Here is a 144,179-nt window from a genome sequence, read left to right on the forward strand (position 1 = left end):
TCTGCCACTGGTAGCGGTTTATAGTATGATATTCATTTCTTTTTTAATTCGATTTTTAGCGACCACATGCAGTGAATCTAATCAAATATTATCCGATCGGAACATGGCCTCAAGTGTCTGAACCATGCGGAAGTAATACTTATCTCAAAATTTATACATATAGCTTAGTATGTCGAAATCTTATCTAAAGGCAAACTGTCTTGGGATAAAAGACGACTGCATGTTTGAACATTTCTTCAGACGTTGACAATTGCGAATCGTAGGAGAAATTTTATAAGTGCAGTGTGTGAGCAGAAGCACTCCGAATGAGTAAGTAGCTTCAATAAATTTAAAATCTTTATTGTTTATTAGAATTGCCATACGTCTTCACTTCCCCCTGGCATGTCCTCTTTTACGATCCTTAAATGTCAATACAGATACAGCCTATTATCTTAAGTGTCTTTTTTTGTTGAAAGTTCAAACATGATATCCCAATTGTTTCTCAAACCGTCACGTAGTAACTGGTTTACCAGTAAAACAAGTAATTTTATTTTATTTGTTTTCAGACCGGAAACGGACCATATCCACTATTTTAAATTATGAGCTAAAAGTTGTCATCATATGGTGGGTGGGTGTAGTATAAACAAAATACCACGTAAAGCAAGTAAAAAGTGAGAAGAAAAAAAAATTATTAACTTAAAAAGATACAATGTAATTGTAAGACCTAAAATATATAATTTACTGTTGCATTTTACGCGCAATAGATAACGAACATATTGAAACATAGACACTGGTTTGCAGATTTCCCAACATGACTTCATGACAATGTACCCATTTTTTTACTTTTCACTGAAACACCTGGCGTTGTTCAGACATTACCATATGCATTCATCTTGTTATTGAAGCGTTGTGTGCACTGGTGCGTTCACCAATACCGCAAGCACTTACTGATTTCACATTAAAGTACGTAAGACATTATTAATATTCTCGACTACACGGTGCTGATGTGGATATGAGCATACTTACCAATAAGTTTACTACTGGTGTTGTTGTTGGTGCTTATCCTGGTGAACTTGTGATTTGTGAGGATGAAACTGGCAAACCTAAAACATCAAACGTAGGCATTCAATAAATAATTGTCAAGCTCAAAAGGCGCTGTGGCAAAGAACGTGGCTGAAGTCACTGAAAACGCTAAAAGCAGAGACAGCAGCGTTTTATTTGAGTTCATCAAAAAGTATTTTGATGATGCTAATATTCCATAAAGACAATACATCCAAAAGAAGAAATTGCTTACGTTCCCGCATCACCACGTGTGGTAAGTTCATCTACAGTATACACATTACAGATCAGAAAAGGAAATATAGTACTTCATCGTAATAAAATAATAAATGGTCAAATTATTTTTGGTGATGTAAATGGTTTTGACGATCCTAATTCTAGCACCTTAACAGCGCGCGAGTCTGGATCGTATTTGTTTATTATATCTGGTTATTGTAGTGGATGAAGTCAAGTAACAATAATCAGCCCGGCGAACGACTATTAATACGTTACGAACCCGACACCGGTGCTCCAAAATCTTTTGTATATACGACATCAATGTCATTGATAGCCAAAGATAAAATTCGGTTTGAAGAAATGCACGTCCATCCATACGACTATTTAACGTTCTTTGGCGTTTCTGTTTAAGATTAAATTATGTCATTTTTATATAATAATGGATTCTGACCGTGGTGTTGTGCTTGCGGAATTTACCCATGGGGTGCTATATCAATTAACAGCGGATGCATTTTGATCATAATTATGTTCCACGTGTCGACGAATATCTACGTCAGAGTGGTGTTACCAGGCCCTCGCATACAATAAAGGATAATAAAGTTAAGCATCAAATAGACCGTGATCGTTGGAACACCCTGATGTACTTATACGAGGCCAGCTCAGTGTCATATCATTAGTACGTGAAAGCGCCGAAGCGTTGTCTGCATCACCAGATGCAAAAGCACTCCAGGATATTTTTTAAAATGGCTAAGTAGAATTCACCGGTTTATTTACCCCAGTTGCATTTGCCATCCAATATTTTAAACCAACATTGACTCAGCTAAGAAAATAAAGGACTGTTATTCAACAAGGACGTACTTTTCTGTGTAACAGCTATTGGACAATTAACAGCGGATGCATTTTGATGATAATTATGTTCCACGTGTCGACGAATATCTACGCCAGAGTGGTGTTACCAGGCTCTCGCATATAATAAAAGATGTATGTGGTCACAACAGCAGTCAAATCGAATCGAGACATGAGCACCGAATTTTGAAATAGTAACATGGATGTATACAGGAGGGGTTCAGGTGCTTGGCTGCTTGCAGAAGGGAACTCAGCATACATTCACTAAACTCATCTATGTATATATGTAGGTACATAGGTAGGCTGGTAGGCAGGGATGACACCGGATGGATGGATTGTTCTTGTTGTTGTTGTTGGGTTTAACGCCATCTTTCAGCCCAAGATAAGCTATACAAAAGTGAGTATTTAATCTGTTCGACTTTATAATTGTTTTAATAAGGTTTTTTGGAAATCAAAAAAAAGATTACATGACAAACCTCGTGAGAGTGGGATACAGGTCGTAACGCACGTTTGGTCAAATTACTGATTAAACTAAGAATAATTAAAAGGATTTGAAGACATTTACATTTCCCTAAATCCCTCTTCTCTTAAAATGGAAGTGGTTAGTAATATGCTATTCATATCTTTTTTAATATATTTTAAGCGACCACATGCAGTAAATCTAATCAAATATTGTCCGATCGGAACATGGCCTATGTGTTTGAACCATATGGCAGCACAGTCACTTAATTCCGGGGTAAACTAATCATGTGTACACTCACCAATTAACACAAGGTAACTAACCTTCGCCGGTCACAATCTGAACCTTCGATGACTCCGATGGAATTTTCTAATACTATCTGCGCATTCAGTAACTCGTAATGTACACCACTGTAAAGAAGACACTCCACACATTTAAACCATTACCATTTAAGCAACCTTACTGATTCTGAAGGGCCTATTTTGCAAAAGGTTTATCCGTTGCTTCGTGTCTTCCACACACAGGCGAAGCAGCAGAGGGGGCGAATCGGACATTTTGTCCAATCGTTATTTTGCTTAATTATTACTTTCTGCACTCAACGATCTAGTGTCGTCAGCGCCTGGTAAAAAAAAAACGACGACGTCGTTGGGGGATCGTCGCGTCGTCATTTGGTTTAATTAACACCTTCTGCGCGTCGATCCCCAGCGTCGTCAGCGTCCGGTAAGCACATCGACGACCGCGTCGATGTCATCGCCCCCTCTGCTGCTAAGTGGTTATTTACAATGAAAATTATTTACAACTAACCGAATATTTGGTCAAGTCCGATACGATATCGTGTCCGAGGATCATGTAAATTTATCGTTATGAATCCATGTGGGGTCGACTGAGCATGACTAAAAAAGTTTCGAAAAACATTAAAGTCCATGTCACCGCCGCACCATGTCTGCCAAATATTTCGTAGCGTGTGTGTATCAACGCCGTTGAATACAGCAAGAATATTGCAGTTATCTCTGATTACTTTTGGAATCTGAGTGTATCGTTGAGTGACATATATCACGTCAGTGTTTTTATGCCTGCCTCTGGAAAATATCCTAGCTGGGTTCTTTTGATTGTCTAACATAACATCATCGTACACGACTAGATTGTTAACGTCGCCATCAATATCATCAATACCCGGTGCATCATTGATATCCGTAATAAACTCAATAACATTCTTTTTAGCGATCGCTGATGCATTCTCGTTGAAATCTTTCAACACCTCGTAGCATCGTTGATCATCTACGCTAGGAGCAACCAAATACAACTTATCCCACTTCATCCATCTCATTATTAAATTGAGTAACAATTGCGTCTTGCCGGATCCAGATGGTCCGATGATAATCATCCGGATCGAGTTTGGTAACGCTGCAACATGCTTAACTGGTTCTCTTGTTTTAGTCGCCGAAAAATCAATTATATTCATATCTCTATACATAAATTATGGATCTATATTGTGTGAAGTGTAGAGTGCGTACTGGCACAAATGATATGACAACCGTTACGACAAGAAATAACAGATCGGCGCTTACTGGTAAGTGTGTACAATGCGGTACAAAGAAATTTAGATTTATTTCTATTAGACCCGGAGATGTTTTAAAAAAAAGCGAGGAGGTGACATCGCAGCCAAATTGGCAAAACTCCCCGGAACACCGTGGGCAAAGTATCCAGGAGAAAAACACCTCCCAGGATATAACTACTGTGGCCCCGGAACACGATTAGATATTAGACTCGATGCTCAGGATCAGCCCAATCCAGGTGAGTATCCGATAAATGCTATTGATAAGGCGTGTCATGCTCATGATGTTGCTTACAAAAGTAGCGATCTGCAACAGCGTCATATCGCGGATGTAAAATTAATTCACGCGCTAAATGCTATTCCTGATAAATCCGTCAAAGAAAAATTGGCCTCATGGTTGGTAAAATCGGCTATGAAAGGTAAATTAATGATTGGCGCTGGTAATTAATAACAATCATCCAAGAAAAACGATGGATTCCATCTATTATTCTCCGAGAGGATACTGGAAGGGGAAGGCCGCAATTGGTAAGCTTGCAAGCGCTGCAAAGGTAACAAAGACCACTGCGGCTAATTGGTTATCCAAACAGGCTATATGGCAAATCTATCTACCACCGCCTAAACAAATCAACTTCTCGCGCTTTGATGTCAGCGTACCTAATGAAGTTCATCAGGCTGATATACTATTTCTGCCGCATGACAACGGTTACAAATACGCGCTAACCGTAGTTGATGTTGCGAGTCGATACAAACAAGCGGAGCCGTTAAAAACAAAGTCGGCAACTGAAGTAGCCGCTGCGTTTGAAAGAATTTATCGAAGAGGCCCTCTGCGCTGGCCAAATCTATTACAAGTTGATCCCGGTAGTGAATTTCGCGGCGCTGTTTTATCAACGCTGAAACATCATAGCGTCGCGATACGACGAGGTCATACTGCGCTACATCGTGATCAGGCAATTGTTGAACGATTCAATCGGACTCTCGCTGAACGGTTATTTGGATATCAATACGCGAAGGAATTCATCCAAGAAAAACGATCTCGTGAATGGGTTAAAAGGTTGCCAGGTGTAATTGCAGCGTTAAATAACGAGATTACCCGAGCAATCAACATGAAGCCCAGCGACGCGATTAAATACGAGTATATACCCGGAAAATTAAAACTAGATAGCGTTTCCAAGCCGATTCTCGGCGATGTTACCGTGAGATATCTATATGAACCAGGAGAGCTTGAAGGCGGTAAAAAAAGGGCTACCGATCCTATTTGGAGTGTTACCACACATAACATATCAACGATAACACGATCAACTGGTAGACCACCGATCTACAGACTGGATTCAACTGCTCCTCAGCGCGGATTTACACGCGAGCAACTACAAGTGATACCTAACGATACTCAATTGCCCCCACGTGGTCTTAACTAGCGCCGTTGCGTCTATTGCACTCAAGACAGGTCAACCTCACATTGTTTTTGACATGACCGAGACTGTTATCGATCCTATCCACGGTAAATTGGCGAGTGTCTTTATCCGAATAACGCCAACTCATTATACAATTGCAACTCGCGCAGTGATTATTCTGTTGTTGTCGTAGCGAGATTATTAATTCGGCATCAATATCAAAACGCCGCTGTTTTTTTTTATCCTGTTGGCGGTAACCCGAGAGTTTTCTATCAATGACGCTTGCATCGATGGTGACTTTGTCGCCGGCTTCGTCAGTGACTCCGTCACCGGCTCCGTCAACAACAATTCTTCGAAGCTGATTTATCCTTCGTACTCGGGACACTGCAAGATAGACTAGATTCGACCATTCGATGCGATTATCAACCATCCAAACAATTGTGTCCGTGATGGTTAGTCCCTGCGAGGAATGTATTGTTGTTGCGTATCCTAGCGTCCACGGGGATTTATCAGCACGTAGCGCGTCCTCGACGACGCTGATATCAACGAGCACAATATCATTCAGCACAAGAATTTGTTTTTTTGTCCCTGACGCTGTCGGGCCCGGGATTTCAACTTCAATGTTCTGCCGCCGTGTGTCAGCGGGTCTATAACACAACGGCACTGGGCGCGTTGGAAACCTTTCCTTATGCAACGCAAACAACCTCCGCTGAAGTGTGTCTCTGACTATCTTTCTGCTCGCTACAATTAAATCGTTTGGTCTCCATGTTTCCCAGAATTCATTTAACGGCGTTTCCGGAATCACCTCGCGGATTATTTCACATTGAATTCTATCCGGCTGTAATCTGATTAGTTTTTTAACCTCGCGCAGTTGTTCATCAAGTGCTCGGTAATCAGTATCGGTTTCTTCATAATAGTCCACAAAACCCTTTAACCAATCATGTGGACCCTCGCCGACAAATGGTGGTGGTTGGCCATGGTCCCCACACATGATTACCGCTGTATTCGCGCGCAGCAACCACTCAAGAAACATTTGTAAAGTATCTAACGAAACAGTACATATCTCATCCCAGATGATAATGTCGGGAATAAATTTTTCACCCATTCGATCAGGAGTCCACTCGCCGCCGCTGTATCGAAAAAAGCTGTGATAAGTAACGGCGTCAACATTTCGTTGTTTTATCTCTCGCGCTAGTCTATGGGTCGGTGTAAGCACGATTATACTTGCCCGCGTTCGAAATAATTCAATTGCCCGAGTCGTCTTTCCTGACCCGCCACAGCCGCTTAAATAAACTGTTTTGTGTCTACAAATTGGATCAGAACACGATGGTGCATTAGACCATTCTGACAATTTATCACCGCGTAGGTAATTGTTCTCAACGATGACATTTGCTGACGGGGAATAATCGCGTCGTATTTCATTTTTAATTCTCCATGTACCCCAACTCTCGTCCGGACTAGTAAACTCGGCTACGTTTCCCTTATACGCTACGTCTATATAAAATGAATCAACGGCTACTCTAACCGCGGTGTCAGGAAATCTATTTATCATCGAGAATAAATTAATAGCGGCATAACCCAGCATAGACGCCCTCAAATGCGGGTATGCCGGGCTGTCTCCATCGCTGTAGGAAACAACTGTACCCAACTTTGTTCCATTGGACAAGAAAGCTGTTTTGCAGTTCACGTATCTATTTTTCGCCACTGCGTCCTTGATTACGAAATCATATTCTGCGTCATCTATAATCAGCCGTGAGCAATATCGTTTGTAATCGCAGTTTTTTCCACCTTGTGTAAACTTACCAATTATTCTTCTACCGAGATCTTTTGCCTCGTGGTTTCGTTGGTTGAATATCCTCCTGGACCATTCGATGATATATTCCTCGTCGGCATCAATGTGTTTTCTGGATTCATCAATTATGCTATCTAGACGCTCTGGTTCTGGTAACCAGACTTCAGTCTGCGCCCGGTATGATATAATCGCGTCACTGACAATCAACGAAACTAGCATGCTACAATCAATCATATACCGTAGCAGCGCTATTGGCAACCACTTCTTTTCAGCTATGTGTCTACCGATCCAAATATAGCAACAGCGATGGAGTCCTGCCGCGAATTCAAATGATACTATGCGAGCGAATCCGGTTAAATCAAAATCAGGCAGTGGTCCATTAATAGCAACACGAGTCATTTCATGTCTGGGGTGTCCAAATCGTTTGAAATACTCAGCGGCGGATCCATACCCGAGAAAACTCGCTGGATAACAGGCAACCATATCAACCGAGATCATAGCGTCGCGGTTGTATTCAGTGTTCCATAGTCCACCGTGATAGTATTCCAAACAACTGGATTGTACATCTGGTAAAAATTCCTTGCGCGTTGGTCTCCACGCATTTTTCCTTGCTGCAACATGAGCTACAACCGATGGAATCGTAAAACAATTTGTTAGCAGTTGTTCATCATGCTCCTCAAATTCTATGGCAGTTTTTTTCATCTTGTTGTGAAACGCTTCAGTGCGGTATAATTCACCGTTTGGTCTTACAAACTGATCAAAGGTATCCGCATCGTTTTCAGCGCTGCGAAGTAACCACACTGATACAGGGTCGTTTTTACACAAACAAGCAATAGCATCAAATAGTTTCCTCTCCGCGAGAAAACCATCCCGGGAGAATTCTTCTCCTAAAAATTCTTCGGGTATATACTTTACTGTTCTATCCCGTGGAAATATTGTGATCGCGGGCGTCCATGCGTGTTCGTTATGATCAATAATTTTGATTGGGGCTCCCTTCGATTTATACTTCGATTCGTATAATACTTCACCGGTTATCGTTGTAACGGTTATTGGAAATCTCAGCGATGTTTCTAATCTCGCTATGTCGCTGATGGTTGCTCCACGCTCTTTTACGGTTAGTTCCCACTGGTTGATTTTGCTACGTCGTAAATCAGTCAATTTGTTTCCTCGACACGCATTTGTAAAATGCTCTATTACTCGTTCTGCTACACAATTTATCCCCGTTGACTGTTTCATTGGTTTAAGTTTTCCGATATCAGGTTTCTTATTTAACGGATATATTCCATAAACAACTGCTGTTTCAGGATACGCTCGTTCATAGTATGGTCTGTCAATTCCGGTTAACAGTCCCGGCTTGGAGTCGCGGCTGACAATGACTGTTTTCTTGTCGCTGAGAACCGGTTCAAATTTATCACGTATGATCCAATCGCCTGATTTCACCCGGATAATGAATTTTACTCTGAAGAAATACTTTTTACCGTCAAGTTGTGATATTATCGTTGCTGCGCGGTTGTCGTTCATGGTAGCATCAACAACACCATCAATTCGAAATGTTGACCAACTATGAGATGCACCATCACGCTTGAATTCATTAATACAATCGCGTATTTTATTCAACAGGGTTTTATCGTTTATTAACGCTTTTGGTGTGTCCTTGAGGACTCTATCGAGATTGAATTTAATATTTTTCCAGGGCTTAATTGCTGCCAATCTCTCAAACTCATCCATATAATTAAAACAAGTATTTAAATGAAAGAATATAGTATAATGAATCACTGCAAATGGTTGATGATTGGGTCGACAACCCCGTGCAATAAATCATGTAGAGGTGAATTCTGCGGGTATCATTTACAAAGCGTTCGTAATGGTTCTCTTGGCCCCCTCCCGTGCTTGGTTTGTCACGTCGGTGTAAGAGGAAAATCGCAGTTGTGTATTAATTGTGGCGGAAAGCGATACAGGGAACTAAAACGCTATTATGACAAGCGAATTAAAAACGCCGTCATTGACCCTACCGCAGACTTCGTCATCAAAACCCCCCAAGACTACGTTGAAAGATTCATAATTAAACCAAATAATAAATTAGACAAATAGTATTATTATACAAATGGACCAAGAATTTCAGCCGCATCCTGTGCTCGTCAGTTACGAGGCATCTCGCGACGGCATTGTTAGAAACCGCAAACTGAAGAAGCCGGTTGGTACCGTAAGTAATCAGGGGTATTTGATGTTTGGTGCCGGAAAAAAGAAGTATTATGTTCACAGGATTGTATTTGAAGCATTCAACGGATTAATCGAAAATGGGCTTGTGATTGATCATATTAATAATAATAAGACTGATAATTCTCTTACAAACTTGCAAGCTATCTCGCAAAGTCAGAATACCAAAAAAGGCCAAACCGGTAAATACCCAAAGAAAGCAAAACCCGTAAAGTCATTTGATACAACAACTCACGAGGAAAAAATATTTCAGTCGATGAATGAGGCAGGAAAATATTTTGACATTTATATCGCCTCAATACGATTTGTTGCAGAAGGAATACAGAATTCAGCGATCTCAAAAAAGACCGGGCATAGAATTCGATTTTCATATATAACAGAAATCAGCGAGTGATGAAGTCACCGGCGCCTATGGCGCTGACGAGGTCACGTCTAACGAATTATTAAACACCTTCGGGATTGATACACGGGGTTTCATTTTTCTTTTTATTTAAAAACAAGATGTTTTATAAGAATAATGAATATCGAAGACATCAATAATATATTAGCCGAGATTTCAAAATTAAAAAATCAAGGAATTGAATTATCTGATGGTCTCGACAGTGAAAAAATATTATCCGATTATGAGATTATTAACGAACAGTCGAAACGGGGGCGTTTTACCCTGGCCCGCGAGTATTTTTTCATAAAACGATTACAACATACGATCAATGAAAACTTGTACCACAATGACGCAAATGCATTCATTGGACTATTCACTGCCGTTGAAATAATACGAAAAAAACTCGGACGTGTTTATGAACGACGCCGGGAGATTTCTAGTAAGATCAAAAACATTAGAAGGATTATAGACGGAGCCTCCGATGACGCACTGGGCGGGAAATTAGAAATTGCTTCGCAATTGCAATAATGGTAGGTGAATCACTCACTACTCGGCTAGCCAGAGAGCGGCTAGCGGCGCTTAAAAAGTTCATACCGTTACGGGACAGGGTCCGAGAACAACTTCAAACGCGGCAGCAACTACAAACCGATTTTACTGTTGGAAGCGAACAACTCTTTGCCCCGGTAACTAAAGCGACCAAAGATGTTACGGCGGCAACTGTGCCCGTCCTCGATGCGCTTGAAAAGATAGCGGCAGAGACAAAACAAACAAAAAGGTCTTTAGAAACACTCCCTGCGAAAATAGCGGCTGCTACAACACGGAGGCCACCACCACTCGCTATAACCGAACCACAAGAACCTTATGTTACAATGGCCGACGAGGAAGAACTAGGCGCTACTGCGAAAGAACCAGAAGAAGAAATACCAGAAGAAGAAATACCAGAAGAAGAAATACCGGAAGAAAAAGAGGGGAATATACCCCGTATTGTACTCAAGAAGAGCACAATAGATCAAATTAGAGGCTTCAGCAACAGGGAAGAATTAATTAATTTTGCTGCCAACAATTTTGCTAAGAGCATACGAGATAAGAAGCATATCAATAGCGGTTACGAGAAAAATATAAAGTCGTTAAAAGACTGGGCAAGAATAGTGTATTTAGCGAGTAAACATAAAGATGCATTACCACATCGTAGTAAATCCGATTACGACGCATTCCACAAGGAAGTTAAGAGTATAACACCAAAAAAAGGAAAAGGATACTCTGTTGGTAAAGAATCCTACGGCGTTACCTGTCCTGGTAGTGTTCTCAGTGATATATCACGGCTAGAGGTACTAATTGGAGGAAAACGAGCCGGAAATAACTCTCCGGAAATAATCAATGAGGCCGCTGATATTTGCAAGCGTTTATTTGCAGGCGGTATTATGGACATTAATGCATATCGAACGCTCATAGACGAACTCGTGGATGATTAATTGGAAAACTAGTGTTTTTAATAAGGATGATCATACACTACAACCACAATAAACCAGTACTCGTCTACGTGGTAAACTCGCGATTGCCTGTTTACCGCGCGTACTATGGAGATGGTCTCGGTAGCACCATTGCGGGGTTATTTACAAGAATGGCTCCAAAAGTAGCGCCGTTAGCCAAACAATTAGGAATGAAGGCTATTGATGTTATTCGTGATAAGGGTATTAGTGCTATTGGAGACGTTGCCGGAAAGGCGCTTTCAGCCGCGCGGGACAAACTAATGTCATTGGTGAAATTCAGGAGAAAAAAACAGAAACCACCGGTAATGCCATCAACGACAGTGATGCCTGCAAATGTCAGTAAAGTGATAAATAACGCCGTGGAAGAAAAACTAGCGTCGTTGGTAAACAATAATCAAGATGACATCGCAAACATAATAGCGGGAAGTGGTTTAAAACCACGACGATGATTTAGATGCATCAGCGTATTATTAAATAAAATGTTTAAACGAACAGCTGACCCGGCGTTTGATATGGACGCACCAGTGCACAAGGATGATTCTGTCCGTAATTATCAATTTTATTCCTATCATGCAGTACAACCCGACATACGATCGCGAATTGAACTTCAAGTCCATGATACCAGTAAATATTTTTTACCGTGTGAAGCGTTTATTGAAATCGAAGGAGAACTTGTAACAGAGGCCGATACTCCTGCTGTACCAGCACCGTATCCAGATGGTACCAAAGTTGGCTTAGTCAATAACGGCGTAATGGCGCTGTTTGAGAGCGCAAAATATCTCATTGACGGGCGAGAGATCGAGTCTATAGAACGCGATGTTGATGTTGCTACAACAATAATCGGGCTAGCAAGATATTCAGACGATTATACAAGATCAGCGGGTCCATCTATGATGTTTGCAAAGGATACTAGAAACACTGCTGGAAACTCGCAATTTGTGGTAAGACGACCAAGAAATAATGCTAATAACAATGATGCTGATGTTGAGAATATGATTATAAACAGCGATCCTAATTTTAACATCGGAGCTGCAACACGCATATCAATGTTAACAGGGGCGCGTAGATCTTTCTCATGCGCGATTCCACTGCATCATATATTTGGATTTTGTAGGAACGTGCGAAAAGTTATCTACGGAGCAAAGCATACCGTGGTGCTTGTGCGAAAAGGTGATGATAGAAATGCAATTTGGAGAATTCCAGCGGATCCTGCAAATCCAAATAATGACCCTGGTAAAGTCGTTTTAACTAAAATATTATTGTGGATGCCAGTAATGACTCCATCCATTACCACAGAGGCACAATTGCTATCCTTCATGGAGCAGGGAGGAAAATCATTACTAAGTTGGCTAACAACAACAACAGATACTAAGCAATCAAATATCAATGGTATATTCACATGGAACCTGGCATCACAACAAGGCATTTCGGCTCCGCGTCATATATTTGTTGCGTTGCAGGATATGACGAGAGTTGATAATCAATTATTCAGCCATATGATATTTGATCGATTAGGCGTTACTGACGTCTCGCTGAGAATAAACGGCCAGCAGGAACCATCCGAGGATATACAACTTAATTACGGTCAAAACCATGTCGCACGTGTGTACCATCGGTTGCTGTCATATATGAGTCGTGATCAAAACGTCGACACTGGTTTGCAAATATCACAATATGATTTCAAAGAACTATATCCGATCTATTACTTTTCGCTGGAACATCTTGATTTAACAAGACAGTCCGTCGTTGATATACACTTCCGAGCTAATGTAACTCGCGGCGTTATTGCTAATTATAGAGCTATTGCTGTCATCCTCAGCGATAAATCAATGCTGCTAGAAGGTGCTGGCGGACGAATGAGAATCGTTGATGCGCCAGTGGAAAACATGTAATTGAAAGCACAAAACGCGTTTACAATAAAATGTCGTATAGTGTCGTCAGTGTAGAGTTGACTGATGGTCAAGTCAAGAAATTACGATCAAAGTCGGCTAAACAATGCGGAACCACAATAACGCTGAAGCCGTCACAGATGGCAGGTGGTAATCATAAGATATCGTTGACGGCGCGTCAAATAAAACATTTCAATAATGCGATGAAGAATAAAAAGGGTGTTCAAATAGATTTTTCAGCCGCAGCGATTAAAAACATGGAAAAGACCGGTGGGATATTTCCGCTGTTAGCTGCGATTCCGGCATTAATTGCCGCGGCCGCACCAGCAGTGGCTAAGGCGGCGGCGTTGGGGGCCGTTGGTACCGCGGCGGGAATGGCATTGAAGAAGGCAACCGGGAAAGGCTACAAAAAAAAACGACCCGTAGCCGGAAAGGGTCTAAGACTACCGGGAACCCCGTATTCATGGTACTCGGGAAAGGGTCTAAGACTACCGGGAACCGTTTATTAACTCGGGAGTCAATGACTCCTGAGTCTATGACTCCAATGTCTAATTTTGATTTAATAGATGCCGCCGACGCGTTAGCGATAAAAAACTTCAGAGGTGTTTTTATGAGGGATCAATTACCGGCGGCACCAAGGAATATTGAAACCGGTATAATTAACCTCGATGGGTCCTCCGGAGCGGGAACTCATTGGGTTGCATACGCGATTGATCCGCGTGCGATCGTCTATTTTGATTCATACGGGTTAGCCCCGCCGAAAGAGTTCATGCGGTATATCCGGGCGTGTTCAGCCCGGGCGTGTTCAGCCCGGGTTTTTTATTCCACGCTGCCAACACAGCGATTAAGCGACCCACCGATATGTGGCCGCGAGGTATTGAACGTACTTGCGGCGATTTCATCATCGCGAAAACCACCTCATGTGGTTGTAAACGAATACACTAGTGGGGTCGTAGAAGCTCAACGGATTTTAGAGAATAACATTTACAATAATAATGATTGATATTTGGGGACGACCGGTTTCGGCGCTGAAAAAACCCACGGAAACGCCCGCCACCGATGACATAAAAAAACTAATTGAGGATGAAATCGCTGATACGTTGAATTTAACCAGTGTTGACCCAGATGAAATAGTTGTATTTCAAGACCGCCAGGGTAAATTGAAATCCAGTAATGTGTCACTGAATGATGTTTTAACACGACAGCGTGATACCGCCGAGGACACTATCGCGCTGTATACCAGCGACGGACGACTCAAACCGGGTGAATCCATCTTGACGATAAATGGAAAAATAAGTACACTTGGCGACAATTATATAACCATGTCAAATTCGTTAAAAGGTTTACTTAGTGAAATTAAATCGTATGAAGAACGGATCGTGTTGACGCTAACGAATTTCGACAATGTGCGACACATTGTCGATAGTTTTTTTCGGGGGCCCCCGACGGCAACCGAACCGAATTTTATAATAATAACAAATGCTATTTCGGATCTTATGACGCTGCCGGGCCAATTTACCTCGTTACGAAAAAATGTTAACAGGATCGATGACAACTTTGATAAATTCTTTGGTAAAAAAAATACCAAGCCGGATGAGATTACAATAACTATAAATGATATCACTGCGTATGGACAGAGAATAGAAACAATCAAAACTGATGTTGCAACGAACAAAAGGAGTGTAGACGTGCATGAACGGGAAATAGGAATAATCGGCGCTAATGTTGCAACGATCATAAATAATGTAGACTCACATGGACGGAAAATAGAAACAATCAAAACTGATGTTACAACGATCATAAATAATATGAGCGCGCATACACAGGAAATAGGAACAATCAAAACTGATATTGAAGCGAACAAAAAGGGTGTGGACGCGCATACACAGGAAATAGGAACAATCAAAACTGATGTTGAAGCGAACAAAAAAAATGTAGACGCGTATTGGCGGGGAATAGGATTAATTAAAACTGATGTTGCAGCGAACAAAAAAGGTATAGACGTGCATACATATGAAATAGAAACAATCAAACTTGATGTTGCAGCGAACAAAAAAAGTATGACCGAGAATACACGGGAAATAGAAATAATCAAAACTAATGTTGCAGCGAACAAGAATAATATAGACGCGAGTTGGCGGGGAGTAGGAATAGTTATAACTGATGTTGAAGCGATTAAAGACAGACTACCGAGAATGGCAGAGCAACTCGAAAAAATAAAAACCCCTCATGAGAACATCATCAACACAGTATACACAATTCGGCATGGATCATTCGATTGGACTCTTACACAGAATACAGTAAATATCACCGCAACTGTTAAGGGCATTTATCGACTGACACTGGTTTCAATGATGCAGTTTAATATATTATCGTCGAGTTCATCCGGGTTTAACAATACAATATCAACAATTATAGACAAGGACGCAACTGAACCGTTTACAATTTATGCCGTTGATGGAAATTTAACCAGGGCAAACATTACATGGTATGTGGAATTTGTAGCGAATCTAAGTAATTAAAAACACTAGCTCTTTTAAAATAAAAATGACCACCAAGGAAATTGAATCAGAGGTATCACCGACGTCACATCAATATCGATTCGATACCGCAAAAGAATTTTCCGCGAACTTGAAAACGCTTTCCGAACAATACCGTGCAAAAATAAAAAAATACCGCCGAAAAATAACCGCCATCGACGCGGTCGTGTACTCGGTATCGGGTATAGTAGCTGGCGCCGGTGTTATTTTATCCACGATGACCACGATAACCCCGATCGCTGTTCCAATCGCTGTCTCCGCGATGACAACAGTTGCTGGAGTCGCCAACGCAATCACTAGGAAGATATCATCGTGTTTTCAGAAAAAACTCAACGAGTATACAGTAAAACATCAAATAGTATCCGACGCATACTCGAAATTATCCGGGTTGATCTCGTTATCGATTGATAATTTGTTCGTATCCGATGTTGAATTCTCCACGATGGTCCAGTTATATAGCTCCGCGATGTCAAAAATCGAGGATTTTCAACTGGAAGCCGAAACCACCCGGTTGTTAAAATTAGACACTAAAAACAACGAATAATAATAATGTCGCTGAACCCCGAAGGGTTTCAATTACTTCAGCGGATCGCGGAGAACACCACTCCGGTACAAACAAATATGATATCGATAACGTCAACGAAACCCGAATTTAGTGTGAACTTCCCATCGCCGGTTCCAGTGAAGGAAATAGCGCTGGCAAAATTGCGAGTATATCACAGTTGGCCTAATATTCGAGCGGACGCATTTAACGGACAACAACCTAATAACTCGCTGGTTTTTGCACGGACAAATAAACCCGATGGGACCCCAGACTGGGAGGAGGTTACAATACCAACTGGGTCATACCAAATAGAACAAATCAATAAAGAATTTCAACGCAGGATAAAATCGATCACAGGAAAGGAATCAAAAATCGCTATTACGGTTCATGAACCGACGTTATCGTCGACGATTGAAATAAGCACACCGGGGTATATGGTTGATATCTATAACAGTTCAATAAGAACCATACTAGGATGGCCTGAGAATCCACCCGCTGACACCCCCCCATCAACTATCCTCAGACACGATAACGGAGATGGTGGTAGGCATATTGCTCCATACAACGTAAATATTGCATCGGTGATAGCGATTAATCTAGTGTGTGATGCTATCGAAGGAAGTTACCAGGTGGATACCAAGCAATCAAATCAGGCTCAACAGGGATATATCCTTTATTCGTTTTCACCAACAGCCCCTCCGGGATTTTTAATCGTTGAGAGTCCGATTAATCCGGTCTATATGCGATGCCATGATCGGTTTTTAACGAGAATTAATTTTAGAATTACCGATCAGTCAAATAACCTAATTGATCTGCAAGAGGAGGAGTTAGTGATCACTCTGTTTGTAAGATCATTGTAAATAACCACTTAGCAGCAGAGGGGGCGATGACATCGACGCGGTCGTCGATGTGCTTACCGGACGCTGACGACGCTGGGGATCGACGCGCAGAAGGTGTTAATTAAACCAAATGACGACGCGACGATCCCCCAACGACGTCGTCGTTTTTTTTTTACCAGGCGCTGACGACACTAGATCGTTGAGTGCAGAAAGTAATAATTAAGCAAAATAACGATTGGACAAAATGTCCGATTCGCCCCCTCTGCTGCTGGCGACCATTCCAAAGATCAACTTACGGTCTGCTTCAGAGTGAATGCGTTTATTGGGCAGTATGTATATAAACAACGAATACATATAAATTAGAAAGATCAATCTTAAAATTAAAATTAAGTTCAATTCCTTTCAGGATCATTTAGTCAATATTATTTAGTATAATTTTTCAACTAACCTGTTCATTTAATATATTTTACGTCTATCATAGCGGTCACGACGCTTTAACATTTACATAAAAGGAGAGACATTCCAAATTTGATATATCGAAAAGAGGGAAATTCTAAATATTTTTTTCTTAAATCGGAAATCGTTAAACCCAAACGTTGAGCACGACATAAAGCTTTAGAAAATCTGGTTAATAAAGGGGAATGGCAGAAATTACAATCTCAACTGGTATGTGCTGGCTAGTAGAATGAAGTTAAAAATCCCCCCACCACCCATTCCTTGCCAATCACAGGTGTTCGATGCTGTGCTGCCAATGTATCAATTTTGTAACTTTTGTTTTATAAAAACGTTTGGGGTTAAAGTAATGAAAGTTATTGTAACCAAATTTCAAATTGTCAATATGATTTACATATATTTCTTGCTTAAATCTATGGACGAAAAAAGACTACGTGAACTATTATTTTGAAAAATAATATTGATGGAAAAGAGAACAAATCACCCTGGCTCCGAAAAAAATCACAGTAACCCACCCCCAATCCCTGAAAATGATATGGTCGGCCCCTAATATGACATGGAGTAACGTAGTTATTTAAACTTCCATGCATCCGTATGCTCATATAGACGTCCCAAATCTGTTTAATGCAAATCCTACCAACAACATTAAACTTGCAACCATCCAATATTACCAGGGGCACTTGATTGTGGAGTTCACTAATGATAACACACTTACCGATTAATTGGGTTATCGTTATACATCCCCCACCCCAAATTTATTGTTAGTATGTGAATGGTTTTAATTTTGTGTTTAAAATATTGGTGGATATAGGGTCCTCACATTTTTGGATCGAAAATTACAGTTGTCAAACAGATTCAAAGAATATTTATCGTGCCCCGATATATAAACTATTTAAATAATAGACTAAAATTTGGAGTGAATTTATTATCTAACCTTCCATGCGTCTGTATTATGCTAATATGGCAGTAGTGAAGGGGGTCGGATTAGCGACAATGGGAATTAGCATTAAAAAAAACCCTTGGGTCCGATTAGCGACAAGGGAAATTTAACATGGAGAAAAATCGTGGGTCCGATTAGCGACAAGGGAAATTAACATGGAGAAAAAATCTTGGGTCTGATTAGCGTCAAGGGAAATTGAACATGGGATTTTTTTTTTTTTTAAAAAAAAGGGGGTAGGCAATGGAAAGGCTATCTCTTTTCGAGATATATGGCTGGCCCTGAAAAGGGCCTTTGGTTTATGTTAATATGCCCTTAACATAAAGGGCATTTGCGACATCTTCTTGTCCTCAAACTTCGTCTTACAGCAGGGCCATCCATCAGAGTCCTCTTGAGGCAACCTTGTCTCTCTATATAGACTCTTCTTATCCACAGGCTGCTGCTGGTCCTGTGGACAACGGTCCACTTGGATCGGACATACATGAGCATGTCCGTCCTGAACATCATTGTTGACACAAGGGTTGAAGATTCAACGTCGGTCCACATGTTGAGGCTCCGAGAATAGGTGAATCAATGCAGTGAACTGCGCTTATTTATAGGGACAGAAAGGATTGAAACGGATTGAGTTCATTCACCAATCCGAACACGCGTTACAGAATTCAGTCAGCCCGCATCCAATCCGAAGAGAGCAGTCTGTGACGTCACGTAGTCAATATAGATTCGCTAGCGCTTGTGTGCAGTCAATCTATGCGACAGTGATTCAACATGACGGAAACTCAGAAAACGATCCAATGGGGTGCACCAACAAGGGAGACCGCCCAAGGGAACCCGGACTTACTTTCAGAAGAGGTGAATTGGGATTTTGTGGATTTTCTCTCCTCGCAAGAATTTGTTCCGGAACCTTCGTTACCTTCTTCATTACCGCAAGTGGAGAATTTTAGACAGAGACAGAAAGAAGAATTGGAGAAATTTATACAACGACAAAAGGAAGCGGAACAAGCTTTTCTCCTACAGCAGCAAGAAGAAGAGGCAAGAAAAAAACAACAGCAACAACAGCAAGAAGAAGTAGCAGCAAAGAAACAAGAGGGTGAAAATCAAACGGTCACGGTACTGTTGGACATTTTAGCGGAGTTAAGAAGTCTGAAACAAATGTATCAGACTTCTTTATCACGACCGAAGAGAATACGACCTTCCCGAGCTAAACACGTTAACCCTGTGACTAAGCCTACCGTACCACCCTTAGTGATTTCAACCCAATCATCAACATTACGCAGTTCAGAAGTAGGCCTTGGCCGTGGCAAAGGCATAAGACACTTAAAGTTGATTGGTTAAACTCACCCCTGCACCGAAATAAAAAAAGGCCCTTTTCAGGGCCAGCCACATTTCTCGAAAAGATATACAATTTCAAATTGCCAATAACTCAAAAAAAAATATTCAACAGCCCATTTTACCCTTATAGTACGTGTTTGTGTATGAGTGCGTGAGTGTACGTTCTTATTTTAAAATCAAAACTCAAAGACACTTACCTTATATCATTCATTTATTCTTTTCTCCATTTTTTACAATCCAATTCACAATTCACAACACAACACTTTAATAAAAAGTTCATTGACTTCTTCTTTCTCCTTCTTTAGTCTCTCTGTTTTTTAAATTTCTTCACCGTCTTTTCCTCATTTTCTTCCCTTCTTCTTTTCTTCTTCTCCTGTTTCTTTGCCTCTTGTAAATAGAATTGTCTTCTTTCTTCCTCTTCTTCCTCTGAAGAATCCCTCTCTTCTTCCGAAGAATCCCTCTCTTCTTCTGAAGAATCCTTCTTTTCTTCTGACTCCTCTTGTTTATTTTTTGGGCAATCTGGAGACCAATGTCCTTTTTCTTTACAATAATAACACTGGACAACAAATTTTTACAAAAGTCATGTTACTGAAATAAAATTAGTCAATTCTTATCAATTTTTATGTGCTGAACACGAATATGACAGTCAAATTGCAAAATTGGCTCTAGTTTTTTTGTAATCTGCAAGAAATTAATGTTTACATAACGAAATGCATTCCAATAGTAAAAGGTCAACTGTAATAGCCTACCTATAAAAAATCAAGTCATTGACTACATCTTAGATTTCTTCGCCTGTCTCTTGTACAGCTGTTCGGGAGCATCTCTGAGGAGTGTCCAGCAGTAGTCAGCCAGCATTGTAGTGGACCATTTTCCCTGGTATCTTTGTTCCATTGTTGCGATATCTTGATGAAAACGTTCGCCGTGTTCATCACTAACAATACCACAGTTGCTAGGAAAGAAATCCAAATGGGAATGAAGGAAGTGAATCTTTAGAGACATATTGCAGCCAAGTTTCTTATACTTCATCAACATGTCTTCTACTAGTTCCTTATAGTTTTCTGCCCTAACATTTCCGAGGAAGTTTGTAGAAACTAGGCGAAAAGCATTCCATGCTTGTTTCGCGTCACCTTCCAGCAAGTTGTTGAACCGGTCATCTTTGAAAAGCTCTCGAATCTGAGGACCCACAAAAACTCCCTCTTTAATCTTTGCTTCGCTGAGTCGAGGGAATTTTTCATGCAGGTATCGGAATGCTGGCAAAGTCCGGTCAATGGCTTTCACGAAGTTCTTCATCAAACCTAGTTTGATGTGAAGGGGTGGTAGCAAGATTTTCTGAGCCTCAACCAGAGCTGGGTGTTGGATATTCTTCTCTCCAATGGCTACATTCTGCCTGTGAGTCCATTCCTTCCTCATGTAGTGCATTTCCCTTGCTCGGCTATCCCACTCGCATAAGAAACACATGTATTTTGTATATCCTTGCTGCAGTCCCATTAAAAGGGCAACTACCTTCAAATCACCACAGAGGTGCCAGCTGTACTTGTTATACTCAATGGAATTCAGTAGCTGCCTTAAGTTATCGTATGTCTCTTTCATGTGGACAGCATACGCTACTGGAATAGATGGAAGAATGTTTCCATTGTGCAAAAGCACAGCCTTGAGACTCAGTTTCGAAGAGTCCACAAATAGTCTCCATTCTTGTGGGTCATGAGTGATTTTTAAAGCATTCATGAGGCCCTCAATATCGGAACAGAATATCAGATTACTTTCCTTTCTGAAGAAAGGCTCCAATTGCTGGTGGCGCTTTCGATATGCAGTAATTGTGACATCTTCTTCTAGAAGATTCCATTGTTGGAGTCTTGATCCTAGCAATTCTGCCTTGTTCTTTGATAAGTCCAAATCACGAATCAGGTCATTTAGTTCTTCCTGTGTTATTCTGTGTGGGGTTGATGATGCACCACAGTGAAAATCTGGATCACTGCATGCTGATGGACCAGGAGAAGAACAGGTCGACTCACCTTTGTCTTCGTCAGATGAATCAAGAGAATATTCTGCTGGAGGTTCTGGAATAGGAAGTCCCTCACCATGTGGAACTGGTCTCAATGCAGACGGAATGTTTGGGTAGACTATTCTCGACTTCTTTCGCTTCGTTATTCCGCCGGAAAGAGGAGGAACCAAGCAGAAGTAACAGTCATTTAGGTGGTTGCTTGGCTCTCTCCACACCATTGGGACTGCAAACGGCATTGATGACCTTTTGCAATTCAACCACTGTGAAAGCTGTGTTGTACATATAGCACAGCATATATGCGGAGCCCAAGGCTTGTCTTGGTCACCAACCTTGCATCCGAAGTAAAGATGATATGCCTTCTTCACTTGAGAATTGATACTTTTCTTCTGGTTGGCAAATGTCACTTCCCCACAAATATAGCAAAAATTGTCCGCGGTATTAACACACTTTCGAGGCATTACTGTTCTTTATTGTACGTAAATGGATAAAATAATAAGTTTTATGTAACAGTAGCTTGAACTGTCTCGCACAACGTCTAAAATATTTTAAATGCTGAACCTATCTGATTGGACTTTATATAGTACACTGCTTACGTCAGCTTCAGTAGCCGCCTGGCATTAGTATAATAGGCCTACACATGTATAGTACACTGCTGACGTCAACTTACTTCAGCAGCCGCATGGCATTAGTATTGCATTGCATCAGAAAATGATGCAATCAACTGTGGATGATGTGAGCATGATGGTATTATGCAATGTTACATCATTATTCCGGATGTTGCTGCAGTCCTACTGGAGAAATTTACACAGTGAAACATAGAAAATGAGGTATATGAATATCTTCAAAACGAGAGCCAATACAAATTTTTCATGGTTATATTCGTGTTCGGCACACCAAAATACTACAGATTAGGGCCTTTTCAAGTCAGTAATGATTTCACTGTTGACCAGTGTAACAGGTATCTTGACTTTTGTCTTTTTTAGCCCCTGTTTTTGTTCTTTTTTGACGTTCTGGACATTCTGAAGACCAATGCCCTTTCTTCTGACAGATATAGCAAGTATCCTGACTTTTATCTCGAAAGGAAGGAGAGTAGTCCATAGGCTGGTCTGAAGAGAATTTTCTAATGACCCCTCGCAAAGCTCTGACGAAACGTTCGATTTGGTTAGTCTCTTCCATCGTTGTGCTCGGCTTGAGAGTGAAATGAATAGTGAAAGAACAAGACACACACCCTTTTATATACGCTGGTCTGCCATGACTATAAATTAGTCTATGGTGTTTGAACTTGAGTCATTTGACGTTTTTCACTCAAGATGAAACGATCCCATTCATTTGAGAGGAAAGAAAAAGAAAGTAAGAGGCAGAAACGTGATCTATCGCCTCGTACCAGGGCTGAAATCTTGGCACAAATTCATGCCAGTGATTTTGAAAAGGACATGAGTGAACCAGAATCCGAACCCTCTAAACCAAGTTCGTCACCCTTACTCAACCCTGAAAAATACTATTCCATTCGAGAGACGGAAAAGCGCTCCTCTAGAAAATTTAGAACCACGGCTTACACCTACACGGTGAAGTTTAAAGATTTCAAGTCCGACGTACCGTTGGAGAAAGCAGAAGGGTTCATCACCGAGATGTGGGATTCTTTGCTCACTTCACTCAAGCGACAATGTCAACCCAAAGAAGACGATCGCTTGACACTATCCATAGATCACGACGGTTTGAAATCCCCTGTTTGGATCGAGTTTAGCAGACCCGCAGAACTAACCCCTTCCAAAATCATGGACAAGATTCAACACGTACAACAATCTAATGACCAGTTTGACATCACCGATGGTAAAGCCACACTGAAAATGGCTCACGTCTCTCTTCCTCAAGGGACTGGACAACGCAATAAGGTGTTATTGGTGAACGAACCTCGCAGTACCAAAAAGAGCCTCGTCCAAATTCACAACCCTCAAGACCAGATGTGTTTAGCCCGTGCCATCGTGGTGGGACAAACCTATGCCAACAAGAACGACACGGTAGAATGGAAAAGAACCTGGAAAACTATTCAACGATCCGATCGAGCCAAACAACGAAATGAAGCAGAACTCCTGTTGCAACAAGCTGGCCTGTCCAAAGACACACCCTGTGGCATTCCTGAGATGCAAAAATTGCAAGATGTCCTAGCTCCACGCTACACCTTGAAAGTGCACCCTCAAGAAATGCGCGGACCTCTGTTGTTTCGAGGCCAAGACTTTAAGGACGGAAAATACATTCACCTTTATCATCACGATGAACATTTCGATACCATTACCAGTATCACTGGATTCCTGGGATATGTTTATTATTGTGAGAAATGTGACTATGGTTATAATAATCGAGAGCAACACAAACATTGTGGATCGAAATGCTCAGGATGTTTGGCCTCTTCACCCTGTCTGAGCGAAGAACCAGTGCCTTGTTCAACTTGTCTGCGCACGTTTGTCAGCCCTACCTGTTACCAACAACATCTGAAAACGCAAGGTTCACAGCAGAAATGTGCTTGTCAACTCCTGAGATTGTGCCCTACGTGTGAACAAGTCATACGTACCAATAATACCAAGGCACATATATGGTCAGGAAAGAAAAAATGTCACATTTGTCACCACATCGTCGACTTGGAACACCAATGTTACGTGCAAAAATACCAACCCCCACCAGAGAAAGAGGACGGTCACAAGAATAAAAAAGGCAATTTCATCTTTTTCGATTTCGAATGCATGCAAGAGACTGGCATTCACATTCCTAATTTCTGCGTGGCTCATCGAACGTGCGAGAAGTGCATTCAAGAACCTATCTTCAGTCATTGCCCTCACTGCAGCAAGATTCCTGGAGGGCGTGAAAAAATCTTTCGAGGACCTAACACGCTAGCCGATTTTGCCCAATGGGTCTTAGACCCCGTCGACAAGACGTGGAGCCAAGAGGACATCGAACGTTACGGAGATTGTCATCGTCATGCCACGGTGATGGCTCACAATTTCTCCGGATACGATGGACAGTTTCTTTTGAGGTACTATACGGAACAAGGCACCGAGCGTCCTAAAGTGACTTTGAACGGAGCCAAAATCATTTTCATGCAAGTGGGACAAGTACAGTTTAAAGATTCGATGAGCTATTTGGCCATGCCTTTGAGTCGAATGCCTAAAACGTTTGGAATGACAGAAATGGCTAAAGGGTACTTTCAACACTTTTTCAATACGGAAGCCAATCAACATGCCGTTCTACCCCATTTGCCTGAGGCTCACTATTACGACCCCGACAACATGCGTACCGAACAACGAGAAGCTTTCTACGCTTGGTACCAAGCTCACGCCTCGGACCCTTTCGACTTTCAGGAAGAAATGTTAAAGTATTGTCGTTCCGACGTGGACATTTTACGGCGTTGCTGTGGAAAATTTCGAGAACTGTTCATGGAACACGGAGGGGTCGATCCTTTGAAAGAAGCTTGCACCATTGCCAAAGCGTGTTCCTTAGTGTACCGCCAACGATTCATGCCTGAAAAGACCGTGGCTGTCATCAGTCCTCAAACGACCCACTATGTCAAACGTCAATACTCGGTCAAAGCCCTACGTTGGTTACATTACTTGTGCGACAAGGAAGACAAATGGATTCAGCATGCCCGCAACGGAGGAGGCGAAAAGACCATCGGAACGCATTCGATCGATGGCTGGGACTTAGAAAACCCCAAGATCGTGTACGAGTTTAACGGTTGCTTATTTCACGGATGTCCCGTCTGTTACCCTGATCGTGGCACTAAAAATCAGTTTTTGCAACGAACCATGGAAGACTTGTACCAGGACACTTGTCAACGACGCTTGAAGTTAGAATAGCAAGGATACCAAGTGGTGGAAATGTGGGAACACGAATACGATCACCGTATGAAAACCGATCCCGAGTTTAAACGTGCCGTGGAAAGTTACAAGCTGATGGACCCCCTAAACCCGAGGGATAGTTTGTACGGAGGAAGGACCAATGCCACCTGTTTGCTGTACCAAGCCGACGAAGAGAAAGGAGAAGAAATGAAATACTTGGACGTGTGTTCGCTGTATCCCTACGTGTGCAAATATTGTCGCTTTCCTGTAGGGCACCCGCAATTGCTGACGGAACACATCGACCTGAAAAACGTTCGACAATACGAAGGCTTGATCAAGTGTAAAGTTTTGCCTCCCACGAACCTATACCATCCCGTCTTACCTCACCATTGTCAAGGCAAACTGATGTTTCCCTTGTGCCGTACTTGTGCTGAAACGTGCAACCAAGACCAGCCTTGTCATCACAGCCAGGAAGAACGGGCCTTGACGGGAACCTGGGTCAGCGTAGAATTGTTCAAAGCTATGGACATGGGATACCAACTGTTAGAAGTGTACGAAATTTGCCACTTTCCCAAGACACAACAATACCGCAAGGGTGATCCCAGTCAGAAAGGCATTTTCGCCGACTACGTGGATGCCTTTTTGAAACTGAAACAAGAAGCCAGCGGCTATCCTTCCTGGTGTCACACTCCCGAAGACCAAATACAATTCAAAGAGAAATACCGGGAACAAGAAGGCATCACTTTAGACCACATCGAGAAAAACGAAGGCAGGCGATCGTTTGCCAAAGTGATGTTAAATTGCTTGTGGGGTAAAATGGCACAACGACCGTGTTTACCCAAGACGGAATATTTGACAGAACCTTCCCGCTACTTCCAGATGATTCACGACAAAACCAAATACATCAAACACGTGGACGTCGTTCGAGAGGATTTGATCTTGGTCAATTACGAAGAAGATCTGGACTTTGTACAAGACGACCCTTTTGGAAATGTCATCATTGCGGCTTACGTGACAGCCCATGCTCGCTTAAAATTGTACGAAGCTTTAGAACTGTTAGAAGAACGCGTCCTGTACTTTGACACGGACAGTTGCATTTACATCCATCACCCGATTCAACATCACCCTGACATCGAAGGAGACCGTTTAGGAGCCTGGACAGACGAGCATCCCGACGACAAGATTCTAAGTTTCGTCAGTGGTGGTCCCAAAAATTACGGCTACGAATACCGGGACAAACAAGGAGAAGTGCACACGACGTGCAAAGTGAAAGGACTGACTCTGAATTATCGTACCAGTCGAGTGGTCAACTTTGGGGTATTGAAAGAAGCCTTACAATCGGGAGAGGATGGAAACTTTAAAGTGACCACTCACCAACCGAACAAGATTGTACGTTTACCCACTCACCACATCGTCAGTCGACCCCTGGAAAAAGTCTATCAAATCGTATACCAGAAGCGAGTGCGACTTCCCAATCATTTCACCTTATCGTATGGACACGTCGGTATTGGTCTGTATATAAAAAAGGAACCCTAGCCAAGATCGATAGTTCATTGTGACTACCAAGACCGAGCGAACAAGATGAATACTTTGAAAGAGGCATCGTTCCAGTTTGGGGATTGTAAAAAAGTTGTATCTTCCTCTAGTGTGACTAATATTGGATGGATAAGACCCATGCATTGCGACGGAAAATGTCCGGAAGGAAACTGCGATTGTCCATGTGGTTACCATTGTAATTGCGTAACGGAGTTTGCAGACGAGTGCGATTGTGAGCCTTGCGATGGGACCGATGCTGTACGTTGTGACCTGAGCGATGTCGTAAAGCATCATGGGAACTTTAGTGTCCCTACTCCTATCATGGAAAGTGATGCTGTGCGTGTCAAACCTGTGGGATGAGAAAGTGATGCCGCTCGTCCTCTTGGACATTTTACTGGGTTTCGTTTTAAAGGGGAATGTTCGCCTTCACGTCTACCCCCCTACGGATGTCATCCAGCCCTGAGCAAACTCCTACCCATGTCACTCAACCCTCATCGAAACGAACCTGTGAAAGACGAATATTCGTTCCCTGTGCGTTTGTCGGAATACTGCGACTTTGAAAATCGTCTTCAATCGTTCAAAGGAAAATGGCCAAAGTATCTGGGAGGACCGACCCCCGAAGAATTAGCCAGAGCCGGATTTTTCTACTTGGGCGAAGGAGATAAAGTCAAGTGCTTCAGTTGCGGTGTGTCACTTCACCACTGGTAACCGCAAGATTCGGCCTACGTAGAACATGCTCGATGGTCACCGAATTGTCATTACTTACCCTTAGTGGGACCGAGACATTGAAGTAACTTCTTACCATAATAATCTGTTCATGGATACTTTACAAGAGAACATTCGTGCTTTGCCTGTGGAGTTGAGAGAACGCATTTACCGAGAGCTGGTCAAAATACAAGTGAAACGTAAAGAACAATTGCATCCGTTACGTCACCGGTGTTTGAACCACTGGTACCTGAAGGCTATACAAGGATTGATTCAATTGAAAGTGTTCCATCGGACAGACATTGATCAACGATCCTCTAGTTTTAAAAAGGATTGGTTTGGTATGGACGATTGTAGTTACATCATTGTAAACGTACTGCATCGAATTCCAGAGGAAGAGTTAACGAATTACCAACATCTTGAACACAATGTCAACTTAGTGAAAGAGGAAACTTCTGAACGAATTGTAATGTGTAGATTAGTGACTCAACGATTTAAATTTGACACTGAAGTGAAACCATGTTTGTGCAAAGAGTACATTTCTTGTGTCAGACCAAAGAGGATTTAGTATGACCTATTCATGGATACTTTGCTAGAGAACATTCGTGCTTTGCCTGTGGAGTTGAGAGAACGCATTTACCGAGAGCTGGTGAAAATACAAGTGAAACGTAAAGAACAACTGCATCCGTTACGTCACCAGATCTTTAACCACTGGTACCTGAATGGTATAAGAGAACTGATTCGTCAGAAATTGTTTCAGTGGTCAGACCTTGTTCAATACTTCCAGGCCCCCGATGATTCACGTGTTGATCATTTTGGTTACTTTGAGATTCACCTAGAGCAACCCATTGAGGAAGACAAGGTAAAGGATTACCAACATTTGTTACGTGGAGTCTACTTAGCGGAAGAGGAAACACCTAAACGAACTCTGACGTTTCGGTTACAGTATGCAAGATTTACATTCCCAACTGGAAAACGAACATCTCTGGCTAGAAAGTACGTGTATTCTTTTCGAAACAAAGAGACTATAAAAACAGGCTGTTATGCCACGACTTATGTCGTATGTAATCCAACAGATTCCGTGGAAGGAACTCAATGACCATATTCAAACCGTGGATCATTACCATCGATTATTACAAGAATTTTATCCATTCAATTTGGGACGACAAGTGGTGTGTGTCTTAGTGACTTGTTTTTTGGGATTTCGTTTACCAGCCGATTCTTTGTGGACTCTTTACGATCAGTACTTACCACCTCCATGGCCTTAAATGGTCACGAAAAACTCCTTTTGCTCAAAGCCTTGCGATTTCATCTGGATACTTCTCGACCTCAACAGGAAAAAAAGATTCGTCAACTTTTAGCTACCCAAGACGTGTATGACGATGTGTGTGTAGCTTGTGACTTACATCCCCATTGGACAGATGTCCGTGCCTGGAAAGAATGGGGTTTTGAGGCTTGGACCCAAGAAGTGGCCCAGTATGCACGAGAGTTGTTCAAGGAAAAAAGTTACTTTTCAACCCGTGTTAGTGACGGTGCCAGAAGAACCCGTCACCCAGGACGGGACTGTCGTGGACAGGCCTGAAAGACCTTTTCGGGAGGACACTTGTGTGACCTTACCCCCGTACTATAGAACTGGTTAGGACATTACCCAAAACATGTGGTTGTTGTACAGACACTTGTGTTTATTCCACGTTCATCGTTATCATGTGCCTTTTATCATTGTACTTAAGCCTTCGGCTTTTATGTATTTTTGTCTTTCGTATTCATGTTTGAAAAAAAACATTCAATAAACGTGTTCTGAAAAAAGTATATAAACTCTTGTTTTGTTTGTTTTTCGTGTCACAAGTGACATTTCTCACACCATGGCTACCTCTACTGTCTCTGCTCCCTCTTCCTCTACTGTCAAAGTCATCGACGAACACTTAGATCGTGCCAGTTGGGAGGCTTTGTATCTTCGCCATCCCTTTAACATGCTCATTGCTGGACCTAGCGGTTCAGGCAAAACCGAATTTGTCAAACGTTTGATCGAACATAAACATCATTTGATCGATCGGCCCCCTCAACGGATCGTGTGGTGTTACAAAGAGTGGCAATCGGCGTACAGCCTCTTGCGAGAAAGTCAAGGAGATTCCATCGTGTTTGTGGAAGGAATTCCTAAAGAAGGCGACGGCATCGTCTCTGACTCCCGTCAAACCCATTTGGTCATTTTCGACGACATGTTAGGAGAAGACGAAGAAGAAATTAAATTGTGGTTCACGCGCAAAGGGCATCACCGTAATGCCAGTGTCGTTTACATCACCCAAAATTTGTTTCAACAAAGTAAAGCCCATCGCACCATCAGTCTCAATGCGCATTACGTGGTCTTGTTTAAAAGCCCTCGAGATAAATCGCAAGTGCAAGTCTTAGCCAAACAGTTAGGAACGCCTTGGCTGACTCAGGCGTACGACGATGCCACTCAAACGCCACACGCCTATTTACTCGTCGATTTGAAACCTACGACTCCCGAGGATTTGCGATTTCGTACCCACTTGTTTCACCACTGGTGCCAAGACGGAGGGCCTGTCCTGTACACGTCTCCGTCCTCGACTTCATTTCACTCCCCATGAAAAAAAATCTATAAAAACCTCAGACTCTTTTTCGTCTGTCTCACTCTCAGTGTGAACATGACGTCCCTTCAGTCGCATCTTCCCGTCAAATTGATTCGTGCCTTGTATGGCATCAGTCGAGAAAAAGATCCACAAACACGAGCTCGTGTCTTAGAAGCTAGTCTCAAAGAAGTCTTACGATGGTTCACGGTGACGGCACGTCATTTACTCCAAGGAATCATTCAGATTCCTCATCAAACCCAACGCTTTTTCGATCGAAACAAAGTTGCTTTGGTCCAACTGGCCGATCCCCGCATCGACACTCAAACCAAAAAACAAATCATTTTGAAACCTGGAGGGAGCGGTACTCTAGGAGGAGTCATCATTCGCTCACTCTTAAGATGGGATCCTAATGCCCCCAAAGTTATCCCCAAGACAAAAGTCCAACGAAGCCCCAAGAAGAAAAAGAAAAAGACCAGGTCCCCAAGAAGAATAACTTCTCCAGTGGCAGGACCCTCCTCTTACCAGACACCACCCCGGAAAAAGAAAAGAAGCCCCCAGAAAAAGAAACAGAAAAAAGTCCCCAGAAAAAGAAAAGTCCACAGAAGAAAACTAGTCGCAAGAGAGGCACTTCGGCCAGGACGCAACCTTACACTCGCAAACCACGACCTGCCACAGCGGTGACTGCGTCTCCGGCAGCCTCACGTTTGTCCACTTCTCCGTTGATGTCACCAGGAACTGAAGAGTACTTGGAGACGTTGATCACACCAAGAACTTCTCCTTTGATGACCCCCAAAAGAACTTCCCCAGTGGCAGGACCTTCCAATTTAGCGGCAGTGGCTGCTGCTCACAAAGTACCTTCTCCCAAAATCAAAGTCCATGAAAGATCGGGCATGTTACAAAGTTTACTGGATTTGTCCAAGCAAGAACTGGCTCGATTTAGTCCGTTACGTACCCCTGCACGACGTGTCATGCCTGTCCTCAAACTAATACGACGTAAAGACAATCAGTGGCGACGAGTTCCAGTATAAAAAAGGCCTGTGACTGAGTAGGGTATCAGTGTTTTTAGGTGCTCCTAAAGACTCAAAGATGTCACCCTCCAGAAAACCCCAAGGAAAGAAAAGGAAAGGACTGCCACCACGTTTAGCCAAACATGGGGACCTGTTATCTGTCCTGTCCAAAGCTTCTCCACCCCTACGAAAAAAACTCATTCAAACGGCCTCCAAAGAGGTCATCGATACCGTGTGCGAATGTTGTTTGAACGTTTTGAAAGGCACGATTCCTTTGTCCAAACACCAGAAACAATGCTTAGGCAAACATCGTCACGTTCTTCGGAAAATGGTTCAAAAGAAAATTCCCATTCGTCAAAAAAAGAAGATGTTAGTGCATCGTGGAGGTATTTTACCTCTCTTGTTAGGCCCCATACTGAAAGGAGTCTTGGGAACCATGTTGGGAGGACTGGTGGGAGCAAGATAAAAAGGCCTTCGGAAGTCCCAAGATCTCAGAATCGACCCCTGACAACCCCATGGAAGGACGAAAACTAGCTTTAGTGCCTTACAAACGATGGATGGAATACCATCGGTGGCAATAACAACGCACCCCGCATTTACCTCCCAATCCCCATTTGAGCGAGATGTCCCAGTTACAACACGAATTGCAGTCCTTGATGGATCGCCAAGATTTGTCCGAAACAGAAAAATCGCAAAAGTACGGTCAACTCTTGCAACGACTGCAACTCTTTCACCAGAAAGCTTTAGACGAAACAGCTCTACCCACTCTGAAAGATTTTAAGACCTTGATGAAAAGTTCAGCACCATCACCAGTACCAGTACCAGTACCAGTACCACCAGTACCCGTGACCAAGACAGAAAAAGGAGAAGAAGAGGAAGGGTTTCAAACTCCACCAGAAAAAGTACGCAAGTTAACAACACCACCTACCTCCAGAATTGGATGGATTAAAAAGATGATGGCCACCCCTTCTTCATCACAAGAGAAAAAGAAAGTGAAGACAGAAGTGAAGACAGAAGTGAAACAAGAACCGATATCCCCCGCTCAGACATCCTCCTCCTCCTCTTCAACACCTATTGCCGGTCGCACACGCAAAGCATTGCAATCCAAGAAAATACCCCAAGAGAAAAAGAGTAGCCTCTTCCAAGAGTGGGTACCTTATTAACACACAAACACAAAAAATGGAAAAAGTCTTAGCCAGCATTTACTACGATCCCTCCCATCCTGCAGGTTACGCAGGAGTTCAAAAATTGTATCGTGCTGCCAAAACGCGACTGAAAAGTTTCCGTTTACCTCAAGTGCAACGATGGTTACAAGAACAAGCTACCTACACTTTACACAAACCCATTCGACGCAAGTTTGCCAGAAGTCGCACCCGAGTGGAAGGCATCGATCATCAATGGCAAGCCGATTTAGCCGATGTCTCTCATTTGGCCAGCTACAATCGTGGCTACAAATATTTGTTTTGTGTCATCGACGTCTTTTCCAAATTTGCCTGGGTCGTGCCCTTGACTTCCAAATCCAGCAGCGAGTTAGTGCGAGCCCTGCAACGGGTGTTGAAACAAAGCGGTCGTCGCCCTCTTCGATGGCAAACGGACAAAGGCACCGAATTTCTGAACCAAGCTTTCCAAAAAGAATTAAAGAAACGTGACATTCATTTTTTTACCACCGAGAATCCCGAAACCAAAGCCAGCATCGTGGAACGTTTTCAACGCACTTTGAAAGAACGCATGTGGAAATATTTTACGCATCACCACACTCTGAAGTACATCGACATCTTACCGCACCTGGTGCAAGCGTACAACCAATCTTACCATCGAAGCATCGGACGTGCCCCGCAAGACGTGACTCCCGACAACGAAGTGCTGGTGTTCGAACGCCTGTTCGGTACGTCCCCGACGAGGGCTGTCCCCAAGAAAAGTGGAGAGTTGGCCGTAGGAGATTGGGTGCGCATTGGCAAAACCAAACGCACTTTCGACAAAGGTTACTTACCTAACTGGACGACCGAATTGTTTCGCGTCACTGGACGAGTGCATGGCCGTCATCCTGCCGTCTATAAATTGGAAGACATGAACGGAGAAGTACTCAAAGGAACGTTTTATTTGCCCGAGTTACAACGTGTCACCAAAAAAGAAGACGACGTGTACGACATCGAAAGCATTCTCGAACGCAGAACCCGTAAAGTGGGCAAACGACGTGTCAAAGAAGTCAAAGTACGTTGGAAAGGATATCCACCCAGTTTCGATTCTTGGATCGACGCTTCGCAAGTCATCGACTATAAAAAGAAGAAGTGACCATCATGCCCTTTCACACATCAGACGCAGCTACGTCGACCAGTCCTTCTTCCCCTAGTTCTTCTGTGCAAGATTTACAAAAACAACCCTTGTGGGTGTGGTGTGGAGAACGTGTGCCTAAAACGCAAATCGTCTTTTTCTGCCAAATCTTCGTGGTGTATTGTGTCATCGGGGCAGCCATCGCCAATTTGAGTTTGCAACAAGGAGACAAACAATTGTGGACCATTTTATTGAGCAGTTGCATCGGTTACCTGCTTCCTAATCCCTCCCTGAAATTCTCCTCGAACGGGAACGTTGTGTCCAGCGCCAGTGTCAGTCACCACTCCAACAACCACAATCAGAACCCCATTTTAGACGGAGACACGCCTCTGACGTCCACTAACCCCTCGGACAGCCACAGAACTCTGGAATTATGAGTCACCAAAACCAATTTTACTTAACTTTACCCAGTGACAGTTCCATGGAGGTGTTTCCCAACAACACGTTGTGCTGTTACACGGCCAAATTACCTCAAGCCATCCCGTTAGATCACGAAGCCCATTGGGAAGTGGCTTTAGTAGAAATGATTCACCCAACACAAATCCAAAACATCACTGAAACTCAGAACACTTTTTACGTCGAAATTTTGGACCCAGCACTGCAGCAAAAGATGACGGGCAGTCCTCAACATAACTCACATTCTGCAAAGGAGCTATTATCCCGCAGCAGTGACTCTTCTTCTTCTCCTCCTCCTCCTCCTCTTTTCGTTTATCACTTTAAAATTAACCCAGGCCATTATTTTAGTGGTCAACATCTGGTGGAAGCCATCGCTGACAAATTCTATGCAACCTTTGACAAAGTTCTGACCAATGCAAAAAAACGTGTCACCATCGAGTACCACAAACAGTCTCACCGTCTACTCATCAGATTTGAAAGTGATGAAAAAAGTATACGTATTAAATTTTGCCCTGGATTGTATGACATTTTGGGTGGAGACCTCAAAATGGTCATGGATAAGGACACCAAAAAGATTAAAATGGCAGAGATTGACAACGACGGGCATTTTGCAAGGTATTTTCGTTACCCGGTAGAACTGAACCAAGGACTGAATTTGATCTTCGTGTACTCCGATGTGGTGGAGTACAACGTGGTGGGACACACCTCCGTACCGTTACTACGTGTCATTCCTTTCAAAGTAAATTCTGCCACGGCCACTGACGAGGAAGGTGGAAACACTTACCACATCCACCGCGAATTTGTCCATCCTCACTATTTGCCCGTCAGCAAGTCTTATTTGGACACGGTCAACATTGCTATAAAAGGAGATCTGGGACAAAATATTCCATTCACCAAAGGAAAAGTCACGGTGAAACTCCATTTTCGAAAACGGTTCTCTCACGACTCGTAAGTAAGTCATGTATCCAGTGTACCGAGGGGTTGCTCGACAGCGAGGACACGGTTTAGGAGACATGTTAAAATCGGCCTTTCGTTCGGTGGCTCCGGTGTTGAAACCGATGGTGACACGCGGATTGCACGCCTTGAAAGATGCGGCACTGACGCAAGGCAAAGAATTTCTCCAAAATGTCATCATCGACAAACAAAACCCTAAAGAAGCCTTCATGAGGGCAGGCAAAAATGTCTTGCTGCAAACGGGTAAAGACATTTTCGGTCGCCGAGACACACCTATAAATGCCCTGCACGCTACCGAGTCAGGCATTCAGCAAGGACAAGGCAGAAAGAGACGACGAAGAAAACACCCTTTCACCAGACTTCAAGCGAGAAAGGCCAAGAAAAGAAGAACCGTTCGAGACTTAGACGTTTTCGATTATTGAAACACAGAACAAAATGATGCACCGAGAGTCTTGCGCTTGTTCCAAGACAGAACTGGATCTGTTTGCCATGCCCCCCACCATGATGACGATGCAAGAATCCCAGTGGGTGGAATTTCACCCGGTCTCCTCATTGGCCGATTCCGCTCCCATCGAGTTTGAAATCAAAGGACAACCCGAAGATTACATCGATCTGAATAGCAGTTACCTGTACTTGAAAGTCAAAGTAACCGAAGCGAACAACGGTCCCATAGACAATGATGATGTAGTAGCTCCCGTCAATAATTTCATGCATTCCTTGTTTAGCGAAGTGGACTTGTACTTGAATAACAAACTGATCAGCAGCAGCATGGATACTTACCCTTACCGAGCGTACCTAGAAAATATCTTGACGTACGGAAAAGAAGCCAAGAACACTCATCTGGATGCTTGCGTGGTATGGAAACCTGACAAAGCGGATAAGTTCAACGGCATTGTACTTGCTGGGGATGCTTCAAATCCAACGGGATTTGTAGAACGACGAGCGAAAACTCATCTAAGTCATAGTTTAGAACTGATGGATCGCTTGCATTTGGACATGTGGTTGCAAGAGAAGTATTTGCTGAACGGGGTGGATGTCCGCCTGAGACTGAATCGTAGCAGTGCCGCTTTCCATTTGATGGCTGCAGAAAATTCCACTTACAAAACCATCATCCAGGAAGCCAGACTTTACGTGCGTCGCGTAGAAGTGTTGCCTAAAGTAGGTAACGACATCAGTCAGACGTTGAGCAGAACGACCGCCAAGTACCCGATCCGACGAGTGGAAGTGAAAACGTTCACGATTCCCACTGGACAGCGATCCATGATCCAAGATCATCTGTTTCAAGGACAATTACCCAAACGTTTGATGGTTGGTATCGTCAAGAATTCAGCCTTCAATGGAGTCTACCAGGAAAATCCTTTTGAGTTTAAGCATTACAATGTGTCCAAGATCGAAGTCAGTCGCGATGGCAAGACCTTGTGTACCCGGCCTTTCGAGCCTAACTTGACCCAGAACAATTACTTGAGATCGTACTTGTCCCTGTACGAAGCCACCGGACAGTTAGGAACCAACACCAGTCACGGTATTACGTACGACGAATATGCAGGAGGCTACGCTTTGTGGGCTTTCGATTTCACTCCTGACCAAGGCAGCGACGAGGGACATTTCCACCCTATAAAATCTGGCCAGATTCGTGTGGAACTTCAGTTTGCAGAAGCAATGACAGAGACAGTGAACGTACTCCTGTATGCAGAATTTGACAACACGATAGAAATCAACAGTTTGAGAGAAGTCATTCTAGATTACTAGAAACCATGGAATACTGTTATCCCTCTTTACCTAGTGGAGAAACTTTAAAGATGGAATGTGAGGAGACCGTGGAAAAAGAAGAATCCCAAGACAAAGACGAAGAAGTTGTCATGATGAAGTCAAGATGGCCAGAACAAGAAGCCCATTTAGTCTCCTGTTTTGCCAAACACTTGGTCGACAAAATGACGGAATTGATCAAGAAAAATTGCTATGGATATCAAAACGATCATCCCAGTCAAATTCAACACGATAAATGCCTGATGCTGAGTCAAGAAGAAAAATTGGACGAATATCTGGACGAAGCTTGGAGTCTCATCTCGGACAAAGACGTGTTGCATCAGTGGTATAAAGACTTGCGTGAACATTCTTGTCCACCATTAACCACACAAGAGATCCATCGTATCGAAGCTCTCCTGAATCAGAGTGAGGAAACAGAACGAATAACCGTTTATTCGTCAGACATTTTCAAGCAAAAAGTCAGGATCGAATTGACGACTTATTATTACCTGTGAAGAAGAAGAAAAAAAAACACAAAACAATGGATACCTGGGAACTTTATTACCTTTTGAACCACAGTTCGTATACGTCTTCTTGGAATCCTGTCGTCTGTGCTAAAGATGAACTCCCTCATCGCAAACCTAAAGACCACCAAGCTTACGTGATCAACACGGACGACAGTCATCTCCCAGGAACCCACTGGGTAGCCGTCTACTTTCCTCAAGAAGGATGTGTGGAATATTTCGATTCGTACGGATTACCCCCTTTGGAAGACGATATCATCGACTTTATGAGAAGAAATGCTCAAACCACCCGATTCAATAATGTGAAATTACAGGGCGCAGATTCCTTGGTGTGTGGACAGTACTGTGTGTATTTTCTGCATCATCGCAGCCTGGGCTATTCCTTAGAACATTTAGTGACTCATTTCGATCCTCGTTCTTCTGCTAGAAACGATGTGAAAGTAGATCGATGGTTTTGTGACCATTATGCTTATCTTTTGTCTCAAGCTAGGAAACGTAGTGTCCATCAATGGCCTAATGATTTCCAACAGTGGAAATCACAATTTCATTCACAACGTTGTCAGCCCTGTTCTAAGTAGATTGTTAATTGAGAAAAAAAATGTTTGTGATTAGAAAAAAAATGTTTGATGTTATAGTGTTATATTATTGTTAAAAAATGTTAGAGTTGTTGTTGTTTAGTGTTAAGTGATTTTTGAATAAAAATGTTGTGTTTTGAAAAAAATGCCTTTGTCTTTTTGTTTAGCTATAAGAATGTTGGATTGATGCTCTTTCATTTCTTACTATCCCTCTCATGACACTCACTGAACGTTGCGACTCGAAAACCGTGTGGGGGATGTTTTCCTTCACGTCCGCGCTTTGACTTTAAGAACCGGGGTTGTTTCCAGTCTAACTATCCATTGTCGACTCATCCTTCTACGAACATGTGCTCCAAACTAGCTAAGCTCAACGAAGCCTACGTGAATTTGCATAGGGTCAGACACAGTCTGATACCGAAGCCAGAAGAAATAGAGAATGTGAGAATGTTAAAAATCACTGAAGACCTGATAGAAGAGCTCTTCAGAGAAGAAATGAACAGGGAAAAAGAAGAATGGACAGAGAAGTACAGACTTCAGAGACAGCAGCAACAGCAACAACAGCAACAGCAGCAACAACCTGAAGCTGACAGAGGCTTTGTCGATTGTCGTATAGACACCAAAGAGTTCTTCTTCTCTTTCCGAAGAAGCAGACCTATCGCCAGAAAGTCTATCCTCAGAGGACATCGCATTCTTAGAAACTAAAAAAAGAATGCCATAGCAAAACAAAAAAACAGCCCTTTTCAGGGCTACCCAATACTCTAGAAAAGAAATAACCATCAATTTGCCAATGTGTGTAGGTAGAGTAGTGTGAAAATAAACACTAACTCTTTTTCAAAAAAATGTGAGGGTATGAGTTTGTGTATAGGATTGAGTGTTTGTGTGTTTGTAAGTGATCAAGTACGTTGGTGTGGATAGTAGATTAAAATGATGTTTGTTTTTTTGGCTGTTAGAGGTGTATATTTGGAGTTAGATTGGATTGCTTTGCGTATGTGGATAGTCTATTGAAGTGATTTATAAAAAATTTTAAAATAGTGATGGGTAGCATAAAAAGTGAGTGAGTGTTTCTTTTAGGTCCGCGCGTTGCTGTTTTTTTTTTGGTTATGATCTAGGCAAGATCAATTTTATGTTATTAGGGGGATGTTTTCCTTCACGTCCGCGCTTTCACTATAAATTGAAACTCGCTGGGCAGTCTAGCTACCCTTGTTGATTGATCAACACAAGAATGAATAGCAGAATAGTGAAACTGTTAGAACTCCAGATGCACCTGGAATATGCCAGGCGCATAGTAAATGAACTATCAGCGGAGGCTATCGTAGAAGAAGCAAGAATAAAGAAGGAAGAAGAGGAGAGAAGACAGAGGGAAGAGGAGGAGGAAAAGAAAAGAGAAGAGATGATGTCGTTCAATATTCCCGAGACAGAGGATTGGGGTGTTGAAGCGAATCATCCTCCCTCTGCGCTCCCCAGAAGAAAGGTGAAAGAAGACTGGGGAAGAAGATGCGTGTGTGGCGCCAGGCCAGGACGGTGCAACCATTAGATAGGTGCATCAGGAGTTCAAAAAAAAAACAGCCCTTTTCAGGGCTACCCAATACTCTAGAAAAGAAATAACTATCGATTTGCCAATGTGTGTAGGTAGAGTAGTGTGTATATAAACACTAACTCTTTTTTAAGATAGTGTGAGGGTATGTGTTAGTGTGTTTGTGTTTGTAAGAGTATAGTTTGGGTTATATTATATGAAATGAAAAAAGTAGGGGGATGTTTTCCTTCACGTCCGCGCGTTGTTCGGTCATGATCTAGGTAAGATAGATTTTATGTTTTTCAGGGGGATGCTTTCCTTCACGTACGCGCTTTAAGTATAAGAACCCACAGTATTCGTCGTTCAAACCATTCTACATAGAAGATGGCTTCAAACCACCTGGATAAATTTCAATCATTGCAAGACGTCCTTGACAATTTGGGCATGATAGAACAAATGCTCGTACGACTCGTTGAAGACCACTATTCTTATAGTCCGCATAGAGTAAAAATGGAAATTAACAACTTAAGAAAAGCAAAGGACATGATCAGTGGTGTGATGAAGGAAATAAAGGAGGAGAAGGAGGATGAAGAGGAAAAGATAAGAATAAGAACATGGAACGAAAAAGTTGAAAAAGAAGAAGAAAATGAGAAGAGGAAGAAAGAAGAGGAGGAAGAGAAGAAAGAAGAGGAGGAGAAAAAAAAGAAGAGAAAGAGTGTTGGAGATAAAATAAGAAGTTGGTGGAGGAAAAGAAGAACTTAGAAGCAGAAGAAGAAAACCCAAAGGCCCTTTTCAGGGCCAGCCATATATCTCGAAAAGAGATAGCCTTTCCATTGCCTACCCCCTTTTTTTTAAAAAAAAAAAAATCCCATGTTCAATTTCCCTTGACGCTAATCAGACCCAAGATTTTTTCTCCATGTTAATTTCCCTTGTCGCTAATCGGACCCACGATTTTTTTTTCTCCATGTTAAATTTCCCTTGTCGCTAGACAGACCCACGATATTTTTTTCTCCATGTTAATTTCCCTTGTCGCTAATCGGACCCACGATTTTTCTCCATGTTAAATTTCCCTTGTCGCTAATCGGACCCAAGGGTGTTTTTAATGCTAATTCCCATTGTCGCTAATCCGACCCCCTTCACTACTTATGGCCATTCCAGATGTGTTCAGTGCCTCCCCACAACACAAAAATATTAAATTTGCAGCCAGTGAATTTTACATTTTATCCAGGTAAAAAGTAGATGACTAGAATCCAATTATTACAGGAGTTATAAAAAAAAAATACCGTTTTCGTCATTTACTTATTTTTGGAACGGGTCTTTGTTTTACAAAGTATAATATTCATGATTGAGATAAAATCACATGTTTGATATGGCTATTTCTATGCATGTGAAGATGACTTTAATATATTTTCAAGCCAAATCACCCAAATTTAACTAATGATCTTCAAAGATATATTTCATGTCCAGTGCTAATCCATCACTACTGTGTTTGTGCTTTGATCTCATGACCACTCTCTTTCTCAAACTATCTGATTTCAATTTTCCAAGACTGGAAATGGTGTCTTTTCTGAATTGACTGTCACCTATTCTACTGTAACGACCTATCAAATCTTCACATAAATCTCTGACACATGAAACAATGCACAGCAACTTCCAATATTCAACCACTACTTAAGTATTACAGTCTTACATTAATACTGTAAACTCCCTGCACCATGCCAATGTAATGCATCTACATGTTGATACTGCCTCCTTTTATCGTCAACTTGCAAGAAAAATTAGAATACAGAGTCATTGATGTTAGGTAGACCATGGTTGATATTCTGTCTTCTTTGTGTCTCGTGCAAGGTCTGTTTATACTTGCTGTTGTTTTCTAAATCAACAGATCAAGTTGTAAGGTCGTCTGACATTTTTAATTGTAAGAAACATTGACCAACTAAGTTAATTTTGTCATTTCTGTACAAGCTGTTCTTTCCTTTCTTCATATTATGGTATCTACTCTTTGCAATACATCTACCTGCAATATAAGGGGGCCCCGAGTGGCAGAGTGGTCTAAAGCGCTCTCCGTTACGAATCATTTCCATCTCATCTATGTCTGCGTGGGTTCGAGTCTCGGATTCGGCTAATGTGGGTATGTGAGAAAGCTTGCCAGTAGCTTCTCGTGGGTCGGTGTTTTTTTTTCCGGGGTTTTCCCTGGTTCTTCCTCCTACATCATTACTAGCCACCATGTATAGTCTATCGTGTGCTGAAAAATGGCGTTAAACCCTACAACAACAACCTACAATATACCTTAATTTTCCTTGTCCTGGCTCTGATACAAGTATGGAAAGTGCACGTGCAACTTGTGTGGTACTGAAAATGTCAGTAGTATTTTTGTCCAAAACAATTTCACAAATTCTGTCAAGAAATTTCCAAATACGAAAAAAAAGTATTTATCATTTGGTACATAATTCAAGAAATTTTCAAGAATTTGGATGCATTCTTGAGACAATGAACACTGGTAAACTTCAGAATAATATTCAGTCCATGTCCTTGAATCTGGTTTTCTGACCTCTATATTACCACATACTTTATTAAAGATACTTTGAATTTTTTTCTACAATATGTCAACTCTTGCAGTGGTTTTTGAAGATAATTGTTAGTGTTTTAATCTCGTTTGCTTTGGTGTAATTGCATTATCTGGAATAAGTTGTTTCAATTTTGTATCGTCAACATGATGCTCTAAAATGTCAGAGTCAACTGTGGTTAACCTACGTTCTTGATCACTACATGAAAGCAGACATGTCTTCCACAACGGACAACGTTTCAACAACTTCTCAAATTTCTCCATCAGAAAAATCAGAGTTATCAGAATCAGAACCTGTTTAATAATCAAAGTCAACACTGAGGTTCTCTAATAAAGAACAGAATGTCTACAGCATTATAAACTTAATTCAAACTGTACAAACCGTCTATTGTAAAATTCATACATGCAAGATCTATGTGGAATCACAGAGTTGGAATTGAAACTGATAACCCTTAGTCCCATTTTATTTCTGGTCCTCCCCATTGCCACACATAACTGACCTGGCGCAAAAATATTTGATATATCAACTTTAACTCAATGTAAAGTCGATCCTTGTGCCTTGTGAATGGTAATGTTGAAATACAGAATGAGTGGAATTTGATGACTTGTGGCTACGATCATTTGATCAATGGTACTATACACAATACAATTTTCTCTTCCCAACTGAGCTAAATTATTTTCAAAATCAGCTGTCACAGAATCTTCCTTCATTGCCACAACCTTTCCCTGTAAACCATTTACTAGTGCTGAGTTTAAGTATTTGACCAGCATAACTGGACATCCAATTTTCAAGTGTAACACTTTTGGAACACACATCTTATTGCACCGATTATTGTCACTCTCGTCTATTGACTGATAACACTTTGATACACCATTCATTTCCATAAGTTTGCATGCGTTGTATATTTCACAATGAAAGTTCAGTATACAAAGTCTTTTTGGGTCATCTCCAGGGGGAGAAGTCTCTGCAGCTTCAATATCAAGGTTTTTTATCTTCAGGGATTTCTCTCGCTGAACCATCATTGATAGCCTTTACGAAATCTAATTCATCTTGTCTTATGACTTCATCAAGGACAATATTATGCCAAAATACCATTGCAAAAATGGTGGATTTGCAACAATATTCTCCCGAATCACATGTCAATGGGTTAGGTACAGGCGGAAGCTGAAACAAGTCCCCACTTGTAATAACTTGTATACCTCCTAAATATAAATATACATGTTCAATTTGTTCAAAACGTTTCAGTGAAAGCATAGAAATTTCATCAATTATCAAACAGTCTTTTTTCAAAATATTTTGCTTATATGAATCAAAATGTTTATCAGTGAGAAGTCCATCACTGTCATATCTACCTCACCAATCCCAGACCAATAATGCACTATGCATCCTTTCACATTCAGTGCTGCAATGCCTGTTGTGCCAGTTACAATGACATTTTTACCTGCTGCTGACAATTTCTTTCGTATTTCCTTAATCACAAAACTTTTGCGTGACCAAAACATTAGCCTAACAAAATGATATTGTGGCCCTCTAGAGCCTTTTCAACAGCAAATAATTGTGCTTTATTCATTTTACATTAAAAACACTTACAGTGCTTAAACAAGTGAAGTTTACCAAAATAAAATAGATTTCATTTACAAAGAGTAAATTGTTACATAACCAAATCCAATCGCCTACCTCACATGGTTGGTTAAGTGCCCTTAGCTTTACAGGTCATAACATGAATACATTTTGAATAAACTTTTGTGTATGGATATGTAAATTAGTGACATATAATTGCTCAAGAATTAACCAAGTTAATCCTTTTGTTTTCTTGACAGTGTAAATCCTATATGAGATTCAATTTTGTGTTTGGGTATGCAAATTAGTGACAAATTAAATACACAAGAATTAACCAAGTTAATCCTTTTGTTTCCTTGACAGCGTAAATCCTGAATGAGATTCAATTTTGTGTTTAGGTATGCAAATTAATGACGAATAACTACACAAGAACTAACCAAGTTAATTCTTTTGTTTCTTGAAAGTGTAAATCCTATATAAGCTTGATAGCATTTAACATAGAGAGAAATGTTTACAACGTAATCTTTAACATTTTGTAGATAATATGTCAGTTGAAAATTGGGTAATTACTTAACTATTAATTAAATAGTCTACAATGTTTAAAAAAATCTTTCTTCACGCACAACCAGAGATCACCAATATAGCTATTCAGAAAGCGCTAAGAAAAAAATTCAATGTAATTGACATGTCAACCAATGTTGTTAAATATTGTTTTCGGCAAACGTCAAATAGTCTTGAGAACATGTAACAATTGGAACAACTAAACGACTTGACAGAAAATACCGTAGATATTCCGATGGCATATTTGCCGGGTTATGCCGAGATGTAGCGATTGAAAGCGATGTTTAAAAAGATTCATTCAGTGAAAGAACCAATCGCAGAAGCAATCCCGAAGAAATCGCACTTACTACGAAGTAGACCTTAAGTTTATCTTTGGAATGGTTGCCTGTGTGTGGAAGACACGAAGCAACGGATAAACCTTTTGCAAAATTGACCCTAGAGAATCAGTAAGGTTGCTTAAATGGTAATGGATGAAAGTTGTGGAGCGTCTTCTTTACAGTGGTGTGAGTTACTGAATGCGCAGATAGTATTGGCAAATTAGATCGGAGACATCGAGGGGTCATATTGTCAACTGAGAGACTTATTTACCTATGTGTTAATTGGTGAGCGTACACATGATTAGTTTACTCCGGAATCAAGTGCCTGTGCGCGGAAGAAATACTTATTTCAAAATGTATTCATATAGCTTAGGATGTCGAAAACTTCTCTAAAGGCAAACTATCTTAAGATAAAAGAAGACTGCATGTTTGAACATTTCTTAAGGCGTTGACAAGTGCGAATCGTTGGTGAAATTTTATAAGTGCAGTGTGTGAGCAAAAGCACTCCGAATGAGGAAGTAGAGTCAATAAATTTAAATCTTTTATTGTTTATTAGCGTTTCCATACATCTTCACTTCCTAGGGTATGTCCTCCTTTACGATTCTTAAATCTCAGTACAAATACACCCATTTTCTGGAGTGTCCTTTTCTTTTCAAAGTTGAAATATGGCATCCCAGTTGTTTCTCCAACCGTCTCGTAGTAACTGGTGTAAAACAAGTAATTTAATTTTATTTGTTTTCAGACCGAAAATGGACAAGATCCACTATTAATTTTGAATTATGAGCTATCAGTTGTCATCATAGGGTGGGTGTGAGTGTATTATAGTCAAAACACCACGTAAGGCAAGTGGAAAAATATACATTATTAACTTAAAAAGATATAATCTACATGTGCAGGTACAATTTGAAGGAATTTATGGAAGTTTGATTTAGTGGCGTTAATCTGCCAAATGAATGGAATGTCAAATATTTGGCAGTTAAACTGAGCTATATCGTTTCAATGAATCATAAAGGTTTATTAAAGAAGCCCAGAAGATGCTGTAAGCATTCTCCAAAACAAATTCAGAACAAATTGATCAGTTGATGAAGCTTGGATAGACTTTAGAAAAAGAGCAAAATAAATTGGGACATATTTTTGATACAAATAAAAAAAAAAGTACAAAAGAAGAACAACTCGCTCTCTACGTCGGAAGCGAGTGATGTTTTTGATGAGGTCAGTGAGGTAGATGTTCAAGATCAAGCTAATTAAACAAATTCGAATTCGGTGATCTTCAGAGGAGATACGAAAGGTATTACACGAACTCAGAAGAGGACAGAGGCAGGTACCTGAAACAACGTTATGAAACTGTTGCTAAAAGCGACGAAGCAAAAACGACTGATGAAATTTACCAGCCCTCCAGGAAATTTGATTCAATTGCATATAAGCGCACAAAGTCTGACTAACGGATAATTTGAGATTAAGGATGAATCATTTGGGCTGATGCGCGTATGTATAAGGAGCTTCGAGGCATTGGGACGCAATAAATGCAAAGCTTTATGCCTCAGAACATATGAATTGTGTGGCAGAACATGCCATTATGGGCACTGTAAATCACACACGCCAATATTACGTGACAGTCTACGTGCACTACCCTGCCTTAACTGTTGCTTCGGAGTCAAATCACGTAATCAACTTTGCCAGTATTGTGGATCTGTTCGTGAGTGCTACTAAACGCGCAGAAATAAATAAAAAACTCCATACACATGTTTCTGCCAAAGCACAAGCAGATATCACAACACAAAATAACAATTAACAGAAACAGATGAAATAATACACAGGATCTGAAGCGATTACCGTTTCTGATCCTGATAAATTAAAACACAAATAAAATTAAATAAAATAAAACAAGCCATTTACTAAATGTTCCGAAAAGAAAGATGCTTCACCCTCTCCATAGTATAATTATGACGTCTTTGTCACAGCTAAAACAGCTCTCATGGCAGCATGGAATATACATACCACGTGATACATACATACCACGTTATATGAGAAAAATCAGGCATAATTGAATTATTGAGACCAATATTTGGACTAAATCCACAACTGTTACCACCATCATCACCACCTGTTACCACTGCATCAGCAACAGCAACAATCAGCAACAAAATAACGGCAAATCAGCTGAAACAATTTGCGCGTGAACATAATATCCGAGTGCCCAGAGGTGCAAGAAATGCTGTCAACACTTGCGGCGTTAGATGAGTATCAACAAAACCATTGTCGTCTCACATCTGCTATTACTTCTGAAGCGGCTAATTATGTTCGTGCAAAAATACAGCAATCACAAGTACCGGAATCTAAATTTCAAACTCGTAGCGGTGAATCGGAAAATCACGTGACAGTTATCCGTCCCACTTACACGCCAGGCAAAGACTCTCGACAATAGCCGACAAATAGGATTCCTGGAATCGTAACTGTTACAAAACTTTGTCGCGCTGGGCTTAAAGCAGACATTGTCCTCATCACTCATCTGGTTATGCAGCTTAGTTGTGACAAGGATGGACTTAAAATTACTACACCATGGATTCACTGTGGTGCCCACGTGATTTTGAACCGCAAAAGTATTAGCGCCCTCAGTGATGAAATTGGCAGAGGAATCGAAAAACTCTTGAAACGCTACAGAAATACACTAATGCAGGATCGAGATGGACTCTCGAAAGATGTTGCCAAAGAGACATCCATCTCTCGCCCTGTCACCCGCTTCGTGGATCCAGTTACATAACAACACCAAACTAGATACCCCAAGACCAGTTATAAACGTAAAAACTATTTTGACAACAGATGCTTGGAATGGGCAGTTTTGTGGGCGATTTATCCAGCTTGTAATCATTAAGACATGCCTCCAAAATATAAGTAACACAGCTGTCATTCTCTCTCTCCATGGAAAGAGCAGACGAACTGAGATGGATTTGTTGTTGCTGAGTGAAATGAAATAATCAAAATAGAACTGATATCACACTACGTATGGATACAGCATCTTACTCGACTACTTAACCTACACAGGAAGAACAAGGGAAAGAAATATCCATGAAAACGTTTGACGCATTTATTTAACACTCGAGAACTGCTCACCAGTCATGACTTTTACAGAGACAGTATCAGTGGAACATCACAGCGCACAATCATGCGAGATCCTGGTAAAACAATGTCATATTTACTGCAATATAACGAAAGATGAAAGTCCGTATATCATCTAAACCGACTTTGAATGCCTGAATTTGTTTGTGGCAGACACGAATGCAATAAATACATAAATGCGCCTGATATCGATCGAACTGTGCAAGTCGCTCAACAAATATCCATACTGAATTTGTTATGCAGCAGTTCAATGTCATGGAAAAACAGGGCCGCCAGTGTATTCGTCAGCAGCTCTACTCACCAGCAGACATAATTATGACTAGTGATACAATTTGTGCGTTTTCCACAGCCAACGCATTTGAGAGAAACTTTTCGTTGAAAAGCAAAGTCCTGTCGCTCATAAGGAGCAAAGCCTATCTAAAAGTAAAGGGCAAGACATTTCCATTGATGAAACTAAAAATATAACGTTCCAAAGTTCGTGACCACAGTCACATTTATGGTGCGTACAGAGGTGCCGCACACAACACATGTAATTTGCAAGTGAGAATTTATCCCAAAGTAAACCAAAATCCCCGTGTTGGTTCAGTACCGGCGTGGGTATGATGACCACTTAAAAACGCAAGCATTAGTCACGGCATAAAAATCACCAATAAGCGTGATCCACAAGAACACGGAAAAATAAATTACACATTTGTCTTTTCGTCAGATAATGTTACCATCTGGCATAATGTTGAATTTCCTACAGGTGCGTACGATATTACTTCGATAAATGATGAGGTCCGACGTAGAATTTCGTTATTGACTTACATGGACTCTAAAATTTTTATTCGTGAACTTGACCCTACACTTAGCTCCGTTATCGCCAATGAGTCTGGTTAACACTAGACAGTCGTCGTTGAGAAAAGTTCTTAGTTGGCTGAAAATTCGTCCTGAGAGTATGCACATCTTGCATGCAGGACCTAAAGAGTCTGGATATCTTATCGGGTCTGACAGTGTGAGAACTAATTCAGCTACACTGATCAATTTAACCTGTGACACCATTAGTGGTAGTTATGTAAGCAGGTGCAAAACGACAGGCGTAGTTTTACAGGATTACATTATTTTGTTTGGGCTCTCGAAAAGTCAATGATGGCTTGATGGATAGAAAAATATCTCAGGAGTAAAACAAGCCATATAGTATGGTCGTATGCCATTAAAGACGCAAATAGCAGAAGGAAATCGAGGGTTGTGGGTGGAGCGAAGTATTTCGAAGTTCCCTACCTTCTCTCATATATTATGATAGAGAGGATCCTATGTCAGAACGGGTCATGGGGGTAATCTAAGGTATTTTTGTCACTCTGTATGATTTTTCCCTTCAAATGATTGTTTTTTTTTTCTTAACATCAAGCTCGCGTCGAGCACCTGTGGTGAAAAAAGTTGACTTGATACCGATCACGCCCTTATGCACCTGTGTATCTTCCATGCCGTAATAATCGGCTGACACATATACGTTTTTTTCTATTTGTCCATGGTGGATCGAGACCGGTACGTTGCGGAATGTAACATTGACGATAGAACTGTACATCAGAGATCGAACTGACACGTAAAAATATAAGAATACCAATGCGTGCACTCATGAAACCAGTTCACATAGTTAACGCGAGGAAATCTGCGTACATAACATTATGGAACTTGATTTTGGGTAGTTATTCGTAAATTAGCTGCGAGTGCACCAAAAGTACTCACAGACTTATCATCGCGATCATCGCGCATAGCACCCATTACTAAATAAGTTTCAATGCGAGTTGTGGATAGTATTAAAAGTGCTACTGTGGATCAAGTAAAACAACTGGGCGATTAATAACACGAACACCATCAAAGACGGTTCCAGTTACATTACCATCTACAACAGAACAATGCCGGCTGCAGTTAGAAGAATGATTAACGAGGCAGCTCAGCAGCGATTGTCAGAAATCTCTGAATGGGGAGGTGATTTGCACGGTTTTAAAGAAAATCAATAAAGTATAGTATCTGAATGATGGCCCAGTTCAAAGATATTTTTGATCCAGCATTTGACATGTAAACGCATGTATTAGTGGATCGAAACAAGCTAGTTTTTGAGTATTAGGAGTATCTAATTAGTTATAAATATAAATGCAAATGCAAGACACATCTAAGTTTTTCCTTCCATGTGAGTTTTTTTTTTCAAGTTGAGGGAGAACTGGTACAGAATGACGGTAGCTACTATTATCCTACCAATAGCACAACTGCATTTGTTAACGATGTAATCATGGTGTTGTTCAGCCGTTCACATTATTCCATTGATGGAAAGGAAATCAAATCAGTTTTAGACAAAGTTGATGTCGCCACAGCAATTACTGAACTTGCCAGATATAGCGATGATTACAAGAGAACAGCTGGTCCAACAATGATGTTTATGAAGGATACATCTGATAATGCGGATTCTCAACAATACTCAATTATGCGACCTAGAAACTTTGCAGGCAGTGTTCATGTAGATATAGTTGTGGGATGTAACGGCACTTGCAATGGTGGATTTGCTCAGCGTCAGGACAATATCATGGAATCTTACTGCGATTTTCATGTGTGATTTCTCTCAGCCATATGTTTGTTTTTTGCAGAGATATTCGCATGGTTATTTTTAAAGTCAAACACACAGCTGCATTAACCAGCAAAAATAACCACAATGATACAGTTTGGCTTGGTGCAGCAGCTGCTGAGGGTAGAGTTGTATTAAAACCAGTAACATTGTGGATGCCTGTGTTATCCTCTTCACTTTCCACAGAAACACGTTTGTTATCATTTATGCAGTCGGGAACCAATTCAACATTGTCATTTCTCTCACATACTATGGACGCACACCCACCAACTGCTATTGTGGAACAGTTTACTTGACAAATAAGTGCCCAACATGGTCTTACTACGCCAAAGCATGTGCTTGTGGTGTTGCAACTTATAAATCGTGATAACATCCTAGCTCATAGCAAAATGATATTTCACTACTTAGAACTAACTGAAGTTTCTTTGCAGTGAAACCGTCATCAAGAACCTTCTGAAGAAATTGGCTTAACTTTACAACCATTCATACTGCACGTGCGAATCACAATCAGTGGTCATAATGGACCGACATTAAAACATCGACACTAGTTAGAAGATTTCCCAACATGACCTCATGACAATGTACCCAATTTATTACTTTTCACTGGAACACCTGGCCTTGTTCAGACTGTCCCATATGGGTTCATCTTGTTATTTATCTGTTGCGTGCACTGGAGCGTTCACCAACACCACAAGCACGTACTGATTTCAAATTAAAGTACGTAAGACATTATTACTCTTCTCGACTACACGGTGCTGATGTGGATATGAGCATATTTACCACCAAAGCGGATGTGGCTGAGTTTACTACTGGTGTTGTTGTTGGTGCTTATCCTGGTGAGCTTGTGATTTGTGAGGATGAAACTGGCAAACCTAAAACATCAAACGTAGGCATTCAATAAATAATTGTCAAGCTCAAAAGGCGCTGTGGCAAAGAACGTGGCTGAAGTCACTGAAAACGCTAGAAACAGAGACAGCAGCGTTTTATTTGAGTTCATCAAAAAGTATTTTGATGATGCTAATATTCCATAAAGACAATACATCCAAAAGAAGAAATTGCTTACGTTCCCGCATCACCACGTGTGGTAAGTTCATCTACAGTATACACATTACAGATCAGAAAAGGAAATATAGTACTTCATCGTAATAAAATAATAAATGGTCAAATTATTTTTGGTGATGTAAATGGTTTTGACGATCCTAATTCTAGCACCTTAACAGCGCGCGTGTCTGAATCGTATTTGTTTACTATATCTGGTTATTATAATGAATTTAGACAAGTAACACCATTAATGAATAATCAGCCCGGTGAACACGTAACGAACCCGACACCGGTGCTCAAAAATCTTTTGTATATACGACATCAATGTCATTAATAGCCAAAGATAAAATTAAGTTTGAAGCATTGCACGTCTATCCCATACGACAACTTAACATTCTTTGGCGTTTCTGTTTAAGACTAAATTTTATCATTTTTATATAATAATGGATTCTGACCGTGGTGTTGTGCTTGCGGAGTTTACCCATGGGGTGCTATACCAATTAACAGCGGATGCATTTTGATCATAATTATGTTCCACGTGTCGACGAATATCTACGTCATAGTGGTGTTACCAGGCCCTCGCATATAATAAAGGATAATAAAGTTAAGCATCAAATAGACCGTGATCGTTGGAACCACCCTGATGTACTTATACGAGGCCGGCTTAATGTTATATCATTAGTACGTGAAAGCACCGAAGCGTTGACTGCATCACCAGATGCAAAAGCACTCCGGCATTGTTTTTACAATGGCTAAGTAGTATTCACCGGTTTATTTACCCCAGTTGCATTTGCCATCCAATATTTTAAACCAACATTGACTCAGCTAAGAAAATAAAGGACTGTTATTCAACAAGGACGTACTTTTCTGTGTAACAGTTATTGGACAAAGACGATCGTTAGCTGTAACAGGTTCTGGCGTAATCGGAAATGGATAATCACAGACAGTTACGAGAACAAATAAGAAGCAATGCGGATTTACAGGAAGACAAAGTCCAATAAAAATCCGAAGTATTGATTGAAAACACATTAGCTGCTAACCAGCACATTCCATCGTTTGCCTGGGTCTGCTCGTGGTATGTGTGTGTTGATCGCAACCATATGCATGCCTGGGTAAGTAAACTCTATAGGATTTTCCTTTATAGAACCAAACATAGTGATATCCATGGCTGGTGCTTTGCCCCCACTTGGAGTTCTTTGTGGTTCTTCGATCAAACCTTCTCCCTTATTCGTAACTTCACTTCAGCTTGAATCGTATGAGAAGGGTTTATGCAGCTCAGTTGGTATAGCCTCATACTTGCAGTCCAAAGGTCGCGTGTTCGATACCTTCACATGGTGTCTTCGAGAAATGCAGGTAGCTTTTCTGTAATTCTGTAATGGCAAATATATTTTATGTAAAATATATTTGTATTAATGCAAGCGGTTTTTTAAATAACTGCATGCAGCATGTGTTCACCACCACCCTCTCTCTCCATATGTATAAATTCTTTGCAACATACTGTTTGTTTCGACTCGAAAAACTTGTTCAACGAAAGGCCATCTTTTAAGGGCGGGTGTGTTTGTATTTTTTTATTGTTTTTTTTTTCTTCTTCTTTTCGTCATGAACTTGCAATACCCGTGCGGACAGAGTTGAAATATCAGTTGTCTGTAAAGGTAAGCGCCCTAGACCACTCGGCCAACCGGGGCCAAAGAGAAGGATGGCAAGGTGACTCTGTCAATGTGGTTATGTGAGAAAGCTTGCCAGTAGCTTCCCGTGGGTTGATGATTTTTCCTCCACCAGATAAACTAGCCGCCATGTATGGCCTAACATGTGCTGAAAAAATAGCGTTAAGATCAAAACAACAACAGAGCATAGACTTGTAATACAAGGGTTGCGGGCCCAGTTCTTCCCATGCTGTCCTTGGGAAATGTCTTTAATTTTCATTTGCTCGGCGTGATATAGTCGCATGAATAGTACGAATTGACTAGTCATCGGAATAGAAGTGATTTCAGACAACGGGAAGTTTGGAATGACGAGATTACAAAAGACAAATTGCTTATGTAACATATTTTTAAATATTGTATTGTATATGGTCACAACAGAAGTCAAATCGAAGCGAGATATGAGCACCGAGTTTTGAGATCGTAACATGGTGTATACAGGAGGTGGTTCAGGTGCTTGGCTGCTTGCAGAAGGGAACTCAGCAAAAATTCACTCATCTCGTGTATGTATGTATGTAGGTACGTAGGCAGGCAGGCAGGGATGTCACGGGATGGATTGTTGTTGTTGTTGTTGTTGGGTTTAACGCCATCTATCAGCACAAAATAGGTTATACATGGCGGCCAGTATTAATGATGGAGGAAAAATTCGGAAAGAACCACGGACCCGCGAGAAGCTACTCGCAAGCTTTCTCGCATACTTACATAGGCCGAACACGAGACTCGAACCCACGCAGACAGAGGTGAGATGGCAGTGATTCGTAACGGTGATAACTTTAGACCACTCGCCTACTCGGGGCCCCGGATGGATGTATGGATGGATGGGACTTGACAGTCATTAACTTGAATTCGCTCACAAGAGAAGATATTTTTATGATTGTAAACATGCAAGTGTAGACCAGAGTTAGTATTATTTTGCTTGTTCATACCCTCATCTCTTTGAAATTGGCGATGGGGTGGGCATGGCATTTTCTCCAATGTTGCATTCTTTACAATAAAGTCACAGTACGAATCAAACTTTCCAAAGATAGCGGTTTTAATGACAAACACATTTAAATAAAATATATTGTCTGTACTAGTGCAATCTGTTGTTTCTAAGATACTAAATTCTACATTTTAATTGAGTGAATGTTTTTGGATTTCTCAAAGACACACGTATGTACAATAAAATGAACTGCATGTAACATTGCATGGCTGATATGATTTGTGAGTTATCCCTGCAGATGTGTGTAAAGACTACGCGTAAATGCACAGATTTCTAAAATTTGTATTTGAAATTCTCTCTCTCTCTCTCTCTTGCTCTGTGTGTGTGTGTGTATATATATATATATATATATATATATATATATATATATATATATATATATATATACTCTCACACACACACGCACACTGCAAATTTCTTAGTACAGCTTAAGACTCTTTGAAATTTTCATCTCGAGAATATAAATAGACTGAGATGTAGAGACACCTGTTTATTTTCAAGCAATCTACATAATTTCCCAATGTCATGGTATATCAGAAAGATGACTTTCCCCCACTATATATATATATATATATATATATATATATATATATATATATATATATATATATATATATATATGCCACAATGAAGAAGTATAACATGGGTCAAAAGGTAATCAATACCATCAAGCAGCTGTACGCCAAGGCGAGAGAGAGAGAGAGAGAGAGAGAGAGAGAGAGAGAGAGAGAGAGAGAGAGAGCAACGAATGAACGAACGAATAAAACAACCACTCAAGACTTGCAGTATATGAGACTGCATACAATTGTGTGGTGCATTAGGGGGCTTGAAAGAAAATCAGGAATACACACATTCAAATATATGCAGACCACGTGTTGGTCAGCGGAGTTATATTTTAGCATAGCTTATATTATCGGGAAAATATAAATCTTTCTGTGTCTGTGAACTGCTGTAAGAAAATGTATTGAGGAGAACGCTTGTGAAAATGCATTATATTTGAAGTTTTTAGGCATGAGAGAGAGAGAGGGAGAACTATTCCCCCTACACACGCACTGATCCGTTAAGATACCACGTCGCTCGCATTAAAATCATATACTGAGTAGATGAGTATATACAGTGTCGTTCTGTTCCGCCAGGGGGACACCAGCAGTAAATATCGAACTACTTCAGGCTTTGCGACACGTTGAAACAGTAACTGAACAGGGAATATTTACTGATGATCGGAAGAAAGCATTGTTTCCGGGACGAAAGTATGAACAGTAAGGAATGTTTCTTCATTTCCATGACTGTCCGTAAATGTGAGTAACAATTTGATGTTTAGGGCATACATATTGGTTGTAGTTTGAAACGTGAAATCGTGGATAACATACAACAGGGGATATCAATACAAAACTCGCTCCATTCTATGCACCCTTATGCACAGGGGCTCGTATCGTTGCTTACAATTGACTTGTCATACATGTACTATAATAATAACTACATGCTACGATACGAGCCACTGTGCCCTTATGCAGGTCCACAGTTTATATCTAATGGGTGGCAGATGTATGAGTTTCTTTCAAACCCCAACCACCTTTGGACCTTACTATGGACTGTATACAGGAACATGTTTGTATTTATAAGCAATCATGATTGATTAGGAGTTGTTTTTAGCAAAGGAGCCCCAAAACCAGTACCATTAGTACAAAAACGTTCTACTTGGACTGTTCTGCCACAGGGGTTTGTTACAAAGAAATTTAGGAGTATCCGTCAATGAACCAAGGGATGTGGTTGGGGGTCTAACCTCTAACAATATAACACTTGTTACAGGTTAGACCCCCCTCCACCATCCCTTGATTCATTGACGGATACACCTAATTTTCTTTGTACCGACCCCCTGTGGTTCTCCTTGCTGCTAAAAGAAATGCTATCTTTAGCTGATGGTGTTTTTCTTTTCATTGGTTTCTGCAGGGATTTGCAATGCCAGAAGCGTGCACGTATTGCCACTCAGTGGTTGTTGGTTGTTGAAAGTTTTGCATCCTTGTTAATTACAGTCTGTGTGTGTGATTTAGATTTTCAACATAGTTTTAACAAGTTTAGTCATATAACTATACTGTCTGCAGTGTGGTATTTTATAGTGATGTTTCACACTGGGGCAACATGTAACGTCATGTTCCACCATGTTACATTATCCTGACACCAGGATATATCGCTACGATGTTTACAGTGTGACGGTTTATAGTGATATCTGGCACTGGGGCATCTTGCCACAGACATGTAGCATCATGCCCCACCCAGTCACATTATCCTGACATTAGGGTAACCAGTCCTTACACTAACCTCTTAATGCTGCAAAGCAGCTGCTGGTACCATTTTCATAAGTCTTTGATATACGAGTCAGTAAGGTTTTGTAACCATTATTGATTGTAAATTCATTTCCTATTTACCAAAATGGAGAATAATTTTTCTGAGGATATAACCATGTCTGTAAGAGCAAAACCTAGCATTTCATTGACATAAACCAACAAAACATAAACTGTATAAAAGTGTGATCTAGTACAAACTGGATTGAATGTCATTTGCTGTGATGTCACAATGGAAACAGCATGTCTTGAAATTAATTTGTAGTCCCCTCTTATTTGTTATGATAGACCCAATATCCCCTTTTTTTGTTTTATCCAGATCAGTATCTGGTCACCATTTTAAAAGTCCCGTAGGGATTAGCAGGAATTTGTCTGGAAGGTTTCATTGAGGACACTTACAGTGCAGAGCCTTCAGCAATCAGGATTAGCATTAAATTTTAGAAAATCAGTTAATATTAATTTCATTTGCATAAATGAGTCTGCATAACAACATTGACACACTTTACAGAGAGCAAGCATTAAAGACAATGCATAGAACGGCTGCTTTTATGAATGATAAGTAGGTCAGGTAATCTATTTATGGCAGAAATATTATTGTAATTGTTGAACGGTAATTAGATTTTGCTGATCCAGTCACTGCAAGTGCGAGTAAATTTTACTCACCATTTATGACTCCATGAGACCTTTCACGTTGTTTGAATGAGCCAATCATAGCTTTTCATTCATGCACAGTTTCTTATCATTCATAAAATGGGCACTTTCATTGATGTAAAGAAGGTTTTGACGTTGTGTTGTTGATGACATATTTTTGTTAATGCATGCTCTTGAGAAAAAAAAGAGGAAATCTCAGGACAGGATGCCACAGATGGCAATGGAAAAATTGGCTTGTGACGATGATGCTGGACAGGTTAATACCATAAGAGTTTCTTCCCTTGCACATTTCTTCAACTTAGACTTACATACTATTGAGATAAATCTTGCATGTCAAATTTCTTGTGAATAAAATTGTTTGCAAAAAAATCTGTTGGTGCAGCTGCTGTGGATTTACTCTAAGAATGGTGGCATACAAATAGTTCCAAAAAGTTCTGAAAACTGCCTAGATTGGCATCACATGGACTAGTCAATATGTATTCCTTTATAGAATTCCTATTGGCATATTTAAAAAAATGTATGTTGCAGTTTTGATTCTGCACCAGTCTGTGATTAACAACCAAAATGAAACTGTTGTAACACAAAGCCTGTATTCCCAGCTTTTACCAATACAGAACAATAAACATAGTCATGCTCCTAGATTTGTATGAGCAAATATGGCGGTAGGCTGCTTTGTTTCTTATTCACTTTGCTGAAATTTGAATATACAGGCATCAGAACTAGTGCAATACAGTTGCCTTTGGTGCAATCAAAGCTGTTTCAAGTGCAATTTTGTTCATTCAGTCACAGTAAAAATTAAATTTAGATTGTCCATTTTTCAGTTATGAATTAAAAAAACTATTCATCAATTTTATACATAAAATGCTCTTATGGGACCTTCATTGTAAAGTGGACAGCATCATCAGTGACAACATGGCTTCATTTGTCAGTGATTTTTGGATTTTTCCACTATATAGATGGAGTGCATCCTTTTTATGTTTTGAACTTTACTAGACATTTATTAAATGCCTTTAGAGTGTGTGTGTTTTTTATTTTTAATGTAGGTTTAATTTTTTTTATCGCTAAGATATCTGCACTGTGACAGCTTATATTGATGTATTGCACAGGGGCACCATACCACAGACATGTAGCATCATGTCCCACCCAGTCACATTATCCTGACACCAATCTTTCCAGTCATAACACTAACCTCTTATTGCTGAGCGCCAAATGAGGCAGCTGTTAATACGATTCTTATAAGTCTTTGGTATGACTCGGCCAAGGATCTGGCCTGCAACCTACTGCAACTGAGGCAGATGTTCTAAGCACTAGGCCACAGGAGTAGTCAAATAGCTTTAGTAATTTAGTGAGTAGACTCAGTTCAACTGTGGCAGTATCTTCAAAACACATGTTATGTGCTGATAACGAGCTCATGATGAGACTTAATGGTGCCTTTTTACACTCCTTACCAATTTGTAAACTTTTTTCTTCAGAGAAGCTATCATATTACCCAAATGAAAGCACTTAAAATATATTTATTTTCTTTCATTTCATGTGCAGAATTAGACGTTGTAATCAGTGCCCATGAATGGGCAGCAATATATGACAAATTACCTCCCACCCACCTAAACTGTCTTGTGAATTCAATTTACATTCAGTCTATATTCTCCAGTTACTTGTGTTCAGCTCCTTAATACCCAAGTGTATTTAAATAAAGCCTTTATTTACTCCTTGTGAGTGGGCATTACCTATATTGAAAAGAAACCTACATATGACCACTCAGTACTTTGAGATTATCATGGGTTTTTTTTGTATTCAATCCCATTCATGTGGAACTGTAGTCATACAAGTACATGTAGTTATCTGTCATTCTGTACAATCATGGGATCTTTTGCAAGTGGGCAGCACCTTTATTAGGTATTAAAAGTACCACTTGTCCAATATCTGCTTCATTATTCTGGTTTTTAGATATAGATTCTAGATTTCCCTGTATTTTGTTGATTTTCATACACATGATGATAAACTATGATAGAAAAGTATGGGTTGATAACTCTTTTAATGATATTAATACCTCCGTACTTGATTTTTGTAATTTGAATTCCTTATATGTGTTGTAGTCAGACATTATAAATTAATTTAAGTTCATTATGTCTGATTGTTCTTAAGTGAAGAATGTTCATTTTTAATACAGTATGATGAATTACATTCAGCATTTACTGGTGAATAGCACTTCTTGTTGGCTTAAAACATCTTAACCATTTTTGTACCCTAATTATAATCCATTTTGTATCGACCATTATTTAATCCAGTGCTGTCTCACTTGGGGAAATTTAAGAATCTGTACTTGTCATTATCTTATTTACTGTAAGTTGCTAAATTTCCACAAATTTTAGCAAAGAAGAGCATCTTCTAAAGTGTCCACTATTCCACATATCCAGTCTATAGTGTTCCAAAAGTACCTTACAGTTCCAGATAATATGATGTAAACAGGCTTTCATTGCCAGCTATAATCAAAAGATAGGAGCATGCTTTTATAGGGGGTGGGGTGTTCTTTTTTAATATTAGACTAATTTATATATAATTTTTCCCCACTCCCCCCCCCCAATCAAAACAAGGAAGTTACTTAAACATAGTGTCATTTACCATCACCACTCTCCCATTACAGGAGATATGTAACATGCTTGTAAAAAGTAATTATAATTCAAGGGTGATAACTCTTTTTAATTTTTGTATATATATTGACCTTAGGGAATTGTATGTGTGCCTTTTGAAAACAATGTCGGTTTTTTTTTTCATGAAAGAAAAACATAATTTCACTTGAGATTTACTCAGTAATACAGTAGTCCTGTTAGTAAAAATCAGGTTAACAATTAACACTTGTGTATAACATTTGGTCTGTGATAAAACTTGAATCTTACCAAATCTTCTAATTAGACAATAAAAAGTAGTTCATACATGAATAAAGAAATTTTACCATGTATGATATTAATTGCAGTCATACTGGTAAGAAGAAAAATTTAAGGGGTGTGAACATTTTATAGGCAGGGTATCCAGGTTTGACTTCGAGTAATAATGGAAATCTAACATTTTTTTGCTCTTTGCAAGGAAGTTTCTTTACTCCAAAATCTTTCCCCCAAAAAAACTGTCCCAACTGGGGCATTTGGAACATATTTCATTCTGTTCATATACTTAATTCAGAGTAAATCCCCTATTTATATGATATCGCCTGCTCTAGCAGAAGCAAAGTACAATTATTACTCATACGTCAATAGTATCAACGATAGTTAATTGTACAGCTGAAATATATATATTTCAGTATAATGATATATACCTAACCATTGCAGATATGGCACTCATATTTAGGTCTCTCCAATAATGAATTTGGTTTTGGGCTGTCCATTCATCACTCTGATTGTCACACTATAACTTGTATTTAAGCTGTCTAACTACTAAGTCAGACAAAATCAGACTGGATATTTATATATCTTGAGTGGGTTTAAATACCTGATTTGGTTCCGGTAGCTGACCTTATTTTTCAAAATATTCATACATATTTTAAAAACTTTTCAGTCTCAAACATTTTTGCAAATGGAATTTGATGTCATATTTATACTGAAATGACCTGATTATACTTTAATGCCCTTTTGATCATTTTTCATCTTTGACGCATTTATTAATATGTAGGACTTCTATATTTTTTTATACATAAACCTTGTAAGGAAGATGAAGCTTGAGGTAGACTGCTTTAGTAGGCATATTTTGTAATATATTGATGTTCTTATTAGAATTTAAAGTCCATGTAGCAGTTTCATCCATTTTTTAAAAACTAATCTTGAACTTTCGGACCAAAACCTTATTTTCATTTACACTGAAACAAGGTGTAAACAAAACTATATTTAGCCAAAGAAGGCCAGGTCATATAGTTTAATATATTTAGTAGGTACTATGATATGTTTAGGTTATGGTGGCTCTGTAGTTTTAATTTTAGAAAGTGACTTATATTTTAAGAACAATCATGGTAATCGTATTGGTAGACAAATAAATTGTGGCAATGATGTAATATGCTGATAACGTGCATAGGTTTTCCTTTCCATTCCAGCAACCTTTTTCCAGTTTATATGCATTTAGTAACATTTTGAATATAGCTTTGTTTTTAAACCAAAGATTCCCAGCTCAATTTTTATGATATGCATATTTAGATGACTTTATTAGATTTCATGTTATTGTAGCAGTTTTTCACATACTTCTAGGCACAAAACATATCCCTTTGACCTGTTCAATCAGGGATTTGATTGCCACAATAGTGTTATGTATATCTATGTTTTGTGCTGAACTTTTATCCTTGATTGTAGATTGTACTTTAAGATAATAGTCATTTAAAAACACGTTGGCAGCTTTTTGAGTTCAGCATATTCTAGAAGCAAACTTGTTTCCAGTTTGATTGAATTTTCCAATTAGAAATGGTCAGTTTTCCACAGTCTGTTGCATCATAGGTCAAGTGACAGTTTATGTAAAACTATAGTTTTTTTTTGAACAAAGTATTTAATCCTCTTTTGTGTCATTCTTTGGGAATATGTGATCAGAGTTTGCAGTTTTGTTCAGGTATAATTTGAGATTGTACTAAAACACTATTATTTGATTATTGAGAACTCATTCAAAGGCATTCTCGATTATGTCATTGTTGTACATCAGAGCATTCGATACTGTTGGAATTCATTCAAAACATTTTATACTTTAAGACTTGTGAAAAATTTGGGATTATTTGGGCTTAATTCACAATACTGTCTTTTAAATTTTCACTTTGCGTTATAGGGAAATAAATTGTTTGTTAGTTTTACTTAAATTGTTTTGTTTCACTTCTTTTGTTCAGTTATATGGTTTAAGATTACTGAATCGTAACACTGCTAAGAATAGTCCCTTTAATAAACCATGCTAGATTTTTCCTTTCCGCGTATTATGCACCAGTATAACAGAATTATATTTTAGTGTGGGGAGGGTAGAGATATATTTTGTCTTTCAAAAACAAATTCCTTTATTTCTACCAAAGCTTAAGTACTAAACAATGAATGCATTAAAAAGCATCCAAATTTTATGTGTGGTCCATTTCAAAATCTTGGTTTTACATATATCGATTTTTCTGCATCGAGCTGGCTTGTACATGTAGTCACTTTGCATGCATGCATATCCACACAAACACATTTCTCCTAAGCCCTATAGGTGGCGCTATACAGTTTCGCATTATGCATAGGGTTAGGAATTTAAAGAAAAAGAATGTCCCCGGCTTTCCTCACTGGTTATACTGGCTATTTAAAAAAGACCTTGTATATCTTAGGTCTAATGCAAAGAACCTTTAATTCCCTTTATTTTGGTGTATGATTGATGGGTGTACTATGGGTTATAGAGTATACAGCTTGGCCTTACTTCAAATGTGCACCTTTCAAAAAAGTGCTAGCTCTACTTGGTCATTTTCACTTCCTGAACTTCAGAGGTAAATTGTATAAAAAAAGAGCCGATAACTTTTTTTACATTTTATATATTTGGTAATTCATTCATTGCACTTTCAGAAGCTGGTATTGTCTAGTCTGGCAAAATTCATATTCCCTATTTTAATAGCTGCTATGTATAGTGTACTTTAGACTAATTCAGACTGATTTTTTAACACAAGGGAGCAGTCATTTTAGTTAGCAGTGTGCTTAAATCATGTAAAATTTCCAAAAGTACAGTGTCCAAAAGAAATATAATCCACATTACATTAATGTAGCATAGAGGTATGCAAACATTCTCTCCACTGTGCATGTTTTAAATGCGAACTACTTCACCTTACATACGTCACTCTCTCAAAAGTACATATTATCTGGTGAGCGCCACCATATCGGTTACAGTAATCCACATTTCATAAGCGCTTGGCTATGTTTTATGTTTTCTTTGGTACGAAACTCTTTCGTAGGACAGTGCTTTCAAAACTTACACTGGCATTGACTTTGCATGTCCCTCTGCGTGTGTGTGTGTGATTTAGATTTTTAACGTAGCTTTAACAATTTTCCAGTCATATCGCTACGATGTCTGCAGTCTGGCAGTTTAAAGTGATGTCTAGCACTGGGGCACCACGCCGCAGACATGTCACATGATGTCCTACCCTGTCATATTATCCTGACACCAGGCCGACCAGTCCTGACACTAACCTCTTAAGGCTGAGTGCCTAGCGAGGCAGCTGTTAGTGCCATTTTTGTAAGTCTTTGGTACGAGTCGGCCGAGGTTCGAACCCACGACCTCCCACATCTGGAGCGAACGCTCTAACCACTAGGTCACCGGAGCGGTGCATGTCCCTGTGTATTTAGTAGATTCGTTGTAATGCGCCCCACCCCTTCCTAAATTTATAGCTGTATCATCACTAGGGTATGTGGCTACGTTTCCAAAACTGAAGTTTGCAGTGACTTGTCATGCCCCAGTGACTGTAAAGTTTGACTAGAGAGTTGCTCCACCCTTCATAGGGAAAACAATTGCGCCATCACTAGGGTCTACGTTTCATGTGCCATATGCTTGTCTATATTTTGACGTTATATATATATATATATATATATATATATATATATATATATATATATATATATCACATACATTTCAAATAACATGGCATTTAAAAGGTGTTGGTATAAAGCATATTGATATACCAGTATTATTGGTATATCGAATTGTGATCCGCCCATGGCGCAATGATACGAATATATAAGCATTATTTCAACTGCAGATCAGTGATGAATTTGCAATCATTAATCATTAATGAAATGAAAATAACGATGAAAAGTATTAATAGTCCCCATTTTCTAAATGAATTTAACATGGTACACAATTTCATCGCAATCCTTTCTTTTTTCCGTTGCCCACTCTTCTATCATGCATAAGGGGTAACGCAGAAATATGGAGTGAGCGAGAGAGAAAAACAATGAATCCCATAGTCTCTCTTAATTTGTCTTTTTGTTGGTGTTTGTTTTTAAATTCCAATACAAGATTTCAACAGCAAAGTACTTGCTGACTCTCTCTCTCTCTATGTGTCTCGTTTGATGTCACTTTTGCACACAAACGTCATCTCAAAACCCATTGTCAAATATTATGTCCACGTTATTTGTAACATATACATGTATGTATGTATGCATGTATTAAGATAATTTAGATCTCATTAGGTTGCAAGGAACATTTTTTGTACACAAATTTAATGTTGCATACACCTCCCTAATATAAAATAAAAAGATGATGCACCTTACCCCCAAATTTATACATACACTTTTCATGTCCGGATGCCATTTTTGAGAACAATGATGCGCACAGCGCAAACACATGCTCTTTCACTGTGATAATTTTGAGAAACATCGTGTACTTAAGAGCTTGATGCAGTTCAAAATAGTTGTTATTTAGGCAGTTTTTGAGATATTCTACTTGCATTGAGCCTACGTGTCTACTGCTAAAAGTGGTTAGCTATGCTTCCTAGCCGACTGCTGGTATTACACCGGATACATTCTGTGCAGTGACTACATGAGGTGTACATGCCTCACATCGGATTCAAGAACAACACAAGCCGGAAAGACAAGATTCACACATATATCAATATAGTTAATCATTACACATTAATAGTTCAAAAAGTCACACCATAGCCTTAAGTTAAGAAATTTGACAGGTGTCAATTTAAGAAACTATCCCTTGCGCACCTTAAAAGGTTTTCATGCACGGTTTTCGCCATGGGGTGATGCTAACGGCTTTCCATGCATGCTTCAGCAATTTAAAAAAGTAAAATTAATAGATCTATACATAAGTGTTATATTCTGATAGGGAATAATACTAACAAGTGAGTATTATGAAGGATTTAATGCCACGTGTCAAAAGAAGAGGGATTTTACTTACCATCTGCATACCAAGGTCAGTCGCAATAAATGCATTAATTAGTAGCGAGTGTCCTATAGCCAAAAATGATCAGAGGGTGACAACTTCAGTATTAAATACGGCCCGGTCCGGCCAAGTTGGTCTTTGGTACCAGTAATGTCAGAAAAAAAAAGCGGAGATATACTTGTTGGTCTACAGAGCTGCGTGCCCTTTATTTTTTTTTAAATATTTTTTTAACTTATTCCCCCAGTAAAACATTTACAACACGAATGCAGCATTGGATTTAAAGGTTCACTGATAATTTTCGTCAGTAAATGCATTTGGTTCATACTAGTACATAGAGGGGACCTGGGTGGCCGAGTGATCTAAGGCGCTTGCCTTTATAGATTACTGACATCTCACATGTGTCCGCGTGGCTTCGAGTCTCTGGCTCGGCCAACGTGGGTATGTGAGAAAGCTAGTTCTGGTTTTTTCCTCCACCAGCTATAACCATCGCCGTGTATAATCTATCATGTGCTGTAAAATGGCGTTAAACCGACTACGTCAGTACATATACATTCCGAGCTCGTCCGCTAATCGGTCATTTGGTGTACATTAGATACGATATTACGTACATGTACTTACGAGAGAATGACAGGTTTAGGTCGAAGTTGTTTGCAATTGCAACATGCACAATGGAGATAATGTTGGCATATCTATCTTAATATATATAGTACTTGCGGAATTGTACATGGTCTGTGCACGCACCTAACCAAAATGCCTGCTCCGGTGTGCTTGAAAAAATCAGCTTGAATTAGTCTAAAGTACACAATATCTGTAGCAGTTATTAACACAGGGAAAACGAATTAGTTATTAAATAGGGTAAACGAATTTTACCAGCAATACCAGCTAACAAACCAAACCAGCAATGAATGAATTACAAAATATCTAAAAAGTACAGTATTACCCTTTACTCTCATTTGTGCATCAGATATCCCCCAAATTTTAATTTGACTCCAAGTTCTGTCGCTAAGGTTTGGTTGTTGTTTTACTAAGACTGTCCCCCACTTTTGACAATAATGAAACTTTTATTTTCAATCTTGCACTTCTAAAGGAAACACTGAAGTAAAAAAAAAAAAAAAAAAAAACAGAGTTATCAGCTCTTCTTTAAAAACTACAGTTTACATTTTAAGTTAAGGAAGTGAACCGCTCCTGTGGGCTATTGGTTAGAGCGTCAGCCTCGGATGTGGATGGTCGCGGGTTCGAACCCCGGTCGAGTCATACCAAAGACTTATAAAAATGGTACTAGCAGCTGTCTCGCTTGGCGATTAGCATTAAGAGATTAGTGTTAGGACTGGTCGGCCTGGTGTCAGGATAATATGACTGGGCGAGACATGATGCCACATGTCTGCGGCATTATGCCTATATGCTAGACATCATTTTAAACCGCCACACTGCATGAATCTGTCATCGTAGCCATATGCCTCAGTTGTTAAAGGTATGTTCGAGTCCAAGGCTCGGCTAACGTGGGTACGTGGGAAAGCCTGCCAGTAGCTTCTCGTGGGTCGGTGGTTCTTTCCTGGGTTTTCCAGGGTTCTTCCTCCACCAGTTATACTGGCCGCCATATATGGCCTATCTTGTGCTGAAAAATGGCGTTAAACCCTAGAACAACAACAACAACAACAGTTGTTAAAGCTATGTTACAAATCCAAGTCACACAGCAACATGAGTAAATACCCTTGTATTGTTGTAACACGTTTAGCGGCAGTTCTAAATAGGTCATGGGCAACCATAATATTCCTACATATTTGACTTGCTATACATGTCAAGTTATAAGTAAACAGAAGGTTAAAACCCGGACACTTCTTTAAAAATTGCACTCAAAGTCTGCGCATGCTGAAATATTTCAGTTGATACATTTATCTTGTAACTTATTTGGTACACGTTTATAAATATGCACGAGGGGGAGCAAAATTCGTTCACGTTTCTGAAAGTTCTAGCTGTATTGGTGCACTTTCTTATTGGTGGTCTGTGCGCATCTCCGGTGGCCTAAGTGGTTAGAGCGTCAGTCTCGAATGCGGGAAGTCGCGGGTTCGAACCCCGGCCGAGTCATACCAAAGACTTATAAAAATGGTACTAGCAGCTGCTTCACATGGCGCTTAGCATTAAGAGGTTAGCGTTAGGACTGGTCGGCCTGGATAATGTGTCTAGGTGGGACATGATGATACATATCTTTGGCATAATGTCTCAGTGCTAGACATCACTATAAACTCACCACTGTAGACATCATACCGATAAAACTAAAATTTGTTAAAGCTATGTTAAAAATCCAACACACACACTCTCTCACACACACGCACACACTATTTTACGTTGGTAAAATTGGAGAAAACTCCTAATATTGCTTTACATCAAGTAATATTTATCTTGAATTAAAACTTTCAACAGTGCCTAAGTTAAAAGGGAAAGATTATTAAGTTCCAAGATGAGTTATGTGAAAAAATATTCTTTAAGATCGTCATTGTTTAGCAGTGACTGGGTAAACCTAGTACCTGCGTTGCAGAAGTGCAGTGGGTTCGAGTCTCGGGCTCGGCCAATGTGGGTATGTGAGAAAGCTTACCGGTAGCTTCTCGTGGGTCGGTGTTTCTTTCCGGGTTTTCCCAAGATCTTCCTCCGCCATTAATACTGGCCGCCATGTAAAGTCTCTCTTGTGCTGAAAAATGGTGTTAAACCCTATAACAACAACAACAACAGAAGTGCAGTTTTTCTCATGTTAACGTTGGCCAGTTTAAAGCTGCATAAATCTAATAACTTCCGTGTCAAAACGAATCAGTGATTGGAGATATGAATATATTCTGTAAGCATATTCTATTTCATGTAGTACTGATATTAATACTTAAACCATTCAGATTTTCTGAGAACAAGATATTAATGGCAACACAGTAAAACTCCAAAAGATACATCGCATTCATAGTCGTCTATTGCACTAATCCAACAGCCCCGTGAAATAAAAGTATGCTGCATGACACGAAAATCGATATATGAAATGGTGAAATTTAATGTAAAAAAAACTACAACATAATCACTCTCATTCAAGTAATATTCTCTCTCTCTCTCTCTCTCTCTCTCTCTCTCTCTCTCTCTCTCTCACACACACACACAGAACAATCATAACGATTTTCGCAATCATTACTTCTTTAAGTGACGTATGACTGATATAACGACAACGCATATGGCGATATTGCTGGAAAAAAAAACTGATTTAATGATATTTCTTTATTGCAACACATTTTTGTATTGATCGCTCTGGTGGCCATGTGGTTAGAGCGTCCGTTTCGGATGCATGAGGTTGTGGGTTCGATCCCCGGTCGAGTCATACCAGATACTTACAAAAACGATACTAACAGCTGCGTCGCTTGGCGCTCAACATTAAGAGGTTGGTGTTAGGGCTAGTCGTCCTGGTGTCAGGATAATGTGACTGGATGGGATATCATGCTACATGTCTGCGGCATGATGCGCCAGTGCTAGACATAATTATAAACTGTCACACATATCACATCTTAGTGATATGGCTGAAAAATGTATAAAGCTACGTTTAAAAAAAAAATCAAAATCACACACACACACACACACACACACACACATTTTTGTATTGCTGTGATCTCTGCCATCTTTAAATTTTCAATCAATGTCGCCCACTGAATGGTGTTTACCTAACCTCGCGTGCGCCGCATCATATTTATCATGTGCTACTACCCAAGTGCATTAGTCCGAGTTTCCTCTGACCCTTGTCACCCCATTTTTTTATATTTGGATATTTATGTTGGACTGTAGGGTCAAAGTCAATTCCCTATCGAAAAGTTGGAATTCGCCGACACCATTTGGTGTCGGTATGGGATAGCCGCTTATTAGCGGCCTAGCAAACTTGAACAACCTTTCATCGAGATAAACCGCATGAAATTGATATGAATATGATCTATTTTCTATTTAAAAAATCGTGAGCACAGCATTCGTCATGTCTTTAATCCGCTGACAGACGAGACGAAAGTACGTCGTTGCTGAAATTTGACCTGGATCTGGCCATTAGCATCATGAGTCACATGACTATACAAATCTCGCAACCAACATGACAATGACATCCGAGGTCATATAGTCACCTGATATCGACAATAAACAAATTTTCAAAGTTGTTGTACATAGAATTTGGACATATTATATAGAAGTATTATTATATTATTATATAGACTTAATGTTTGTAAATGAATATAATGCACACTTAATTCTCAATATATTTATTCAGAGAACAACGACGAGAAACCTGTTGGTATCACAGTATGTAACGATAAATGTCCCGTGTTCAAATTTATACCCAGGACCAGAGGTGTGTACAACATTGGTTAGAGTAATAATGTGGATGGACAAAATTCACAATGTTATATACCTGTTGTTTTTTATATATTAAAAATACCATATATACTCTGTACTGGCTTATAAATAGAGTCCAATTACATGCGAGACTAATATGCCAGCATGTTAGGTCTGTGTTGGTTCTACCGATTGGTCCTGCTAAAATGCACAGAGCCAAATATGCCGGCACATTATTTGGGTCTCTGCAACTCTTAGTTGGATCCACCTTACAAAGGGTCCAGACGATACGCTTTTTATGCTTGTGTGAGATTGTTTTTCATGATAAATAGCAGCAATGTTTCCAACTTTTCTACATGAATTTTAGGTTTTCATATTTTTATTCGACTCCAAAGAACTAAAATGTGAACCTTGATGGATGTCAATTTATAATTATAATTTCACAAACAAATTCATGAACAAACCTTTGATTTCTAATTAAATGCCAAAATTTCTAAATAAAATAACTAAAATTCCTAAATATATCATATTCTAACAAATATTTGTGAATATATAGCTGAATGAACGAATGATTTCTTTTGCACATCGAGCCGTTTCCATCGTTTCCACCCCCACCCCACCCATTATTTATTGGGGATGTGCACATGGCCGAGTGGGTTAGGGCGCTGGTGCATGTGGGTCACATGTGCTTGACGCGTGCTTAATATTAGAGGGAGGAAAAAAAGTAACCTCATGGGAAAAAATAATGGCGAGTGACAAAATTAGCTCAGATTTCCCCGATGACCTGTTCTGGTTTAGGACCCCATCTATCATGCTGTAGAAGAGACAAGGTAAGTAACTTCCAAAAACTTCATTCCACGCCTAACCCTCGATCTCCTTCTGCTGTTTCCGTCTTTGAAGGCACACTACCATAATCTGCGACTTGTTTGAATCCTGAGATATTTTTGTTTTTATTCATCAAGCCATCATTGATTTTTCTGCGTTTGATCAAACTGAAGTTACGGGCTCCGAAACGTACGGATTGTGCGAATTTTGCATGCCACAGGTTGCATGGGTGTTACCAGATGCATGGGTGTTATTTAACTAATACCCTTTGAGCCAATCATATTTCGCCGTTAACGTGTGTGCCGCTTAGTCTGGATGGTTTTAAAATGAGTGTAACGTGTATTCGATCTGTGCGGGCGTAAGATGACAAAATATTATTTTTCTATGGAACGGGATTCCTAAAGTTGAATCGAGCTAATAGTAAGTAGGAACTTGCTTTTGCATCTACCACTGTTCTGAGATTTATGGAGGAATGTATTATCGTAGCAGAAGGAGATCGAGGGTTAGGCTTGGAATGAAGTTTTGGGAAGTTACTTACCTTGTCACTTTTATAGCATGATAGACAGTGTCCAGTGTCAGAAAGGGTCATGGGGGTAGCCTTTGCGTTTGGGCAATCTGAAAATCAGAGTTCACTGGCCTGGATGAAGATCTGACAGCGACCGCTTAGGGGTCATGTTCTGGTGACCTTTGAGTTATTAAATAGAAATGCGGCTTTCAACAGTTTGAAAGTGAATCAAATCGTTCGGCACACTGTACTGCACAGTCTCCCAAACGCAAAGATAAAATACTTCATCTGATTGGCTGGTAAAATTAATAATTATGTTAATTTTACATTTGTAATACTGTAGCTGCGGTCGGTCTGGGGTGTTTAAGTGGGAGTGTGTTAGTTGATGGCATTTTATTTCTTTGTTTAGTTATGTTTAATTTTCTTGGTAGTTTGTTAACCTTTCTGTACTTATACCTGTTTCTCTCCACAGCCGATTCTGATTATAGAATGTAGTTAATATGGTAGGCGAACGCACATTGCATGTGAATTCTTGTATTTGTAGGAGGAGTTATTTGAAAATAGAATGTTCTTATTGTTATGTGTTTAACGCACATAGTAAGCCGTTAAGGGCGGTCAGTATGTTTGGTGGAGGAAGAACCGGGAATAACCTCCGTAAGAACCTCCGACCCACTTTTGCCGAGTGCGAGTCTCGAACCCACGCAGACAAAGGAGATATGTCAGTTATCTGCAAAGGCGAACGCTTTTGACGGCTGGGCCACCCGGGGCGTACTGAAACGTGCAGTTATGAAATCTTGTTTAAAAACTGATCTAGTGAAATGCAGAACTTATGATTTGTTGTGCGGATGGATGTGATTATGATGCTTATTGGTGAATGAGTTTAATAATTTTTTAAAATAAAAAGTAAACCTTAGTCCGCGTGGGTTCGAGTATTGGCTCGACTGACATCGGTATGAAAATATGCTTGCCAGTAGCATCCCCACGTGTCGGTGGTTCTTTCTTCTGTCTATAGTGTGATGAACAATTACGTTAAACTCCACAGTCTTGGACAAAATGAAAGGTATCGAAAATACACTATTTGGCTTTAACACCACCTATTTTTTACCCGTGCTGCACAACCGGTTTATGACTTGAGTGGCTTTTCTTTAGTGAAGGTTAATTCCAGGTGAAGGTTAGTAACAACAGTGTGTGTATTAGAGCTACAGTATTCTTTGAATGGATTCATTATTCGTCTTTGTTAAACAAGCAATGAAATCCATTTTTTCATCGTCTGCTTTACCTTGACACCTTAAGCGAAGACGAATTCAAAACGCAGTGAACTCGGTCGACAAGATAAAACTGAATTAAATGACGTTTTAGAGGTCTTGTATGAGGCGCCGTAGCGGACAAGCTGGTCCAATGAGAAAGTTGCAGTTAAAATTTCGATGTATGTCGAGAAATCCAATATCACGTGTTGGATCAAATTGCATGTCCTTAAAGTTCCATTTTCTAGATCGAGATTTTAGATGTTGAATTATACAACGGTGGTTTAAAGTTCTATTTCTTATGTCGACGTTTTACAGTGTATATTTTGAATTACACAGCGGTGGTTGAAATTTCAATATCATATGTCGAGAATCCCTAATTCACACGTTGAATGTAACAGTTTGTGATGAACGTTCCATTTCATATAGCGAGTATTTAGATTTCATCTGTTGAATTTCACAGCAACGAGAAGCAGCCTCCTTTGTTTACAAATAACGCGGTACGTACACGAGAGCGACCTCTAGCGAAGAAATTTATTGTAATTCTCAACCTGTGAATGGTAACTTTAAAACTTTAAATGCATGCAATGTAATCTCGCCTCAACATTGAATACATGAATGATGTGTCTTAATACTCGATATTATTTTGAATTGTTAAAGTGGACATTGTGTAATGTTACTTTTAACACCAACACATCATTTCCCCATATAAAAATAACAATTCTGACAATCATAATAAAAATGTCCAACCACCGCTGTGTAATTCAATAGATACAATCTAAAAACTCAACATATGAAATGGAACCTTCAGCAAAAACTCTTTGACCAATACGTAAATTAGGAATTATCGACGTATGACATTTAAATTTCAGCCACTGCCGTGTAATTCAAACGAAACAATATAAAATCTCGACCTAGAAAATGGAACTTTAAGGAGAATTTTTTTATACAACACGTGAAACTGGAATTCTGGACATATGACATTAAAATTTCAACGGTAACGTTCTGATTGGACCAGCTTTTGTCGGCTACGGCGCCTCGTAGTCTCGAGTAGATTTGGTAAGGGTTCAGACAAAAATCAAATGTATGTAGGTATTATTTTTCCCGGTTTATCTTTGGAGTATGTACTACTATAAACGTTCCTTTAGTGAAGAAGACAGACTAGATAAATATAATAAAGAAGTAAAGAAACTCTATGAAAAAACGTAATATAATAGGAATCGGACTACACATCGACATGGCCGCCCAGATATTTGACTTTACACAACGTCTGTTTTTAGGGAGGTCGCGGGTTTGAACCCCGCTCGAGTCATACCAAAGACTTATAAAAATGGTACTAACAGCTACCTCTCTTGGCGCTCAGCATTAAGAGGTTAGTGTTAGGACTGGTCGGCCTGGTGTCAGGATAATGTGACTGGGTGGGACATCATGCTACATGTCTGCGGCATGATGCCCCAGTGCTAGACATCACTACAAAACACTACAGACATTGCAGCGATATGACTGAATAATTGTTAAAGCTACGTTAAAAATCCAACACACACACACACACACACACACACAGGGTCTGTGTTGGTGTTGCTCTATTCAGGAGTTATTTTCACTTTGATCCTTTTTCCGACATTTTGGCAACCTTGGTTTTATGATGTCATTGGTACTACCAGTGTGTGACCATGGTTGTCACCGTGTATTTTGGTTGGTTGGTTACGGGGGTTGACGGCCATTTTTTTTCAGTACATACTAGGATATGCACGACGGATAGTATATTTGGTGGACAATGAACCACCGACCCACGGAAAACAACTGGAAAGCTTTCTCACACCCACGTTGTTGTAGCTGAGATTCTAACTCATACGGACAGAGGTGAAATGTGCCAGTGATCTGTAAAGACGAGTGCCTTAGACCACTTGGCCACCCTTGACCCTAAGTCAGATAGACCTGTTAATTATTCTAATGAAAGGTCTAATCTAGGTTTGTGTGCTTTTTGCGCTTGTGTCATGCGTGACATAAGTCGCCACCCATATGATTTTGGTAACTCTGGTTCAGATAAATTTTAAACATGAATCCGTTATTTTTTCATTATAAACTCGGTTGCAACTGACTTAAGACAACAAATCATGGTGAACAATTTTCTGATTAAAGCGCCACAATACGTACCTGGTCAACCTATATAGCATAGATATTAAAATGTCGTATTATTATTTCACATAAGAAGTGGATATGATCAATTCCAAGTTAAAGGTATTTGATCTTCTTTCCCCCCTCCGAATACCTCCAATGATGAAAGAGATTTCTGATGAAGGCATTTGTAAGAAACGCGCCTCTCTAACCTTTATATTTTCTGACAGTATAGTGCTGAGTAAATTTAAGTATCCCAAAAATAAATCCATCCATGATAAATATTAGTGCAAGGGATGTAATAACTTTAAAATACAAAGTGAATTTTAATTATATATTTAATTCACGTTGCAATACATATCAGTGAACGTGCCCCACGGCAAAAAGGTTGTCACCATTATTCTCCTCTTAGACATGCAAGAAGGCGAACTGGACCTATTCTACACCCACTAGCCCATACTATTTCGTATTCAAATATATATCTTGAATCAGGTCGAAAGTTATGCGAAATGTCAGGTACTTTATTCATACGGCCAAAGTATGTCAAGATAGTATTCATCCGTATTCACTGTGTCATACAGGCATGAAAAACAACCTGGAATGTATTTTAAAAAATTGGATTCTGGTATAGGGTTAAGGAGAAAGTCGGTCATACACAAGATGTTTTATACTTTTTATCCCTGCCTTCCATTGATACGGATACAGGTCTAGCAACTGGAGTAGGAGGACGGGAAAGGACATATTATGAGTAAACTGGGACAGCTGTTTAAAAATTGCAGTCCGGTTTGTCACATTGTGGCAGTTGCGCTTAATGTTACGTGATGAAACAAGAAGAAGCATCTTAACACGGATGAGACTGCTATACCGTACATAAAGTCACCGACAGTTCACATTTCCATTGCTTCCATTTTCTTTCCCGTTTACTACTCCGGTGGCTTAGTGGTTAGAGCGTCAGCCTCGGATGCGGGAGATCGCGGGTTAGAAACCAGGCCGAGTCATACCAGAGATCAAAATGGTACTAACAGCTGCGTCTCTATCCGCTCAGCAATAAGAGGTCACTATAAACTGCCACACTGCAGACATCGTAGCGAAATGACTGAATGTTTTTTATAGCTACGTTAAATATCAAAATCACACACACACACACACACACACATTTTCCGTTTCTGCATTTTTTCTGCTTGCTTTTGATGAAGGGCGCCACTTGGGACTATTGGATTGGGTACACACGTGTATAGTGGCCAAAACCGTTTAGTAATTTCGATACTATCGTGTAGAAATAAAACAATACTGAATAATGTGAAACTGGATCATATACGTACCGTGTAATTCCGCATCGTAACTTTAATATGCTTTTTTAATGTTTGTTTTTCTTCTTCTATTCTTTTTCTCACAAACTTCAAGTGTCTTATCCATAGTAGAGGCAGAAGCCTTCTGGTTGTGCTGCTAGGTCCAGTATGAAGGTTACGATGTAAATATTTAAAATTTTTCTTTCTGCATGATGAGTCAAATTGTCCATGGCTAAATTTTCATCAAACTTCACAGATATTCTAAATTTGGTTAGGGAATTTACCTCTGAGACCAATAGGGGAAAGGTCAAAGTCACTGGAGCCGACATTGCAATTGTGTGTTTTGATCCCCTTCAAGTTCATCGTCCAGTTTTCATAAAACTTCATAGATCGTTTTCACTGCATCTTCCTATTAATTCTCTGACCCTTATGTCAAAATGCCAGATGTCAGGATCATTGTAGCTGAAAGAAAATTGGGTTTCGCAGCATGCCTCCTTTATCATCTGAAAATATTATTGAAATACTGTCGGGGTTACAAGTCTCTTTATATTTCATGTCTATTAATCTTGTATTCCCTTCGGCACAGGTAGCCGACGAGGCCCGGTGCTTTGCCGTCCCGACTCATGACTAAAAGGGTGCGGGTTCAAATTCTACTGTCGGACCGACGTGGGTCAGCTTCCCAGAGCTGTTCTATGGCAAGGGACTTAACTCAAGTTGCTTCAGCACGAAATAACCTCCTTGAGTTGCTTTGCCCTTAAACACCAAACTAAACCATACCACGCAGCTTCACTTGAGTGTACATGCAGCAAATGCGAGCCAAGAATAATAATATATTTAACTATTATCAGCAAAGAACACAAGCAGCAATACAATGAAACTGCATTGACACAGAACGTAGATGCATGCATAATAAACATGAAATACAAACATAAAAGTGTATGATCCAACAAGGATGACCCATAAAGGTTTTAAAAAAAAAGAATATTTTCAGTGGGTCTTGATGCTGTCATGAGGTAGACTATATAAACGTAGCGACTTACGAATTATATTTACTGCTTGGAAACTCAATTTTTGTCCGTAAAGCAGACAGGCTTCCAGGATAAATAGTTCGGTCTGGGTTTTAGGTTTCAGCAAGAAGTTAGAACTAGGTACGGCTTCATGAGCACGTATCTCACTATTGATAATGACATCGATTTATATAAATGTTACATCGATATTGACAATGACATCGATTTATATAAATATTACATCGATATTGATAATTACATCGATTTATATACATATTCAGTTGTGAATTTCTTGTCCGCGAGAATTTAGAAAATCATGTTTCGTATTATCGTTTGGTCTTTCCAACACGCATGATGTGAATATTTAAATCATTTTTTATTTATGCACTAGTCTAATACATTGTACAGTAGTGCATGTATGAACTTTTTTTCCTTTTTCCTGTTTTATTGTGATATTTAGTCTTGATAATGCTTTCCATCATTTCTGTGGGTGAAGCAAACGTGCCATCATCCTCAGTTTATTTTTTCTTAAGTTATTGCGATACCTTCTGTTTCCTAATATCTTCACTGGTCCTTGGTGTAAAAACTGAGGGTCAGACGGAGTTTTTAAAAAAAATTGGTATCAAAACTGGGGTAGAATTAAAAATTCGGGGGTCTCTGCAGCACAAATGAGGGTCAAAGGAAACATACATACATACATACATATATATATATATATATATATATATATATATATATATATATAGAGAGAGAGAGAGAGAGAGAGAGAGAGAGAGAGAGAGAGAGAGAGAGAGAGAAGTTAATGCAGTGAAACGAGAGATACTGGGTTTCTTTCTGTGCCAGAAGATTTGTTCACAATTATGGAAAGTTAGCGTTGAACCAGGATATAGGAATGATCAATCTCTTATAAAAATGAAGATAGTTTTCCAAAAAGGAAAGAAAAAGAAAATCAGTATGGAACTTTAATAATTCACTAACTAAAGACCCTGAATGTGTGAGCAAAGTAAAAGAAGCAATCTTAACAGCTATACCTCAGTATGCATATGCTACAGACTTAAATATTTTTCAGTGTATACCATTACGTTATAGCTATGAAGGCATACAAAGATAAATTCGGAATGTCAGTATGACTCTCATTCAGGAGACCCTTTTTATTATCACTGTTTTGTCAAAAAATGTGTACATGAAAAATTTATTGGAAACGATGAAATGGCAACTTCGGTAAGTTACAAAATAACCACTGGCAGCAATTGTTCTTGCTACTAATTAAAGCTACCAAATGCCCAAACCTTAGATGGTTACAGTTTAAAATATTGCATAGACTTTTGGCATCAGATGTATTTGGGAAAAGAATTAGAATCGTTTCAGACGAGCTAAACTCTTTTTGTATGTTGCATGGGGCGAAAAAGACATTATCTCAGTTTCTTGGGATTGCCAGATATATAATTTTGAATAAAAATCATACGCGTGTATGCAGTTGAAGTGAATTAGGTACTTTTATGGGCTTTGAAATTAATTATACGTATGTTATTGTGGCGACTAATCAAGTGAAAACTTCAATAATTTCAGGCCCTATTTATTCTAAAACAGAAAAAAAAAATTCTTGGGGTGGTGGAACTTGACTGCCCATACGAAAATGGGCGAATTTTATGAAAATTAGAGGGATTTTATGAAGTAATAAAGCTTGGACTTGAAAATAGGATGCGCTATTTTCACGCATTAGGGTTTATGTGGGCACTATGTTTTAGAAATCGGCGTTATTTCCGCAATCACTTGGTCAAGAATAGACCAGGAATATAAGTTTTTAGTGTACTTGTCCTGTCCATATTTGCGAATTGAGAGACACGATGTATTAGCCACACAAAAAAACTGGACACGGGTATAATCAAACAGTGGAACACATGTATTGGCACGTAGAGACAGGCAATGTTTATCAATTAACGAGGCACAGGTATTAATAAATAGCTGAACACGTGCATTAGCAAATGACAAGATACACAATATTATGAAATACTGAGGCACATATATTGGCGAACAATATTACAGTTGGGTGGCAGCGTCAACTTTATGAGTTTGTGTTTAATATCCAAAAGTCTTGTAACATTTCGCACTGGTTGCAGGCCTCTTGATGAGATCGCCTCTGACATTTCATTTTTTTTTTCCAGGTGATACTACGTATTGATCCACTTAGTCACACCTGCTAGCCTGGAGGATGTTATATGCTTGTATTAATGACGGACATTGGAGAACATTTTAATACGGATCGGACGCCAGCTTTTAGTCAGTGATCCTGACATTAAGGGATTCCTTTTAAACAGTAATGGTTCATTGTCTTTGCCAAACACGCATCGAATTGACTGGGTTCTAAACTGGATGAATGACGGTCACGTTTTGTCACGGCTATTATTGAGACGAGGAATTGGGGTATTCAGACTAGTGAATCTTTGAATAAGTTTTGGAATTTTATTTGCCAGAAATATTAATCTAGTTATCAGCGCAAAAGGTGGACAACATAGTAAAATATAGGATATCTGGAGGTTGGCAGTCGAATAGTAAAGAGGTAACAATTTAAGGTTTCCTGCAAAACGTGTCTTTGGAACTGAATGATTGTTCCAGAATGAATCTGTTCAGAATGTTTCGTATTAGATCCAGAATGTGGAAATATGTGTTACTTGTAACAATTCCCTTCTTAGCTTTCTATATATGGATAAACATCAAGGCTAAGAGCATGTCGGTTCCGGCGGTAAGGACGGGATTCAAATGGTTCAGTAATCATAAGTCAGTAATGGTAGATAACATTATAGATGGTGAAGGCAAGGATGTGACACATGGTGAAAAATGTGAAATCCCTGATCGATTTGACACAGGAACTAAGGTTATATCCACATTTGATCTCCCAGATGAGACGAATTATACACTTCTGCCAAACGGTCGGTACAGCATTCCAGTAAAAAATAAGCAGGTTGCATACAGTCCTGGCCTAAGACCACTCAAGATTATTTTGGTGCCTTTTTCACACGCCGATCCTGGCTACGGTCGGACCATACAAGAGTATCATACAGGTGCGACACGAAGCATATTGACCGGAATGGTGCAGAAATTGAATCAGTACAGAAATCTAACATTCCAATGGGTAGAGACGGTATTTCTTGATCTGTGGTTTGAAGAAAGTGACGAAGCTATGAAACAACAGGTGAGGGATATCATCGCGCGTGGGCAACTTGAAATAGTTCTTGGCGGATGGGTAATGCCCGACGAGGCATGCACCCATTATGTGTCTGTAATAGATCAACTGATCGAGGGACACCAGTGGGTTTTAGAGAATTTAAATGTTATCCCCAAGAACAGCTGGTCAAATGACCCGTTTGGCTATTCGGCAAGCATGCCGTATCTATGGAAACTAAGCGGTATTGAAAATATGGTAATTCTTAGAATCCATCAAGCAGTTAAGGGTACTCTCATGAAGAAAAGAAGCTTGGAGTATAAATGGAGACAATATTGGGATCATGACGGAAGAACAGATATTCTCTCTTATTTGATGCCGTACGAAAATTATTGGATTAATGATGTATGCGGACCTGATGCAGATATCTGTCACCAGTATGCTTTCTTTAGAACGGATCAAGCACCTCCTATAACCGAACAGAATTTGGAAGCAAAAGCCACGTCGTTGTATGAGCAGTACCGTATAACGGCCGATCTCTACAAATACGACACCCTGTACATGGGACTTGGGGAGGATTTTTCATACCAGTCTCTCCAGGACTGGGATGTTTTATATACAAATTTCAAGAAGCTGATGGACTACATGAATGCTAAGAAAGAATGGAAGGTCAATATAAAGTTTGGAACCTTGGCTGAATATTTTTCTGATGTACGACGAAATGAAGAATCATCTTCGGTTATTGATACGAGTCAAAGTTTTCCGGTTTTGAGTGGTGATTTCTTTCCTTACTCTGACAAGGAAAACGGATACTGGACCGGTTATTTCACAACTCGTCCATTCAATAAACGAATTGCCAGAGAAGTTGAACCCATACTAAGAGCAGCTGATGCATTTCATGTGTTTGCGTATTCTTTGTGCAAAACGATGGGGAAGGAGTACAAGCTGTATTCGGAGGTAACAAAGCATTTACGTGGAGCGAGAAGGAACCTTGGGGTTTTCCTTCACCACGATGGCATAACTGGAACATCCCTGCCTCATGTAGCGAAAGATTATGAAATCAGATTGCATAACGCGCACTATGGAGCTATCACTGCTTTAAAGATGACCCTGGTAACAGTTTTGTCAAGAGGAAAGATAACCGAAATTAACAACTTGAAGGAAGAGTTGATGCGACCATCATCCGCTGACATCACCGTGAAACAGACAGTAAAGGTAAGAGACGATGGGACGAGTTTGATATTTATCAACCCCCTTGGCAAGGCCCGGACGGAAATTGTTACCCTTATTGTTGACAGGGAAAATGTTAAACTTGTATGTCCGCATGGGGACCGGAAGTTCTATCAGATTTCAAAATACAGCGGAAATAATGGATTTCAGCTTGCATTCTCAATAAAAATGTCGCCGTATGCAGTCGAAGTTTTCGAGATTATGCCATCAACTTCTGGAAATGACATAATCACTGTTCAAAGCCCGAACGAAGATGAGAAAATGATTGTCTTACAAAATACATATCTCACCGTGGAATTCGATTCAAGGACAGGATGGTTACGAAGTATAAAAGATTCAAACGGCAGAGTTACAAATTTCAGAACTAGTTGTCTAAGCTACAAGTCTGAGACAAGCGGAGCATATTTATTTGGTCCGGCTGGTGAGGCTAGAGAATTCCTAACATCCAAACCCCAGATACAAGTGACAAAAGGCAAGTATGTGTCCGAGGTCAGTTTGAAATTTCCTGGATTTTATCACAGCGTTCGTTTGTACAATTCCTCCGGACCGCAGGGAAGATGTCTCCATATTAAGAATGAGATTGATATAGTTGGTGCCGGATTGAAGGAAAAGGAAATAATTATGAGATTTGAGTCAGACGTACAGAATGGAGACCTATTTTATACTGATTCTAATGGTTTTCAGATGATGGGTCGAAGAACCAGACCGTCGAATCCCATAGAAACCAACTACTATCCTCTCTCCAGTATGGCAGTTCTTGAGGACGAAAATAAAAGATTGGTTCTCCATTCAGCGCAGCCTCACGGCGTTGCCAGTCTAAAGCCTGGGTGGCTTGAGATCATGCTGGATAGGCAGATGTCACGTGACGATAAGAAAGGATTGGGTCAAGGGGTTTATGACAATAAATTAGTAGCGAGTGAGTTTTTCCTGGCTGTAGAATACAAAGTCAGTCCGTCGGTAATAGCAGAATCGCGCTATACTTATCCTTCAGTACAGAGCATCGTTACAAATGAAGTTTTGCAAAATCCAATTATGGTGCTTATGGTAGACGACAGTACATTCCATTCTGTTGATAAATTTGACAAATACTATTATCCCGTAAACTTCGACATTCCTTGCGACTTTTCAATAGTTGGACTACGGAATTTGGCCAAAAATGATTTGCAGTACAATGGTACGAGTATTGTCGTTCATAAAAAGAGATACATGTGTGGTTATTCCATCGAGGAACTACGTTGTCCGGTTACTTCGAACGGTGTGAAGTTCGGTTTGTTATTTCCATTCACTGGTGTAGCATATGAGACATCTTTGTCTCATCTACATAAGAAGAAACGGATATCGCTCGAGACGGATCTCAGTCCTGATCCTATGGAGATAAAATCATTTTTGGTACATATGTGAATGGATGACGTTAATATTTTAAAGAGAATGATTTAGTTATTTGTCTGCAAATAGACGTTGTTTAGCAAACTGTTTGCAGATCTTGTGCATTCCATTATTTTCTTTAAGTATTATCATAATGTGGTTTTTTATTTTCTAGTTTATTTATTTTGTTATTCGAATTTCAAGTAAACTCCGGACAGCTACCTCCCTTACCGTCGGTGGGCACTGTAGTTGTTAGAGTGGTCTATACAAGACACATTGATGAAAGTAGAGCACATGTACTTATGAACTTGTTATTTTTGGCAGACCCATTTTTATAATCCTTTATTAGCTATTTACGTTTGCCTATAGCGTTTGAATCATTTCAGAATTCAATAATAGTGTTTCATTTGGGATGAGTAATCTTTCAAATGTAAATGTTTATTTATTCCTGTGTGCTTTTTCTGACGTGATTGATATAATGGTCATTCGAAAAATATTGATTGCTGTATGAAAAAGAGACTGCACGTATTTTTTTTTATATGCAATCATGTCCATTAAGTTTTATCACTGTTCGTTTTATTGAATGTCCATTTTTATGCTATTAATAGCTTCAATCAATTACAACAGTTGTTTAATTCGATGATTATTTATATACTGTAGTTTCCATTCAGTTACATCAAGTCATTCGGTTATAATACTTGTTATTTGCACGGAATAAGTTTGATTTAATTGGCGTGATTTTTTGTGTGATATCAAGAATCATTTAGTGCAGTGTCTTGTATGCATTTGGAATAAGATTTCATTCAGTTGGTTTAAGTTGTCATAGCCTTCGTTTGGTGCACAAGTTTTCGCTTTATTAGTAAAATGGAATTACGGATTATAACAACCATCTGACATAATTATTACATCTCACAAGTCATGTCATTTAGTAAATATTACGTTTAAATGAATTGTTACCCATTATGAAACACTATTATTATATTCATACGTGCAGTCACAAAATAATCCGTTTAAAAGCTGTACTTGTCAGGTAATCTTAATTACTTTTAGGAGTACCAATTGTCATTATGTGTTGCCTGGATACGTTCGCCATGATGCATAATCGTACTGGAATGCATCAGATGTGAAATTTATGTCACAAGACGATATGTTTTGGCATATTTACTATTCAAAATCTTGCATCAGTTTTATTTAATGTGATAAAGAGAGAATTTCTATAGCTGCAAAATTGCGTTATATAATACTACAGTTGTCATGGCTAGGTTGTCGCTATAACTTTCCATTCCATATGTGGTTCCAAGGTAAACTTAGTAATTACCAATTATTGCCTTTTATTTTCCTTTTATACGTCACCTCATTCTCTTAAACGTTTCATAAAAGTTGGTGTCATTACTGAATGCGTTTCTGAATTTTCCTTGTGCATAATTTAATAAATTACATGATTTAATTAACCTCCAAATTATATTATATTATATGACTGAAAATTTGTTTTGTTAAATGGTACTTTCAACACATCATTGCCAAGGAAATGAGAGCTAAGTGCTTTTCCTAAGGACATACCGAGGCAACCGATCCGGGCAAACACGAGCGGGTAACGGATTCGCGACCCTTGGATAACAGCTATGACCCTGTACCTACTGAATTTTTTTTTCAATTACTTTTCTTTTATTAGATTATTTTTTTAAATGAATCGCCATCTGTGAGTTCTTATCGCCATCAGCGACTATGCTAGCGCCAATACAACCAATGGGATTTTAATGGATGTTACAGTACGATGTGAGCTATTGTTATTATGACGTGACATTATCATGGTATTCAATGTTAATGATATTCTTCTAGTTTAAGGTTATGGGAAATGTACGAGTTTGTATATATTACTAATGGATATGTCTGTAGAGCATGAATATAACGTCACTTCAGACATGCGCAATAATATTAGGGGTCCAAAATTTTGAGTACGCTACTGCCAGATAGGAAGTATATGAATTTACTAAACGTTTGCACACGAAATAGTGCATATTTATCATTGAAGGTCGTTCACATCAGTGTGAGCAAGCGCTTTTACCGTACACTTCATGTTTATGCTTTTTAAAGCATATTCCGAGTTGAAATATTTAAAAATATATTTAAAAAATTGATACGATAGCGGGGGAAAACCCCATCTCATAACGCCCGATGAGAACATATGGGGAATGACTAGACTGGGTCCTACGTCATAGAAAGGTTTGATTTGGGGCAGAAGGGGATTATTCATCTCCTTGTTTATTGGTCACGTGATATAGACAACCAGTGAGTCTATACTAGTTCTGCGTAGAACGTTTGGTTTTAGAGCCTTACGTCATTTTGAGCATGTTTATGTTTGAAACTCAGATATGCTAACTACACTTTTTCCAGTCCAGCACTCTCATTTAAATTCTTCTATCACATTTTATTTGGTATAGGGTTCAAAGTTTAATGTATACTAATCCAGGTAACTTATTTAGGGCATATGCAGTCCCCCATTTAAATTAATTGGGGCATATGCGGTCACCCAGTTGAAGTATTTGAGGCACATGCTTTACCCCCAGTTAAAATATTTCGGGCATATACTGCTCCCCCCCCCCCCGTTAATTTATTTGGAGTATATAATGTATCCGAGTTAACTTACTGGGGGTTTATGCCTTTCCCCAGTTAACTTATCTGAGACATGTGCAGTCACCCAGAAGTCTATATTACAGTTTAATCACAAATTTTAAGGCCATAAAGTACGTGCGTTTCCGGTCAGCCGACTGTCCCTGTTTTTCGTTGCCGACCCTAGCACTTTTTCCCCCAGTATTTAAATAACAATGTATAAAAAATCCCGAAATTAAATTGTGCATCTAATTGAGACCGTTTTTCCCAGTACTTAAAGTGCAGACATCATTATATATACTAATTATTATATTTATTATGTTTTTTAAAAAGGAAACCTATCTACCTAACCTAGTTTAGAAACCAGTGCAAAAGACAACATGGGGGAGGGGCTTATCATGTCCGCCTTTATGCAAGTTTGGCCTCGTTCTAACCTAAATTCACATGTTTCACATGAACTGTCTTCCATATTTTATACTACACACGTGTGTATGTTAGTAAGCTTGTCAGCAGCTTTCCTTTTGGATTTCTTTGGTTCTTCCTGTACATGATATACTGTCCGCCATGTATAACCTATCATGTGATGAAAATGGCGTTAAATCATAAACCGAATCGAACTTCATATTATACTCTGCATATAGACTAGTTAGTAACATGTGGGCATGCACATCCTTCCCACCCCCAGATTGAAGAGGTTTCACTTTATTCATATTTCAATTTAAGTATGTAGTTGTACATAGTTGGCTTCATTCTATAATTATTTTGCCTGCTTGTAATGTGCCTAGTTACATTTACATATAATTTGAGGAGAATAATTATTATAAGTCTTTCCTGTGACGGGTGTCGTCAGGGTTATTTGTTGAACATAAAGAGTGACTATACATTATAATTGATCATAATACAAAGTCGAGGATCATTAAACTGTAATTAGGAAGATAAGTATCCACTAACCTCGTATTCATAAAGCTGAAATCAGCATCATTATATACTGGTACCTTCTTTTTTATCTTTCTGGTTCTTACTGGGGTATCCCACTATCAGATGTACTGGTCGCCTATTTTTATTACGTGCTGAAAAATGACGTTAAACCCACGATTGCAAGATCTACGTAGGTTATATTTAGTACCTCGTTCAACACACGCCATTGTATCTGAGCACATTATGATAGTTACTATTTTCAATCAAAAGCAAAATAAAGCCAAACCAAACTTGGGTTAATGTGGTGGGGGCTGAATATTCTTGTAGCAAGAACAAGCCGGGTTTAGTTAGTATTCATCCTGGATGCAGATCTTCGCAGTGACTGGTCGCATGATGCGTGATATGTATCGTACATTCTTTTATCGGATTAGAGTCGGAAACACATCAAATATATCATGGCGTGCATACAGGGCCGGTTCAATGGCGAATACGTCTATGGCCTGAGGCCCTCATATTTTGAAGGCCCTTTATTATGTTTTCCATTCCATATTTAAGTAACAGTTGAGCGACGGTAGAGCTATTAGCCTTGGGTCCCTCAGTCTTAATCCGGTCCTGCGTGCACGTATATTGCCTTTTCATGTAATAAGACAAAACTAACATTGTACTTAAACTGCAGTGTTAGCTTAGTTGCATACTGGTTTTAAATAATGATACTGGAATAATAGTAATGATTCATTTCACTGATAAATACATTCATAGTGACAGGTTAGAAATAAGAAAGTAGAACTCTGTCTGGATTCGAACTTTTTACCACTCATATAGTTAATTGACTCCTTTCCCACTGAACATTATTCAGGTGTGGAAAATAATTCTTGATCATGGAAATAATGCAAGTTTCCAACAATATTTTTTTAAAATTGTTTAAAAATAACTTTTTTCCCCGCATATAATACAGCCCAACACTTCAATAATTTATCTTTATCTTCATGATTTGTTTTCATATAAGATTCTTTTGAGCAACAGTTGTAGAGGTAATCATAAGGGCTTTTCGAAATATAATGTTTTTGAGTTACCTACCTTTCCCAGTCTCAATCAAAATTAAATGCTTTATTTTGATGCTTTATTGGGTTCAGGTCAGAGGTGCAATATCGCCTGGTTTTTTTTGTTGGCTTGATTTGACAATTCGGAAGCAATTAATAAAAAATATGACAAAAATTTGTTTTGTAAATTCTTAAGTTTTACCTCCCCCCCCCCGGACTTTTATTGGCTACGTGACATTACTATTGGTTTTGACCTTTAATGATCGAGAGCTGGATAACATATGAATAACCAGTGACGTACTATGTTTAATGGCGTCCGCCGTGGGGTGGGCGGGGCGGGCGACGATGATGGCCGAAAGGGATTTATGCACCCCAAGACCTCGGGCGCCGTCCGGCCCCCCCCCCCCCTCGTTAGTACGCTGCTGATTTCTACAGTAAGACGTATACATGAAGGCTAGTGTAATGTAATCTTCCTATGTGTTGGCAGTTTCTTAGTATATTTGAAGGAAAAGAACCGTACAAGTTATCTGCTTTCGTTCTTGTGTTTAATTGCAGTTAATTTTTCAAGTTGGAAGAGTTATATAAAGATATGCAAGTTGGGAAATATGTTTGAACTAGTTATCCGGAACCCACTAGCTTCTTGGAGTTTCGAATATACATATGAACTTTGCGAAACTTTAAGGATCAATACATTGCAGTTTATACCCTAGTGAATTGGGGCAGCCTGTTTTTCTTCAGAGCACAACCTTTCCTCACTTACACTGTGAAATATAGGCAAGGATAATCGATCAGACAACGCCGGATTTGTAATTTATGACACTTGTCATCTATAATAAATTTTGTTAGCACTGAATTTCAGTAGACGCCGAGTTAATGAACCTTTTTGTATGAAAAACAAAATCTGTGGGAATCGTAGACCGTAGTCGCTTTAAAAGTTCTGATAATGGCCACAGCGTGCACATTGGTTACAACTTATCTTGAACCCAATTGGCTATTAATATTCATCTCCACGAGATACTGGTTTAAATCCTGTCCACGCAAGCCTGTGTCGGCTCTCGTGGTTTTAATCGGTGCAACGCAGTTCACTCCTGTTAACTTAGAATCAGTCCTTCATACTAGTTGGTATCTTGGTGGCTACTCCAAATGTGATCTCTGTGGGCGAGAAAACAAAATCGTGTTTGCGATTAAACGTCGTGTTTAATTGTATTATTTCAGAATGGAACATTTCCATTTCTATACATGTTGTTTTAAAAGGAGGCTTGTATAGTTGATAGCCTTTACAGTACATATTAACTATTAACCTTATTATATATAGGCTCCTGAAATGTAGATACATCTCATTTCCTGTATACATTGCATTGGGTATCATATCTAACTTCTTAATGTATAATTCACTACTTTTTTGTTTAATTATTCTGCATAATGGGATATTATATTTTACTTTGGATTATCAGTGTCATGTAATGTTAACTGTTGTTTTCTTTAATTTACCGCAGCCATAATGCGGATCATGTTGTTTTTACGTCTGTCCGTCTGTTCCCTTTTTTTGTTTACGCATAGTAACTAGACTTTTCCACCATCTAATGCCTCCATGCTTTCAAGTAGCATGCATTTGGGACAGCGAGAAAACCTATTGATTCCCGGGTCAGGGGTTAGAATCACATGGACACACAATAACTTCACTTCTATTAAGATGCATCATTTAAACTTTGTAAGCAGTTTGCATTAGGGCTTAAAAATGCAGCTTTTTATTTTAGATTCAGAGGCCAAATTCTAAGTGACTACGGAAAAATATGGCTTCTGCACAATATCTGGATTACTTTATCCACAACCTTGACTAAAGTTTTAAGGCATAGAAGTATTTTATTTTTCGTTCATGGGTCAAAACAGTAAGGTTACAGCGACTACAAAATTAAGATGTGTTTCTACAGAAGTACGTAAGTTCTGTAAAACATGTCTCAATTAACCTTTATATAGGCTTGCGTTTGAGATAAGGAATATACTATTTTTTGGGGGTTAAAAGGTCAAAGGTCATGATCATATGGACTCTAAGAAGGAAAATGGTTTGAAAACAAATTTAACTCAAGTTCAATGTCACATACCGTAGCACATTTTGGATGGTTTGCACGAGATTAAAAAAGACACCTGTCAATTTTGGGATCAGTAGATCAAAGGTCAAGATAACCATCTCAATGAATGAAGAATGAAGATTTCCGTAAAATAAGTCTTGTTGTGTTACCTATACTTTGGCGGTATTTTGTGGACGCTTGCATTTCACACAGCGAGATGCATACTGATTCTGTATTCAAAAGGCAAATGTTAAGGGTCGCAACGTCTCCAAAATTTTCACTTCTACGCGATTTACCAAACCCAAAGTATATTAGTAGCCTGCTGCCTTGGCAACTTTTTTGTTGGCTTGCATACGAGGCAAGGTATAAACCGGACACTTTGGGTGGGGAGTCATGGGGTCAAAGGTTATAGTCACTTAGACTCCAGTAGAAATTGTTTCTGTGTTAAATAGTAGGTTCTATAGTACTGCCTTTGGTACTGTTTTTGAAATTATAGGCACTTAAGTTTTACATCATTCAGATATTCAGCGGCACTCACGAGGTCTACTTCTCTTATAAATCAGTTTGAATTGCTTTCAGATGTATTCACTTTCATATTATTGTCCCATTCACGGTCTCACGGTTGATTACACAGGAAAGTTGCACAATAAACTTGAGAATATTGCTTCTTTTATTTTATTTTAACCCCAAGACTCATTCTCATCGTCCCTTCTATGCTGGTACCTTTCCGAACCTTAATACTATAACATTAGTACCTTGCTAGAGAGGTCCTATGCACTGTGCTTCCTGAATTGTTACTTTAAAATCAGAAGACAAAGTCTTCGATTCTATAGCTAGAACTCGGCAACTATAACGCATAAGACCTTTAAAGCAAGACTCGACTCGTTTATTATAATACAGAATCAATCAGGAAACTCAGAATCACAAATTACTGGTAGGAAATTGTAAACCATCCCGCTTACGCTACCCTACGTGTAAGTCTATCACAAGATATGAGCTAAGTATCAAAATCTCCAGTGATGTCATCGAGCATTTTAATAAAGTACTGATTGGCAGCATCACTTACTGACAGTCTTTTAGTATCAGGGTAGCCATAATATGAAAGAGTTTAACGTAACAGAAGTTTACTTCATCCATTTACTACATGGTGGGTGTATAAGGTACTTTTACGGCACTCTTCTCGTTTTATTTTTGGTAACGGCTCTTCAGCACTTCATTGAAATTTTGTTGTGTTCAGAGTTGTAACGTAAAATAATCTATTTAACTGATCAGGTGACGTGTTGTGTGTCTGGATCGGTATTGGAGCTGTTTGTTTTTGAACATGGAATACAAGAATTTAATTTCAGAATGCCTGTACGTATTACGTGACGTATTTTTTAAAAAATTATATTCCTTGCAAAAATTAATAGTACAGCAAACGTCAGATATGTGTTTGTAATTATAGATATATGTACGTGTAACTGGACACATTTCAAATGCCTCTAATAAATTCACATATCATGTAATTCATTCTCCGGAATTCGACATCAAGATTCGATTCCTGCGCTCGATAACATTTCAGTGTTATTAATTACATCCACATCAAAAATCTAGTTCGATTTCTCGTCTTTTTTTTTTTTTTTCTTTTTTTTCTTTTTTTTTTTTTCACTCCAGGATTTTGCAAACTTTCTTTTGGTTATGTTTTTGGCAGTGTTTATATTAATACAAGAAGATAAATTTCATGTCGATAAATAGGGACTGCAGTTAAAGATTAACAGGTAGGTACGGTAAATTTATGTCACGCGTGTAGCGTATTTGGAAATAAAACCCATTTAGTAACGGTAATCTGACCTTTGACCGTGACTTTGAAAATACGACAAAAATTTACGATACTGGACACATGTACTGTAGCGATTCAGATATGTGCAGTTTCCATGTTTTTATTCGCCAACGTTACTGTTATTTAGTCAGATAAGTTTATGTTGTTTTTTTTTTTTTTTGTTTTTTTTTGTTTTGTACAGCGGCATAAATGCGAAATAAGAATCTTTTGGATGGGGAGTGTGAGTGTCGTAGCTTCATTTTCTTGCGGCAGACAACTCTGAAATGCGTTTTTTTTGCAAACACATCGAACTAGTATTAACGATTGCAGGACTGTTTCAACGGACATGACTGACAGTACTCAAATGGTTCAACGGACCAAACCAACTGTCCTCGAATGTTTCAGAAAACCATGAAAATGAAGGCATACAGAAAAGTAATATGTTCACTGCCACACCATATCAAGCTGTATTAGTCCAAAAACATCTGATAAATTTATTATACTTCTGAACATTAACAACGCCAGACATAGGTGGCTTCGATGTGCTATAGTTATCGTGTTTGTTGTTTTTCTTAGATTTCAACACGTGTAATTATTGGTTTTTTTCAATGCCACGATGAGTATCTATTAACTTTTGAACGACATCATTTGTGAAAAATATGATAACCATTATATTACGTGACTAAATGAAAAATTGAAGCAAATGAAGAAAAAGATCCCAGCTCGAAATAAATTCCCAGTCCCAACTTACACAAGAATATTAAATGGTCGGTCCCTTTGTGTTTCTTTTTTTTAAACCAGACCACCCAAATTTTCACTGTAAAACTAATTAGTAAAAAAGAACATGCAATATTAACCAGAATTATATGAAAAATTTTATAAGTACAGTTAACACCCAGCCTGGGTCGGTTTCGTAACACGATTAAAATTTTGGCGATATATGTTCCCTCAAATGTTTAGATGAAGACGCGTATTATAGACACGGTATCCTAGACAAAAATACGTGCCTTAGACAAAAAGAGAAAATTTAAACAAACATACTACCTTATATATTAACTACATTTATAAAATTGGGAATATTTAAATGGGAATTGTTAACTCCGCTTACCAGTGTTTACAAAGATTGTGTACACTTGGTTACTGATTGTATATTTCACCATGGACAGTAAATAATTTCAGAAGCTGTTAAAATGGTAAATGTTAAATACGGATTCCCTTCAGAATCTATTAAAAGCATTGCAATTTCGTGTGTAGTGCTTCCAGTAAGTAATGTCCAGAACAAAAGCATCAAGCTACTATCGTCTTCTGTAAACGGAATTAAATTGGAGCATAATTCTTGGTTTACATGTTTAAGATTTTTTAAATTTCCATATGACAGCGAATGGTGGTCGGGTTGCAATTTCTCACAACTTAATTGTACTACTTCCCTAAGATAAAAATAAAAGACTCCGTCATTGCTACATACAAGACACATGATTATTGTTTACTTTTGAATATGATGTACTATATGAGAAGTTTAATGTTTGCTCGAAAAAACATTAAACAGTCCAGGAAAGCTTTGAAAACTGCTCTATTATCATGGCCCATTTTTGGGACTAAAAGGCCATTTTTCATGCATTTTGATTCAAACAAGTACTGTTGTCGATGCAAATGATACTCCGAATCCCATTTTCTCTACATCCTGCATGATATTGCGTCACGTTTTCATGCAGATATGGTATGGAGGGGTTGGGTGCCTGAGTTTGTGGAGATGGGTATATGAAGGTAATCAGTACGTACAATATTTTGAAACCCAAGTTCGCAGACTGTGTATAACACAAACCCAGATTCGCTGACTGTGTATAACAAAAACCCAGATTCGCTGACTGTGTATAACACAAACCCAGATTCGTTTACTGAATTTAAGATAAAGCCAACTCTGGCCCTATATACTCAGAACATTCAGAATGAAAGATTTTTCTTGAAGATCGAAGTCTGAGAGTATTGACTTTCAGTAACGTAATTAATAAATATGTTAGAATAATAAAATGCGATGTCTTCTTGGCTCAGCCTTTTCTACCATCGTGTAAAATTTCAATGGTGTAGAGCACTTCAAGAATCAAATTAGATTTTAGGATTTATACTTAAGACCGAATTTCGAGCTCAAGCAATTTCGAAAATACAAATACAAATATCGTTCAGAGCTCAGTCAAGCTGCTGAGTTAAAGCCATTTCTTATAATAATGAACATATTTAAATAGCTGTATAAACGGATTTATAGTAGTTATGTTGAAGATTGTGTTTAATGGGAAGTAACTCCATATAAAATTTCTTTAAGCAACATTAGCATTATTTCCCTTCGAAAACAATAACATTAATGTTTCAATTCTTGGTATAAAATGTTTTTCATTTCCTATGGCTTCAATTAATGGACATACATACATACATACATACATACATACATACATACATACATGAAGATAGGAAAGGTCTAGTCAAATGATAGGATTTTCCTCTCCCCATGGGCACGGCAGAATGGACGACTGTATATACAAAAGGTTTACTGTCATCAAATTGTAGATTAAGGCAACAAACTTGGAGACGTACATATGTGAGATTTACAAAGTCTTTATCTTCACCTTCTACCAATATTTTTCTTCAAGACTTTGTATGGACTGCCCTGCAGTGCCGAGGCTATTGTTTCTATTCTTCTGAAACTCATGTTTCTGTCAAATCATTTGGTTATTTATTTCTTCTACGCTCTTAGAGATGTTTTGGGGGAGCTAACTTTCTTGACATTCAAAATCTGTTATTTCACTGAACTAGAGCTAGTGTTACTTGGTTTGGATAGCATTTCCGTATCTTAAGTTCAATTCGGATTCCTATACATGTTAGATTATGTGATTACTGAATCATGGTTAGAGGTATCACGTGGTGTAGTCCACTATTTTAAACCACATAGAAAACATTACCTTGATAGCTGAGCCGGAAAAAGCGCTTTAATTATGTTAGATGAAGTTTAAAGAGCCTGCAGTATAATCGAAATAAATAAATAATCAATGATATTTTATATTCATTACAACTGAGACGGATCCTTGGTGTGCCAGAAAGTGCAGCGGAAATGTGAAAATGAAAAGCAGATGCAGAGTTTCCAACTGTCACAAGTACAGATAAAAGTCTCTTACAATTTCACCGGTAAATGCCACAATGTAAATTTTCTGGCGATATTACATGTAAAAAAAAAAAAAAAAAATACATCAACGTAATTCCTACTGTACATTCAGTTTAACTCAAATAGTTGCTATGGCCTCGGTAATGTGTATAGCGGCGATAAATACCGCATGTAACACAAATCATGAATCTGAAAACCCATAACAATCCTTTTAATAATAGTTGGTTTCCGTACAATCGCCCGTTTTGAAAGTGTTAACCCAGTGAACATTTGTAGACGTTGCACGTGCGCCGTCAGTACTTTATCTTACCAGTTATCTATCCTGCGAGAACGAGAAAGATCATTTGTTAAGTGAAATTCATATTTGATAAGTATATTGGCAGTGGGAAGCGGATTACGGCTGTCGCGCAAAAGATATTACATAAAATGAATAATGTATAACGGCAAATGTCCAAGATACATCTGATTTCGCGTAGAACTTGGGTGCGTCTGTGTGGGTAGATCGCAGCACCGACGATTATAAGTATTGTTCTTATCCGGCTATTGACCGAAAACTGACAAATGTCGACAATAACTATTAAGGTGCCTATGACAAGATTGGATTTGTTACCAACGGCATCATGGCGATGTTCGACAGCTCACGTTATTCCAGTGATTGACAATAATCGAGTAATTCTCGACAATGTTGATATTGCCACGACGAAGACAGTCACTGAATTATTTCCGATGTTTATTGATGCGTAATGAATTCGCACCAGTGACCACACGCACAAGGGAATCTTGCATCGGTAGCATGAATTCATCAACATGACATGGGACTCTTTGGGTAGCATAGGTACCAACGCATAAACATGTTTGTATTTTCATTCGTACGGGCTTGTATCGCCACTTTAAGTTGTTGATCATTTACCCCGAGGCGGTTGACGACAGCCACTGTTTTACTCGTCTCTACCGTTACAACCTAGGCCGGATGGACCAATATGTGGATATAATGTTGTTAAAGAAGGAAGACCAATCCAGCAAACAGTTGTTGGTTTTACCTAATCTCTTCGAAAGAACGTTTAATAGGATACGAAATGCCCATTATACGCACCCAGGCACGGAACTGATACAGATCTATGCAGGTTTGCCACTAAAGCGGATTTGACCTAGCTTACCAGTCACGTTGCTGGTGACGTCCACCCACGCGAACTTGTGGATATTGAACACCGAAATGGAAAACTGCAAACATCCGCCATGGACATTCAAGATCCTTTTTTTTTTTTTTGAAGTTGAATGGTGCCTTCGTGAAATATCTGCCCGAAATTAATGAAAAATCTGGGGTATCCGAGATTATGGTGTACAGTTTGTTTTTATCATAGGCTATATCAATACAGACGAAAATAAAGACAATACGTGGATGTAAAGATTACAGAGTTGTAACTTCATGTTGCCAAATTCAAGGAACAATAATCAGCAAAGTAACGGGGAAATGGCAGACTTTTTCCATTCTTTGATAGAACTAAACTTCACATTTTAAAAGGTGCGTGAGTCCAGATCATATGTGTTTATCATCATCGGAACATAAAGTGGATGGGAGAAAATAGGAATGTAGATAAATGACCAGCAGCGTATTTTTGTACCACTAACATCAAATATGAATAAAATGGTCAATGTTCTTTACGAATTTGTCACATATACATTATACGCATCATTAGTTGCCGGAGATGCAATTCAGTTCGAAGAACTCGGTATCTCTCCGGAAGAGGACTTTGGCGTATTGTGTTTAGGGTGTGATTTCTCATTACAAATAAGTGTTGCATTCTGACCGCGGTGATGAGGTTGCGGAATTAGCCGACGCGGTGATGAGGTTGCTGAATTTGCCGACGGGGTGGTGGATCAGATGACCAGTGATGCCAACATCGACAGCAATATCGTTCTAGTTGTTGACGAATATCTGTTTCAGAATTATGGCATTCAAAGACCCTCGTATGCGCTCAAATGTAATCTTGTTAGGGTCCAAATTGAATTCAACCGTTGGGACTGTGATAATATACCAATACGAGCTAAAAGTCATTTTGGAATGATTGCATTTGCACGTAGAAACGCTCCATCGCTGACCGCAACTCCAGGCGTAAAAACACACATGGATTGTTTCTATAACTATGAGGTGTTGTTCACAGCAAATCCACCCTGGTTGCAATCACCGTTTATTCTGTTAATCTTAACCAAAAAGAGAAAGATGTTGATTGTTATTAAATAAGGACGAGCTTGTTTTGGGGAGAAGACGAGTACAATCATTTCTAACACAAACCATGGGCGCAATCAGTATGATTTTAAGTGAACGTGGTGTCCCGGAACTCAAAATTGCCCGAGTTTTAAATATTTTGCAAGTACACATTTTTTACAACTACACCCCGTAACCTAAAATGATACTTGTTTATGCTAACTAAAATGAGAGTTTATTACGTGTCTGATACTCCGGTTAACAGCCACAACAATCAGCGTAAATCAATTGTCTTTTAGGCCTGTATGAGTGTTTATGAAATAACCTTGTAACGTTGTGGGCTGCCTAACTGAGATAAAATATGATGGAGAATGAATATAGAGATTTTTCGATTACATCGTTATCGCCTATCCAACTTCTCTGTGGGACAAGAATTAAGATGAACGTGGTTACGTAAAGATGACAATGTGATGGTTATAGGCCTTGGGGATAAACTATATACGTTGTTAGAGTTACTTGTTAGTATGTACCAAGGAAAGATTACTTCGGTTTTTACAAATGACTGTTGGGATCTTCATAATCTTAGAACGGAAGCAATTAACTTACCTTTACCTAGATAAATGCTTATTAGTAGACATTTTGAAATATCAGTATGGGTAATCATGCAAGCATACAGCTCTGTAAATGAAGTCATATTTGTTTGGTCGTCTTCTATAGCAGGGACAAATACATCCTTTACATGCTGATTCTCAGCATTTTATATGTTTGAATTTGTACCTGACCAGGATAATGTTTCTTTCGGTTGTATAGCTACAATATTAAACGTTTCCAAGCTGCCATTGTAATTGTATGGATATATGCCTTTCCTCAGAAATTAACGTTTTTACTGTGTCAAAAATATTCATTGTCTGGTAAAATATTCTGTCACATAAATTATTGGAGAACTGCTCTGTAGAGTGAGTCATGGATCGAAAGCTGTCTACATATATTATCATGCTTATTACATTTACTTGTTTACCATTCTTCGCATTTGAATCGCTTGAATTCTTTCTCATGGTAATTCGGTACTGTTCGTACCTTTTCATCTGGATAATCTTTTACAAGCTCCTTGGTGAATCAGAGAATCTTAGATTGATAAAGTTTAACCTGCGTTAGTTATCAACAGGACATATAAACACTCCAATTAAATGATCATGGTCACGAACTTGTATTTTATATTTTTTCTTGCAAAAATGCAAATGGTAGTTGAATTGCAGAGTTTTCCTTCTTTGCACACAATGGGTATTCATTTTCAGATCTTAATTTCTTGAAAACTATTTTTACTGTCTTACCCATCTACTTATACAACACCTGAATGCAATCAGATTTTTACTATCTTACCCATCTACTTATACAACACCTGCATGCAATCAGATTTTTACTGTCTTACCCATCTACTTATACAACACCTGAATGCAATCAGATTTTTACTGTCTTACCCATCTACTTATACAACACCTGAATGCAATCAGATTTTTACTGTCTTACCCATCTACTTATACAACACCTGAATGCAATCAGATTTTTACTGTCTTACCCATCTACTTATACAACACCTGAATGCAATCAGATTTTTACTGTCCTACCCATCTACTTATACAACACCTGAATGCAATCAGATTTTTACTGTCCTACCCATCTACTTATACAACACCTGAATGCAATCAGATTTTTACTGTCTTACCCATCTACTTATACAACACCTGAATGCAATCAGATTTTTACTGTCTTACCCATCTACTTATACAACACCTACATGCAATCAGATTTTTACTGTCTTACCCATCTACTTATACAACACCTGCATGCAATCAGATTTTTACTGTCTTACCCATCTACTTATACAACACCTACATGCAATCAGATTTTTACTGTCTTACCCATCTACTTATACAACACCTGAATGCAATCAGATTTTTACTGTCCTACCCATCTACTTATACAACACCTGAATGCAATCAGATTTTTACTGTCTTACCCATCTACTTATACAACACCTACATGCAATCAGATTTTTACTGTCTTACCCATCTACTTATACAACACCTGAATGCAATCAGATTTTTACTGTCTTACCCATCTACTTATACAACACCTGAATGCAATCAGATTTTTACTGTCTTACCCATCTACTTATACAACACCTACATGCAATCAGATTTTTACTGTCTTACCCATCTACTTATACAACACCTACATGCAATCAGATTTTTACTGTCTTACCCATCTACTTATACAACACCTACATGCAATCAGATTTTTACTGTCTTACCCATCTACTTATACAACACCTGAATGCAATCAGATTTTTACTGTCTTACCCATCTACTTATACAACACCTGAATGCAATCAGATTTTTACTGTCTTACCCATCTACTTATACAACACCTACATGCAATCAGATTTTTACTGTCTTACCCATCTACTTATACAACACCTACATGCAATCAGATTTTTACTGTCTTACCCATCTACTTATACAACACCTGCATGCAATCAGATTTTTACTGTCTTAACAATCTACTTATACAACACCTAAATGCAATCAGATTTTTACTGTCTTACCCATCTACTTATACAACACCTAAATGCAATCAGATTTTTACTGTCCTACCCATCTACTTATACAACACCTGAATGCAATCAGATTTTTACTGTCCTACCCATCTACTTATACAACACCTGAATGCAATCAGATTTTTACTGTCTTACCCATCTACTTATACAACACCTGCATGCAATCAGATTTTTACTGTCTTACCCATCTACTTATACAACACCTAAATGCAATCAGATTTTTACTGTCTTACCCATCTACTTATACAACACCTGAATGCAATAAGATTTTTACTATCTTACCCATCTACTTATACAACACCTGAATGCAATCAGATTTTTACTGTCTTACCCCTCTACTTATACAACACCTGAATGCAATCAGATTTTTACTGTCCTACCCATCTACTTATACAACACCTGAATGCAATCAGATTTTTACTGTCCTACCCATCTACTTATACAACACCTAAATGCAATCAGATTTTTACTGTCCTACCCATCTACTTATACAACACCTGAATGCAATCAGATTTTTACTGTCTTACCCATCTACTTATACAACACCTGAATGCAATCAGATTTTTACTGTCTTACCCATCTACTTATACAACACCTACATGCAATCAGATTTTTACTGTCTTACCCATCTACTTATACAACACCTGAATGCAATCAGATTTTTACTGTCTTACCCATCTACTTATACAACACCTAAATGCAATCAGATTTTTACTGTCTTACCCATCTACTTATACAACACCTAAATGCAATCAGATTTTTACTGTCTTACCCATCTACTTATACAACACCTAAATGCAATCAGATTTTTACTGTCCTACCCATCTACTTATACAACACCTGAATGCGATCTGATTTGTACTGTCAGTAGTGAATGGGGTCGATATAGGGTCTAGGGGAATTAGCATTAAAAAACACCCTGGGTCGATATAGGGTCTATGTAAATTTAACATGGACAAAATCCCTGGGTCGATATAGGGTCTAGGGGAATTAGCATTAAAAAACACACTGGGTCGATATAGGGTCTATGTAAATTTAACATGGACAAAATCCCTGGGTCGATATAGGGTCTATGAGGAATTAGCATTACATACCTCCCTGGGTCTGTATAGGGTCTATGTAAATTTAACATTAATCACCCTGGGTCTGTATAGGGTCTATGTAAATTTAACATGGACAAAAAACCCCTGGGTCTGTATCGGGTCTATGTAAAATTGAAACAGGGAGGGTCTCTATTTTTTTTTTTTTTTAAAAAAAAATAAAATAAAAAAAGGGGTAGGCAATAGAAAGGCTATCTCTTTTCGAGAAATATGGCTGGCCCTGAAAAGGGCCTTTGGTTTATGTTAATATGCCCTTAACATAAAGGGCATTTGCGACATCTTCTTTTCCTCAAACTTCGTCTTACAGCAGGGCCATACATCAGAGTCCTCTTGAGGCAACCTTGTCTCTCTATATAGACTCTTCTTATCCACAGGCTGCTGTTGGTCCTGTGGACAACGGTCCACTTGGATCGGACATACATGAGCATGTCCGTCCTGAACATCATTGTTGACACAAGGGTTGAAGATTCAACGTCGGTCCACATGTTGAGGCTCCCAGAATAGGTGAATCAATGCAGTGAACTGCGCTTATTTATAGGGACAGAAAGGATTGAAACGGATTGAGTTCATTCACCAATCCGAACACGCGTTACAGAATTCAGTCAGCCCGCATCCAATCCGAAGAGAGCAGTCTGTGACGTCACGTAGTCAATATAGATTCGCTAGCGCTTGTGTGCAGTCAATCTATGCGATAGTGATTCAACATGACGGAAACTCAGAAAACGATCCAGTGGGGTGCACCAGCAGGGGAGACCGCCCAAGGGAACCCGGACTTACTTTCAGAAGAGGTGAATTGGGATTTTGTGGATTTTCTCTCCTCGCAAGAATTTGTTCCGGAACCTTCGTTACCTTCTTCATTACCGCAAGTGGAGAATTTTAGACAGAGACAGAAAGAAGAATTGGAGAAATTTATACAACGACAAAAGGAAGCGGAACAGGTTTTTCTCCTACAGCAACAGCAACAAGAAGAAGAGGTAAGAAAAAAACAACAGCAAGAAGAAGTAGCAGCAAAGAAACAAGAGGGTGAAAATCAAACGGTCACGGTGCTGTTGGACATTTTAGCGGAGTTAAGAAGTCTGAAACAAATGTATCAGACTTCTTTATCACGACCGAAGAGAATACGACCTTCCCGAGCGAAACACGTCAACCCTGTGACTAAGCCTACCGTACCACCCTTAGTGATTTCAACCCAATCATCATCAACATTACGCAGTTCAGATGTAGGCCTTGGCCGTGGCAAAGGCATAAGGCAGTTAAAGTTGATTGCTTAAACTCACCCCTTCACCATGAAGAAAAAGGCCCTTTTCAGGGCCACCCACATTTCTCGAAAAGAAATACAATTTCAATTTGCCAATAACTCAAAAAAAAAAAATAACCACCCATTTTACCCTTATAGTACGTGTCTGTGTATGAGTGCGTGAGTGTAGCTTCTTATTTTAAAATCACAACTCAAAGACACTTACCTTTTATCATTCATTTATTCTTTTCTCCATTTTTTACAATCCAATTCACAACACAACACTTTAATTAAAAGTTCATTGATTTCTTCTTTTCTCCTTGTTTAGTCTCTCTGTTTTTTGAATTTCTTCACCGTCACACTCTTTTCCTCTTCTTCTTCCTCCTCGCTTTCTTCCCTTCTTCTTTTTTTCTCCTGTTTCTTTTTCTTCACCTGTCTTCTTTCTTCCTCAGAAGAATCCCTCTCTTCCTCTGAAGAATCCCTCTCTTCTTCTGAAGAATTCCTCTTTTCTTCTGACTCCTCTTGTTTCTTTTTTGGGCAATCTGGAGACCAATGTCCTTTTTCTTTACAATAATAACAGGTATCTTGACTTTTGTCTTTTTTATCCCCTGTTTTTTTTCTTTTTTGACGGTCTGGACACTCTGAAGACCAATGCCCTTTCTTCTGACAGATATAGCAAGTATCTTGACTTTTATCTCTAAAGGAAGGAGAGTAGTCCGTAGGCTGGTCTGAAGAGAATTTTCTAATGACCCCTCGCAAAGCTCTGACGAAACGTTCCATCTGGTTAGTCTCTTCCATCGTTGTGCTCGGCTTGAGAGTGAAATGAATAGTGAAAGGACAAGACACACACCCTTTTATATACGCTGGTCTGCTATGACTATAAAGTAGTTTATGGTGTTTGAACTTGAGTCATTTGACTTTTTGCTTTCAAGATGAAACGATCCCATTCATTCGAGAAGAAAGAAGAAAGTAAGAGGCAGAAACGTGATCTATCGCCTCGTACCAGGGCTGAAATCTTGGCACAAGTTCATGCCAGTGATTTTGAAGAGGACATGAGTGAACCAGAATCCGAACCCTCTAAACCAAGTTCACCACCCTTAGTCAACCCTGAAAAGTACTATTCCATTCGAGAGACGGAAAAGCGCTCCTCTAGAAAATTTAGAACCACGGCTTACAAACACACGGTGAAGTTTAAAGATTTCAAGTCCGAAGTACCGTTAGAGAAAGCAGAAGGGTTCATCACCGGAGTGTGGGATTCTCTGCTCACTGCACTCAAGCAACAATGTCAACCCAAAGAAGACGATCGCTTGAGACTTTCCATACAACACGACGGTTTGAAATCCCCTGTTTGGATCGAGTTTAGCACCCCTGCAGAATTGACCGCTTCCAAAGTCATGGACAAGATTCAACACGTGCAACAATCTAATGACCAGTTTGACATCACCGATGGAAAAGCCACATTGGACATGACCCACGTCTCTCCTCCTCAAGGGACCGGACGCAAAAAGATGTTATTGGTGAACGACCTTCGCAGCATTAAGCGTAGCCTTGTCCAAATTCACAATCCTCATGACCAGATGTGTTTAGCCCGTGCCATCATGGTGGGACGAACCTATGCCAACAAGAAAGACACGACAGAATGGAAAAGAGACTGGGAGAACATTCGACAATCGGACCGAGCCAAACAACGAAGTGAAGCAGAACTCCTGTTACGACAAGCTGGCTTGTCCAAAGACACACCCTGTGGCATTCCTGAGATGCAAAAATTGCAAGATGCCCTAGCTCCACGATACACCTTGAAAGTGCACCCTCAAGAAATGCGCGGGTCTCTGTTGTTTCGAGGGCAAGATTTTAAGGACGGAAAATACATTCAACTTTATCATCACGATGAACATTTCGATACCATTACCAGTATCACCGGATTCCTGGGATATGTTTATTATTGTGAGAAATGTGACTATGGTTATAATAATCGAGAGCAACACAAACATTGTGGATGGAAATGCTCAGGATGTTTGGCCTCTCCACCCTGTCTGAGCGAAGAACCAGTGCCTTGTTCAACTTGTCTGCGCACGTTTGTCAGCCCTACCTGTTACCAACAACATCTGAAAACGCAAGGTTCACAGAAGAAATGTGCTTGTCAACTCCTGAGATTGTGCCCTACGTGTGAACAAGTCATACGTACCAATAGTACCAAGGCACACGTATGTCGAGGAAAGAAAAAATGTCACATTTGTCACCACATCGTCGACTTGGAACACCAATGTTACGTGCAAAAATACCAACCCCCACCAGAGAAAGAGGACGGTCACACGAAGAAAGGCAATTTCGAATGCATGCAAGAGACTGGCATTCACATTCCTAATTTCTGCGTGGCTCATCGAGCGTGCGAGAAGTGTATTCAAGAACCTATCTTCAGTTATTGCCCTCACTGCAGCAAAATTCCTGGAGGGCGTGAAAAAATCTTTCGAGGACCAAAGACGCTAGACGATTTTGCCAAATGGGTCTTAGACCCCATCGACAAGACATGGAGCCAAGAGGACATCGAACGTTACCGAGATTGTCATCGTCATGCCACAGTGATGGCTCACAATTTCTCCGGATACGATGGACAGTTTCTTTTGAGGTACTATACGGAACAAGGCACCGAACGTCCTAAAGTGACTTTGAACGGAGCCAAAATCATTTTCATGCAAGTGGGACAAGTACAGTTTAAAGATTCGATGAGCTATTTGGCCATGCCTTTGAGTCGAATGCCTAAAACGTTTGGAATGACAGAAATGGCTAAAGGGTACTTTCCACACTTTTTCAATACGGAAGCCAATCAACACGCCGTTCTACCCCATTTACCTGAGGCTCACTATTACGACCCCGACAACATGCGTACCGAACAACGAGAAGCTTTCTACGCTTGGTACCAGGCTCACGCCTCGGACCCTTTCGACTTTCAGGAAGAAATGCTAAAGTATTGTCGTTCCGACGTGGATATTTTACGACGTTGCTGTGGAAAATTTCGAGAACTGTTCATGGAACACGGAGGGGTCGATCCTTTGAAAGAAGCTTGCACCATTGCCAAAGCGTGTTCCTTAGTGTATCGACAACGATTCATGCCTGAAAACACCGTGGCTGTCATCAGTCCTCAAACGACCCACTTTGTCAAGCGTCAGTACTCGGTCAAAGCCCTACGTTGGTTACATTACTTGTGCGACAAGGAAGACAAGTGGATTCAGCATGCCCGCAACGGAGGGGGCGAAAAGACCATCGGAACGTATTCGGTCGATGGCTGGGACTTAGAAAACCCCAAGATCGTGTATGAGTTTAACGGTTGCTTATTTCACGGATGTCCCGTCTGTTACCCTGACCGTGGCACTAAAAATCAGTTTTTGCAACGAACCATGGAAGACTTGTACCAGGACACTTGTCAGCGGCGCCTAAAGTTAGAACAGCAAGGATACCAAGTGGTGGAAATGTGGGAACACGAGTACGATCACCGTATGAAAACCGATCCCGAGTTTAAACGCCTCGTGGAAAGTTACCAGTTCATGGACCCGCTGAACCCGAGGGATAGTTTGTACGGAGGAAGGACCAATGCCACCTGTTTGCTGTACCAAGCCGACGAAGAGAAAGGAGAAGAAATCAAATACTTGGACGTGTGTTCGCTGTATCCCTACGTGTGCAAATATTGTCGCTTTCCTGTAGGGCACCCGCAATTGCTGACGGAACACATCGACCTGAAAAACATTCGACAATACGAAGGCTTGATCAAGTGTAAAGTTTTGCCTCCCACGAACCTATACCATCCCGTCTTACCTCACCATTGTCAAGGCAAACTGATGTTTCCCTTGTGCCTTACTTGTGCTGAAACGTGCAACCAAGACCAGCCTTGTCATCACAGCCAGGAAGAACGGGCCTTGACGGGAACCTGGGTCAGCGTAGAATTGTTCAAAGCTCTGGACATGGGATACCAACTGTTAGAAGTGTACGAAATTTGCCACTTTCCCAAGACACAACAATACCGCAAGGGTGACCCTACTCAGAAAGGCATTTTCGCCGACTACGTGGATGCCTTTTTGAAACTGAAACAAGAAGCTAGTGGCTATCCTTCCTGGTGTCACACTCCCGAAGACCAAATAAAATTCAAAGAGAAATACTACGAACAAGAAGGCATCACTTTAGACCACATCGAGAAAAACGAAGGCAGTCGATCGTTTGCCAAAGTGATGTTAAATTGCTTGTGGGGTAAAATGCCACAACGACCGTGTTTACCCAAGACGGAATATTTGACAGAACCTTCCCGCTACTTCCAGATGATTCACGACAAAACCAAATACATGAAACACGTGGACGTCGTTCGAGAGAATTGAATTTGATCTTGGTCAATTACGAAGAAGATCTGGACTTTGTACAAGACGACCCTTTTGGAAATGTCATCATTGCGGCTTACGTGACAGCCCATGCTCGCTTAAAATTGTACGAAGCTTTAGAACTGTTAGAAGAACGCGTCCTGTACTTTGACACGGACAGTTGCATTTACATCCATCACCCGATTCAACATCACCCTAACATCGAAGGAGACCGTTTAGGAGCCTGGACAGACGAGCATCCCGACGACAAGATTCTAAGTTTCGTCAGTGGCGGTCCCAAAAATTACCGCTACGAATACCGAGACAAACAAGGAGAAGTGCACACGACGTGCAAAGTGAAAGGACTGACTCTGAATTATCGTACCAGTCGAGTGGTCAACTTTGGGGTATTGAAAGAAGCCTTGGAATCGGGAGAGGATGGAAACTTTAAAGTGACCACCTATCAACCGAACAAGATTGTACGTTTACCCACTCACCACATCGTCAGTCGACCCTTGGAAAAAGTCTATCAAATCGTGTACCAGAAGCGAGTTCGACTTCCCAATCACTTTACGTTGCCGTACGGTCACGTCGGTATTGGTCTGTATATAAAAAGGAACCCTAGGCAAGATCGATAGTTCATCGTGACTACCAAGGCCGAGCGAACAAGATGAATACTTTGAAAGAGGCATCGTTCCAGTTTGGGGATTGTAAAAAGGTTGTATCTTCCTCTAGTGTGACTAATATTGGATGGATAAGACCCAGACATTGCGACGGAAAATGTCCGGAAGGAAACTGCGATTGTCCATGTGGTTACCATTGTAATTGCGTAACGGAGTTTGCAGACGAGTGCGATTGTGAGCCTTGCGATGGATACGATGCTGTACCTTGTGACCTGAGCGATGCCGTAAAGCATCATGGGAACTTTAGTACCCCTACCCCTATCATGGAAAGGGATGCTGTGCGTGTCAAACCTGTGGGATGCGAAAGCGATGCCGCTCGTCCTCTTGGACATTTTACTGGGTTTCGTTTTAAAGGGGAATGTTCACCTTCACGTCTACCCCCCTACGGATGTCATCCAGCCCTGAGCAAACTCCTACCCATGTCACTCAACCCTCATAGAAACGAACCTGTGAAAGACGAATATTCGTTTCCTGTGCGTTTGTCGGAATACTGCGACTTTGAAAATCGTCTTCAATCGTTCAAAGGAAAATGGCCTAAGTATCTGGGAGGACCGACCCCCGAAGAATTAGCCAGAGCCGGATTTTTCTACTTGGGCGAAGGAGATAAAGTCAAGTGCTTCAGTTGCGGTGTGTCACTTCACCACTGGGAACCGCAAGATTCGGCCTACGTTGAACATGCTCGATGGTCACCGAATTGTCATTACTTACCTTTAGTGGGACCGAGACATTGAAGTAACTTCTTACCATAATAATCTGTTCATGAATACTTTACAAGAGAACATTCGTGCTTTGCCTGTGGATTTGAGAGAACGCATTTACCGAGAGCTGGTCAAAATACAAATGAAACGTAAAGAACAATTGCATCCGTTACGTCACCGGTGTTTGAACCACTGGTACCTTCAGGCTATACAAGGACTGATTGAGTTGAAAGTGTTCCATTGGACAGACATTGATCAACGACCTCCTGGTTATAAAAAGGAATGGTTTGGTATGGACGATTCTATCTACTACATTGTAAACGTACTGCATCGAATTCCAGAGGAAGAGTTAACGAATTACCAACATCTTTCACGCAATGTCAACTTAGTGAAAGAGGAAACTTCTGAACGAACTGTAATGTGTAGATTAGTGGTGAAACGATTTAGATTCGACAATGAATTAAAACCATGTTTGTGCAAACAGTACATTTCTTGTGTCAGACCAAAGAGGATTTAGTATGACCTATTCATGGATACTTTGCTAGAGAACATTCGTGCTTTGCCTGTGGAGTTGAGAGAACGCATTTACCGAGAACTGATCAAAATACAAGTGAAACGCAAACTCAAAGTGATTCATCCGTTTTTAAATTATGCTATGTTCCAAACTACAAGAAGACTGATTATGAGTGGATATTACATTAGGCACAAAGTTAAACGAGGCTATTGGCTACCACCCAGCGATTCAAAAAACAGTGTATATACTTATGGATACTTTACAAGAGAACATTTTGGGCTTGCCTGAGGAGTTGAGAGAAAGGATTTATCGAGAGCTGGTCAAAATACAAGTCAAACGTAAAGAACAATTGCATCCGTTACGTCACCAGATCTTTAACCACTGGTACCTGAATGGTATAAGAGGACTGATTCGTCAGAAATTTTTTCACTGGTCAGACCTTGTTGAATACTTTCAGTATATGAATGATGATGGGCTAGACGTTCGTAATTTTGGTTACTTGGAGATTAACTTACTGCAACGTATTGAGGAAGACGAGTTAAAGGATTACCAACATTTGTTACATGGAATCTGCTTAGAAAAAGACGAAACATCTAGACAAACTCTGACGTTTCAGTTACAGTATGTAACATTTAAATTCCCTACTGGAGAACGAACGTGTTTGGTTAGAAATTACCTTTATTGCTTCCGAAACAAAGACACTATAAAATCAAGTTGCCATGCCACGGATTATGTCACATATCATTCAACAGATTCCGTGGAAGGAACTCAATGACCATATTCAAACCGTGGATCATTACCATCGATTATTACAAGAACTGTATCCATTTAATTTGGGACGACAAGTGGTGTGTGTCTTAGTGACTTGTTTTTGGGGATTTCGTTTACCAGCCGATTCTTTGTGGACTCTTTACGATCAGTACTTACCACCTCAATGGCCTTAAATGGTCACGAAAAACTCCTTTTGCTCAAAGCCTTGCGTTTTCATCTGGATACTTCTCGACCTCTACGGGAAAAAAAGATTCGTCAACTTTTAGCTACCCAAGACGTGTATGACGATGTGTGTGTAGCTTGTGACTTACATCCCCATTGGACAGATGTCCGTGCCTGGAAAGAATGGGGTTTTGAGACTTGGACCCAAGAAGTGGCCCAGTATGCACGAGAGTTGTTCAAGGAAAAAAGTTACTTTTCAACCCGTGTTAGTGACGGTGCCAGAAGAACCCGTCACCCAGGACAGGACTGTCGTGGACAGACCTGAAAGACCCTTTCGGGAGGACACTTGTGTGACTTTACCCCCTACTATAGAACTGGTTAGAACATTACCCAAAAGATGTGATTGTTGTACAGACACTTGTGTTTATTCCACGTTCATCGTTATCATGTGCCTTTTATCCTTGTACTTAAGCCTTTGGCTTTTATGTATTTTTGTCTTTCGTATTCATGTTTGAAAAAAAACATTCAATAAACGTGTTCTGAAAAAGTATATAAACTCTTGTCTTGTTTGTTTTCGTGTCACAAGTGACATTTCTCACACCATGGCTACCTCTGCTGTCTCTGCTCCCTCTTCCTCTACTGTCAAAGTCATCGACGAACACTTAGATCGTGCCAGTTGGGAGGCTTTGTATCTTCGCCATCCCTTTAACATGCTCATTGCTGGACGTAGCGGTTCAGGCAAAACCGAATTCGTCAAACGTTTGATCGAACATAAACATCATTTGATCGATCGACCCCCTCAACGGATCGTGTGGTGTTACAAAGAGTGGCAATCGGCGTACAGCCTCTTGCTAGAAAGTCAAGGCGATTCCATCGTGTTTGTGGAAGGCATTCCTAAAGAAGACGACGGCATCGTCTCTGACTCCCGTCAAACCCATTTGGTCATCATTTTTGACGACATGTTAGGAGAAGACGAAGAAGAAATTAAACTGTGGTTCACGCGTAAAGGGCATCACCGTAATGCCAGTGTCATTTACATCACCCAAAATTTGTTTCAACAAAGTAAAGCCCATCGCACCATCAGTCTCAATGCGCATTACGTGGTCTTGTTTAAAAGCCCTCGAGATAAATCGCAAGTGCAAGTCTTAGCCAAACAGTTAGGAACGCCTTGGTTGACTCAGGCGTACGACGATGCCACTCAAACGCCACACGCCTATTTACTCGTCGATTTGAAACCTACGACTCCCGAGGATTTGCGATTTCGTACCCACTTGTTTCACCACTGGTGCCAAGACGGAGGGCCTGTCCTGTACACGTCTCCGTCCTCGACTTCATTTCACTCCCCATGAAAAAAATCTATAAAAACCTCAGACCCTTTTTCGTCTGTCTCACACAGTGTGAACATGACGTCCCTTCAGTCGCATCTTCCCGTCAAATTGATTCGTGCCTTGTATGGCATCAGTCGAGAAAAAGATCCACAAACACGAGCCCGTGTCTTAGAAGCTAGTCTCAAAGAAGTCTTACGATGGTTCACGGTGACGGCACGTCAATTACTCCAAGGAATCATTCAGATTCCTCATCAAACCCAACGCTTTTTCGATCGAAACAAAGTCGCTTTGGTCCAACTGGCCGATCCCCGCATCGACACTCAAACCAAAAAATAAATCATTTTGAAACCTGGAGGGAGCGGTACTCTAGGAGGGGTCATCATTCGCTCACTCTTAAGATGGGATCCTAATGCCCCCAAAGTTATCCCCAAGACAAAAGTTCAACAAAGCCCCAAGAAGAAAAAGAAAAAGACCAAGTCCCCAAGAAGAATAACTTCTCCAGTGGCAGGACCCTCCTGTTACCAGACACCACCCCGGAAAAAGAAAAGAAGTCCCCAGAAAAAGAAACAGAGAAAAGTCCCCAGAAAAAGAAAAGTCCACAGAAGAAGAAAACTACTCGCAAGAGAGACACTTCGGCCAGGACGCAACCTTACACTCGCAAACCACGACCTGCCACAGCGTCTCCGGCAGCCTCACGTTTGTCCACTTCTCCGTTGATGTCACCAGGAACTGAAGAGTACTTGGAGACGTTGATCACACCAAGAACTTCTCCGTTGATGACCCCCAAAAGAACTTCCCCAGTGGCAGGACCTTCCCATTTAGCGGCAGTGGCTGCTGCTCACAAAGTACCTTCTCCCAAAATCAAAGTCCATGAAAGATCGGGCATGTTACAAAGTTTACTAGATTTGTCCAAGCAAGAACTGGCTCGATTTAGTCCGTTGCGTACCCCTGCACGACGTGTCATGCCTGTCCTCAAACTGATACGCCGTAAAGACAATCAGTGGCGACGCGTTCCTGTATAAAAAAGGCCTGTGACCGAGTAGGGTATCAGTGTTTTTAGGTGCTCCTAAAGACTAAAAGATGTCACCCTCCAGAAAACCCCAAGGAAAGAAAAGGAAAGGACTGCCACCACGTTTAGCCAAACATGGGGACCTGTTATCTGTCCTGTCCAAAGCTTCTCCACCCCTACGAAAAAAACTCATTCAAACGGCCTCCAAAGAGGTCATCGATACCGTGTGCGAATGTTGTTTGAACGTTTTGAAAGGCACGATCCCTTTGTCCAAACACCAGAAACAATGCTTAGGCAAACATCGTCACGTTCTTCGGAAAATGGTTCAAAAGAAAATTCCCATTCGTCAAAAAAAGAAGATGTTGGTCCAACGTGGAGGCATTTTACCTCTCTTGTTAGGCCCCATACTGAAAGGAGTCTTGGGAACCATGTTGGGAGGACTGGTGGGAGCAAGATAAAAAGGCCTTCGGAAGTCCCAAGATCTCAGAATTCACCCCTGACAACCCCATGGAAGGACGAAAACTAGCTTTAGTGCCTTACTAACGATGGATGGAATACCATCGGTGGCAAGAACAACGCACCCCGCATTTACCTCCCAATCCCAATTTGAGTGAGATGTCCCAGTTACAACACGAATTGCAATCCTTGATGGATCGCCAAGATTTGTCCGAAACAGAAAAATCGCAAAAGTACGGTCAACTCTTGCAACGACTGCAACTCTTTCACCAGAAAGCTTTAGACGAAACAGCTTTACCCACTCTGAAAGATTTTAAGACCTTGATGAAAAGTCCAGCACCATCACCAGTACCAGTACCAGTACCAGTACCACCAGTACCCGTGACCAAGACAGAAAAAGGAAAAGAAGAAGAAGAAGAAGGGTTTCAAACTCCACCAGAAAAAGTACGCAAGTTAACAACACCACCTACCTCCAGAATTGGATGGATTAAAAAGATGATGGCCACCCCTTCTTCCTCACAAGAGAAAAAGAAAGTGAAGACAGAAGTGAAGACAGAAGTGAAACAAGAACCGATATCCCCCGCTCAGACATCCTCCTCCTCTTCGACACCTATTGCCGGTCGCACACGCAAAGCCTTGCAATCCAAGAAAATACCCCAAGAGAAAAAGAGTAGCCTCTTCCAAGAGTGGGTGCCTTATTAAGACACCAATCAACACAAAAAAAAATGGAAAAAGTCTTAGCTAGCATTTACTACGATCCCTCCCATCCTGCAGGTTACGCAGGAGTTCAAAAATTGTATCGTGCTGCCAAAACACGACTGAAAAGTCTCCGTTTACCTCAAGTGCAACGATGGTTACAAGAACAAGCTACCTACACTTTGCACAAACCCATTCGACGCAAGTTTGCCAGAAGTTGCACCCGAGTGGAAGGCATCGATCATCAATGGCAAGCCGATTTAGCCGATGTCTCTCATTTGGCCAGCTACAATCGTGGTTACAAATATTTGTTTTGTGTCATCGACGTCTTTTCCAAATTTGCCTGGGTCGTGCCCTTGACTTCCAAATCGAGCAGCGAGTTAGTGCGAGCCCTGCAACGGGTGTTGAAACAAAGCGGTCGTCGCCCTCTTCGATGGCAAACGGACAAAGGCACCGAATTTCTGAACCAAGCTTTCCAAAAAGAATTAAAGAAACGTGACATTCATTTTTTTATCACCGAGAATCCCGAAACCAAAGCCAGCATCGTGGAACGTTTTCAACGCACTTTGAAAGAACGCATGTGGAAATATTTTACGCATCACCACACTCTGAAGTACATCGACATCTTACCGCACCTGGTGCAAGCGTACAACCAATCTTACCATCGGACGTGCCCCGCAAGACGTGACTCCCGACAACGAAGTGCTGGTCTTCGAGCGCCTGTTCGGTACGTCCCCGACGAGGGCTGTCCCCAAGAAAAGTGGAGAGTTGACCATAGGAGATTGGGTGCGCATTGGCAAAACCAAACGCACTTTCGACAAAGGTTACTTACCTAACTGGACGACCGAATTGTTTCGCGTCACTGGACGAGTGCATGGCCGTCATCCTGCCGTCTATAAATTGGAAGACATGAACGGAGAAGTACTCAAAGGAACGTTTTATTTGCCCGAGTTACAACGTGTCACCAAAAAAGAAGACGACGTGTACGACATCGAAAGCATTCTCGAACGCAGAACCCGTAAAGTGGGCAAAATACGTGTCAAAGAAGTCAAAGTACGTTGGAAAGGATATCCACCCAGTTTCGATTCTTGGATCGACGCTTCGCAAGTCATCGACTATAAAAAGAAGAAGTGACCATCATGCCCTTTCACTCAGCAGACGCAGCTACGTCGACCACTCCTTCTTCACCTAGTTCTTCTGTGCAAGATTTACAAAAACAACCCTTGTGGGTGTGGTGTGGAGAACGTGTGCCTAAAACGCAAATCGTCTTTTTCTGCCAAATCTTCGTGGTGTATTGTGTCATCGGGGCAGCCATCGCCAATTTGAGTTTGCAACAAGGAGACAAACAATTGTGGACCATTTTATTGAGCAGTTGCATCGGTTACCTGCTTCCCAATCCCTCCCTGAAATTCTCCTCGAACGGGAACGTTGTGTCCAGTGCCAGTGCCAGTCACCACTCCAATCACAATCAGAACCCCATTTTAGACGGAGACACGCCTCTGACGTCCACTAACCCCTCGGACAGCCACAGAACTCTGGAATTATGAGTCACCAAAACCAATTTTACTTAACTTTACCTAGTGACAGTTCCATGGAGGTGTTTCCCCACAACACGTTGTGCTGTTACACGGCCAAATTACCTCAGGCCATCCCTTTAGATCACGAAGCCCATTGGGAAGTGGCTTTGGTAGAAATGATTCACCCAACACAAATCCAAAACATCACTGAAACTCAAAACACTTTTGACGTTGAAATTCTGGACCCAGCACTGCAGCAAAAGATGACGGGCAGTCCTCAACATAACTCACATCTTGCAAAGGACCTATTACCCCGCAGCAGTGACTCGTCTCCTCCTCTTTTCGTTTATCGCTTTAAAATTAATTCAGGCCATTATTTTAGTGGTCAACATCTGGTGGAGACCATCGCTGACAAATTCTATGCAACCTTTGACAAAGTTCTGACCAAAGAAGGTAAACGTGTCACCATTCAGTACCATCAACAGTCTCATCGTCTACTCATCAAATTTGATAGTGAGGAAAAAAGTATACGTATTAAATTTTGCCCTGAATTGTATGACATTTTGGGTGGAGACCTCAATATGGTCACGGATAAGCAGACCAAAAAAATTAAAAGGGCAGACATTGACAACGACATGCATTTTGCAAGGTATTTTCGTTACCCGGTAGAACTGAACCAAGGACTGAATTTGATCTTCGTGTACTCCGATGTGGTGGAGTACAACGTGGTGGGACACACCTCCGTACCGTTACTACGTGTCATTCCTTTCAAAGTAAATTCTGCCACGGTCACTGACGAGGAAGGTGGGAACACTTACCACGTCCACCGCGAATTTGTCCATCCTCACTATTTGCCTGTCAGCAAGTCTTATTTGGACACGGTCAACATTGCTATAAAAGGAGATCTGGGACAAAATATTCCATTCACCAAAGGAAAAGTCACGGTGAAACTCCATTTTCGAAAACGGTTCTCTCACAACTCGTAAGTAAGTAAGTCATGTATCCAGTGTACCGAGGGGTGGCTCGACAGCGAGGACACGGTTTAGGAGACATGTTAAAATCGGCCTTTCGTTCGGTGGCCCCGGTGTTGAAACCGATGGTGACACGCGGATTGCACGCCTTGAAAGATGCGGCACTGACGCAAGGCAAAGAATTTCTCCAAAATGTCATCATCGACAAACAAAACCCTAAAGAAGCCTTCATGAGGGCTGGCAAAAATGTTTTGCTGCAAACGGGCAAAGACATTTTGGGCCGACGAGACACACCTATAAATGCCCTGCACGCTACCGAGTCTGGCATTCAGCAAGGACAAGGCAGAAAGAGACGACGAAGAAAACACCCTTTCACCAGACTTCAAGCTAGAAAGGCCAAGAAAAGAAGAACCGTTCGAGACTTAGACGTTTTCGATTATTGAAACACAGAAAAAAATGATGCACCGAGAGTCTTGCGCTTGTTCCAAGACGGAACTGGATCTGTTTGCCATGCCCCCCACCATGATGACCATGCAAGAATCCCAATGGGTGGAATTTTACCCCGTCTCCTCACTGATCGATTCCGCTCCCATCGAGTTTGAAATCAAAGGACAACCCGAAGATTACATCGATTTGAATAGCAGTTACTTGTACTTGAAAGTCCAAGTTCTAGATAAGGGAGGAGATACTATAAACGGCGAAGAGAAAGTAGCTCCCATCAACAATTTCATGCATTCCTTGTTCAGCTCAGTGGACTTGTACTTGAACAACAAACTGGTTAGCAGCAGCATGGATACTTACCCTTATCGTGCCTACCTGGAAAATCTCTTGACGTACGGAATAGACGCCAAGAACACTCATCTCAATGCCTGCGTGCTATGGGAACCTGACGAAGCGTGCGAATTTGATAAAACAGGTCTTGAAGCTGACCCAAAATTAAAAACAAGCACTAATGAGGGATTTGTAGAACGAAGAAACAGAATCAAAGATGGACAGAGTTTAGAACTGATGGATCGTTTGCATTTGGACATGTGGTTACAAGAGAAATATTTGCTGAACGGGGTCAATGTTCGCTTGAGACTGAATCGCAGCAGTGACGCTTTCCATTTGTTGGCTGATGGTGATGCTACTACTGGTGGCAATCCCAAAAGCAAAATCCTAGAAGCCAAACTCTACGTACGATGCGTAGAAGTGTTACCCAAAGTAGGTAACGACATCAGTCAAACGTTGAGCAGAACGACCGCCAAGTATCCCATCCGACGCGTGGAAGTGAAAACGTTCACCATTCCCCGTAACAATCAATCCATAATCGAAGATCATCTGTTTCAAGGACAGTTACCCAAACGTTTGATCCTTGGTATAGTCGAGAATGAAACCTTCAACGGAGCCTTCGCTAAAAATCCTTTCAACTTTCATCACTTTGGCGTGTCCAAGATCGAAGTCAGTCGCGATGGCAAGACCTTGTGTACCCGACCCATTGAACCTGACTTTGCCAACAAAAATTACTTGAGATCGTACTTGTCCCTGTACGAAGCCACGGGTCAGTTAGGAACCAACACCAGTCACGGTATTACGTACGACGATTATGACGGAGGCTACGCTTTGTGGGCTTTCGATTTCACTCCAGACCAAGGCAGCGACGAGGGACATTTCCACCCTATAAAATCCGGCCAAATTCGTGTGGAACTTCAGTTTGCAAAGCCACTGGACCAGACAGTGAACGTCATCCTGTATGCAGAATTCGATAATACCATAGAAATCAACAGTTTGAGAGAAGTCATTCTAGATTACTAGAAATCATGGAAGACTGTTATCCCTCTTTACAAAGTGGAGAAACTTTGGAGATGAAATGTGAGGAGACCGTGGAAGGAGAAGAATCTCAAGATAAAGACGAAGAAGTTGTCATGATGAAGTCAAGATGGCCAGAACAAGAAGCCCATTTAGCCTCCTGTTTTGCCAAACACTTGGTCGACAAAATGACGGAATTGATCAAGAAAAATTGCTATGGATGTCAAAACGATCATCCCAGTCAAATTCAACACGATAAATGCATGATGTTGAGTCAAGAAGAAAAATTGGACGAGTATCTGGACGAAGCTTGGAGTCTCATCTCGAACAAAGACGTGTTGCACCAGTGGTATAAAGACTTGCGTGAACATTCTTGCCCACCATTAACCACTCAAGAGATCCATCGTATCGAAGCTGTCCTGAATCAGAGTGAGGAAACAGAACGAATAACCGTTTATTCGTCAGACATTTTCAAGCAAAAAGTCAGGATCGAATTGACAACTTATTATTACCTGTGAAGAAAAAACACAAAACAATGGATACCTGGGAACTTTATTACCTTTTGAAGCACAGTTCGTATACGTCTTCTTGGAATCCTGTCGTCTGTGCTAAAGATGAACTCCCTCATCGCAAACCTAAAGACCATCAAGCTTACGTGATCAACACGGACGACAGTCATCTCCCAGGAACCCACTGGGTAGCCGTTTACTTTCCTCAAGAAGGATGTGTGGAATATTTCGATTCGTACGGATTGCCCCCTTTGGAAGACGATATCATCGACTTTATGAGAAGAAATGCTCAAACCACCCGATTCAATAACGTGAAATTACAAGGCACAGATTCCTTGGTGTGTGGACAGTACTGTGTGTATTTTCTGCATCATCGCAGCCTGGGCTATTCCTTAGAACATTTAGTGACTCATTTCGATCCTCGTTCTTCTGCTAGAAATGATGTGAAAGTAGATAGATGGTTTTGTGACCATTATGCTTATCTTTTGTCTCAAGCTAGGAAACGTAGTGTCCATCAATGGCCTAATGATTTCCAACAGTGGAAATCACAATTTCATTCACAACGTTGTCAGCCCTGTTCAAAGTAGTTAGTACTTGAAGAAAAAAATGTTTCTCATTTGAAAAAAATTGTTTGATGTTATAGTGTTGGATTATTGTTAAAAATGTTAGAGTTGTTGTTTAGTGTTAAGTGATTTTTGAATAAAAAATGTTGTGTTTTGGAAAAAAAATGCCTTTGTGGTTTGTTTAGCTATAAGAATGTTGAATTGATGCTCTTTCATTTCTTACTATCCCTCTCATGACACTCACTGAACGTTGCGACTCGAAAACCGTGTGGGGGATGTTTTCCTTCACGTCCGCGCTTTGACTTTAAGAACCGGGGTTTGTTTCCAGTCTAACCATCCATTGTCGACTCATCCTCCTACGAAGATGTGCTCCAAACTAGCTAAGCTCAACGAAGCCTACGTGAATCTGCATAGGGTCAGACACAGTCTGATACCGAAACCAGAAGAAATAGAGAATGTGAGAATGTTAAAATTCACTGAAGACCTAATAGAAGAGCTCTTCAGAGAAGAAATGAACAGGGAGAAAGAACAATGGACAGAGAAGTACAGACTTCAGAGACAGCAACAGCAGCAACAGCAGCAACAACAACAACAACAGCAGCAACAACCTGAAGCTGACAGAGGCTTTGTCGATTGTCGTATCGACACCAAAGAGTTCTTCTTCTCTTTCCGAAGAAGCAGACCTATCGCCAGAAAGTCTATCCTCAGAGGACATCGCATTCTTAGAAACTAAAAAAAGAATGCCATAGCAAAACAAAAAAAACAGCCCTTTTCAGGGCTACCCAATACTCTAGAAAAGAAATAACGATCGATTTGCCAATGTGTGTAGGTAGAGTAGTGTGAAAATAAACACTAACTCTTTCTTAAAAAATGTGAGGGTATGTGTTTGTGTGTTTGTGTGATTGTGTTTGTAAGTGATAAAGTAGATTGGTGTGGATAGTAGATTAAAATGATGTTTGTTTTTTTTGGGTTTTTTTTGGGCTGTTTGAGGTGTAGATTTTGGGTTAGATTGGATTGCTTTGCGTATGTGGATAGTCTATTGAAGTGATGGGTAGCATAAAAAAGTGAGCGAGTGTTTCTTTTAGGTCCGCGCGTTGTTCTGGATCATGATCTAGGTAAGATGAATTTTATGTTTTTAGGGGGATGTTTTCCTTCACGTCCGCGCTTTCAGTATAAATTGAAACTCATTCGGCAGTCCAGCTACCCTTGTTGATTGATCAACAGTAAAAAATGAGCAGCAGACTGACTAAATTGATGGAACTTCAGATGCATCTGGAGTATGCCAGATACCTACTGAACGAGCTGACTGCGGAGGCCCTTGTGGAAGAAGTGAGAATAGAACAGGAGGAGGAGGAGAGAAAAATGAAAGAAGAGAATGAAAGAAAGAGAGAGATCAGGTGTCACCCTATGATGAACCCTGTGTGCAAGGTGACACCTGAGGCAAGGACATCTCGCCAGCCTGTAGCTGAACCACAATCACAACGAAGACAGAGGGAAGAAGAAGTGTTCACTATTCCGCAAACGGAGGAGTGGGATAGTGAAGCCACTCACCCCCCGTCTGCTCTTCAAACAAGTCCTGTGAATTGGACTAATGATTGGAGTAGACGTTGTGTCTGTGGTGCCAGACCCGGAAGGTGCCACCATTAACCAGGGGTCTCTGAAGTTAAAAAACAGCCCTTTTCAGGGCTACCCAATACTCTAGAAAAGAAATAACGATCCATTTGCCAATGTGTGTAGGTAGAGTAGTGTGAAAATAAACACTAACTCTTTATTAATAGTGGAAGTGTGTGTGTTAGTGTGTTTGTGTGTTTGTGTTTGTAAGAGCTGAGGTATGTTTGTGTGAATAGTAGATTATGGGTTTCTTAGCGTATGTGAAGAGTATAGTTAGGGTTATATTATATGAAAAAAGTAGGGGGGATGTTTTCCTTCACGTACGCGCGTTGTTGGGTCATGATCTAGGTAAGATCCATTTTATGTTTTTAGGGGGATGTTTTCCTTCACGTTCGCGCTTTCACTATAAGAACCCACAATGTTAGTCGTTCAAACCATTCTGCAAAGAATAAAAAGAAGATGGCCTCAAACCAAATGGACAAAATACAAACCTTGCAAGACGTTTTAGACAACTTAGGAATAATGGAACAGATGCTAATAAGACTGGTTGAAGACCATTATTCCTATAGTCCCCATCGTGTAAAGATGGAAATTAACAACTTAAGAAAAGCAAAGGACAAGATTAGTGGTGTGATGAAGGAAATAAAGGAGGAGAAGGAGGATGAAGAGGAAAAGATAAGAATAAGAACATGGAATGAAAAAATTGAAAAAGAAGAAGAAAATGAGAAGAGGAAGAAAGAAGAGGAGGAAGAGAAGAAAGAAGAGGAGGAGAAAAAAAAGAAGAGAAAGAGTGTTGGAGATAAAATAAGAAGTTGGTGGAGGAAAAGAAGAAATTAGAAGCAGAAGAAAACCCAAAGGCCCTTTTCAGGGCCAGCCATATTTCTCGAAAAGAGATAGCCTTTCTATTGCCTACCCCTTTTTTATTTTATTTTTTTTTTTTAAAAAAAAAAAATAGAGACCCTCCCTGTTTCAATTTTACATAGACCCGATACAGACCCAGGGGTTTTTTGTCCATGTTAAATTTACATAGACCCTATACAGACCCAGGGAGGTCTGTAATGCTAATTCCTCATAGACCCTATATCAACCCAGGGATTTTGTCCATGTTAAATTTACATAGACCCTATATCGACCCAGGGTGTTTTTTAATGCTAATTCCCCTAGACCCTATATCGACCCCATTCACTACTACTGTCCTACCCATCTACCTATACAACACCTGAATGCAATCAGATTTTTACTGTCTTACCCATCTACTTATACAACACCTGCATGCAATCAGATTTTTACTGTCCTACCCATCTACTTATACAACACCTAAATGCAATCAGATTTTTACTGTCTTACCCATCTACCTATACAACACCTGAATGCAATAAGATTTTTACTATCTTACCCATCTACTTATACAACACCTGAATGCAATCAGATTTTTACTATCTTACCCATCTACTTATACAACACCTGAATGCAATCAGATTTTTACTGTCCTACCCATCTACTTATACAACACCTACATGCAATCAGATTTTTACTGTCTTACCCATCTACTTATACAACACCTGAATGCAATCAGATTTTTACTGTCTTACCCATCTACTTATACAACACCTGAATGCAATCAGATTTTTACTGTCCTACCCATCTACTTATACAACACCTACATGCAATCAGATTTTTACTGTCTTACCCATCTACTTATACAACACCTACATGCAATCAGATTTTTACTGTCTTACCCATCTACTTATACAACACCTAAATGCAATCAGATTTTTACTGTCTTACCCATCTACTTATACAACACCTGAATGCAATCAGATTTTTACTGTCTTACCCCTCTACTTATACAACACCTACATGCAATCAGATTTTTACTGTCTTACCCATCTACTTATACAACACCTGAATGCAATCAGATTTTTACTGTCCTACCCATCTACTTATACAACACCTGCATATAATCAGATTTTTACTGTCCTACCCATCTACTTATACAACACCTGAATGCAATCAGATTTTTACTGTCTTACCCATCTACTTATACAACACCTGAATGCAATCAGATTTTTACTGTCCTACCCATCTACTTATACAACACCTAAATGCAATCAGATTTTTACTGTCTTACCCATCTACTTATACAACACCTGAATGCAATCAGATTTTTACTGTCTTACCCATCTACTTATACAACACCTAAATGCAATCAGATTTTTACTGTCCTACCCATCTACTTATACAACACCTACATGCAATCAGATTTTTACTGTCCTACCCATCTACTTATACAACACCTACATGCAATCAGATTTTTACTGTCCTACCCATCTACTTATACAACACCTAAATGCAATCAGATTTTTACTGTCCTACCCATCTACTTATACAACACCTGCATATAATCAGATTTTTACTGTCTTACCCATCTACTTATACAACACCTGCATGCAATCAGATTTTTACTGTCCTACCCATCTACTTATACAACACCTAAATGCAATCAGATTTTTACTGTCCTACCCATCTACTTATACAACACCTACATGCAATCAGATTTTTACTGTCCTACCCATCTACTTATACAACACCTGAATGCAATCAGATTTTTACTGTCCTACCCATCTACTTATACAACACCTACATGCAATCAGATTTTTACTGTCCTACCCATCTACTTATACAACACCTGCATGCAATCAGATTTTTACTGTCCTACCCATCTACTTATACAACACCTAAATGCAATCAGATTTTTACTGTCCTACCCATCTACTTATACAACACCTGAATGCAATCAGATTTTTACTGTCCTACCCATCTACTTATACAACACCTGCATATAATCAGATTTTTACTGTCCTACCCATCTACTTATACAACACCTACATGCAATCAGATTTTTACTGTCCTACCCATCTACTTATACAACACCTACATGCAATCAGATTTTTACTGTCTTACCCATCTACTTATACAACACCTGAATGCAATCAGATTTTTACTGTCTTAACAATCTACTTATACAACACCTGAATGCAATCAGATTTTTACTATCTTACCCATCTACTTATACAACACCTGAATGCAATCAGATTTTTACTGTCCTACCCATCTACTTATACAACACCTACATGCAATCAGATTTTTACTGTCTTACCCATCTACTTATACAACACCTGAATGCAATCAGATTTTTACTGTCCTACCCATCTACTTATACAACACCTGAATGCAATCAGATTTTTACTGTCTTACCCATCTACTTATACAACACCTGAATGCAATCAGATTTTTACTGTCTTACCCATCTACTTATACAACACCTGAATGCAATCAGATTTTTACTGTCCTACCCATCTACTTATACAACACCTACATGCAATCAGATTTTTACTGTCCTACCCATCTACTTATACAACACCTACATGCAATCAGATTTTTACTGTCCTACCCATCTACTTATACAACACCTGCATGCAATCAGATTTTTACTGTCTTACCCATCTACTTATACAACACCTGAATGCAATCAGATTTTTACTGTCCTACCCATCTACTTATACAACACCTGAATGCAATCAGATTTTTACTGTCTTACCCATCTACTTATACAACACCTGAATGCAATCAGATTTTTACTGTCTTACCCATCTACTTATACAACACCTGAATGCAATCAGATTTTTACTGTCTTACCCATCTACTTATACAACACCTAAATGCAATCAGATTTTTACTGTCCTACCCATCTACTTATACAACACCTAAATGCAATCAGATTTTTACTGTCTTACCCATCTACTTATACAACACCTGCATGCAATCAGATTTTTACTGTCCTACCCATCTACTTATACAACACCTGAATGCAATCAGATTTCTACTGTCCTACCCATCTACTTATACAACACCTACATGCAATCAGATTTTTACTGTCCTACCCATCTACTTATACAACACCTAAATGCAATCAGATTTTTTCTGTCTTACCCATCTACTTATACAACACCTGAATGCAATCAGATTTTTACTGTCTTACCCATCTACTTATACAACACCTGAATGCAATCAGATTTTTACTGTCCTACCCATCTACTTATACAACACCTACATGCAATCAGATTTTTACTGTCTTACCCATCTACTTATACAACACCTGAATGCAATCAGATTTTTACTGTCTTACCCATCTACTTATACAACACCTAAATGCAATCAGATTTTTACTGTCCTACCCATCTACTTATACAACACCTAAATGCAATCAGATTTTTACTGTCTTACCCATCTACTTATACAACACCTAAATGCAATCAGATTTTTACTGTCTTACCCATCTACTTATACAACACCTGAATGCAATCAGATTTTTACTGTCTTACCCGTCTACTTATACAACACCTAAATGCAATCAGATTTTTACTGTCCTACCCATCTACTTATACAACACGTGAATGCAATCAGATTTTTACTGTCTTACCCATCTACTTATACAACACCTACATGCAATCAGATTTTTACTGTCTTACCAATCTACTTATACAACACCTGCATGCAATCAGATTTTTACTGTCTTACCCATCTACTTATACAACACCTAAATGCAATCAGATTTTTACTGTCCTACCCATCTACTTATACAACACCTACATGCAATCAGATTTTTACTGTCTTACCCATCTACTTATACAACACCTGAATGCAATCAGATTTTTACTGTCTTACCAATCTACTTATACAACACCTGCATGCAATCAGATTTTTTCTGTCTTACCCCTCTACTTATACAACACCTGAATGCAATCAGAATTTTACTGTCTTACCCATCTACTTATACAACACCTAAATGCAATCAGATTTTTACTGTCCTACCCATCTACTTATACAACACCTGAATGCAATCAGATTTTTACTGTCTTACCCATCTACTTATACAACACCTGCATGCAATCAGATTTTTACTGTCTTACCCATCTACTTATACAACACCTGCATGCAATCAGATTTTTACTGTCTTACCCATCTACTTATACAACACCTGCATGCAATCAGATTTTTACTGTCTTACCCATCTACTTATACAACACCTGCATGCAATCAGATTTTTACTGTCTTACCCATCTACTTATACAACACCTGAATGCAATCAGATTTTTACTGTCTTACCCATCTACTTATACAACACCTAAATGCAATCAGATTTTTACTGTCCTACCCATCTACTTATACAACACCTGAATGCAATCAGATTTTTACTGTCTTACCCATCTACTTATACAACACCTGCATGCAATCAGATTTTTACTGTCTTACCCATCTACTTATACAACACCTGAATGCAATCAGATTTTTACTGTCTTACCCATCTACTTATACAACACCTGCATGCAATCAGATTTTTACTGTCTTACCCATCTACTTATACAACACCTGCATGCAATCAGATTTTTACTGTCTTACCCATCTACTTATACAACACCTAAATGCAATCAGATTTTTACTGTCTTACCCATCTACTTATACAACACCTGAATGCAATCAGATTTTTACTGTCTTACCCATCTACTTATACAACACCTGAATGCAATCAGATTTTTACTGTCTTACCCATCTACTTATACAACACCTGAATGCAATCAGATTTTTACTGTCTTACCCATCTACTTATACAACACCTGCATGCAATCAGATTTTTACTGTCCTACCCATCTACTTATACAACACCTGAATGCAATCAGATTTTTACTGTCTTACCCATCTACTTATACAACACCTAAATGCAATCAGATTTTTACTGTCCTACCCATCTACTTATACAACACCTGAATGCAATCAGATTTTTACTGTCTTACCCATCTACTTATACAACACCTGCATGCAATCAGATTTTTACTGTCTTACCCATCTACTTATACAACACCTGCATGCAATCAGATTTTTACTGTCTTACCCATCTACTTATACAACACCTGAATGCAATCAGATTTTTACTGTCTTACCCCTCTACTTATACAACACCTAAATGCAATCAGATTTTTACTGTCTTAGCCATCTACTTATACAACACCTGAATGCAATCAGATTTTTACTGTCTTACCCATCTACTTATACAACACCTAAATGCAATCAGATTTTTACTGTCCTACCCATCTACTTATACAACACCTGCATGCAATCAGATTTTTACTGTCCTACCCATCTACTTATACAACACCTAAATGCAATCAGATTTTTACTGTCTTACCCATCTACTTATACAACACCTGAATGCAATCAGATTTTTACTGTCCTACCCATCTACTTATACAACACCTGAATGCAATCAGATTTTTACTGTCCTAGCCATCTACTTATACAACACCTACATGCAATCAGATTTTTACTGTCTTACCCATCTACTTATACAACACCTGCATGCAATCAGATTTTTACTGTCTTACCCATCTACTTATACAACACCTGAATGCAATCAGATTTTTACTGTCTTACCCATCTACTTATACAACACCTAAATGCAATCAGATTTTTACTGTCCTACCCATCTACTTATACAACACCTGAATGCAATCAGATTTTTACTGTCTTACCCATCTACTTATACAACACCTGCATGCAATCAGATTTTTACTGTCTTACCCATCTACTTATACAACACCTGAATGCAATCAGATTTTTACTGTCTTACCCATCTACTTATACAACACCTGCATGCAATCAGATTTTTACTGTCTTACCCATCTACTTATACAACACCTGCATGCAATCAGATTTTTACTGTCTTACCCATCTACTTATACAACACCTGAATGCAATCAGATTTTTACTGTCTTACCCATCTACTTATACAACACCTGAATGCAATCAGATTTTTACTGTCTTACCCATCTACTTATACAACACCTGAATGCAATCAGATTTTTACTGTCTTACCCATCTACTTATACAACACCTGAATGCAATCAGATTTTTACTGTCTTACCCATCTACTTATACAACACCTGCATGCAATCAGATTTTTACTGTCCTACCCATCTACTTATACAACACCTGAATGCAATCAGATTTTTACTGTCTTACCCATCTACTTATACAACACCTAAATGCAATCAGATTTTTACTGTCCTACCCATCTACTTATACAACACCTGAATGCAATCAGATTTTTACTGTCTTACCCATCTACTTATACAACACCTGCATGCAATCAGATTTTTACTGTCTTACCCATCTACTTATACAACACCTGCATGCAATCAGATTTTTACTGTCTTACCCATCTACTTATACAACACCTAAATGCAATCAGATTTTTACTGTCTTACCCCTCTACTTATACAACACCTAAATGCAATCAGATTTTTACTGTCTTAGCCATCTACTTATACAACACCTGAATGCAATCAGATTTTTACTGTCTTACCCATCTACTTATACAACACCTGAATGCAATCAGATTTTTACTGTCCTACCCATCTACTTATACAACACCTACATGCAATCAGATTTTTACTGTCTTACCCATCTACTTATACAACACTTGCATGCAATCAGATTTTTACTGTCTTACCCATCTACTTATACAACACCTGAATGCAATCAGATTTTTACTGTCTTACCCCTCTACTTATACAACACCTGAATGCAATCAGATTTTTACTGTCCTACCCATCTACTTATACAACACCTGAATGCAATCAGATTTTTACTGTCTTACCCCTCTACTTATACAACACCTGAATGCAATCAGATTTTTACTGTCCTACCCATCTACTTATACAACACCTGAATGCAATCAGATTTTTACTGTCTTACCCATCTACTTATACAACACCTGCATGCAATCAGATTTTTTCTGTCCTACCCGTCTACTTATGCAACACTTGCATGCAATCAGATTTTTACTGTCTTACCCATCTACTTATACAACACTTGCATGCAATCAGATTTTTACTGTCTTACCCATCTACTTATACAACACCTGCATGCAATCAGATTTTTACTGTCTTACCCATGTACTTATACAACACCTGAATGCAATCAGATTTTTACTGTCTTACCCATCTACTTATACAACACCTGAATGCAATCAGATTTTTACTGTCTTACCCATCTACTTATACAACACCTGAATGCAATCAGATTTTTACTGTCCTACCCATCTACTTATACAACACCTGAATGCAATCAGATTTTTACTGTCTTACCCATCTACTTATACAACACCTGAATGCAATCAGATTTTTACTGTCTTACCCATCTACTTATACAACACCTGCATGCAATCAGATTTTTACTGTCTTACCCATCTACTTATACAACACCTACATGCAATCAGATTTTTACTGTCTTACCCATCTACTTATACAACACCTGAATGCAATAAGATTTTTACTATCTTTCCCATCTACTTATACAATACCTGAATGCATTCATGGATCTCTCTCTCTCTCTCTCTCTCTGCTTCTTTCTGCTCATAAGCGTCACATTTGGTTTTGTTAGAAGGAGCCTTTACTATGCTCCATTGATAAACAGTATCCCTGGCGTTTACCGTTGAGGAAAGGTTAATAATATGATGCTAATATTATTTTAACGTTGAAATAAGTCAGCTTTCGTGACAGCAAATGAAAGTAAGTGTAACTATTAGGCTGAGGAACAACAGGCTAGTTTAGCGTATTCAGCCTCTGCGTGCATGATGCGTAAATCCCAGCCGTGAGTTCTCAGATCTCTGTTGGCTGGGGTGATTTTTTGTTTTTCAATGACCAACTTACAAAAAAATACAACAGGCGTGTTGTATGGATACATTATTATTATTGTTGTTGTTGTTATTGGTGGTGGTATTAACTTTATTATAGGATAAATTAGAATTTTCTCCCTTATGGTATAACGGTACCAATTGCGCAAGTCCAGGTGGGCGGAGCTTAAGGTGTATGGAACATTGTATTCAGAATTAAAGAACAAAACTAGCTGTGATTGGTGCATTATGTAAGACTTGTACTTTCTGTTTGGCTTAAAAAAAAGTTGAGCCTCTTGGCAACATGTGAGTTTGTGTTAATTTCTATCTAGATCATATTTTGTATTTTTTATGATTTTTTTAAAATATGGTACACATGACTGAAAATGTGCTTGTTGTGACTAGATAACTCTTACCCCTGTCTAGTTCCAGTAGAGTTATCTCTCTTAAATGCAATGGAGTACCTGGTTATGTCATTGTCAAATTGACAATCTAGCATTGTTCTATATGACAGCGTGTGACATGCATGCCCAAGTAGGACAGAAAGTATATTTATTTCACAAAACATTAGCATTGAGGTATATGGAAAAACAATTGGTACCGTGATACCTAAAGGAAAGAATAGCCTCACAGTGTTTCCATAGAAACGCATACATGTGGGCGGCATTTATGAACTATACTAGTTTGATGTAGGAAAACAAATGTGTGCTGAACACTTTTGGTCAAATATTGAAAGTTCTTTAAGAATAAAATGTATAAAATCTTTAGAAAATAGCACAAGATGGCTTTGGATGGGGACTTTTGATAACTATAGCTATGATAGATATAGACTTGTGTTACCTGATGCCTTTATGTATGTGCTGTTACCTCCTAGATTGGAATGCATGCAACAAAATAAGTTATGTAAACATAATATAGTTGATTTTGGCCAAATATTGGCTATTGTACCTGCAAAAGATGAAAAATCATGTGTACAAAAACAACTATCTTATTCTTGTAAGGCATGCCATAAACCAGGATAGAGAACACTCTAAGTACACTTGTAGATAGATCACTTGTACCATGTGGGATGTTCTGGCATGAGTAATTTTTAGGTAATTTATTAAGGATTTGGTATTCCTTCCCATTTTGATTTGAATTGTCCTGCTCTAATTGTCCCTTTTTTTTACACTCTCCTGCTTTGAAATTGTTCATGTAGTTAGTTCAGTTCTCTTGCATTCCCTTTTGTTGAAGTAGCAGTGAATACCAACAAACAAGAACAGTTTCCTTAAGTCAGCATTTCCCATTGGCACTTGTATAAGCCCAATTATAATCTACTATTGACTTTCAATTAATCCTATTTCTTTCTGTCAAGCTGCTCCTGTGGAATTTCCATGTTTGGTCCAACATTACAAGAATGATAACCATTTTAGTCACACAGTGCGTATTCATTCCATTAAAATCCACACTGTTCTTGAAACTTTGCATCCCATCGCAAGAATCCAAATTGGCATGAGATGATATCTGCATGGTTATGGAAGGCTGCACTCTACATGCCGGCATTGTAGAAAATATGAACTATGTGATATGAAAGAGCTGCGTCATCTTAGAAATTAAAATTACATGACTCTTGAGGTCTCCACTAAACATAGGAGTCTAAATGTTAGGTTCTCACTTTGTCAGTAATGTATTTTGAGATAATTTAATTGCAATGAAGTTAATACAGGTTGTTAATGAACTCATCTATATTACATGGATAATGTATTCAAGGTTACCACACCTTATGTATATCATTCAGTTATCTCCCTTACACCAGTCATAACATTTCAAGGAAATAAAATCTCACATTTTCAGTGACTGATTATGAAAATAAAGAGAAGATTTGTGAAGTATTATATTAGCCCTCAATCTTGACGCAAATGTAAGTAGAAGCAATTTGATAATTTCTCACAGTAAAGTTTACAAGTTTAAAAACTGATAAGGTATGTTCTGCTTGGCTCTGAGATAAGTTTCTCTCTATCTTATGCCAATTATTATTAAATTCTTATGTAGAAGAAATATACTTTATATGTATCTATATTATCTAAATTATTCACCCTTTTATATTAGATGGAAATGAACACAACTTCACTTGAAATTTGGGTCCTGTAAGGGATGTTATAGCACAGTTGCCTTTGGGCTGTCCTTGGACCTGTTGGGCCCTGCCCCATATATTTGTCCAAGGTAAGGTCATCAAACTTTCACTTCTCATTTTTCGCATTGCTGATTTTGCCACCTTTAATTCCTTTATCATAAGCTACCTCTCCCTTTTAGATAAACACTTTCCTCCTGTTTTTAACTCCATTTGATGTGCTATACTTAGTGTTTATATTTGGCATTTTTCTGTATTTTATTCCCCTAATTTCACCTCCCAATCCAAACATAACCACTTAGAAGCTGCGATTTACTATATTTGGTGACTGACTGGCTTATTGAAACAATTTTATTCACATTACAAAGGAGGAAAGCTTACTATTTGTGTTACAAAGAGGATGGGTAGGTGGACCTTTGTGTGAGGACTGGTGGTTAGTGACCTCTTGTATCTGTAGATAGTGTAAAGTGGTCAAAGCTTATACTTTATAATAAGATTGGGTCATGTCCACCTGTCTCTGATGTTAAGTTCTGCACCTACCAAACAAATATAAATTCCTTTCTTTTAGGTGAATTGTACATTTTGAAGTAGGACAGGTGCATACTATTTGGTACATTGACCTTTGACCTAGTTATTACATAATATGATATAATGTGATTTATCCCATATCACCTATGTGAAGTTCAATAATTGCTGATATGAATAAGATACAACTCATAGTTGAAAGAATTCATTTTATTTCAAAGGATGATTTTGATAGTGAAGCAAAAGTATGAAAACAATAGTTCAAACAGCTCAATGACATTTCTTTACACATTCATATAAGACATAGGTTAGTACCTCATCAAATTGTTTTTCACAAGTGAGACTAAGTATATTTGTTACTTATACAGTCCTGAACTATTTCACAGATTATTGGAAAAATTAAGGTTTGCTATAGGTATAACGGTACCAATTGCGCAAGTCCAGGTGGGCGGAGCTTAAGGTGTATGGAACATTGTATTCAGAATTAAAGAACAAAACTAGCTGTGATTGGTGCATTATGTAAGACTTGTACTTTCTGTTTGGCTTAAAAAAAAGTTGAGCCTCTTGGCAACATGTGAGTTTGTGTTAATTTCTATCTAGATCATATTTTGTATTTTTTATGATTTTTTTAAAATATGGTACACATGACTGAAAATGTGCTTGTTGTGACTAGATAACTCTTACCCCTGTCTAGTTCCAGTAGAGTTATCTCTCTTAAATGCAATGGAGTACCTGGTTATGTCATTTTCAAATTGACAATCTAGCATTGTTCTATATGACAGCGTGTGACATGCATGCCCAAGTAGGACAGAAAGTATATTTATTTCACAAAACATTAGCATTGAGGTATATGGAAAAACAATTGGTACCGTGATACCTTATACCATAATTGATAATTTGGAGTTTTCTCCCTTCCACCGTCGGTGCCAGGTGGTGCTAACGGTTTCTTCCACAGACTTCTTGTTGCAACGTATTCATAATCAATCTTGAGTATTTTCTAGTAACGGATCATCTTTTCAAATGAAATAAGGAAACGGACATGATATGCATGACATAAAGAACCAAACGATGCTATTATAGTCACATCTTAGTTTGTTCGTCTGTCTGCCTGGATTTTAGTTTATACCCTCAAAAAGAAAAGAAACTTAGATGACAAGTCAGCTGTTCGACTTCTGTAATTCCTTTATGACCTGTATTTATTACTTTTAAGTTTATGCTTTCCTTTGTATCATTTTCTGTAGACGATACTTTCATTTAATTCGACTTGCATTCACTAAATTTAATTGTCATATGTCAGCTGTTTTCCGTTTTAGAGCAAGCTAACTGTATATCGGTAAATTATTATTATTATTATTATTATTATTAGAGCACAAGACGAGGCCACTAGAGGTATCCTACCCTAAAAGAAACAAACAGCAAAAAAATCCTCCTAAGAAACCAAAACAAAACGTGCTTCGCTACTTAAACAATTAATGATATAAAACTTCAGACAAGAGTCAGTTGGAGTTTTCTCCCATTCATCATCTGCGCAGATCAATGCAGATAGGTTATATCAGAATAAAAAATACGATTTTATGATATATTGTTTTACTAGAGTCTTACTTTGTTTGAATGATTGTATTAATACATGTATCAATGAATGAATGACTGATATTATGGCCATTTAATTCTCTCGATAGATAGATAGATAGATAGATAGATAGATAGATAGATGGATGGATGGATGGATGGATGGATGGATATATATATATATATATATATATATATATATATATATATATATATATATATATATATATATATATATATATATATATATATATATATATATATATATATATATATATATATATATATATATATATATATATATATATATATATATATATATTCTTAGTGGTGTAGCAATAATACTGTACCAGGGGTTATTAAAACAGAGGAAGCCATAACTATTTGTGAGACGTTGGCGTCACATTGAATAGGAGTAATAAAGGACTCCACAAACCCAACACAACCACCATTAGGAATCCACAAATACCACACAACAACCGCCAGCTGTTAGTCAATACTTTATTCATTTGGCATATAAGAAAGAAAGAAAACACTTGGAGCTGGTTAGGTGTGAAATATTGGACAATTACCTTATGCAATACAACCTTGATCGGTGTTGCCGCCACATGTTAACTTAGATCAGGCAACCAAAGATGGTTTGTTGTATACATATAAATCAAAGTCTTTATAATTGTCTTACTTTCTTTCTCGAATTTTCCTGAGATTTTCACAATAAACGGGAAAACGATGTCTTTAAGGCGCAATTTTCTGTCTTATCTGTAACTGGAGACAGAATAAATATAAATAAATTATTGAAGACCAGAAGATAGTATGCTGAATTTGAAAAAAGGGTAAAAACTTGCATATGTAGCCAATTTTGAGTAAGGATCGTATTTCGCAATTCTCTCTAATTTGCATGTCATCCTCTTGCGTACGCACTGATTTTGCTTTTGAATTTTCAGTCCTCTCCTTTTATTCCTCCAAATCAATATTTTTTTTAAAGATTTGTTTTTTCTTTCTCTATTGCCAACAAACATAATCTACTTCGTAGCTTCCACAGTGACTCGGTATCAACCGTATCTGGCAAGGAAATACTTCCTAAGTTTACGAGGAGACATTTCAAATTTCAATTTAGCTGTTCATTAGGAAACTCGAAGATGCGAATGGAGTGGCGATAGAGGATATGTTTTGCAAATAAGAGTTGTTTCTGTATGATAAACACGACTGCACACATATTTCTCGCACTCACACACACGCACGGTTGAACGATAAAAAGTATGTACTTAATCATCTGAAAATATAATGGGATTTAAATAACTGGAGGAAGTAATATCGAAGACGATCACACACACACACACACACACACACACACACACACACACATATATATATATATATATATATATATATATATATATATATATATATATATATATATATATATATATATATCCCTCTCTCAATCGATCGATCGAAGACGAGTACAATCGTTTCTAACACAAACAGTATTACAGCATAGTTCAACTGTTTACGACACAGTTTACGACACTCTCAATAAATTATTGGAACCACTACGTTTCGAACAACCAAGTTACAACTCAGATGAAGCCATTATGATTAGATTCAGAGACTATATAAAAAAAAATATCAAACGTGAGATTAGACTATGTTGTTGATGGTGGCTGTATCTTTTTGTTATCGACTCACATTTTTTTTATATATAAAGAAAGATAATATCGTTGCATACAAGAACAGCTTATAGGTATCCAGCGACTCGTTTTGGCTTGAATTAAACCCTACCATCAATATCGAGATAGTAGAAAACGGCAGTCAAAATACACTGAAATGATGATAAATAATTCTAGAGAACGCAAAGAAAAACAAATGTGTAAAAGTCATGTAGAGAACGAGGATTACGGTGTCAGATGGTTAATGGAATTACGCCTTCGGCAAATGTGCAACTTACGATCTAAAACTCCGATCTTCCTTTGACACATGACGATTTAGAAACATTAAGGAAATATTTATCATGAAATTAAAAAATCAATAATTTATATTTATTCTAATTAATGCGGCAGCTGCTACATAAACCTTTTAAAGTAGTGGCGAAATTAATTAAAAATCCCTTCTTTATATGTGATATTTGTTTATTCCAACCCTTTGGGGTTTTTTTTACACCTCTTTGTTGGAGCAATACTGCCACTTGTTACTTGTCTACCTCTTACTAAATCTTTATAGCAAAATTAACTATGAACAAAATAACAATTGTTATTATTATACAAAATGATGTGGCTATAACCGCTCTAGTTCTGCCATTTGCTTTAAATAATTTTCTCATACTTTCACCTAATGGTAAATTTTCCTGACTTATGAACTGATTTAATGAAACAAATGTATCGTCAACTGCTTTAGAGATACAACTGCTTCATAATGTATCATTTCAACGCTTTGAACCTGTTCTTTCGATACAGCGTTTTCCTTAATCCTTAAGGTTTCTTTCTTTTTTAAACTTCATTTAGATATAACTTTTCAATTGTTTAATTTCATGCATTTCAGGATCAGATTTCACAGATTCTCATTTTGATTTCACTATTTCTTCATCCTGTGCATACTCAGTTAATTATCTACCTTATCATCATCTTCATGTGAATGATGTTCACAACCTTCAGCGAAGGAGTTTTCGCTTGGGAGTGAGCAAAGTTGATCTGGTGAAAGAGTTTTGATATTGGTGCACTGAAGTTGCACCTTTGTTGTGGTGAAAATTTGTACATTCTACATAGGTTGTACAATACTAACAGAAACTACTGGAACATACAATAAGATAACGTTTATAAATCTAACATAAAAATCTGTCTTCAAAAATTAAAGCGACATATGGAATCTTTATAGATGTTAGGTTTGCTACATTTTCTTAATCATTTACAGGTGTTTCAATCTGCAAGGTGATATCAGTGATTATTATATCTATTCCAGTCGACAACGTATACTGTTTGCATAATGAACTGAAGGATGATTACATGTAATGATGGTATCAGATACTGCATTGGATCTTTACCATTCAAATTGTAATTGCTTCTGTGTACATTGGTTGTACATGTTATTAATATCTAACAAATTAATTTTTAACAAAAAGAAGAAAATAGGCTGGAATCGGAAAACAATTATAAGATGCGTAATAAATACATGTTTACGTACTACTTTAGTGTAGATGCATTTGTGCCGTCGCTGACAACTGTTACAACTCTTGTCATTAATGGAATAGCAGCTTTCCATGCAATAATTTGTATGAGAGAGAGAGAGAGAGAGAGAGAGAGAGAGAGAGAGAGAGAGAGTAAATTTGACATACTTTTGAAAGTTTCATGAATCTTGAACGATTGGAAGTTTTCTGTGTTTTTTCTATTTCTCCTTTTGACTGACATCTTGCCTTGTTTTGATCTGTTTTTACTGACTATATTATGCCTGATTTTTGAGTAGTGTAATCATTTTCTTGCTTACTAATTATGAGACGAGTAAAATGACCAACATGGAATGACATGATAAACGTCTATGCTATCATAATCACACCTTAATATTTAGTGAATTGTAACCATTTATAATAAATGTCAAAAGCTAGAATGCCCGATAACGTTGTATCAGCTTTAATGTCCTTTTTTAATGCTGCTGAGAAGAGAGTATACATCATTCTGTTGGAATTAATCAGAAAGTTTTTTCATGTTTCTGTTTGTATTACTTTTATTTTCTACTGTATTCATTTTATTATTTTCTTTTTTCTTCTCTCCTATTTTTATTTCATTTAATTTGACTTGGTTTGCATTACTTTCTTTTAGATTCAATGTAGACAGTTGTTTTACTTCTTGAAATACAGAATATGTATTGAAAAGAAATCTCTTATTTACCCATCTAAATTTAAAATTGACTTTCGCTACATTATATAAATTTGTGAATTATTTTGTAATTAACCTCAGTTCCTATTCAATATTAATCCGCAATAGTTTTCAGAATTTATTTACTACTAAATGAAGGCGAATAAGACTAACATTGAGACGCATCTAAGGTTCCGAAAATATCATGGAAACGTGTCTTCACAACAGCCAAAAAATTCAACAGAGTTGAATTCTAGAGAAACATTGCGTAATGTTCACACGAATTCAATACGCTAAAGACTGAACGTTTGGAGAAAGAACAAGATGAGTTTAAAATATCACAGATGAAAAAGAAAGATAACAATCTCCAAAGCTTAATCTTAATCTATTGTCTTGTGTAGCTGTTTTCTATGTAAGTTTTCGTTTGGACTGAGAGTAAAATTGTATTTATTTTACAAAGACTTAAAAATCTAGTTAAAAATATGTTAGTAGTGAAGGGGGGCACCCTACGGACAATGGGAATTAGCATTAAAAACACCCCTGGGGCACTCTACGGACAATGGAAATTTAACATGGAGAAAAATCGTGGGGCACTTTACGGACAAGGGGATTTAACATGGCAATAAATCGTGGGTCACTCTACGGACAAGGGGAATTTAACATGGCAATAAATCGTGGGTCACTCTACGGACAAGGGGAATTTAACATGGGATTTTTTTTCTTTAAATTTTTAAAAAAAAAGGGGTAGGCAATGGAAAGGCTATCTCTTTTCGAGAAATATGGCTGGCCCTGAAAAGGGCCTTTGGGTTTTATGTTAATGTATTCATTAACATAAATGGCACCGCATTGGTCTTCTTCTTGTCCTTAGGCTGCGTCTTACTGTTGGTCCGTACATCAGCACTCTTTTCAGGCATCCTTGTCTTTCGACGTAGATCCTACGTATCCACAGGCTGGTGTTTGTCCTGTGGACAACGGTCCACTTCGATCGGACATACATGAGCAAGTCTGTCCGAAACATCATGGAAGACACAAGGGTGGATGACTCAACTGTAGTCCACATCTTGAAGCGACGAGAACAGGTGAATCAATGCAGTGAACGGCGCTTATTTATAGGCGGAGGAAGGATTGAAACGGATTGAGTTCATTTACCAATCCGAACACGCGTTACAGAATTCAGTCAGCTCGCATCCAATCCGAAGAGAGCAGTCTGTGACGTCACGTAGTCAATATAGATTCGCTAGCGCTTGTGTGCAGTCAATCTATGCGACAGTGATTCAACATGACGGAAACTCAGAAAACGATCCAGTGGGGTGCACCAGCAGGGGAGACTGCCCAAGGGAACCCGGACTTACTTTCAGAAGAGGTGAATTGGGATTTTGTGGATTTTCTCTCCTCGCAAGAATTTGTTCCGGAACCTTCGTTACTTTCTTCATTACCGCAAGTGGAGAATTTTAGACAGAGACAGAAAGAAGAATTGGAGAAATTTATACAACGACAAAAGGAAGCGGAACAGGCTTTTCTCCTACAGCAACAGCAACAAGAAGAAGAGGTAAGAAAAAAACAACAGCAACAACAGCAAGAAGAAGTAGCAGCAAAGAAACAAGAGGGTGAAAATCAAACGGTCACGGTACTGTTGGACATTTTAGCGGAGTTAAGAAGTCTGAAACAAATGTATCAGACTTCTTTATCACGACCGAAGAGAATACGACCTTCCCGAGCCAAACATGTCAACCCTGTGACTAAGCCTACCGTACCACCCTTAGTGATTTCAACCCAATCATTATCATCATCAACATTACGCAGTCCAGAAGTAGGCATTGGCCGTGGCAAAGGCTTAAGGCAGTTAAAATTGATTGCTTAAACTCACCCCTACACCATGAAGAAAAAAGGCCCTTTTCAGGGCCACCCACATTTCTCGAAAAGAAATACAATTTCAATTTGCCAATAACTCAAAAAAAACTCACCCATGTTACCCTTTTAGTACGTGTCTGTGTATGAGTGCGTGAGTGTAGCTTCTTATTTTAAAATCACAACTCAAAGACACTTACCTTATATCATTCATTTATTCTTTTCTCCATTTTTTACAATCCAATTCACAATTTATAACACAACACTTTAATAAAAAAGTTCATTAATTTCTTCTTTTCTCCTTGTTTAGTCTCTCTGTTTTTTTAATTTCTTCACCGTCACACTCTTTTCCTCTTCTTCCTCCTCGCTTTCTTCCCTTCTTCTTTTTTTCTCCTGTTTCTTTTTCTTCACCTGTCTTCTTTCTTCCTCAGAAGAATCCCTCTCTTCCTCTGAAGAATCCCTCTCTTCTTCTGAAGAATTCCTCTTTTCTTCTGACTCCTCTTGTTTCTTTTTTGGGCAATCTGGAGACCAATGTCCTTTTTCTTTACAATAATAACAGGTATCTTGACTTTTGTCTTTTTTATCCCCTGTTTTTTTTCTTTTTTGACGGTCTGGACACTCTGAAGACCAATGCCCTTTCTTCTGACAGATATAGCAAGTATCTTGACTTTTATCTCTAAAGGAAGGAGAGTAGTCCGTAGGCTGGTCTGAAGAGAATTTTCTAATGACCCCTCGCAAAGCTCTGACGAAACGTTCCATCTGGTCAGTCTCTTCCATCGTTGTGCTCGGCTTGAGAGTGAAATGAATAGTGAAAGGACAAGACACACACCCTTTTATATACGCTGGTCTGCTATGACTATAAAGTAGTTTATGGTGTTTGAACTTGAGTCATTTGACTTTTTGCTTTCAAGATGAAACGATCCCATTCATTCGAGAAGAAAGAAGAAGAAAGTAAGAGGCAGAAACGTGATCTATCGCCTCGTACCAGGGCTGAAATCTTGGCACAAATTCATGCCAGTGATATTGAAGAGGACATGAGTGAACCAGAATCCGAACCCTCTAAACCAAGTTCATCACCCTTAGTTAACCCTGAAAATTACTATTCCATTCGAGAGACGGAAAAGCGCTCCTCTAGAAAATTTAGAACCACGGCTTACAAATACACGGTGAAGTTTAAAGATTTCAAGGCTGAAGTGCCGTTAGAGAAAGCAGAAGTGTTCATCACTGAGGTGTGGGATTCTTTGCTCACTGCACTCAAGCGACAATGTCAACCCAAAGAAGACGATCGCTTGAGACTTTCCATACAACACGACGGTTTGAAATCCCCTGTTTGGATCGAGTTTAGCACCCCTGCAGAATTAACTGCTTCCAAAGTCATGGACAAGATTCAACACGTACAACAATCTAATGATCAGTTTGACATCACCGATGGTAAAGCCACAGTGGACATGACCCACGTCTCTCCTCCTCAAGGGACTGGACGCAAAAAGATGTTATTGGTGGACGACCTTCGCAACACCAAAACAAGTCTCGTCCGAATTAAGAACCCTCATGACCAGATGTGTTTAGCTCGTGCCATCGTGGTGGGACGAACCTATGCCAACAAGAACGACACGGTAGAATGGAAAAGAACCTGGGACACTATTCAACGTTCCGACCGAGCCAAACAACGAAACGAAGCAGAACTCCTGTTACAACAAGCCGGACTGTCCAAAGACACACCCTGTGGCATTCCTGAGATGCAAAAATTGCAAGATACCCTAGCTCCACGCTACACCTTGAAAGTGCACCCTCAAGAAGTGCGCGGACCTCTGTTGTTTCGAGGCCAAGACTTTAAGGACGGAAAATACATTCACCTTTATCATCACGATGAACATTTCGATACCATTACCAGTATCACCGGATTCCTGAAATACAGTTATTACTGTGAGAAATGTGACCATGGTTATAACAATCGAGAGCAACACAAGCATTGTGGATCGAAATGCACAGGATGTTTGGCCTCTTCACCCTGTCTGAGCGAAGAACCAGTGCCTTGTTCCACTTGTCTGCGCACGTTTGTCAGCCCTACCTGTTACCAACAACATCTGAAAACGCAAGGTTCACAGAAGAAATGCGCTTGTCAACTGCTGAGATTGTGCTCTACGTGTGAACAAGTCATACGTACCAATAATACCAAGGCACACGTATGTTCAGGAAAGAAAAAATGTCACATTTGTCACCACATCGTGGACTTGGAACACCAATGTTACGTGCAAAAATACCAGCCCCCACCAGAGAAAGAGGACGGTCACAAGAAGAAAGGCAATTTCATCTTTTTCGATTTCGAATGCATGCAAGAAACCGGCATTCACATTCCTAATTTCTGCGTGGCTCATCGAGCGTGCGAGAAGTGCATTCAAGAACCTATCTTCAGTCATTGCCATCACTGCAGCAAGATTCCCGGAGGGCGTGAAAAAATCTTTCGGGGACCAAACACGTTAGCCGATTTTGCCCAATGGGTCTTAGACCCCGTCGACAAGACGTGGAGCCAAGAGTACATCGAACGTTACGGAGATTGTCATCGTCATGCCACGGTGATGGCTCACAATTTCTCCGGATACGATGGACAGTTTCTTTTGAGGTACTATACGGAACAAGGCACCGAGCGTCCTAAAGTGACTTTGAACGGAGCCAAAATCATTTTCATGCAAGTGGGACAAGTGCAGTTTAAAGATTCGATGAGTTACTTGGCCATGCCTTTGAGTCGAATGCCTAAAACGTTTGGAATGACAGAAATGGCTAAAGGGTACTTTCCACACTTTTTCAATACGGAAGCCAATCAACACGCCGTTCTACCCCATTTGCCCGAGGCTCACTATTACGACCCCGACAACATGCGTACCGAACAACGAGAAGCTTTCTACGCTTGGTACCAGGCTCACGCCTCGGACCCTTTCGACTTTCAGGAAGAAATGTTAAAGTATTGTCGTTCCGATGTGGACATTTTACGACGTTGTTGTCGAAAATTTCGAGAACTGTTCATGGAACACGGAGGGGTCGATCCTTTGAAAGAAGCTTGCACCATTGCCAAAGCGTGTTCCTTAGTGTATCGACAACGATTCATGCCTGAAAACACCGTGGCTGTCATCAGTCCTCAAACGACCCACTTTGTCAAGCGTCAATACTCGGTCAAAGCCCTACGTTGGTTACATTACTTGTGCGACAAGGAAGACAAGTGGATTCAGCATGCTCGCAACGGAGGGGGCGAAAAGACCATCGGAACGTATTCGGTCGATGGCTGGGACTTAGAAAACCCCAAGATCGTGTACGAGTTTAACGGTTGCTTATTTCACGGATGTCCCGTCTGTTACCATGACCGTGGCACTAAAAATCAGTTTTTGCAACGAACCATGGAAGACTTGTACCAGGACACTTGTCAGCGACGCCTAAAGTTAGAACAGCAAGGATACCAAGTGGTGGAAATGTGGGAACACGAGTACGATCACCGTATGAAAACCGATCCCGAGTTTAAACGCCTCGTGGAAAGTTACCAGTTCATGGACCCGCTGAACCCGAGGGATAGTTTGTACGGAGGAAGGACCAATGCCACCTGTTTGCTGTACCAAGCCGACGAAGAGAAAGGAGAAGAAATCAAATACTTGGACGTGTGTTCGCTGTATCCTTACGTGTACAAATATTGTCGCTTTCCTGTAGGGCACCCGCAATTGCTGACGGAACACATCGACCTGGTCAACATTCGACAATACGAAGGCTTGATCAAGTGTAAAGTTTTGCCTCCCACGAACCTATACCATCCCGTCTTACCTCACCATTGTCAAGGCAAACTGATGTTTCCCTTGTGCCGTACTTGTGCCGAAACGTGCAACCAAGACCAACCTTGTCAGCACAGCCAGGAAGAACGTGCCTTGACGGGAACCTGGGTCAGCGTAGAATTGTTCAAAGCTATGGACATGGGATACCAACTGTTAGAAGTGTACGAAATTTGCCACTTTCCCAAGACACAACAATACCACAAGGGTGACCCTACTCAGAAAGGCATTTTCGCCGACTACGTGGATGCCTTTTTGAAACTGAAGCAAGAAGCCAGCGGCTATCCTTCCTGGTGTCACACTCCCGAAGACCAAATACAATTCAAAGAGAAATACTACGAACAAGAAGGCATCTCTTTAGACCACATCGAGAAAAACGAAGGCAGTCGATCGTTTGCCAAAGTGATGTTAAATTGCTTGTGGGGTAAAATGGCACAACGACCGTGTTTACCCAAGACGGAATATTTGACAGAACCTTCCCTCTACTTCCAGATGATTCACGACAAAACCAAATACATGAAACACATGGACGTCGTTCGAGAGAATTTGATCTTGGTCAATTACGAAGAAGATCTGGACTTTGTACAAGACGACCCTTTTGGAAATGTCATCATTGCGGCTTACGTGACAGCCCATGCTCGCTTAAAATTGTACGAAGCTTTAGAACTGTTAGAAGAACGCGTCCTGTACTTTGACACGGACAGTTGCATTTACATCCATCACCCGATTCAACATCACCCTAACATCGAAGGAGACCGTTTAGGAGCCTGGACAGACGAGCATCCCGACGACAAGATTCTAAGTTTCGTCAGTGGCGGTCCCAAAAATTACGGCTACGAATACCGGGACAAACAAGGAGAAGTGCACACGACGTGCAAAGTGAAAGGACTGACTCTGAATTATCGTACCAGTCGAGTGGTCAACTTTGGGGTATTGAAAGAAGCCTTGCAATCGGGAGAGGATGGAAACTTTAAAGTGACCACCTATCAACCGAACAAAATTGTACGTTTACCCACTCACCACATCGTCAGTCGACCCTTGGAAAAAGTCTATCAAATCGTGTACCAGAAGCGAGTTCGACTTCCCAATCATTTCACCTTACCGTATGGACACGTTGGTATAAAACATTGGTTGTAAGAGGATAGCCACCCACCAGAAAGATGACTTCGCCACAGCAAGAATCGAGTGAGAAACCCGATGAGAACTCCAAGTTCAAACCCTACCATTTTCCAGTCTTCTTACCTGACTATTGTGATTGTGCCCGTCGATTGGACACGTTTCAGAAATGGCCTACGGATAGGGAAGGATTACCTTCTTCGCATGTTTTAGCTAGAACAGGATTTGTCTACTTGGGACCTGAGTCAGGATTGGGATACGAGGTACAGTGTTTCGCTTGCGGACTGAAGTTACGAATGGATCTATGTATCTATAAAGATTCAGCTATTCTGGAACATACTCGATGGTCTCCGCACTGCCCTTACCTTTCTATGGCCTTTCCACTCATTACACTACGGTACAATGTTGACGGTACCTTAGAGACGGTACCTTCCGAAACAAGACATAAAAAACGTAAAAAAGGAAAGATGTACAAGCTGGAGACTGCATTGAGACTAGTATAAAAAGGGGGCTATGGTCAAGATCGATAGTTCATTGTGACTACCAAGACCGAGCGAACAAGATGAATACTTTGAAAAAGACATCGTTTCAGTTTGGGGATTGTAAAAAAGTTGTATCTTCCTCTAGTGTGACTAATACTGGATGGATAAGACCCATGCATTGCGACGGAAAATGTCAGGAAGGAAACTGCGATTGTCCATGTGGTTACCATTGTAATTGCGTAACGGAGTTTGCAGACGAGTGCGATTGTGAGCCTTGCGATGGGACCGATGCTGTACGTTGTGACCTGAGCGATGCCGTAAAGCATCATGGGAACTTTGTTCTCACTGCCCCTGTCATGGAAAGTGATGCTGTGCGTGTCAAACCTGAGGGATGCGAAAGCGATGCCGCTCGTCCTCTTAGACATTTTACCGGGTTTAAAGGGGAATGTTCACCTTCACGTCTACCCCCCTACGGATGTCATCCAGCCCTGAGCAAACTCCTGTTCCTGTCACCCAACCCTCATCGAAACGAACCTGTGAAAAATGAATATTCGTTCCCTGTGCGTTTGTCGGAATACTGCGACTTTGAAAATCGTCTTCAATCGTTCAAAGGAAAATGGCCAAAGTATCTGGGAGGACCGACCCCCGAAGAATTAGCCAGAGCCGGATTTTTCTACTTGGGCGAAGGAGATAAAGTCAAGTGCTTCAGTTGTGGTGTGTCACTTCACCACTGGGAACCGCAAGATTCGGCCTACGTTGAACATGCTCGATGGTCACCGAATTGTCATTACTTACCTTTAGTGGGGCCGAGACATTGAAGTAACTTTTTACCATAATAATCTGTTCATGGATACTTTACAAGAGAACATTCGTGCTTTGCCTGTGGAGTTGAGAGAACGCATTTACCGAGAGCTGGTCAAAATACAAGTGAAACGTAAAGAACAATTGCATCCGTTACGTCACCGGTGTTTGAACCACTGGTACCTGAAGGCTATACAAGGACTGATTCAATTGAAAGTGTTCCATTGGACAGACATTGATCAACGATCCTCTAGTTTTAAAAAGGATTGGTTTGGTATGGACGATTGTAGTTACATCATTGTAAACGTAATGCATCGAATTCCAGAGGAAGAGTTAACGAATTACCAACATCTTAAACACAATGTCAACTTGGTGAAAGAGGAAACTTCTGAACGAATTGTAATGTGTAGATTAGTGACTCAACGATTTAAATTCGACACTGAAGTGAAACCATGTTTGTGCAAAGAGTACATTTCTTGTGTCAGACCAAAGAGGAATTAGTATGACCTATTCATGGATACTTTGCTAGAGAACATTCGTGCTTTGCCTGTGGAGTTGAGAGAACGCATTTACCGAGAACTGATCAAAATACAAGTGAAACGCAAACTCAAAGTGATTCATCCGTTTTTAAATTATGCTCTGTTCCAAAGTACAAGAAGACTGATTATGAGTGGATATTACATTAGGCACAAAGTTAAACGAGGCTATTGGCTACCACCCAGCGATTCCAAAAACAGTGTATATACTTATGGATACTTTACAAGAGTACATTTTGGGCTTGCCTGAGGAGTTGAGAGAAAGGATTTACCGAGAGCTAGTCAAAATACAAGTCAAACGTAAAGAACAATTGCATCCGTTACGTCACCAGATCTTTAACCACTGGTACCTGAATGGTATAAGAGGACTGATTCGTCAGAAATTTTTTCACTGGTCAGACCTTGTTGAATACTTTCAGTATATGAATGA

At 39.6% G+C, this 144,179-nt stretch overlaps 1 protein-coding gene across 3 annotated transcripts; it reads left to right on the forward strand.

Annotated features, from left to right (window-relative positions):
• Window positions 1-201: 201 nt before the first annotated feature.
• LOC149799970 (alpha-mannosidase 2x-like) lies at window positions 202-89,306 on the forward strand. 3 transcript variants are annotated; one of them, XM_089959490.1, is made up of 3 exons: window positions 202-309; window positions 55,206-55,367; window positions 78,414-89,306. In XM_089959490.1, exon 3 carries the CDS (start codon window positions 78,866-78,868, stop codon window positions 82,040-82,042), a length of 3,177 nt encoding a protein of 1,058 aa, XP_089815616.1. In that variant the 5' UTR covers window positions 202-309; window positions 55,206-55,367; window positions 78,414-78,865; the 3' UTR covers window positions 82,043-89,306. The 3 variants fall into 3 exon arrangements, with proteins under 3 accessions (XP_089815616.1, XP_089815617.1, XP_089815618.1); XM_089959491.1 differs by having other exon boundaries at window positions 55,206-55,328; XM_089959492.1 differs by lacking the exon at window positions 55,206-55,367 and having other exon boundaries at window positions 223-309.
• The last annotated feature ends 54,873 nt before the right edge of the window (window positions 89,307-144,179 follow it).

The sequence above is a fragment of the Sinohyriopsis cumingii genome, chromosome 5, assembly GCF_028554795.1.
Source record: "Sinohyriopsis cumingii isolate HCF-2022 chromosome 5, ASM2855479v2, whole genome shotgun sequence".
Classification (NCBI taxonomy): Eukaryota; Metazoa; Mollusca; class Bivalvia; order Unionida; family Unionidae; genus Sinohyriopsis; species Sinohyriopsis cumingii.

What these genes read in the sequence shown, in the direction of transcription:
- LOC149799970 (XM_089959490.1), top strand. Translation starts at nt 78,866, where the DNA reads ATGAATCTGTTCAGAATGTTTCGTATTAGATCCAGAATGTGGAAATAT.